The sequence below is a fragment of the Solenopsis invicta genome, chromosome 11, assembly GCF_016802725.1.
Source record: "Solenopsis invicta isolate M01_SB chromosome 11, UNIL_Sinv_3.0, whole genome shotgun sequence".
NCBI lineage: Eukaryota > Metazoa > Arthropoda > Insecta > Hymenoptera > Formicidae > Solenopsis > Solenopsis invicta.
In genome coordinates, this window is record NC_052674.1 from 6,777,953 (window position 1) to 6,902,862 (window position 124,910).

Consider the following 124,910-nt stretch of genomic DNA (forward strand, 5'->3'; position numbering starts at 1 on the left):
TCATTTTTTTAGAAATACCTTTGCTGAAAAATCTCTAAAATTATTTTTCTTTGAAATTGGGATAACATCCCGAGGGTCCTCAGAAAATAGGTACGAGGTTTTTAAAATTTTTCTAACATTTTCACGATATTTCACACTCACAACTTGAAAGGCGTTTCGGCAATAATTCCGGCGTTTCGATGGGCGGAGCGGTCGGAGCGCTTTTGGATCCGCGCGTTGCAAAGTGCACGAAAAGTTAATTGAAGCCGGGCTGCTTTTCACCGGCCCATTGTACAATAGCCGATTGTCCGTACGTCGGCGTGCCTGCACGGGGTGTTTTATTATGGAGGGCTTGCTGGCGGAGTCTCTGGCGACCAGACACTTACCACCGTGACAGACTTCTCGAGGATCGAGGCGCCGAGATGCCTCAAGAATATTCATTCGAACAGCGGCATGAAATCGAGGGGCGTGCAACGGGTAATTCACAGCTACAGTTAGAGAAGAGGGCCCTCGTGAAATCTATTAATTCCCTTGAATACGCACCTTCGTACGCCCATTTTTACGGTTATCAGCGAAATTACTTAAAATTAATTACACAATTGCATGAAAATTACGAATAATATAAGTGATGTATTTGAGAATAAGTATTCATTCTTATGCTTAAACTTTCAGTTTTCTTTATTCTTTGAAAGGTAATGCGTTTTCTGATTAATGTCTCGTGTTGAATGTTATCCTTACATCATAAAATCAAAATTGCTTCAAATACACAATGAGAGTACAAATGGATTCAAAATCTTAGACTTTCCCTCGAGCAGTCGATTCGAATCGTGTGTTACTTGCTAGAGCAAGGCATCGAGCCGTTGTTCCGATTACCATAAAATTTCACGTGCATGTACCACTCACGAGGGAAGCCCGCTACCGTGCTGCTGAATACTCTGATCTGAGAAACGGTTGCGACAAAAGTGCGCTCGATGCATGCAAAGAGCTGCGAGTCGTGCGAGTCAAATCGCCGACGAGGCATGCAGCGGCGCAAGTTTCGTCCTGCGATCGATAATTCTTATGTGGCAGTCGCGTGTATCGGGATATCCATCCGGAGGTCAATACTTGTCGGGCTACTTAAGGCATATCTCTGTGTCAGGACAGTCGCGCGACCAGAGGACTGCATAGAGGTACGTCGCTGCGACGAATTGAAGATTTCACGGGGACCGATGCGGCTTTTGCGGGCTCCTCCGCCCACGAAGATACGTGCTGTCCTGCGTTTTACAATGTGCCTTCGTTAAGAAGGACCTGCAGCTGCGCGATGCATAAAAATAACCGCCAGTTGAATTTCATTAAAATTTTTAAAGAGAAGGGCCGATGCAAATGCGAATGGACATTCACTTATGCGCTGTATCGTTCAATAGGTTTAAATATATTAACATGACTGTAATTTTCATTGCAATTTTAATTATAAGACATAAATGCACGTACTTGAAGATTACATTTTGGGTAGAGGTTCGTGTCGAGTTTCGATAATACGGTTTGTATTTTAAAGAAAAAAAAAGAAGTATATTTTATTATATAATAAAAAAAAATGTGTCTTTTGTACATAATACACAATTGGAATAAATCATTCATAGAATGCTAACACAAAGTCACCGACTATTCTCGACTTCTATCGAGTTTGAGTTTCCGAGGACTTTTTGACGCAATGCGCAACATCGCAGCTCCCCCTTTTTTTATTCTTTTGGAGAATCGTAACGAAAACGTAGAAGACGGCAGATGACGACCGACCTGATTAGACTCGGTGCGCTTTAAAAGGACGACGAAGATGCCCGGGACCGTCACGGATTTCGAATCGGCATTCAGCCGATTTCCGCGCGGCTTGGAAACGGTGATTTCGCCACGTAAACAGGAGCACCTCGAGATAGAGCGCGAAGAGAGAGAGTTGGTTTAAATTCTTTTCAGGTGACTTCCCTCGACGGATTCACCCTGGTCGTTAGCAGATGCGATCCGCTCGTGATTCGGCCGGGTTTCGTGATTTTTCACGGTTTCAGCAGGCAAGAGAAATGTCTGGCCATAATATGTCTTTGTACTGCGACTCGCGGTGCACATGTGATTTCGTCCGAGCATTGTGCCGGAAGTCAGTGGTCTAGCATCGAAGGTTTCTTCCAAGATACATAATCTTTTCATACACTTCAGCAGAAATTTACGTTTTCAAGGAACTGCAGCTGTATATTGTTGTAGAATTCTTCTTGTTATTCAACTGCTGCCTTTTATTGAAAGTATATAAAAATATACACATAAACATATTATCTGTAAAAAATTATAAAATAAAAGTTTATATAGATGAAATAAATACGATTTTATCTTGGAACACTACGTTTTGCGAAAAAAATTAAGTTCATAAAAAATCCTTTGTCTTGAGACAAGTAATTTTAAATGCTTGAAAAGTAGATTATGTCTTAAGTATACACTGAAAGAAATTATTACCAAACGTTTAATAAAAACTACAAATGAATTTTGTAGTTACTAGTATCAAAAGCTTAGTTATATTTAACGAAACATTTGGTCTGTAGTAGCATTAAAGTTATTTGCTTATGTCTGTTTTTGAATAATCAATTCTAACATCTTATTTGCGAATAAACGAAAAAATATTAATAATAACTATATAATATAATACATTAATTATATTGTACAATCTAAAATCTTAATTAATATCAATCGAATTTTGTGTTGATTTTTTGATTCTACACTTGATATTTACAAGTATCTACATAATTTCTCCCAACGCAATAATTTTACTTTTGATATCGCGAATTCTCTTCGCGACCTTATTATCGAGAAGAAATAAAATAGATATATGACTATACCTCGCGGACAATCGAGTGACCAGAATGCAATTCCTTCGTGGCGCCTGCATACATTACCATGCATTGCGTTTTACGTTACGAGTGTATACACGTGCCTAACTCTTTCTATAGATATCCGAGGCGCGCTCATATATACTATGAGGATAATTCAGTGACTGTAAGAGCCAATGCGAAGTTACTTTCGATCGAAGTGCCTCCCGTCGAAAGGCGTTCGAGTGCGAATAGCAAGATTAAATCGAACGTATAAGTTCGTCCAGCGATAAAAGAATTTTTTCGCGTCGCTCTACAAGCTGGGCACGCGCGTTTTATTGGCGTTAATAAATTTCACAGGGGCAGAGGCGTATGGAAATCGCGCGGACCACTCGTTAGTACGTGAAAATTTAGCGCGGTAATCTGATAGCGGCAGTCGCGGATGATGACGGCGCGTCGGTGAAAAGCTGACAAATCGCTCTCGCGGATCGTCAATCAAAATCATTCTCATTCAGGCGTTATACGAGCGTCTGATTTGCATTAATAAATTTCGTTGCGCGCACCACCGGAAACCGCGGCGTGAAAATTTATGGACGGTGATTTCGCGGATCTCGTAGCAGTGCTCGTGAAAAACCGCTGTCGCAGAAGAAATATCGTATTCTTCTCACCGTCTCGCCGGTAAATATCATTCCGCTCGGTTTCGCATTTGACGCAAAACGGATTTTCGTTATTAAATCGCATCAAGCAAATGGAAAAAATTTATCACGGAATTGGATCGCTCGGTGACATGGGGGAACATTTTTATGCGAACATTTAGGATCAGGATTACGAAGCGCATGTAAGATGGATCTCTCTATGACCTTTTTCAAGAACTTTACAGTAAACCTTTTCATCGCTAAGGTTTTCCATAAACACGAATTAATAAATGAATCGTCGTGACTCTCGCTTGGCAGAGATCGTGAAACTCCTTGTTCGCGTGATTTAAGAAACGACCGAGGGATGTTAAAATTATTCAACGATTATCATGTATTAAAGTGAGAGAGAGAGAGAGAGGGAGAGAAAAGGATAGGGTGAAATAAAGGCTCGTGTCGTTTGCAAATCAACAAGTGTATAATTAATGACACGTGACCTTTTATAAACAATTCTTCGTGTCGTGCTTTGACTCGACTGTTCATAAGGTTATCATCAGAAAACGTTATTTATTCTGCGAGGTGATGTTGACCTGCGATACGATCGTTATTAATCATGCTTTAAGCGCAGATTAAATTGCAATTTATATCTCGGCAAATGCATGGAATTGCCTTGTTAATTTAATTCAAGGAGACTTAGCGACATTCGAAAGGAAATTGACGCGCAGTGGGTGTTTTACAAAAGTAATAAGCGAGTATGTTTTTTTTTTTTTTTGCGACAACTTTACCTTGCGTGGGATTAACGCGAGGGATTGATAATAGAAAGGCGCGATAGATATCTGCTTAATTTGTAATCAATAGAAGGAAAGAGACAGGTCGATGAAAGATCAACTATGAATTCTGTGATTTAATTCCGCTGTGTAGATTATTATGTTCAAATATTATACACGTAATTATCTTGTAGAAAATATTTTCTTTTACACCAAGAAGTACCTTTTTTTTATTAAGAAGTTTATAATACGTTTTGAAATTTGTCAACGCGCGCGAGCTAATCTGTCATGATATATATTATCCAAAAATTCTGAAAATTCCGACAGTGGACAATGAATACGGTATGTTTTTTCGCGCATTGTAAAAGTCCGCGACGCATAATAATAAATCTTGTTTGTACGCCATAAATTTACAGCTTTATACGGATGATGGACCGTCGCTACGACATGGAAAACTTGAATGGGTAGTGAACAATACATCACAGTGATAATTCTCTAGAATCGTTCTGGAAAATCGTGTCGCGAAAAATGGCCGAAACCATGCATAAACTACTCGTCATGAGCTTAGTACCTTTTGAGTATACGCAATCCAACAATCCCCAGTGTAAACACTGTAGCAACCCAGTTGTAAATATTGTAACAAGTGATACAATAGCGTGACCGCGTCCAATTTCAACTTTCCGTGCAGTAAGAGAAATTTAGACAATTAGGGTGTGATTGTTCTTATCGTTCTCTACGTCTCGGTTTGAAAATTATTGCCGCATCGCATTGGAAACGGGCTGGAAGAAATGTGCGTGCGAGTAACAAGCAGATATTGCAAGAAATATTTTCATTAAGCTTGTAGTTTTTGTGTCTTAGTACGATAATGACGCCACTGGCGTTAACCGATAATTAAATTTTTTACTCGAACTTGCGCTACTACACGAAGTAATTTAAATTGCTGACTCTTGACTTTCTACGACGTGCAACGGAGTTCCCCCGCTAGAGAATCTCCGATGGAGTGTTAAAAGCAGTATCGAAGCGTCATGAAAAATTCATTTGTGAATTATATACCCGCTATGCGTGATAGTACATAACTAAATGAAAGATCCTTGAAATAAAATTATGCGCAACAGTTTCGCACTGAACAGAGAGCAAGTACGAGATTAATATACGATGATTTTGCATTATGCGTGATGCGTGTAATGATACGCTCTGAATAGACTCTTTTGCATGAAATGATGAGATAATTACTTTTCGTATTATCGCTGTAACATACCTACTACAACTTATTAATTGTCCTGAAAATATATTTTCAAAGATCGGAAACATAGATTTGTGTAGAATTCTATGGCGATGTCGCACTTCGATATGTAACAATGTTGGAATAAAGCATGAATAGGATTATCGTTCACGTTCGCGCTCTCCTTTTACTGGGAAAGGCGGGTTCGCCGAATGGGTGTAGACGCTTTGGAATTGGATAATTTGAAATTGAAATTACGACATGGAATCTCGACAACGATTTGGCCTCCATGAAGAAGAGGGCGAATACCACCTCCCGCTCGCTCGTTCGTTCTCTCGCCTCTGCTCTCGTTCTCTCCTCGCGCGCTTTGCTGTGTCCTGGTTCCTTTTTTCCTTCCCCACGTCGTGTCGCGTCGACTGGTAAAAGGTGAGCATCCATTGTTTCGGCGCAGCGTTTATTTCGTTGGAAACAAATGACTGGGTGCATAAGGGCGGTAACAAAAAACTGGTGGTTTCCTTCGTTAAAACTAATATATGTCACCATTATTTTTAATAACGCAAAAAGGGCAAGAACCCTCATCACTGGTGGATGGAAGCTGCTGCCGCCGCCGCTCGTCGCGAGCTTCCTATCACTTTTACTTCTTTTACGTACGTTTGTTAAGCTTAACGAGGGTTGACAGACCGACGACTAAAGGCCCCTGTCATTACGTTTAGTTTTCGAATTTCGCGACTTCTGAATTTTTTCATTATCCCATTTAAATGTTACGAGATGATTGACAGTTCTCACATTGCGTATTCAATTGAATATATTGTTAAACAAAAGATATCCATAATAGCGGTATCACCAATTCTTTATTATGACCAATTTTTTATTAATTAATTTGCTTCAAAGAGTTCGTTCACATTCGCCGTTTGGCGGGTGTTTTCGGCCACATAATGCAACGTAAAATTACTTTATCGTCCTCGCAAAAATTTGACCGAAAATTCTTTGACGCGACGGTCTTCTCGTGCACGCTCAAAGCGCGCGCAATAATTACACGCTGAATTACGGTCAATTAATGCGCTAATTGCGGATGCACTCGTGATGACTACCGACAGTATGCGACGCGCACGCATAAAATTCTCCCGCCACCCAGCGTGCAATCAATTTCCATTCCGGCGGGATTGGGAATGAAGTTTTTTTTCGCGGTTACTGTGCGCTGCATACGAAGGCGCCTATTGCGAAGACATACTTTCACGTCTCTATTAAGGCACCGACGTCGCAGTGTCGCGTGTAATCCGGCTGCCGGACTAATCTGTTTAATGGCTTTCGTGTGCAAGAATGCGTCGGGGCGGTGTTCCTCACGCAACTGCGCACAGCCGATCGACGATCGCGCGGTACCGCTGTACAACGCTCGTCGCTCGATCCTGGCGGGCGCTTCGAGGATTGTTCACAAAGCTTCGCGACGCATGGACAAAATGAGAAGTCATTTATTCAGTAACGGGTCGAATGGCCAGTCATCAAAAATAATTATTTGCGGAGGTAATATATTTGTTCGCTTCTTGAGAAAGTGTATTACAATGAAAAAGTTGGGAATAATAACATTACATCTTTTGTACATTTTTCTCCTTTTTGCATAGATTTGAGAAGACGAATCGAAGATTTTAAGAAGTCTTTAGATCATTGTGACCGCGTAAAATAGAAATATTATCTACAATTTTTTTTCAACAAACTGAAAAATTATAGATTTTTTATTTTAATAACAGAGCGTGTGTCAAACAATATTGGAAGAATTATCAATAAAATTTTTAACCGTAAAAAAATTCAAAATGATTGATCTGAAAATGAAAAGCTTGATCGCTTAAAAGCGCCCATGCAAAAATATTCGTAACTTTGTCGAACTTTAAATTGCGATACGAGACTTGTTGCAAAATAATACGCATTATTTTATTTAATTAAAGCGATCAAACGATTTTTTGTCTCTATACCGGTTTATTAATAATACTCTTAAGCGTTCTAACAATGTAAGAGAAATCAAGCTTCTCGCGACTCGGTGCACGTGCCAGTCGGTAATTGCGGCGCGATGCAGAAGGTGTGTCCGTTCTTTGCATGCGTGCAACGGCGCCAGCCTTGACGCAAGTGATTAAGTGCATTTGTCAGGAGTTTATCGACATCGTACTGCGCGGCCCTCCTTTACTCAATCGGTTCCGAGTGATCTTCCTGCCGACAGATTTCATCAGCGTCAAAATGTAGCAGGAATTGGCGATTCAGGAACGACGTCGACGATGTAATCGCCGGTAACGACTACGGGCGCGATCATGAAATTCTTGACAAGGAACATCCTTTAAGCTTTTGCTTTAAGCGTTTTCCATTAAAGGTTTATCTTAATATCTGAATGTTCCCTCTCTTTCGCAAAAATACGTTACGCGCCAATTATACCGGCAGCATATAAATGCACAGACAATTTTTTGATACAAATGTTAGCTTAAAATCTTGTGTTCACAATCGAAATTTTGCCTTTCGGTGTGATGTCGTTGCGATTTTTTATTATTAATATCTTTTGAGATATATATATATATATATATATATATATATATATATATATATATATATATAGGAAAGCGAATATCGCACGAAAGCGAATATCGCACGTAATCAATTGCAATTTTTTTGTCTGTGACATCGTGATTGCTTTTATCGTACGTGCGCCAACGTTAGCTATTGCGTCGGAGTCGGAATACGATCAACAACCTTGAAACCGTGGTGTATCTGCCTCGTAAATCTTATTTCTTACAATACTTTGACGTGCGTCGAAGAGCGGCGCCGGAGGCGTCAATGCGCGGTCCACTTTTTGCTGAATCTTTCTCAATCACCACGTATGTGCTACGTTCGCTGGTCGGAAGCACGAAGAGAGCTAGCGATGCGCGAGGATTGCACGAACCCCGGGGGGGAAATTTATTGAGAGTGAGGGGTTTACGTGAGGGTGGGAACGCGGAACAACATCGCTCGCTGTGCGCTCTCATTGATTTTTACATTTCCATTGATTTTCACTTGAACGCGCGAACAAACTCGATACCAACATGCCTCTAGGACACTTTTCGTTAAAACAACTCTCAAGAGTAACAAACAAAATTCGCTCCAATACGTATCGGTGACACACGCTTCGCTACGTGGGACATTTTTTTTCCGTCAGAATGGATATCGGCGATTGATATAAATTGCAACGGTCCGACGAGGCAAATCGTGGGAATAAAAACATGTACGTCCAATCTTTTATTTATTGAAATTATTTGCACAACAGAGATTAGAAAGTAATTTCAAATGATGCGGTGGAATATAGAACATTTTATTATCTCATTAGAGTTGACAATTGATCGCTCCATTTAATCTGAATTTTATAAGACAACGTTTTTATAAGTGAAGCAAGTACAAATATATCACACATTGACGATGGTACCGGGTGTATCGCGAGTGAACTTCGATCTCTGCCAGGTGCGATCTTGCTGGGTCGCGTTATGGGGGCGTTGTGTGTTCACATGAATTTCCATAATAGACCCTCTCATGCGGGTGTATTCATATCCGACAATCCATTCACATTAGTTAAGCCTGGTACACGTCCCATCAACCGGTGGTCGCGTGTGAAAGATTTAGAAATCATCGTCGATTGAGCTCTTCATTGAAGCGGCGTGTTCGCTGTCTCAAGATACTACAAAAAATATTTGTTGTGCATAGAGTGGCTGGATACTTACGTTCTCGTAGACACGCTTTTATTTTAACACAATGTATCGTCCAATACTTTGTAAAGTTTTGAAATACTTGCGATTTAAAGGTAAAAATTACGTTATTAGTTTTTAATACGATCGCGTGTGAACGCGTGTATTTTCCACGGAGGAAGCAGGCCTCCATCTCGCAGGGTCCAAGATGCGGTGATAGCGAGCTTCGCATAGCAGCTGTTGCCGATGTGATAGCGTAAGGCAAGGGTTTAATGTACCTCGAAGCCGACATGAACGCATACTTGCCTATCCGCGTTGCTGTTTACCCTCCACGCGCGGCATATGGCGCACAATGATTTTTCCTTTACGATAATTATGCGAAACCATCTATCCGCGTAAAGGACACCGCTTGCGCCTCGCATACGTGTGTCCTTCTGCCTGCTTTCGCGTTATTCCGTTTTACTTATGGACTCTCGTTACGTACGCATGGAAGAAAATTGCATCACGAGCGATCGACCCGCTGAAGGTGAACATAATGTGCGCGGAGTAGATCGAAGATTGCCCATCTGCTCTACTACTAATGGAGTATTGCCAGTGTAGAAATAATGTGAACGACGTATGATTTCAAGATGGTTCGTTCATTTTCCGTTTGAAGACTTGAAAACAAAACAAGAATCATGACGAAGCACGTACATTTATATATTCTTCTTATTTTTCTTCTGCTAAGTGTACATTTTATCTTGTTAAGTGACGTGTAAATTTACTTGGAGAACAAAAACTATAACGGATGATCAAAATATAATCTTTCAAAAACGTACTCCTACGAGAGTGTTACTCAATTGTTTTCCGGTGACCTGGCGCATTCTCTAACGAGGCAATGAAAAAAACGCGACGAACAATGGCGAGCGATTCCTCCTCTTTCTCTTCGCGCTAGTAGTAGATCCGGCAGCCTCGAGTACGAGCCAGGCACCTAAATCACACCCAATGTCAACGGGTCAACAATGCCCGTCACGCGCATCCATCTTATTAACGAATGTTAATCATGTCTTCAGCAACGCGTCGTCCGGGTATTACCTCCACGGCCACCTCGGTGGAGCATTGTTCAGTCGAGCTTAACCGAACGAAACGTAACCCACCCCCTCGGTTCCCTTGTAATAAGATACTCGCCATCTTCGTATGTAAATGCTGGCCATTCATTACGTTCCTGGCTGAATGATTGGGCTTTTTGTGAGAATCCCTTCACGACAAAGTCGTATCATCACTTACGTCCGTGGATAGGGTTGGGAATAATATTTGCGAAGTTCTAATTTTCAGGATCGTGAAGGAAGAAGGAAAGACGAAGCGTGTCGATCGCAAATCAAGATTCGATTATTGCGGCAAAAAGATTTTGTCTAGAAATTTTAGTTTTTATTAATTGGCAGATATTACAATTTTAATGAGCTGCGCAGCATCAACTTTGTTGACCTGCAAGGAAAATATTTATATGCATGCGAGCTAAATTTGCTAAAGGTTCTAAGTACTTTTTTTATGCACACAAGCGGCCTTGTTGAGGATAAAAATAATTCTTCGCCAGCGTAAGTAAAATGCATGTGAACGATTTATGCTCTCAAGCGGTTGATCATATGAGCACAATGCTGCAATGGCAGGTATATACGCGAGTTGATGTAAAAAAAGTCGCTAATTGACCATGAGGCGAACTTTAACTCCTTGGCACGAAGATTTTTCGTGTAAGACGCATTTATACTTACATGCACGCGTGTCCACAGTCCCGCGATTTTGATGCACGAACAGGTTTGATGAGGAATATTAACGAGAGATTTCTTGGAATCGATTAAACACGTCTCGTAAAGATGAATAATCTTCACTGATAAATTCAATAAATTGAAACGCTCGATGATCTCTCTTGCCTTTTTTAAAGTGTATACACATACGTCACAAAATAACTTTTTGTTTGAGATGAAGGACATACAGTTATTTATAAATAATTTTTATTTGTGTAAAATTATATTTTGAAATGACAAGTTTCTTTTTTTTAAATCTTTCGTTGATGTACGAATACACGCGATCGCCTATCAGTCAGCAAAGAACAAACGAGTTTCATCGGAGAATTTGTTCGGGACACGCGAGCGTTTTGTCTTTCGGGCATCCTTCGTCAAAAGACCTTTCGGTACTCAAAGGAGTAAGTATTTGGCTTGACTCAAGCGCACCCACGTTCCTCTGTCTGGAGGAGCGAATGGTTCTAGAGACGTTTTATGTTTTATGCGAGTTGTGCAGCTGCCCGTTACCGACACCCCCGCAACTCAATATTCAAATTAGCGGACGGGACTCTCGTCCTCCCTCTCAGCCCCTGCCTTTTCGTCCGCCCCCCTGTGCGCGCTCGCGTAATGAGAAAAAAGATGTGGGCCTCGCGAAATATTATCATAATGACGTCCGACTGTAGGTGTAAAGTACCGCAAAAAAATAACGAAACGTCGTGCATATAACGTAACTCGAAGGTAAGATACGCCGATTGTATCTTTCTGGTTACTTGTGGCCAATTAATTCGTTTTAATCGCCGCCTTAAATTTATATCAATTTACATTTGAGAATTGTTGCGAATTTAGCGTTATCTTATTCATTTTTATCGTTTCTTTCGCCTTTCTTTGACATTAAGATAATTTAAGACAAGCATCTTTCGTAGCTCGATTTTTATGCTACTCAAACTTCTTATAACGCCCGACTTTCATCACTTTATGGTGCGACATCGTCCCTGAACGATTAGAGTCGATACAGAATAGAGGAAAGAAGGGGCAGCTGCATCTACTTCGTTTAGTTAAGCTGCAGTGTTAAAGTAGGACGAAACGACGTTTACGACGCGCGACCGGTGTCAGGGAACAGGGCGAGAAAGGGTGTTAGTTTCACTTGGGTGGTCCCGCGACTTCTTCAGGATTAATCGGCGACGTCTCCGGGACGCAATATATAAATTGGGCTGCACGGCCGTCCCTTCCACGACCCCCGGCCTCACTCGCAGGATTACAAATGCCTGGTCCTTCGGTCCTTAGCATCATTGTAGATGGATATCTTTCATGCGCCGCCGAAGGATTGCTCCTGGTCTTGCTTCGACTTTGATCGAACTACCCGACTCTTCCGAGGAAGATACGTCGTGGCTTTACGCACGATGGCGTTTTTTTCAAGGCAGGAATCTCGCGTTAGTCATGTTACAGCATTCCGAGAGAAAGCTGTCAATCGATCATTCGAATTTTTGGAAGTAATCCACCACTTCGACGAAGAATTTTGTCCGAGACGCTGTTCAGAAGCTGATCCTTCTAAAGATAGCTAATAAATCTGAAAAATTTTTACGTCCAAAGAAAACGAGAAGCTACATTCACTTTAATTTTATTCTTTCAATGCATTTTTTTTTTTACCTTTTGCCGCAAAGAAAAGAACGCTCGATGTTAAAATTGCTTTCTTACAACGTTACGTGAAGATGCTTATCATCGATCTATCGAAACTGTCATGGATCATCGATCTAGTGCGGTAGATACAGGCTCCGACACCGCGAGCTAATCCAAGATTCCTACCGCGTCACGACGTTCTCTGCGACGTTAATCCTACGGGAACCAAGCGTACGGAATACCGTCGTCCTTTTTCGTCCCATCGAAAATTACCATCTAGTCACCATTCTTGTGGCGTGCACCACTATCAATAATGTATCCTCGAGGTCAAGTCACTGCCCGTCGGGTTACCGGTACGCATCTATCTCGCATTCTCCTCCGCAACGTCTTCTCTTTCTGTTATCTACATATGTATGCTAGTGTGCATTTCTTTACAAAATTTATTCCCTCAAGAGAACAAGAAGCTAGCATTTACGGCCTCTCTTTGCAACAGAGGTCATTTTTTTGGTTGGCTTCTCTTGTTCTTGTTCTCTACGAGAATTTGTTTCTCCCGGAGAAACTTCGATCAATTTTACATTTTATGTCTCGCTCGGTAAAGGCTAACGGGATGAATATTACCGCGAGTTCGAGATCAAGATCTACATAGCCAGAATAATTGAACTTTATTTCGTTGAGATACCATAAAAGAAAAAAAATGTATTTGAAATTTTCGTCTTTACACGCGCCCCTCTCACGCGCGAACCGGCATATTAACATAATAAATTAAATTATAATCCTCTTACGGTCGCATTCGTCTCGCGCGCTCAGGTGCCAGAGCCCGCTTCCTTCTTTGCGCCCCATCTCCCTGCCTCCCCCTTTGCGTCTATTCGAGTCGCACGCAATCGGCTTCGGCCATAAAGTTGCACGGCCCGCTGGCGATACGACACGCCGCGGGACAGCGCCAAGAAGTGTACAATGCTGTGTACCTCGTGTCCGTGGAACACGACATGCCCATGCAGTGTCCAACAAATGACGGGACCGTCGTGTGTGGTCCCACCTGCGTGGGTGTCTCTCTTTCTCCCTTTCTCTCCTGCCTCGCGAGGCCTCCCCCGACCGGGGATGTATCTCGGGCTTGGGTCCTATCTGCGTTGGTCCACCTTGTCGAGACACGGACATGGATCTCACGAGGATCTCCTCGCCTCCGATCCGATATCCGTCTATGTATGAAAATAGAAGAAAACTGTGTCAGAGAAAGAGAGAGAGGGGAGTGCACACGGATCGCTGAATGAACGTTTTCAAGCGTGCAGATATCGAGAAAAATTTTGTGATTTATCACAATTGTATTAAATTTCAATAAATAGATAAATTTTTATGTAGAAAAAAGATGTAACTGATTTGAATTAATATCAAAGTATTTTAACATCTAGAGCATAGGCATGAATTTTTTACATGATCTAGTATAAACGTAGGAATATTAATAATTTTTATTTGTGTGACTTATCGGAGATTTATCGCAGGGAAAGGAGAAAAGTACTTCTCTGACGCCCAAATAGAATAAAATATAAGAAAACTATTTCCGCGTGGGTGACTGAATAATCGCGGCACTAAGGTTCACACTGACTGAAAAGATCGCCTGTGACACTTTTTACTTCTTTTCCATTATACCTGGTCACGCTGTAGTAAAAGAGGCAATTTGTATCAGTAAAAGGGTCTACAAAGAGTTCTTTTCTTATTGTTTAAATGGAGATTGATATTATCAACTTACAATAATTTATAAAATTTGATAATCGTATTAGAGCGAAAATTATATAGTTAACGTTGTTTAATCCTACGCAGATTTAAAAAAAAGATATTTAATGTAAAATGAAGGATGCAGGCACGCTGCTTAACTCGGAGATCCCATCATTCGCCTCAGGTCGAAGAGTCGATAATTCCTGGCGAAGGTGTCCGTGATGAAGCGAGGCCTCCCTCGGAAGGAAGGATGTCACGAGATAAGGTAGGTGAAATTCCTCCATCACGAAACACGCAGGTAAAACAGAAGAGTGGAATCACTCGAGAACGATCAGAACGGAAAGCGTGTGTTACGAGTTAAGGGTAGATGCGCAGGAAGAGATAAAGTGTCGCCGAAGGCGCCCCTTTTCGTACGTTAGGTGTTGGTTTAGGCAAGGGTTTGGAGAAATAGATAAATATCCGCCACGAAAAACAGGAAGTTCCTCTACGTGGGCGGAATCTCGTCTTTTCTTCGTGATCGATATTTGTATATTTCTTTTTACCCCGCTGCTTCATCACGCGTGAATTCACAACTCTCGAGGGTAAGTTCGTATTCCAAATGTGTCGAAGCATACATCTCAAGGAGCGGAACAACGGTGCACTCGAGCGTGACGTTTCGCAGATACCGTCGGTATCTCCTTTTCCGATTTCTTGGGAAAAGGACAGGAAGAAAAACTCGCGGAATTATCTTAAGTGGAGAAAACGCTTCGAGAATATTTTAAGTCGTTACCGGTGGCACTTGAAAGTTTCCGGGCACTCGAGGGCTGCGAAGCCATTATCGACTTGACGCACTCTAAAAGACTCATCTGCGATTTGTCACCAACGTCGCGAGGCACGCGATTGTAGAGATTGTGTCCTGGTTAGTGTTTTCTGTATATTAATAATAAATTTAAAGAAATAAGGAAAGACAGTAGATTTCTTGCAAATATATGGTACATTAGCGAAAGTTTTTATCAAATTTTATAATCTAGTCTATTTTAGCTCAAGACTTTTTATCCATTCCTTGAATTTATGAGGAGGCCCTGTTTCGGTTCAACAGGATGCGCGTGAGATCTTTCCGGGTGTCAAGTGACTGACCAAAATGCACGTAGAAAACTGACCTTCCTTTCGAGAGTCATCAGTACCGTCCATTATAACGCTGCCAGCAGGAAGAAAGTAAAGTAGCAACGAGGAAATAAGTGGACTAAGCGGATACGAATAGCTTGATTGATGAAAAATTCGATCGCACTATGCATCTAGCAGAAAATCACTAAGAGAGATTAAATTGCTGCCTCTATACATCAAGAATTGTCATGGAAGTCGCCAATCTGCCTGTCACGAAATGAATGACGAAGTTAGCTTACGGCGGAGGATATGAAATGAGCAGAGCTGTATTTGCACTTCAACATATATCCAATAACGTAACTTTATTCGCTAGACGATTTGTTAGTTAAATAACACATTGCATATATTAGTTACAACTTTTTATTATTATTATACAATAGTTATTACGGAACTATGATTTTAAAAGAAAACTTTATGTTTTTGTTCACATATTTTGGAATAAACCAAATTGAAACGAAATTCGGCATGACAACGCATTTGGCATGAATTACGATTATTCGCACTCGATGACATTTCGCCTTCGTTTACGATGTCCATCCGCACCTGATAAAAGATTCTTATAGCGAATGACTCATCAGTAAGATGGTTTACGTCCTCTTCGAAAAAAAGTGCCTTCCTAATTTAAACTGGTTGTGCCTACATTCTCTTTCATCCGGCCGTAAAATCTTGGCACAGCCTATCGACAGTGTTATTGAAAAGCACTAATAATAAAACATTCTGATAAACTCGGAGCGCCTGCCGTTGCAGTTTGACGCAGGGTAAATGTCTTGTAGATGTTGATCTTATAGTCATGAAGCTAACTATTTAAGTCACGGACATTTTTGTGTAACTAATTGGTTATTTATATTATATAATCGATCAATTACCACAAGAATTTCTATTAAAACGAAAAAGAATTAGTAAGCGATTTTTTTAGATTTTTTCGCAAAATCATCGTTTTGTTCTTGTTTTGCCAATTTACTTTGCATGTATTATCTTATTTGTTAATTACGATCTTATTATATTGAAATATAAATGCTATATATACAATTATATAATACACATATTAATTATGGTTATATACATTATATATATATAAATGTACAATTTTTAAATATTGTTAAAAAAAGATTAAAATTGGTTAAGATTTTATCTTGTAATGTCCGTTGCAGAGATGTCAGATGTGTGTGATGTATTAGGAGAAAGAGGAGCGACACAATGTTCTCCCGAGACACCGTGCTAACTATCAGAACGAGCGGACCATTGTCATTATTTTTTGCATTTCGCACATTTTGCATAGTGTCAGCACGCGTGGTCTCTCCTTCCTCACCTGTCCCCCAATTAAAATCCCGGCGAATCGCCGTAATTTACATCGTGGTACTGGCTAATAAATTGACTACACATCCGCGAGCTGTAGCGGACGATTTGTAAAACGAGCGTATTGCATCAGGCGCGCGGGATATCTTGTACATAGGGGACCGATACGATTATCGAGCCCGAATTTAACGAGCGCGACGCCAAGATGGGATCTCACTCCCGGTGGAGCCTGTCTAAGTGATCTCGGGACGAGCAGATAGGAATGGGAAATAAAGAGCGCGCGGATAATCGCGGCACTTAGTACCGTTCTCCTGATCACGGAATCGACCGTGACGAGAGTGCGGGCAGGTGGAACCGAAATCTTACGAAAAATCCCGAGACCGTAAAGATAGACTTTTATCGTGTCTCTTGGGCGAGCATTCGTCCCCTGAGTGGCGTTTATCTCGTGGGCCTCTCGGTAATGCCTGTAACTTAACACTGTCCCCAGGAGAGAGACTGATAGCGATGCCGCGCCCGACCGATCCTCTCACAGGGTGTATCCTCTCGGCTTCTTCGGGGAATCGGCCGAGGGAAGTTCGGGGAATCGTGGATCGTGGATGTAACAGATACCTCGGGAATCCGCGCATATGCTGCTCACGAGTGCGCGTCCACTCAAATTTAAATGCGTCGGCCCGGCGAGTATCGGGGAGACAGGTCACGTTCGTGAAGAATCCCTTCTTTCGAGTACGCCTCTGCTTGAATTTGAACGATTGCGTGTCGTTAAAAAGGTGGAAAACAACATTGCGATATCAGTCACGGTGCATGCTGAGAGTGTCGGCTTAGAAGTTTCTCAAAGAGATGTATTTTAAATGAAAATAGAGCGGCATGAGAAAGAGAGAGTCTCGCCTTTTTGCTGGAAACGATTTTAGAGGCGAACTGTTTTCGTCTAAGAAGGTGGATTCGAAATTTTAGCATATCGCCTTTTGTGCATCGTCGAAAAAATCGCGCTCGTGGCATATATTAATGTGCTAAGTCTCGTATCTTATATTCGTGCGCGAGAAAAATAGCCTTTGAAGAAAAGAAATCTATTTAAGTCTATTTAGGTCGACGAGTTAAACATCACGAGAGCCATTTACTATTCTAAAAAGAGCTTGGGAGAGAGACTTAGGGACAAAAGTTCACGATTTAAATTTCGCGGTGCATCTTTTGCGTTTCGTGCGAGACCAGAATGAGTTGAAAGAGAGCGAGGCTCGTGCTCGTGCCTTCCGGCAGATATCCGTTTCGACCGTCTTGTTGGAGACGTCAAAAGAAGTGCAGATGTTGCACAAGCATTCTTCAGTGACGCATGCCGCCCGATTCTTCTCGTTAAGACAAAAGGGCTGTGGTACATTGCGGAGTCTTCTTTCTCGTGCGGGCAGCACATTTTATGCGTCGCTATATGCAACACGTATTGCCTATTGGATGTCCATCTGTCGTTGACAATAGCCTTCTCGCTGACAGTACGGGAGGCGAACCAACCGGCACTCCTTATACGGCACTCCGCGGTAAGTTCGTATAATAAATGAAAGTCTCCCGCATGCAAATCGAGCGCCATGGCCGATTAAAGAAATTTGATTTTGACGAGATCTTAACTCACCGTACTAAATCGTTCCGTTTCTCTTAACTTCTTGGCGGATTTATTTTTATTTTTTAATGCCATTTTATCCTACCTGAAGGATCAAGTACCCATACGCTCGATGATTACACTTTTGTTCCTCCATTGTTTGAAACTTACGCGTCAACATCTGTGAAGATTAAACGCCATTCGGCAACCGGTGGTCGGTGGAGTCGATGCTTTCTAATGACGGAAGCGGAATCGTGAATCTCCGATGCGCAGCCGCATCTCGTAATTGCGGCGATATTTAACGGGATGCCTCTAAGTAATGGTTTCTTTAGAAAAAGTCGACGATGCAATAATTTACGAATTACAAATTCAACGCGAAGCCACAGAGAGACCGAACCTCTGTCTCATAAGCCACGATATTTCAACGGAGAGGAACGCCGGCTCCAGGGTATCACATCACCCTGCGTGAATAAATCGCCGTCGGGAAGATCTTTCATCAACTTTAATTCTCTCGATTCTTTCCGACAGTCCGAGCTCGCCCGCAGAAATGATATCTTGCGTGATTAAGCTCCTCGCGCCGGAGTTTTTTCTTCAAAGGCAATAAACATGCCGTGATTGTACAGAAATGTATTCCCACTTTTTTTTACAACATTAATTTTTTAACTCAATTTAACAAACTTAATGAAAAATAAGAAATTAATATTGCAATTAATTTTTAATTTTATTATTTATTCTATTGTGTTGCAGTAAATATAGAAGATTTAATAGTTTGCGACTTAGGACCGTCGCTAATAATTTAGAGGTTGACCCGTTGATCCTAAGATCGTTGGATTGTCTCATCTTTGAAAAATATTGAACGTTTCTTTTATGAGAAGATTAGGCTGTGGAGCCAAAAGCCTTTGTTAATTTTTGGAGCTGCGATAAACTAGTCTGGGGAAGAGCTCAAATTTGGTTGGATTTCGATGGCATCATCCTCACAGCCACGCGCAGGATTTCGAAGCGTAAATTTCGTCTATCTGATCTGTAAAATCCCTCCGTCTTCTCTCGGTATTTTGTTGTCGCGTGCGCGTTCCCGTAGACACGTAAAAGAATTGTCGTTTAAAAATACAGTGTGTTCCCGTGAATTTTAGGACGAAATATTTCCCACAGTGCTGTTCACATATTTAAACCTGTTTCTTCCGCCAAAGAATGTATCATATTGAGTATCATAATAAACATATCTTACTATTATATTTCGTGCGATGTATGATATAAGCCTTAGGCTCAAATATATTTCAGATTTGGAAATTTTTATGTATATCCCTCCATATTAAATTATCTGAAGATTAATTGTAAATTATTAGCAAAGAGAGGCAGAGAATTTTTGTTCATAGTAAAAGTCAGTTCAAGATAAAAATTGAAGAATTATAGAGCCTGCTTACGTAAGAAATTATGTAAATTAAATATCATGATAATTCAGGAAAATACTACGTTCGGAAATCAGAGAGAAGTCCATAATGCCGCGCTTTATGCAAAGACACGCAGACGATCGCGCGCGCTCGCACGCACAATGTAACGATGCAAATTGCGGACGGTCCGGGACAAAAGTGTTTACTCGTGCGATTTGCGGTCGGTGCGGCTCCCGAGGCAGCGGATTTCAATTACGAGTCTTCAGCGACTGACGCGCGCGCTTCTCTTGACCTGGCCGGTAGCTCATTCAAAATTCGGTAGCTGCCAGTGTGCGCTTCCCGGTAATGAAACATTTGCAGCACACCGCAAATTGCCCCTCGCCTCGCCATGCAAGAACCCAAGTGCTTCCGACCGTCCGCTTACATCTCTCTTTCCTTTCTGCCCACGTTCAACCCTTCCTTTGTCCCTCCGTCCACCCGCAGTTACTTTTTCGCTCTTTCTTTCTCCCTGCGCGCCAGCGAAAGCGCATCTTCGACACGTACGCTCCGGCACTTCGCGGCTACTGCAATTCCGTGTGCAATTATTGGTTCTTGCCGCTGCAAAATTCGTTTGAGAAGGCGGCTGGGCTCAACTCATATTTTTTTTTTTTTATTCTTATCTTCCAAACCGTAAATTCTAGGGAAGCGGTGAGATAACTACTGCAGTTTCCCACGATAGATGCCTTATTACTCTGATGATGTATGTCGCCATTCTCGTAAACTTATAGAAGAAATAAATTGCACAAAGACTCTTACGATTTAAATCCCGCGGCCGAATGACACCGTGAGCTTAACATTCCACGCTAAGATAATTTTCCAAGTAGCATATACTCTGTCTCGAATACTTGAAAATTTATTTTTACACTACGTTCGTAACGTAGAAAGCAAAAGATTTTAGAGAGAGAGAGAGAGAGAAGGAGAGAGGACATGGTTTCGCATCGAAGCTTAATGTTGTCGTAAAATAATATTGCAGTGGAAATTTGTGTTTGTCCACGATTTAGGACTTTGTTTCATGGGTCTATAAATTCGGCGCGTCTGACATTCCGCGAATCACGTGTGTCACCGTGGAAATTCAATTCTTAATTAACCCATCGCGAGACGGTGGCATAAATCCGCGCGAATTTAGTGTTCCCAGCTGATCGTAACTTACGGCGCTCAACAACTTTTAAAATCTCGCGAAACGAGTTAATAACTACCGCGCATGGTTTCAGGTCGTCGACTCGCGACTGGGTGGATCCGAGGGACCACTTTCAGCGGGCGATAACGACGAAATCACGAGCGTGATTCTCGTTTCCGCGCGGAGTCCCTTTACTGGATCGGCTAACGTTCCCATGGGAGAGCGTGGTAGTTGTAACCCAGCGACACACCAGGCACTCCGCAAGACCAGGTGTAACGTTGGAACGGCATTCCACGTTGCAACTGATGCGCGGCGCCGGGCAACGATCGTTGCACACGACCCCCGCGAGAGCGAGAAACACGATAACGCGAAGCTGAAAGTTAGAGAGATATGTGCAATGCATATTCGTGTCAGCGTCGTCGCTGATAAACTTTTTAAACTTAAAATAACTCTCAGGAATTGTTATTACGTTAACGCGATTAAAAATTATAATCATACGAACAGTAAATACATACATATTTTTAAAAGTTTAATTTTTTTCGAATTAGAGCAATAATTACAGTAGACAACATATTGCTAATTCCTAAGGGAATTATAAAAATATTGAATTTTTTCTACATAGTCGTCGTTAAATCGACGTTGCTTTAGTCGTCCATAAATTTATTATCGTTGGAGCTTACTGCTCGACTTCCTTCTTGTTCCTCTCGATGAGTTAATAAACCGAGCGGCATCCGTGGCTTAGCACGATCGATGCGTCATCGGCCGTTAAGTGCGATTAATCGTGAGCGCGATCGGGCATGCTCGATCGTCTGGTTCAGGGCTCGAACTGGGTCTCTTCAACATTCATAACATTTCTTGTATACGCTGGCGATGGACGCAGCGTCAGAATAATAGCTTTTATATGGTTATAAAATTGATAATGCGCGTTCTTCGATGATGTAAAATGAGATATTAAAATTTATGATATATAAAAAATTATTAATGTTGAATTATCAGACAACCATATTGTATATTGTCGGTAAGTCGATTAGTGAAAGCAGAATACATGCAAAGTTTTATAATCCAGATTTTAATGTATAGAAAGAATGGAACGACTTATTTATATTTTCTCTGTACGTATGCTGATGAAATCATTACATATTTAATTTAATATTTTTAATTCAATACGTTAGGTTAACCTAAAAAAATTTGGGACTTTTATTGTATAATAAAATGCAAAACTGCTTGCAGGAAATACTACTGATAAATTTTTATCATTGAAAGTAACGGACTGACAAAACAGAATGACGACGAAATTCCGCAAGGAAAGGTTTTGCATATCGAGAACTGTCTGCATGTATAATTTCTATTGAATTGCTAATTTCCACCGTTGAGGCAAACGATATTAGCTACTCTTTGGTATCAAGAGGAACGCATCAAGAAGGCAATGCCGTGATATCTGCCTCGAAAAAGCATTCCGCCATAACACAAGTTTAATTGGGCTCTGGCCCTGTGGCTGAGGAATCAACATTGAGTCAACGGAGGATCCCAGGATGCTTTCGGAGGGTACAATGCCGTTGTTACCACCTGGACCACCTTCGTCCAGCCGGCGCGGCGGGATAATTGCGCGATGACATATCTGCGCTTTTTGTCAGCGACGGCCACACATGGGTCGCGAGAACTTGTTCGTCGGTTGGCAATTAGACGATCGGATACAGAAGTATGCGAGTGTCGTAAAGCGAAGTGGCCTGGCACAAATCGGCCCACCGGGACTCGGATGGGCGAGCATTCGTCAAATAATTGACAAATGGATTTAATTGCTGGTCAGATTTCTTACTGCGCTACCGTCCAACGCATGTGAACGCGATGAGATACTCGTGGCGCTAATTGCTAGATAATTTAACGTCGCGGGTTGTTTTGATGTTTTCGTTTTTAATAGCTTGATAGTGGCTCTTTTCGCCGTTGGTATACACGAAAGTCGTTTTTACAAATCGCCATGTCGTTAGCTTCGATTTTTTAAGAAAATTTTATATGGTTCCTATATACGCTGTCTTATATCACATAATTAATATTCAAGAGAGACACTTTGAAATATAACGGAGTTGTGTTTACTTGGAGATTATGTATTACTTTTACATTCTTGAATTCTTTTTGGCCTGTTTATATCGTTAGCTTATTTGTCCAAGTACGTTCCGTAGCCGATTGATTAAACTGGGACGACTCAGGTTCGCCATTGCTTTATTATGCACAGGTCGAGCGTCGTTCGATTCGTTATCTCGGTATCCGCGGCTAATTTACTCTGACAAATACGGATCGTTCGTTTGTCCAGAGTACAGCTGCGCGCTCATGCAGGCCCACATCCATGCTCGCCGCGATCCACTTTAATAAAGCGCACCGATTACTCACCCGGATGTTTTAGACCGGATGGACAGCTCGGATATTAACCCTCCAGTATTATCGTGAGGGTCAACGCTGACGGCGGAGCAAGAAAGCTGCGCCTACGTGCTCGGAAAATTGTGTATTCAAATATTGTAAATATCTTTAGTTTGACGTGTGTACGCTAAAAATTTCAATATAACTCGATCTTTTATCGATCGTAAATATTACATTGCTTATTCTCTAGTAAAGAATATTGCGTAAATTCGGAAGATTAAAAAGATAAATAAAAGATAAGAAACTTTGAATTTAAATATTCATATGGCATTATGTATTCAAAGGGAGACCCTTTTTATCCTATTTCTTAAGTTCAGATGGGACGGAATTGTATGTTTCCCTGATTGAAATTCAATAAAATTCCAAACTATTAGACGTTCGGAGACCGTTTCATAACGTCTAAGAGAGCCATTCGTGTATCGTGTTTCGGTCGCTGATTTAAATTTCAGTTGTGCCACTATGCGGGAAGGGCTCTCGAATCATTAGGATCTCCATAAACGGCGAACGGCCTAACGAAGCTTCCTTAAAATACGCGATGTACGAGCAGTAACACCGCAGCACCGCAGAAAGAAGAAAGAAAGGAGGAAAGAAGAAGGAAAGGAGGAAGATCGAGGCCGAAAGTACATCTGCCGCCTATCCCATAAACGCACTTGTAAATCAAGACACGCGCGCAACCGCGAACCGCTTCGCTGGTGAGGCAGAGCCTATAGAGTCTTTGAATTATTAATACGAGCTTGCTTACTGGTCCAATCAAGTCCTCCCACCTGGCCACCTGGTCGCTCCTTGTGGTCGCTCGATGTTCTTTTAGCGATATACCATATTTGAAAGCGCGCTGTTCGGATGATCCTCGACACGATTAAGCTCTTCGGCATTTCTAAAGGAGACGGCGAAAAGGAAAAAAAGAAAAATTCAAAGCGCACCGACGAGAGCTTCGTTCTCAGACGGAAGAAAGAGCTTCGGTGTAATCCATCACTCTACGTGTGGTACGAGAGATGCGTCGTCTCTCGGCGAACGATGTGCAATTTTATTTTCCGTTGTTGAAGGGATGTTTACGGATGTCTATTAGGCGAAACAGCACAATGGACAGATCGTCGAAAGATATTCGAAAAAGTTTTTCCATTCGTGCAATAACAATTGTTTGTTCCTCTTTACTGTTTTTATAATGATACTGCTTTTATTTCCCCGTTTTGTTAATTTCCGTCCTACATCTTAAACACAGGCGGATACATACGGCGAGATCAGCTATGTTTATTGCATGCCGATTCGTTAAGCGTTTTCTCGCACACCCGTCGGCTACCGTGCTCGTAACCATCGACGAGAGACCGTGCGTGAACGTACGTCTCCCATGCGCGGGAGAACCCATGCCCGTGGCAGTGGGAGAACTTTATGGAATGGTATGGGAGGGCGTCGGGTCGGCGCGTGGGCGGCCGCAGGCAGGACGCACGTCCGAAAGCTGGAGAGAGATAGTCCGCGTGGTATGCCACGAGGCCGGGCTCGAGAGGGGAACACACGGAGGGCAGAAAACGAAAAGAAAGGCGAGAGGAACGATGGAAAGAGATAGAGAAAGAGATGGGAAAGAAGAGGGAACGAGTTGTGGAATAAGGAAGAACGATGGGGCTCCTACGTATCCACGTATGGCAAAGGATACTGTAGGAGAAAGGGAGAAGGAGAGAACGGGGATAGACGGAAAGTACCGGGCACAAGAGCTCGATCCACAGCCGGTTAGGAATAAAAGGAGTTTTATATGACGCCGTGGTTTATGGCCGTGGGTTTTATCTGATCGCATTGCCACCGGTGCGGATTTCGCAATAAATTAGACCGAGGTGTAATTAAAAGGGCACCAGTTGCCGTCGTCCCGCGACCGTCGTGTAGCCACTACCGAATGGAGAGTCTTCGCTCTTGGGAATCTTTGGCTTCTTTCGATAATCGAGAGAACAACAGACCACTGTAGAACGTCTGTTGATAATTATGCAACCATGCGGATGTTCAAGGAGATACAGCAATCGAACGATTGTACTACTGTGATAGAGGAAATAAAATTATATTCTTTTAATATAAATTTGTGTTGGACACGAAGAAATTATAACAAAAATATATATTATAAATACATTATTTATAATCGCTCTCAATTCATTTTTTAACATTTTTATTTAAATAGTGTTATTATGTCGTTAAGTTTTGCTATCGCTGAAGAAGGCTATGTGAACCGAAACGTTCAAAGTTTTTATTATAATTTTTATGGTAATTTGAATCTTGAGTTTATTATTGTAATTTGAATCTAATTGTTGCAACATCAAGTTTGTTAGTTTTTGACTTTTGTTTTAATGAACTCGGAAATGTTGTTTTAGTAACGGACTTGTTTTAATAAACTTATGTTAAACTCGGAACATTACGCTCGTTATTCGGCCAGTTTTATTAGCGTGTTTTATTGTATGTTACTAATACGAGTTTGGTTCTTTAATTAAAATTACTTTAACAAAAATACAATATATGTGACCATTTTTTGCAGGAAATACATTGTGAATGAATAAATAAAAAAACATTTCTAGTCGTATTGTGCAATAAGAATTTTTAATTAAAAATTTTTATTGCAAAAAGTAAGTTGATTATTACATCGTACATAATATACAAAAATCATAGGTAACATTAAAAATCAAAGAAACGAACGCTAAATTAATATCCATTGATGAATTGATTAAAAGCTACGGCTCTTTAAAGTTTAATTGCCATTAAGTGAAGTGAAAATCCATCTCCGTGACTAACATGCGATATTGTTCATTCGGGATGTGTAATTCAGGGATCTGATGAGTGACCGGCGCGATCAGCGATGCGATCCGGCGACTAATTTGTCCGTTCGGCAAATTGAAATTACACGTTGCTCTCACGGCGCGCCGTTTCTCTCGCACGACCGCTGAATTATTATCACGGTACAATGTGTATCCTCGAAAGGGGACGATGAGCGATTCAGGCGTTGGTAAAGATAATACCGAATGGTGTGTTCTGACTTTCTCCGCTTTCTGCACCGCATTTTTGCGAACGTCATTAATCCTCAGATATATATTATCCGTACATTTTAGCAGCGAAGTCATTATATGAGCTGATTGTTATTACGAGCATCGTGAGGACAGCCACGTGAATTTAATTATTACTTTTGAACGTTCGTGTCTGTCAAGAAATCTTTACGCTGCAGATCACGTAGTTTGCTTTCGTTAGGAGTAATATGTGCTGATGCCATATATTTATGAGAATTTGATTTAACGAAAACAAAAATAAAAGTATAACGCTAGAATCTTATTCACATACTTGTGGACACGTGCCGCATTCCCGATAATCGAAGAACAGCATAAAAACTGGTAACGGACGCAATCGTGATAGAAAGAAATATGTGTCCAGAAGCGTTTTGTGGGCAAGTTGTTCGTGACCGAAGTAACAATCGCGAGAAGTTTTTCATAAACCGCGATTTATTTTACGATCGTACCTGTCAATACGTTTTTCTTCGGGTTAGCGTCGCCGCTACGCGAGTACGCTTCCGCTTTATCCACCGTCGTGGAATCGTGACCGCAAAATAAATCTAAAGGCGCCTCGGGATCCCTCGGTCTCTCTCCTGTTCAGCCTCGCATTCTCATGGACCTTCCGCGACCTCCCCGTCTCATTCCGCGGTCTCCGTGGAATTTTTACCAATTTCTGTCCTCCGACGTTCCACGTTCATTTTCTTTACTAAAATTCCCCAAGGATCCCGACGATTCTTCTTCCTTATTTCTCCACCGTACCTTTATTGTGTTTTTACGAGATTGTCTACCATATCCTTCTCTCTCTTTCTCCCGTACACCTTTCACAGTTCCTTCATCTCTTATTTTCTTCCTCCATCCGCGATCGTCCTCCTGCCACCCGCCTGGCCTTTATTACCGCCTCCTCCATGCCCGATTCCTCCGCAGATCTATTCGTCTCTCTGTCCTCTCGCGTCCTCTTTCTTCTCTCGCCAACCCGGTGATCTCCGACGATTTCTCCGAGCGACTTCCTCCCTCTACGCCCCCGTCGAGGATCCCGGCGAGAGATAACCCTTATAAACTGGAGCATTAGTAAGGCGCGGAGCAGCTCCGTGAGAGGGTATCTGCGGATCTACACGTTGCGAGAGGGGCGCAAAGGCGTGCCACAATAAGGCCCGGTATATAAACCATATCTGCATCGTACTAGCCCTCCGCCGCAGAGCAGCGAATGTGGGGACCACCACAATGTATATCGCACGGTCATACAGATGAGAGCGTAGCATCGCCAGCCGGTCGAGTAACGTCCGAGTATATCTTCCTCCGCGCATCTTACTTATGCTCCAGCCGGGCGGGCTCGCGCAAAAATCGACGTAATTATCGGGCTCGCGCCTCCTCGGGGAAATTAAGCGAGGATCGTGTTGCATTAAGGGAGAAGTAATCCTGATGAGATCGTGATAATTAATTAATTCCACGCGATATATTAGCGCAGCAGTATTAAGATCAATAAGGCATTTTCTTATATTTTGCCATCGCTAATTTGTTTATTGCGTACGCTATTTAATGAATTCAATTTTTACACGATTCTTTTTAGTCTTGCTAAAAACATGAAATATAACAGGGTTGGCTATTTTATTTATTTATTTTTTTTTTTTAATTGAGAATGCATGACTATAGTATTGAATTTGTAAACGTCTTTGATATTAAGCCGCGGATGCAAAATTCCGAGGATGAATTTGTTCGTGTTTATAGCACCGCGACGAAAGGGGAATCTGATGGAAGGAATGCGAGGATGTTCGCGATTAAGTTGTATCAAATCCGCGATTGAGCATCTTATGCATCGCGAATTTCACCGGCCATAAATGTCCGACTCGTGGTGTTTCCCATAATCTACAAGGTTGGGCATGCGAGAGGTAAGGGACCAGCGAGAAAAACGAGGATCGATTATGGCTATCTTCAGCGAAGAGCGAAAGAGAGACGAGCGAATCAGACAGAAAAATAACCGTGAGAGGAGGAAGCAAGGCGTACGATAAAAAAGAATACGAGGGAGACACGAGGGGGTGGGAGGATAAAAAGTATAAAGTGTAAGAGTCGGAGATAGCCGACGTCCGAATAAGCAAGAGAGAAGGAATCATGTGATGGAATAAAAAATGCGAAGTTGGAGAAAGAAGAAGATGATGGAGAGGTAGAAGGAGAATGAGAGAGTAGGAGAGAGTGAGAGAGAGGGAGACAGCTGGCAAATTCCTGGCTTGTGGTCGTCGGTCCTCAACGCGCAGGAGGTATCCAGGTGTGCGGAGGTGACGCTCTACAATAACTCCTTCGGCTTTATGTTGTGGGTGGTTTATAGTTTATGTGTCCCGCGGGACAATCACGAAGCCGCGAACGATCCGGGCTCTTATTTCTACTGCTCTCGCCCTGCTCAAAAACCAACCTCCCTCTCGTTGTTTACGACAATTCGACGTCATTGTCGACGATGCGTAATCGCGCGCGTGCATACAGTGCATTCGCGACTTTGCATCTCTATGTCACCGAGATTTAAGAGATTCGTGGCAGCTTCTTCGTCTTGTCAGAATAATTTTCCACGCGAAATTATCGACGTTATCGCGACCTTTCAATGACTGTCTCGATAAATAGAGATCTCCGGCCACCTTCGTTCTTGACCAAAACTCGAACGCGCCGTCCCATTACTATCCTTTCCCCTTTAAATTACACAAATTCCGGTTTCACCGTACATTAAATTTATAATTACATCGAACCCGATTTCTCGCGTCCGATTTTCGGGGATCTAATGAGCCGCTGCCCAGCGCGCCCCCACACGTACCCTTAATTTTACTCCCTGCATCGATCATAATTACCAGGCGTGATATATGCGGTTCGCATGTATCGCAGGCAGGTGTGAGGAGTGCCCCTTGCGCAAGTGATGCAACGCGTACCTCGTGATAAATCAAACTTCGAGAAGCGGCGCGGCCCCCGGATCGATGTCCGAGATTGGCAACGTGCCAATTTTCTCCGGGAGTGAAAGCAGATTTCGAGAAGGGCCGCTTGCGCACGACGTCCGCAATGATAGGTGTGATAAATGCAATTATTTACGGTCGATTAAGAGCACTTCGACGAGCGTTTGAGCCGCCGCGGGTATCCGAAGCGGCGAGAAAATGCTTCCGATCGAAGCCCCCGATCGGAGGCGGCCGAGCTCTCTTGTGTACGAGGGCTCTGCTCGAATTTTAAGCAGATTATCTGCTCGTCCCCACTCGTAGCTGTACAGCACGGCCGCGTGGTGTATTATGAAAGCGAAATATCGCGCGTACAGCTTGATTAATATTTTAGCATATTTTAACATTCAAATTGTCGTTACGAAGTTCGCCTTCCGATTAAATTAATGGAATATGTAATATAATATTTATGGAATAATTAATGTGATAAATATGAAGCTAAATGGAATATACGTACCGTAAAGTAGAAACAATAACCCATTCAAAGCAATCGATATGTATTCAGCATTACTATTACTATTATTGTTAACTTAATATACAATGAAGCCAATTTTTTAAATTTTAATTTTTCTAATCACGAATATGACGCACAACAATATGGCACGTGTGCTATTCTCTGTATTAGCCTAACGAAGATCTCCGATCGTATCGAATCGAAGAAAAGACCATTCACGGAGCTGAAATCCTTTATTTCTTCTTGTATATCTGCTCCCGAGACTCCCTCTCGCCCCCTCTCCCTCAAGTGTAGCGTCTTCAAATTGATGCATCGCCGTGCACGAGAATATTTCACGTCGCGCGTTTTGTCCTGCGCACGAAAAAAATATTCCAGTCGCAACCCACGCACAATGCGTAGAGAAACGTGTGGCGCGAGAGATACAAAAAGAAAGGAAATCTTCGAAATAAATCACGAATCTAGGTAACAGGTGTACAGATTGCTTCACCATTCGAGTTCTTGCGTCCAGCACGGAGATTCATCTGAAACCATCCGCATATATATAGTATGTATACATTTTTTCTGAATTACCAAATACCTCGCGTACCGCCGTGGAAAATGTCCATCAGAAATCATTTTTCTTTTGATCCATAAGAGCTACGGGAACGACGGAGCTCTCCGTAACTGTTCCGAAAAACCTCGACTTTGATGTATCTCGTGCATTTGTATCGCTAAGAATATTTCGTAGTAAGTGAAAATGCTTTCATAAAAGGTTTAAACCACATTATTCATGTTATTATTAAGCTGTAGTGTGCGTGCGTACGGCTTGATTAATATGTTTATTTGTTAATGTAGTTCATGCAGACGACATAAAAAGAAAAAAAAAACACGGCACGAGGGGCAAATGAACGTGTTGGGGACCGAGGTGCGGTTCTAGGACCGGTCAAGAAGGATGGCTTTCGTGCCGAATAAAATGATATTAATTGTAAGAGCCGGCGGGGGTCGGCGGCTCTCCTCTGTCCTAGTTCACAATAAATAAATCCACAGGTCCCGGCCCCTGCGGTGTCCCAATTAATTCGATCTTATTGTAACGCGCGACGCATCCTCGGGATACGCTCTTTGTGATATCGACTTTGGTCACGGTCCCGAGTACATTATCATTCGTCGTGCGTGTCCCCTGCCCCGACGAATTTAATTAAGCCGCGAGCAACATGCTGTCGCTCCGGCTTGCACCGGCACTGGCTTGCACGAGTTCCGAGCGCGTGGAATGCGCGTGTTGGATAAATAACTTTCAAATTACACGCGTAACCATTACGACGTCGCGCGAGAGGCCTCTTATCGACCCTCCGTACGGCAAAGTCAATTTAACTTCTCTCCGCGATTTCTTGGCCACGCCAAAAAAGTTACACAAGCAGCACCGAAGCGCGCTTAAGACCGCACGAAACAGAATTAATCCCTACTAGTGTCGAGAGCTGTTGTTGGAGCAATACACAAACACACAACATACATATATACATACATACACACACACACACACATACATGTAGCTACAATTCTCGTTGATAAAATAACTCTATCTGACACGTTGCTCATTTGCTACAATTATAACGATACAACTTGAAAAATAAAGTTTTCTAGTTTAAATATTTCGAATGATAAAAATTTTGTAATATCACTTATTTACTTACAATGTATTAAATTCTTATCAAAATTTTTTTACAGATGAGATATTTTCCGTTATCTATGTAACTAAACAGGATTCTAATTATCTACATCGTTCTTTTTTTTTTAATATTTATTGTGTTACAAATCTCGCTCTACTTATATCGGTCACGCGTTCTGATTTGAAATGAAGATGAGTCGCGTCTAGTCGCATCCAGACGTACGTGTAACTTATTTAGAAATCTGAATTAAAGTGCAGGTGCGCGGAATTGTCTCAGGCCGCGGGCTACGCGCGGCAGCAACACGCATATACGCGTTTCGATCGCGATGGAATGTTGATGTAGGATAAATATCCTTGAAATTACACGCGTAATCATTACGACGTCGCCCGAGGTGAAACGCGGTAGGCGCTGTCTCGGTACGCTCTTGGTGATCATTCGTTTTACACGCGCGCAGATTGGATGGGTACAATCGGCATTTGGAGACGAAATCGGGATCGGGCCGGACGCGATGGCCGCAGGGCCCGAGAGACGAAAATGGCGCGCTGTAAAATTCGACTTTTGTTATCTAGTCAATTTACAACGCTACAAATTGGTACGGCTGATTGCTTTTTCTTAGGCAGAGACCGAAAATAATCTCGCATTTATAGGAAGATTGATGGATATCGTTAAAATAAATCGAAGATAAATCGGTAATGAGAGAGGCCAATTTCATTTCAAATATGTAGAATTATTCTTAGGTAGCAATATTAAAAATTGCTGCCTAATAATATTTTGCTGTTTATTATATATAATAACTGTAAAAAGTAATGGTGAACAAAAATAATTTAGGTTTAAAGATTTTATTTGCCGATGAGTAATTTTTTGTTAATTAGCAGATTTGAAATTATACAAGCTCTAGTTATTATCTTTTGATAATTCGACTGATTACCGTTTGGAAATAACAATCCATGTTGAACAAAAAAAAATCGATCGAATCATGAACTGATCGAGATAAAGTGATAATTACCGTTACAACCGTCGAGATACACCTTGGATTCGATGAGTGCGTTTAAGATGAAACGAGATCAATCTATGAAAGTGCAGTGCAGGTCAACTACTCGTCGACGAAGCCCTTATTATAACGTTACATCGCTATAAATACGGAGCGAAATTATAGCGAAGTAACGGCAGGTTATTACGGCGCAAGGGGTTGAGCAAATAATGTGTACTAAATATAAAATCACCGGTAGTTAAACGAGCTCGAAATTACGCACTTTAGCGCCGTTTGAAAGAAAACTTGTAGATTTGACGAGGAAAATGCAGGTATCAGTTAAATGAGAAAACCATCGACTCGCCTGTGTAACCGTTCGAAGGTGGCGGTAAGGTACGAACAATCTCGTTAGGAACGTCGAGATAAATCAACGGTTCGATGAAACCGTTTATAACGAAGTGAGATCTAACTGGAGTAACGCATCTCGCCTCTCGTATATTCTACTAGCCGCGCGGCTATCCTATTATTACGCGGGGCTGCCAGCACTCCCACGCTAAGGGGTAACCTGATCGGGGTTAATCTGACCCTGACCTGCAACACCTGCGCGCGCGCGCTATCCAACCTAATTCCAACTTTTTCCTCCCTTTCCCCCTCTCGGTTGGTTCGCTTCGCGTCTCGGGCTGCGTTGTCCCGAGGCGGGAGATAAGAGCGAAAGATAGAAATGTTTTTTCTCTTGAGATTACCACTCTAACGAAGACTCGCGTCGGACCCATGTTCGATGTCTCGTATATTTATGCTACGAAAAGTATATTAATGAATTTCCAATATCATTAATATGAAAATGAACGTTTATCCTTCGAAGAAATGGTAGGATCGAATAGCTATCGAATAATAAATGTGAGGATACTGCTCTATTTTTATTATAAAAATTAAAAGAATATATTTAAATCTTCACTTTTATATTTTTATTCCAGACACGCTATGCAAAACTTTTTATAATGAATTTGCGTGGAGTTTATCGAAAGATGCGATGTGCGTGTCTCCCCGTTCCATCCAGAGTTTGTCTCGTATCAAGACCCGTAGATAGATAAGCTTTATAGGGGCGGGTTGAGGACGGGAGAGAGAAAGAGAGAGGATCGAAAAAGGATTCGAGCCTCCGGTATTCCGGGCTAAAGTTGCGGCAGGTACGCGCTCGACGCTCGCGATCATAAATCCTGAATGCCGCCGATGGGGTGGGTAGTATCATGGTTTTATAAGGGTATATAAAAAAAGGAAAGCGTTATGGGAAATGTCCTATCGGGAGGCGGCGCGGGCAGGTGCGCCGGCCATATAAGGTTAAAAGGCCATACGAAGTCGACTCTTGCTTCGTATAGCACGATAAACGCGGTGCGCGCGATTCGCTCGTGCCTCGCCCAACTTCTACATGAGGAGTTATTACGTACGCCTACGCCTCCGGGCTCGGCCGCAGGAAACACGAAGCGAGGACTCGGGTGACCACGAGGGGCAAGAGGGTTTGTTTTTTGGTGCGTATCTACGGAAATTGAACGTCGAGAGCCGGCGACTAGCTAGAGAGCCGTTAAGTTGTAAATCTTGAGTGCGCGGTGAATTGCTCTTAGGTTCTTTGATTGTCGATACGTATACACGATGGACGTAGGATAGTGAAAACAAGAATCCTTTATATATAGGGAATTATTTATATTCTGCACGAATAATTTTGACAAAAACTGTACGCGAAATTCCATGCAATTTTTTCCCACAATAAAATTAAAATATGATTATAAAACGAAATATGTATTTTTATTATTGAATTATTTGTCCGTATAATTTAATTACATTTTAATAAGAGAATCTCGTATTTGTAATTATAAATTATTTCTATTATTATATATTCATGTAATCGTGGCATGTGATTGTACAATTAATCGAAGATTCAGCGTATGCTAATTAACATCGCCTTTTAACTCGGTGCGATACGCCGGAATGCGTATGCGTCGTGTCAATACGTTCCGACGTTTAATCTTCTCCCCGAGAGTGACATTATTAGTCGCAAATGAGTGAGACTTGCTCGGCGAATGGCTACAAATTAACTATGTCTGCCGGTTAAGTGGTCGCCGCTAATTACGACGTATACGTCAATGCGCTTGGTAATTATGCCCCGTTGCAGCCGTACACAGGCCGGTCCTGTTTTTTTCGCGAGAGCACCGTGACTAATAATGCAAGATCGAAAAATCGTGGTATCGATCGGCCTCTTCGGGATATACCGAGGCCGAACTCCCATAGGGTGCCGTCGAAGGACGGTCCACCCGCTGATCTGTACCTGTGTTCTTTTAATTGGAACCAGAACCGAATCGCCGATCGGCTGCAGGTGAATCGCAACGATTTGTATCACTGGCAGATCATTACTCATCCGTCTTCGCGCGCGGCGAATTATAGCGAGTCGCCATTGTAACGAATAGGAAAGAATCGAATCCGTTCCCCACGGGAGGAAGCGAAAAAGTTTTTCTTCGTTATCTGCCCACACGTGGAAGGAACGCGTAGTTCTTCTCATTTTGCCGCGGGAGAGATCGCCTCTTCGTCAGCCCTTTTGTTTAATCTACGACTGTTCCACTGGCGAGAGAGCGAGCCAGCAAATAAGCTGACTAACGTCAAGATTAATATAATACATCGTTTCGAATTAGCCCTTCGATATAACGAGATTTTGCTTTTTTATCTCTTTTATTACACTTTGTTCACGCTGCTTTTATTCGTTTGCTTTTCGACGGACGTCGCTGCGTCGTTGGTCCGCTAACGATCCAGTTAGTGAAACAGCCGTGCCAGGGATATTTCCCTTCTGGCATATCGATTCACGTGGCGCGGGGTTACAGATGTTTCAGCAAGTGTTCGAGCGGGTTCAGGTGGTGACGGTCGATCGGTTGTTGCACGTGCTGGCCGGAAGCGGAAACGTGTTGTGAGAACGACGAAAGCCACAAGTGGTATAGGACTAAGTCTAATGATGCGCATATAAATGCGGGATGTGTGCAAAGTTGAGATGACACATGTAGATAACGGAAGGATGTGACTGGCATTGATATTAACGTCGAAAATGAACGTTAAAGAATTATTAGCTGATATCTTGTCAGGTTTCGTTATTAACGAAGTAGCATAAGAAATTCTCGAGCGTCAAGATGTCTCAGATTCTTTGTATTTTTCCTTCTATGAAATCTCTGATTATTTTAATACAAAGAACTTATAATTGTTTTTTATTATTTGTGCGCAATATGTTATTTACTCTCGCTATAACCGGTATAATTGTCTTCGCGATGTGAAACGTTGTTTCTACGGAAAGACTATTATTGCTAATTTAACGATAAATTTCTACTCACAATTCTTTCGCGGAAATAATGGAAGGAATTAATATGTTTCATTGTCGTGTGATATTCTACGATTCCTGGATTCAAAGGAATCTTTACGTGATGTGAAAGAATTGTTTTTTTTTAATTCTTTTTCCTTTTTAACTGCAAGATGACGCCTATATGTATACGTGTAATGATTTTAAGAAAAATTGCGACAGCATCACTTTCGCTTTTTGTGCCTGTTGATTCCATAATATAATCGGCGTTATATAAATACTAATCACTCGCATTAACGTTATTCGTTTAATTATTATCTATTTAATGGCCGACGACTGAAATCAAATATATTTTTAGAATGATTTTCTTCGCTAATTGTAATTAATGTATCTGACAGGACATAAATTTATTCTATTTTTAACAAAACGTTGATCGTACTTCACTTCGGAGACTCTTATCTTCTACGCTTCGTAAAGATCTTTATATTGCGAAATGTTTTAGTTGTAGTTAAATATTGACTGCAGATAAACGTTTAAATATATAGCACCTATCTCGGAATTAAAAGTCGTTTAGTAAATATTTAAACAGTACGAAAAGCCTCTCGTCCACGTGTCGTTCTATCGGTATCAGTGTCATAAAGTCTGTTCGAAACGGAAAAAAAAGAGAGTCAACGTAAAGCTTTTTTGCCAGATGCACATGGCTGCCCGGATTCGGATCCACTGTACCAATTCGAAGGGTCTGCCGAGAGTTTTAGGTGCTTATATCGATACCCAGATGCGTTCCTCGGACATTTCCTGCGTTATCTGCACGATTGCATGATCCGAAGCTGTTAGCCGGAACGTATTCATAAATATTTCTTTTCATGTTTGCTATTCATTTTATGAGCACCTCGCACTCCTAAATTGTTGCAGCCAATGAAAAAATCAATTTTATCGATGTTGAGCGAATGTTTTGCGCACTAACACCAACTTTAATCGATTAAATCTAGATCATTTTCCAATAATTAAATTGTTTTACGAGTTTCACGAATGATCGTCAGTAATTGATAGTTTATATAGTCACATAATATCGCCGTTTAAAATTTTCGTAAAAATAACAAAGAAATCTTGACCATATCGGAAACTTTCGGTTCATGAAGTTATCTCGTAAGTACCATAAACCTGTAATTCTATTTTAGCCTTCCGCGATATTATGTGCCATTTAACTTTCTCGAATCGCGTTAAAATCGGCGCGTTATCTTAGATCGAGGAGGCCGCATTTTACGAACGAACGCGAACGGACGATGTCGGCCCTTTCCAACATTATTACTATTATTACTTATATACACCGGCGCGGTGTGCATTTAATGGAATTCCGGTCTTTACGACCGCCCGAGGAAATCGTATCCCCGAGTCACTTTACATCCGGCTGTAAACCGCGACGGATGCGTCGCGATCCCTCGCGCGCTGCCGAATAACGAGTAAATTTTACGCGCATCTTTAATGACGCCGCTTTCCATTAACAAGTCATAATTGGCGCTTTATCGATCGCTATCGCGCATTCGTCGCCACCTTATCTCACGCACGAGCGCGGATTGACGTAAAAAGGCCACGAAAATCTTTAGTCGGGTAGGAGGTCGATTTAGCACCTTTATTACGGGCAGTAAATAAATAATTAAGATTTTTTTTTGCACGAACACAAATGCTATCTGTTGCCCTGTTAATAGCTCGCGGCTCCGTGAATAGCGGCGGCTTTACGATTCACTCGCGAGTTAACCGCGACTGTTAACAGAGGCTCGCAATGAGTATTAACGGCGCATAATATCTCAGAAAGGGCGGTACCGCAACAACCGATGGCTATCGGTGTTTCATGCTGAAATTCACGTACCGCGATGAACGAGACTGCTACTTGTTACGAGAGAAAAATGTTGTCGGCTAACCAGTTATCTAATGTTCATAAAAGACATAATACATTTTTTATCAATTGTTATTATATTAAAATTAAATAATGAAATTTATAATGATTACGTAAGAAAGATTGATACAAATTTAAGTTATATTATTTGTATCGAGAAACTGCTTCTTTCAAATTCTTTTCCTTACGCGAACTCTTCACAATCGCGATCGAAGCTGTAAGTTATTGTTATGCTTCTATTAGCGAGCCTTTCGCTCGTCGCTCGTGAACGTAAGCATCCGCCTACAGATCGAAGAAATTTTTCTCGAGATGCGATCATGTTGTTACCGAGTCGTAATCACCTCTCGCGAGTGTCAATCACCTACAGCGGCTGTATTTATCATATCGGCAGTCTTCCGCTAACGCCTCCGCGTGGCAGCCTGCGTTTTGCCAGTCGACGTTCGTCGTCCACGTGCCGCCATCGACGACGTCATATCCGCGCAAGGAAGCAAATCTGAATGGCTAATTATGGGGACAATGATGCGGAACTTGACGGAGACCGGAAGGAGACGGGAAACTCTTTTCGATGACACGCTCGCGACGAGACTCTCTTCCGCATCGCAATTATGGCGAGCGGATCTTTCGTTACCGGACGATCGATCACTGCGCGCAATAATAATAAATGAGGATTTGTTCGATTAATCGGCTTTTATTGACAACAGGGCGAAATGACGCTTTTTTCAAGAAGCGATTAATTATATTTAGTTGCTGTATAAATTTTTGCTTCTCCAGTCGCGAAGACGCAAGCCATAGTTGGCAGGTTATCGGCATGGAGGGCGAAATGGGAGGATTACATCTTACGATTTGAGAATACGCGTTACCTCCCTGTAATTCCCGGGGGGTTGCCCCAAAGGGGATGGCAAGAAAAAGTAGCTACGAAAGCCCAAGACGGTAAGAGCCGTCCTCCCGCGTTGTGACGGCTTAATAATCGTACGCACGGCACACGGGCCGGTTTCAGGTGGCTCTGTGCAAATCCACGTTTTACATGGATGCATAATTACTATCATCGTGCGCTTCACGGTGCTCCAGTTCTTCGGGCGGCGAGGGTGGGAGACCGACAGGCAGCCCGGATTCTCGCGACCCGGCCGGGAACGTCAAAAAGCACCGAGACGCGAAAGGAAACCTGCAATCAGCGCGTCAAAAGGCAGAACTTTCTCCCGCCGCACATATTATTCGTACGCGTTGTTACTGCTCGCACAACGGTCTCGTTGCGCGTGTTCAAGGATGCTTGGCCATCAGAAATTTGGAGCATTGCAAGAAGAAATATTGATTCTCGTTCGGAAATGATTGAATTTTTAATGAAGGGATCATTACGCCAAATAAGCTCGATCTGCACGAAGAGTTATGAAACTAATTGTCCGTATACAGGATATTGCGAAATCATTGTATATATGTTACAAATTCACTAATTATAAAGTTTTAGGAAAACTCGACTGGAAGTGAAAACTTTTTCCAATGATACATATCCTTCAAAAGCAAACTTGTATTTAAACTGAAAAGATTTACTGGCATGTTATTAACAAAATCAGTTTGCAAGCGGTATTTAAATAAAATTGCAACAAAGCGCCAGTTCTATTTTACCTCTATTTTCACATGTTTTTACATGTTTTTGAGTCTAAAAATATGTGTAAAAAAAGTGGTAAAAACTTATGATAGAATAATATTAAATAAACAAGATAATCTTGTATACAATCAAAAAAATAATTATATGGACATACAAGATATTGAGAGTTTATTTTATGTTACGAATCAAAAGCATACTTTTGAAGGAAATGCATTAATGTATCTGAAGAATCAGTTTCGTGACTGTATTACTGTTATGCGTATTTTTTTGCGTTGATACATTGTAAAGTTTACATTGTAAAGTTCGCGAGTTGACGACACATGGAACAAAAGAGAAATAATTGTTTCTGAAGAAATTCATTCACAACCCTGGTATAAAGCAACCTCGCGGGATTTTGATGAAAGATGGTGTACACATTTTCATCGGTACGTGCAAATCTTACTTAACAACCACACTCTCCAAGTAGTGTTACGTTTCGTCTCAACTGTCGCTTAATAATAAATCATTAAAAGAGCCGCGAATATCTATTCATAAGCCTGTTAAGAACCGTCGAGTCGTCCCCATCAACTGGCGGTTCCCGCGCTGATGCCTTTACTTGTCTAGCCGGGGCTTTAATCCCAGGAGCCATCCCGTAACTCGCCACAGACAGGCTACGTCGCGTACGTGCGATGCAACGTACAGAGGCGCATGTATGCATTTATGCATACGTCCGCGGTCCGTTCTACGCATGGATGCAGATGCGGCACGCACAGCCCGGCAGCATCGTCCGTAATCTTTTCCCGACACTCGTAATGGACGGAATTGTGAATTCAATTGCTTCTGAATTGGACTCAGTCGGTGCGCCTCGTAAGAGCCGGTCCGACGAACGCAGCTTAAGGCACGTACCAAGCCGTGAAAGGGAGCTGCGTAGCGTAGGTGCATCCGTCAAATGAACGCGCTCGGTAGCCAGCGCGTCGCGCACAAAGAGCGTCAGCGGCGGACGCTGCGCAGCGGCACATAAAGATCCAATGAGTAAGTGACGACGTGGATGCCTCCGCAACGCTCGAGAGTGCTCGAGATCGTTCACCGAAGTGGATGCTGGCAGTTAAAGAAAGTTTAAGTGCCAATCGGCGACGGGAAATTGCATCGGGACGTTTATCGGACGATAAGAAACGATCTCGTTGGAATAAAAACGTGAAAGTCTCGTTAGCCAGCAGTACCTTCTGACATTCTGACGGAATAATTTCAAATATATTAATTAAATATATTTTAATCGATAGTAGAGACGAGCAGTCGACTTTTATATTAAATCATCTCAACGGTTAATATCAGCATTAAATTCAAAGGAGAAACACAAGATTAATGGAGTAACTGATTGTTTAAACAGTTGCTATTCGTTCGAATTTTTATTCTCTTACATGATAAATGTAGAAACTTACTCGGACGAGCAATCATCGACCATAAGCCGAAACGTCCGGTTGCAAAACTCCCCGGAGGCGTCTGCTTAAATCAATTTCATTCCGGTAATTTCGCCTCTTCTAGACCAACGCCAACTGGCGTCATTTGCTTCGTGATTGAGTGCGAAAGATTGCAACCGGATTATGCGTGAGCCGACGAGTATGCATGCGCGCGATCAGAGTCCGGAGGTTCTCGTCGGTCGGGGAACGACCGTAAACCATTATTCCGCAGCGTCATGTGGACGGTGCGCGAATCGCAAAAGAACCTTCGAGAGGTTGAAGAGAGAATAATGGATTCGCGAGACTGGGGATAATGGTCGCGTAACGAGCTGCAGAATGAGCAGAAACGCGTAGCTTTTGCCGTGAGCTTCGGCTTTTTTCTTCGTACTTTTCCACATTTGACGAGATGAAGTTAATTGAAAAAAAGTGAAACTCCGCGAATTTACGGCCACACTTCTTAGACCTTTCTTCAGAGCGCGTAACGAGAAACTTCGCCAATCGCGTTTTCTCATATTCTCTTCACTTTCTCGACCAAAAGGATTTAATAAAATGAATAAGTGTAATGCCGAAAACAACCTGCTCGAAAGTGTTTGAGCTTTTCGAAGAGCAGACGAATGAAGAAAGGGCGCAACGTCATGCAGAGTAGACGTGCAACTGTAAACCGACACTTTGATAGTCGGTTCTCGTTCTTAAAGCTGGCGAGGCGTGTGCCGCCCACCGAGGACGAAAAGGGACATTCTTCGAGGAGACTTGGTAGCAGGGTTTCTCACATGCGATATACATACAAGAATATTATAAAAAAAGATCTTTTTGATATCGCTCTGATTGTTGTTTACGACTAAATCTTTTTCACGAGAGAAATAACGAACATTATGGAATTTTGTGTCATGATGGGAAATAAAAAGAGAGCATTTTTTATAATGATTTACCTAATGGCTGAGAGCCACTGGTTTCCTTCATTCCTTGCAGTCGCGTAGAGGCGCCACGAAGATGTCTTTGAGCGAGTTGTCCTCTTGTCTTCCAGCCACTCCCATTTTCAGCTACCGAGTTACTGCCACTCTGTCAATCCGGTCTGATGCCCGCATCCAGATGCGGAAACGGCCGTGACACTGAAAGGATCCAGAACCAGTCTTATTAAAAAGATTGTTGGCATTTTATAGCATTTCATATCAGGGTGACTTAAGTATACAAGCAAACACTATAATTAATCCCAAAAAGTGTCGATGTTGACTTCTGTATTTTGTGCGTTTTGTTAAAATTAAGCTTGTCATAGATTTTAATAGTTTTTAAATCAAAAACAGAAAAATTTCATCTTTATGCAATAAACGTAAAATATTTGCGGTATACATCGCGCAAGTCTTAATTTTCGAATTTCTCAGAAGAATCGTTTTCTTTTATTTAAATAAAAGCTATCCGAAAACATCTCATTTGAATAAGACAAATGAAGACATCTCGGAGACACAGTACCAGAACGATGAAGCCGCGATATCCAAGATTGGAGCAAGGATCACCTATGGTGTCGCCAGGGCGTCGAACCATACCGATTGATCGCTATCGTTACGAAGACAATGGCCGACATAGGCTTACTCTAACGATGACGCTTGACTTAGAGATCAAGGATTATCTTGGTAGCATGACGACTAACAAGCATAGGTTGAAGGTAGGCTCGACTTTGTCCGATGAAAACCGATCCTCCGGCTGCTGCTACCCACGCACGTACGAGCGTGCGTATTTCTCGTTCGCTATTCGACGACAAGATAGGCAAATTGTTACTTTATCATGCAAATCGTCGCAATGCTGAACGTTAAATTAAAAAAAAATCTATTTTATAATATACGTTGTTCTCGTAATCTTGTGAAAGATCAGAGGGAGTTTAGGGGCGAACGATCTCAGACATCATTTGAACAAAGTGTACTTGTTGCACGTCACGCGAGAAAGAAAGAGGCAAGCTAAAGTGAACGCTTTTAGAGAGAAAATTCGTATCCGTAGCATGAGTTTTGTGTCTGAGAGCTTAGAACAGGCTGGCAGATATTCATGTATACTTGCATATACAGTTCTCGATGCGCCGTGGCTCGTTTTAACACCTCTGTCCGGTGTAATTTTTATGACGCCGAAACGTTTTCGCGGCGTCGCGTTTTTGCTCGTTTCAGTTCTTCTTGCGAATGTCGCCTCTCGCGTGAATAATAATTTCAGACCCCTCGAGTGTATACTCCGATTCTTTTTTCAGCGAGCTGTAGCGAAGCAACAAATAATGCGCGACGGTAAAAATTTAGTAGCCGCTGATTATAGGGTGTAGTAGAAGCTTTTCGCTTTAGAGATAATTCGCGATTTCTTTGGCTATAACTTTAACGAGCGAGGTTTGGGTGAAAAGAAAATTTATAAAAATAAGCATTACATTTCAATCACTAGTACGTAGAATACATTGCATCTTAAGTCTGCTTTCATTTATTTTCACATCATTTATAGTCAAGCCGTTGTCAAGCAGGATTTAAATTTTGATTTAAAAGTGTACGTTTGCTTGTACGCTAAACTTGTTCTCACATACCACGAAGAGCCGAGTTCCCGGGGTAGCTGCGCAGCCTCCCTTTCATCACGTTTTCTCGCCATCTGCTGGAAACTGGGGAAATCAGGGGATGTATTGAACAGGCTAGATGCGCGCGGCGAGATGCGCGAATATCCGCGAATTCCCGTCAGCGGGGGACCGCAGTCTGTACAATAAAGAAAAAAGCATCCAGGATAGAGCGAGAGGAAGCGAGGTGGAGCCAGTAGGAGCGAAGAGCATTCCGGCGAGAGAGACCGACGGAGAGGGTCCCTAATCCTCCCGGACGCTGAAGAGGCGGACTCGATTAATAGTCGCGCTCGCGAGAGAAACAACGTCGTCCACGATCATAGCTCGAGATGACTTCCGCAGTGCTCTGAGCGGAACTCCTGGAACGGTGTCCTTCGATGGACGATCGTGCGCACCTGAAGATCTACGGCATTGGCTCTCCGCAAGTCTTCGAGTAAGATGGTTAGTTCGGGTAGTCAAGCGGTCATGTAAACGTCTTGTCGTGTCCTGGTGCCGTCGTGTGGTCCAATCATCGTATGGTCCAACCGCTAATATACTTCCAGTGAATTTTCGCGGGATTTAGAAATCTTTTCTCTCCCAGAATGAGACCAAGCGCGATCGTTCTGTTGCTTCTGCTGTGTGCTCAGTTTCTTACTTCGGAATCGAAGCTTCGGCAACAAGCAGCCGTCGATGACGATGATGACGATGACGATGAATGGGATGATGACGACGATGATGACGATGATGACGGAGGCTATAAGCCCGAGGTCGACGACGATGGTCGAATCTACAAGAATCCGCGAAATTCACCCTCTGCTATGTGTCCGAGAGACGAGGAGCAGGCGGAGCTGATGGGACAGAAGTGTTTGCGAAAGTGCTCGACCGACGAGGATTGCAAGAGTAAGAAGAAGAAATGCAGATGCGATGGAGCCTGCGGCATGTCGTGCATCAAGCCCGAACGTGAATGCCCAGTGTTGACTGAAATTGATCACGGGGTGATGACAGTTACCGGAAGATTTTTTGCGGATAGAGCTCATTACGCCTGCGACACCGATTACTTTATAGTTGGCCTGTCGGAGAGAACGTGTCGCGGCGATGGTCATTGGACCGGGACTAATCCGTCCTGCAAGAAAGATTCCAACTCTTTCTGCTCCCAGCCGCCAAAGATCCCGAACGCGCGCAATAACGCTCCGTTAGAGCAAACGACCTTCGATCTCGACAGTAGTGTGCAATATTTCTGTAATCATGGATACGTAGCGACGGGGGCGAAGAAGGCGAAATGTCTACTGATGGAAGGTGCTGCTAGATGGTACGGGCCAGATATCACTTGCAAGCCTCAAAGCTGCAATTTACCCCCGGATATTCCCAACGGATGGCACTCTGGTAAGTTTACATAATTATGATCGATTTATGTATCTCACGTTTTGATACGGAGGAGATTTCAATTATCGATTCTATTTTTAAGGAGAGTGTTATACGTACGATTGTCGCGTGTCGTATCATTGCATGGAGGGTTACGAATTAGTTGGTAAAACGGAGAAACTGTGCCTGGCGGATGGCACATGGACCCCGAAGGAGTTACCGCAATGCGTTCAAGTAAGGAAATAAGAATAAAATTTTGAATTGTTTTTTTATTTTTTTTGGGAAATAAGTCGTGTCTAGACGTGTTCAATATCTCGTGCAGGTCACGTCTGTGCAATGTCCGAAGCCAGAAAATCCAGTCAACGGCAAGGCTGTCTACACCTCCTACGCATATAATTCCATTGTATCGTACGAATGCAAATACGGGTTCACTGTAGTAGGTGCAGCAACTAGACGTTGTGGTGCTGACAGAAAGTGGACTGGAAAGACACCTACTTGCCAGGAAATCAATTGCGGTTTACCCGGCGTGTTATATAACGGTTGGATCGAAAACATTGAAGCCGGTGCGTTATTTAAAATTAAACGAATAATATAAATAAATAATGTATGCGTATTATAATTGTTCTTGTGAAATTGTTGCAATCATAGGCACAGGTATGGGCGCAAGCATAATTTTCCGCTGCAAGGATCACATGAAGCTGGAGGGCAATACTTCCTCCGTTTGCCAGAAAGATGGCAAATGGCGTTATCCTTTACCGCAGTGTTTAGCTCCATGCGTTGTCCCGCAGATCGAAAACGGTTACGTTGTTGTAGCCAGTCATGAGAGAGATCATATCAACAATGTTACGGTGGTGGAACACGGCGAGAGACTTTTAGTTACCTGCATTCAAAATTATGAATTCGCCGCCAATAGTACTCCAGTATTATGCATCAACGGTACTTGGTCAATAGTACCGAGCTGTTCGCCAGCTCGATGCAAACAGATGCCGAAGAGTCCGAAGAATGGAATGGTAATAGCACCGAAGACGGATCACGGTATGAAGGCAGTCTTCAAGTGCAAGGATGGCTTCGAATTGGTCGGCGGAGGTCCTCTGAATCTCTCTAAATCTATGGAATGTCGTTATGGCAACTGGATCGGTGACATACCGCACTGCGTCCAGCTCTTCTGCCCATTTCCTGGCTTCATCGAGCACGGCAAAGTCTTTCTGGTAGGCAACATGGGAGTATACGATTACAGACCGTACGTCAAGAAGATTGTCAACAACAAACAGATTATGTACGATTGCGATAAGGGTTACGTTCTGGATGAAGGGCCAACCGGCGCAACTTGTATAAGCGGTGCATGGAGCCCTAAGGAATTGCCAAAGTGTATTCTTGGACAACATCCTCGAATCAGATGGAGCAGACGACGTAGATCAGTGGACAACGACAATGTTACTCTGAATTATAACGTTACTGTAAATTACAAGTAAGGATTCACAAGTTAATTAATAATTTGTTATAATACAAGTCAACAATGAAGTAAATTGTGAAGTTAGTTTATATTTATAACTTCTTTTATATTTAGAAAAAATTATATAATAATTTTTATTATATTTTAGGAAAAATTATATAAAGATTTTTATTTTGTTTTAGAAAAATGAAAAAATATTTAATGGCAGTTTATAATTTAGAAATAAATAAATAATGTGTAAAAATATTATCAAAGATTTAGAAAATTATTAAAAATAAGAATTAAATATTGATTGTTTCAGAAAATTCATCGATTTCTTCCGTAAAGTAGGCAAAAAACTTCTGCATATTGAGATGAACAGAAACCGTGAACATGCCAAACATAAAACAGATGCGAAACTAGCGTCTAGTCACCAGAATAACACCAATGCGTCCGATTCGTCAACTTGGAAAGCACACGAAAGTCATGGCAATAAATCCCGTTTGCGAGAGGAAAGAATGATCGATTTTCTCAAGATGGTGTATAGAAAATTACAGCGCATGGACGCCAGACAAGCAAATAACTCTAGCAACAACACCATGCACGACCTATTGAATGCAATGAGCAAGAATTTCTTTCATGTGGATCTTGCGGAGTCGCGAAGAAACGGTAGCAAAGCCCGCTCGGATTTCGAGATACGTAATCAGAGGGAGTTCATCAAGTTGAAGAGGGAATTTGAACGAATCATGAGGTTCTACAACAAGTCTATACGCTGGAACGAGAAGCAGAATCGAAAAGATGCAAAGAGGAAAGGCCTGTCGCACGCCGAGAAGCGGAAGGACAAGAAGAAGCATAGGAAGAATTATTACAAGGGCTTTTACGAGTTCGTCAACAGTTACGTAACTGAAAAGTTGTCGATGTTAGAGGCGCGCAACGCGACCGAGGAATTAATAAAGAAGATGAACATCGACAAGTTTACCGTGAGGAACGGCACGACTTTCACGGTTGGTGAGATGTATGCATTTTTCAAACATATCATACAGGATAGATTGAACTCGACGGAGGAAAGCGTAACCGAAGAATCTAGCACAGCATCGGCGCCGAAGTTTACGTCTCACGGCAATCAATCATCGACAATCCCGAGTAATGACGTTGCCGTGCTGGACAACGAGATTCCGAGCAAAGACGGAGCCCCCAAGCACCGTAGCAAGCGGATACGAAACGCGTCGGAGGAAGCTAGCGCTTCGCGTCAAAAGAGGAAGCTTCTATCGGTGAAACCGAGCAGTGTAGACGATCAAAAGGATTCGAGGAAGTCGAAGCCCGAAGTCGATGACGCCAAATCAAAACAGTTCACTTTCGACGAGCTGCAGGCGCAACAGCAGAGCCGTTCGAAACGGTTTCTGCCACCTTCCGAGTTGGATAATCAAATATTTCTGAAGAATTTGTATCTCAACGCTTACGAGGACGAATATCGGGCGAACGTGAAGCGATCTCTCGACCAGATAAATCGCACAACTGGCTGGGTCTCCTCGAGACGGCGCAAAGGCAACCTCGATGCGTACGAAATCAACTGAGGAAATAATGTGTTGTGATATTAACGGAATTTACTAAGTTATTTACCGATATCAATCGATTTTAGGTGAAGTATACACTATAATATATATTATATATACGATAGTTATAATCGTTGTCCCTCGTCGATACGCACTGTAACGTGTATCGCGCTTTTTTGAAAAATAAATCTTTTCCATGCAAATGTCCATATAGATCCACATTTTGACCCTCGTTCAAGAACGCGTAAATAAACTGTTAATAAATATTAAAAGATTAAAAGTTAAATCTTTCATTGTATTTATTACATAATCAAACACACACACACACACACACACACACACACACACACACACACACACACACACACACACACACACACACAAAGATAATCATATACAGAAAGAACAATTTTGCTAAAGTACAGATCTGAAAATAATTATGTTGAACTATGAAAAATATTTATATTGGATGTTTAAGCTTATTATTAGAATGTCAAAATTTTTTTGCTGCAGGATCACGCTCGAACGTCTTATACAATTATTTTGATAGTTGAACATAAAATTATTTTCTGATCTGTATCTAGTTAAATTTTTAGATACTTACAGCAAAATTATTCTTTCCGCGTACGTACAGATTCGACTTATTTTCGATGAGAGAATAAAATTAATAAAAAATCAGATCAAATGCGTTTCACGTTACGCAAGCTTTAGAAGATCGTGCAAACGTTAATCCCGCAGCACTTCGATATAATGAGACATTACGCCACAGGCGATATCATAAAGTGCTCTTTCCAAATTATTTATCTTGTGCGTGCACCGGTGTCTCGCGAAATTACTCGCCGCAAAAATGATTTGATCTGAGCGGCGCGGGTACGATCATAAACATTTGCAATTGCTGGCGCGATATCTCTCGATCGGGTGGTACCGTGACGGTGATTATGCCGTAACAGCGCCGTTGCCGTTGGTGCAATTAAGCCTAAAAATAAGTGTTGCCCGAAACGAGATCAAGGGGCGCGGTCGAGGCGAGTAACTCGCGTAGCACGCGGCGACGTTGGTTCTCACCTGTCAATAACGGCGATGTCATTAATTACGGCCCAATTATAATTCGTGAATGCTCGCGAAACCGTGTTCGATGCTATCGAACGACGCACCGCTCGTTAACATATCCGCCGTGACCGTGCTGCTTCTCGGAAATCACGTTAAATCGATTAATCGCGACAGCCCAACACCATTCGTCATGATAAGAAAACCGTGCGCCGGACGATACCTATGATAATACGTTATTAGGAATACGGCAGAGCTGTCAAAGCGACGAGAGATTATATTCAAATTCGACTAGTAGCGCGATTTGAAGCGAGATTATGCGCGAGGTGTGCACGTCGTAGTAGGTCCTCTTTCCGCGCGACTTATCGGCGTTGACTAATGACAGACTTTAGAATATCATCGAGATATCCTCCTGCCTCAGTATGCAGTTTACAAGGAAAGGCAATTCCACGGGTAACGGGACGTTTTGGGACAATGTCCCCGTGATAATTTTTGTAGGCGAAATTCGATAAATACTCGTTGAAATTTGAATTTTAAATGTTGAATCGCGTTAACTTGTTGAGAGGATACCCTGAGGAGATTGTCGGAACCGGCGAAAATCGATACATTGGGGGCATTGTTCTCCTGTGTCTGTAAATGGCGAATCATTAGAGCGCCTGCGCTTAACGAAAAGCTAAGCGCGAGAGAAAAATAAAAGTGCCGGGCACGCACCACTAATTCACTTAGACTGGCGCGTTCCTGGCGTTATTCCAGCTCATACGGCGATGATTACGCGGTCAGTTGACCGGTGCTAAACGTGCTAAACGCGAGGGAGCTCGTGGTAAGTGGCTGCCGGATGGTTCGGCTCGGTATCCATTAGAACCCTCTCACGTGCAACCTTTGGCATACACAGACCGCTTATCGTTAGAACTCTTAAAACTCGTTAACGACGAATAATTGAAAGCACGTGCGTGGCAGGAAATCGCGAAAATCGTTCCGCGAAGCGTCATAATAAGGGCGCTTTGAAAAATCAGAGAGACTGAATGTTAAAGTTGCGAAGCACGATCGATTATTCCGCAATTATTTGGCTCTTTCAACAGAGTAAAATGGGCGAGGTGTGATAATTGCACGTGCTAATTGCAGTTGAAATATAATAATTGACTACAAAACCGTGATACTGTTATTGCAATTTGAGAGGTAGCGAAAAACGGTAGCCTCGAATGTTCCCGATTGTCCCGGCAACTGCTATCGATCTCCCACTTCAGTCACTTAAAGAAGCTCTTCTCGGAATCAGTTCCCGGGTAGTCTCGCATTTCGCCGCCGCCGTTCGTGAATCGTTGTGTCGTAGTCGTTGTCGTCGTCGTCGGCATCGCGCGACAATGCGAATGAAGTCGGGCTCGGTGGCAGGAGGCCCGAGTAACCAGCGATAATCTCATTGAAAGAAGAGTTAAGCGGCGTCGGGCTTCCTGCCAATTCAACTTGCCAAGTGTCGCCTTAGATCGCAGTCAATGCCGCTGTGAAATTGCTCGGTGGCTATAAAGCTCAATGAAACCTGCCACTATTTCAGTCGAGGATTTCCCTAGATAACCCGTGCTCGGATAAATGTAACAGGAACGCCATTGTGACTACCAGGAGTTTGTGAATGGGACTAGCCCGTGCCTGACCACATCGCTCGAATAGATTAGAGAAACTTGGGAAAAAGGGTTTGTCGTGCGCCTTTCAATTGTACACTAGATGGACAATTGACCGGTAGGCCAGTTGTCAAGGTTTGCCGCAAGTAGTTCGCAGTTTCAGCATTCCTGGAACTTTCTATAAGCTATTTCTCTGCGAAAGTTCCTTCTCTGCACATCCAACTTCCGAGAGAATATGAAACTATTCGTTGTTTCAACGTACATTTCAAATTACTCGTTGCCGTTAACAAACGATGGTATTCTGTGGAAGTTGCAAACATGCATTACACAACACGAGTAGGAACTAATTTTAACATTTGGTCTGTGAAAGGAAAACTTATATCATGATTCAATATATCTGCAAATAAATTTCACATCTCTATGGTTACGGAAATCACTTTGCCGTCGTTTATCATTTTATCGATCGTGGTGAAAATCGATATGCATACATGGGTGTTAGACAACGTGCGACGTGAGGTAACATAGTAGCAAAGAATAATGATGCTAATAGAGCTGTCAAGTAGCTTGTATATTGTATATAAACGATTAGTACGCGGTCATGAAGGTTTCCTGTTCCGATATACGTTGATAAGTGGCATTGCATTTTACATTCTGTGCAGCTAATGCAGCGCATTCCGTGAGTTTAGATTGATGATCAATTAACATTTTAATATCCTTACATGCAATTTCTTTGCTAACCTTTCAACACCTTCAGATAGATTTTCTAGCGTCGTTAGTATATTGCACCTTACGTTTTGCAACTCTTCGATAGAAATTTCTCACAACGCAAGTAGTAAAAACGTTTACCAATTTTATGACAAAGCATCTTGCTGCGCTCCTTTAAGAATTTTCCATTTTGGCAGTGTATCGCGAATTGCATTATAATTGCCGATGACAAAGATACTATTGAAATGTTGGGGCATTTAAAGACTTTAAAGCGACCTTGTGCGAACCTCTTCCCACCTTCATTGTTGCTGGCTATCCGCATTACACGTTCCGCAGAGCGTCATTTGCGTCGCACTCTTGGCGATGTAGGAAATTAGCCAGCTGGCACAAGTAAAGCCCAAGATTATGACACTTTCCTGACGGTCTTCATGTATCGACGACGTCGTTACGGGACATCTGGTGACCTCCTATCGGCTCTCGGTTCTCATCTTCCAAAGGAAAGGATTTGCCCGTTCGTTCACTCGCTAGGTGGCCGTTCTTTTGCCACTTAACGTGCTTTGCGGCGCGACTTCCTCTCAAACGCTCGTTTCCCGTGCCGCTCTGTAATCAGCCATGCGTCTTGCTCATTAGCACATCTTTTTGGCGGCCCGCGGATTTCAATGAAACGCGCAGGACGCGCTGATCGTCAAGCTGCATCACACGCGAATCGCATTCGTAATCACCACTCAGTTGAACATATGAGACTTTTTGCCGCGGGCGGCGCGAAGACGGCTTAAGCAGGTGCCGTGGCCATAATCGAGCGCGATCACACGCTTCGGGTGAGATCGCGTCGACCAAATTAAATCGGACGAAGTGGTCTGGTCAAGAGACGAAAAAACATACGGGGAAAGCATTCCTCGTAAGAATGATGGATTAATAATTGGCCCGCAACAGTGATTCGTTAAAACTGCAAGGGTTTCGCGATATTAAATTAAATTGCATTAAAAGAGGAACTGCATTAAAGAGCATTACAGATAATGTTTGAACTGAGACGAGCATTCGTTTGTTTAATCTCGAAAGCTTTCCATGAAATTTGGAGCGTATGTAATAGGACTCATTTTTACCCGCATGTTAAATTTTTGTTGTTGATCATATATAGTTTAATTTTAATTAAAAGTTTAATTAAAAGTTAAAAGCATATACTAATTGAATTAATTTAATTAATTAAATTAAAAAATAATTTAATTAAATTTAAAAAATTATTAATTGAATTTAAAAACATTAATTTTTATCAAATTAAAAATTCCGTAATCAGTAGCGCATTTAGATATCTAAGATGTAATATTTAATATAGGAAGAAAAGGAATATTAATTTTGATAGAGAATATATTTCTGTGTAAGCGATTTCTCTGTGGTAGAATCAGAATGTATTTGAGGAAATTTCATAAAATTTTTTTCCATCAGCTGTCGATACGTCAAATTCGCTAGCAGCTAGCTCATGCACACTTTTACGATAAACTATTCAAAAGAGACATCTGAAGAGTGCACATGCGGTTGAACTGGATCCACGGTCGTGCAATAAACAGGAAGAAAGCAGGGTGAATTATAATAAGAAGATTGGACATCGAAGTTTCTTTTCCGTCTTGGCGCAGATTTATCGAAGCACTGCCAAATATGGGTTTCGCACCTTGCTACGCCGTGTATATGAAGAGTATGCGGCTGTCCCGCAAACTGCAAATTTCGCGCGTTGCCCATCCGTTTAAGGTATCGTGCTTACGGGCTGATTACATGCTGGTTAATTTCAATAACGAGAGTCACACACACACACACACAAACACCATATACCCACGTGAATTTCAACGGAGATCCTTACGACGCACGTTGCGGAGAAAGAAGGAAACAAACGCTTTGAGCATTACTTGCACGTTTCGAGGTCATCGCAATGGAACGAAATTAACCGTCGAAAGGCTTCGTGCTTGTTACACTGTCAGCAATTAAACATTTTCTCTCGGCGTGTGCCTTCTCATTACATATTTCGGAAACGCGCCAGCGACGGTGATAGGAGTTTCGTGAACGATGAGCGTTCTCTTTATTATGCCCGGTCGTCTGCGAGATATCGAATATCGGTGTCGTAAAGTCTTCGCTGGACAAGCCGAGAAGTCTCGACCTACAAAAGCGTGGCTCGTTAAAGAGATTCACGAATAATTGACTCTTTTTCGGGTGGCACGATGCCGGCGCGCGCGATACCGTTGAATAATCGATCAAGTTGTAGCGGTTCGTGTACCCTCTTAACCACATAATGACTGCCCGCCGCGTTAAATGCGCAGAATCGGCGCTTGGGATCGACGAGGAAAAGATACTCGCGAGTGACGGGCGAAAACGGAGTTAATCAAGTGCACGCTGCGTAGCGCATGAAAGCGAACGAGCGAGCGAGCGAGCGAGCGAGCGAATGATCCGCTTTAATTGACACGTACGTCCGCTTTCCCGTCCGCACTGTGGTCGAAATTGAATCCCTTTGAACCACTGAAAATCACGCGAATGTCATTACGGACCGCTAAAGGCATCAGCTTTCAAAATATTCATGAGGACATTTTATTCTCTGTCAATATTAAATTCGTCGTTTACATTTGCTCGTGATTTTCATAATGAGACAGAAACTTGCTTAGAGATTCTGATTTCGTCCAACGGCTTATCCGACGGCGTGTTACGCGACGCGAGAGGATTAAGTGCGGCGTGATGGTCGCGGTGCCGTGAATAATTTCGGGACCCCTGAAATAATGAAATAAATCTGGATCGTCGACATGATGCATCCATTCGAAACGAGCGAATGAATCTTTTCTCGGGTGGATGGATTTCTCCATGGGTCCTCTCATGGATCATGGGATTTGAAAATGAATTAAATCCTATCGCGCGGCCGTTTCAATTCGAGACGCGTTTATTTCGTTGGAGAACGAGCCTGGCCGGTGGTCTCCGCTCGCATCTCGCGTAGAAAGCACCGCTTATTGTGAACTGCTCCTTGTGAATCCACTCTCACTCATTCGCCCTCTCGCTCGCACTCTCGTCGCGCCGGTCTCTAAACGCGGTGGATCTTTTTATAACCGGATTTACAGGCGCACAGGTGGCACGGCTAAACGTACATGTGAAGGGGTGAAGAGGACGCGTCGAGACATTGTACGACTCGAGATTTGGATTGCCTCGAAATTGCGCTCTGAGGGTTGGGCTCTCCTGAGTGGACGGTGGACGCAACGATCTCTAAATCGAGATTGGATCGGATTTGAATTAAACCTGCGGTTATTTGTATACACGAGAGAAATGCGATGCTAATCGACCGGCATTTCACGTCGAAAATAATGAATACAAATAGTAAATGAATGATTTGTCATTTTAGTGCATCAATATTATATTCATAAGGTCTTCGCAGATACTTGCAAATAACATTTCTTATCGATAACAATAAATCGCTGTAGCTTGAAATGCAAAAAAGAAAAAAAATTTAATTATCGAATTTCCAATTCATAACGAAGGTCGTAGAAATAAATACGGCAGTGTAAACCTTGTTTCTAAGAAAGGTGCTATCGAGAAAAAACGAAATATCCGCGATGGATCCTGCGGCTTTAATTCGAAATAGATTGGATCCAATTTATACCCAATTAACAGGAAAGACGGTATCTTCTGGATAGAGAGATTGTTCCGCTCCGAACTCTCAAGTATATATTTCGAATTCGAAGGGATTCCATAAGAATTGGTCACGTTAGCTTTCAGAGTCGATCCACCCTCGTCATTGATAAGTATTGCCCGCCTTTCAAGCAACCCAGTACCATTTCGAATCAAGGACGTCTCGGTTTCTTTTCCGGAGATTGGAGAGGAAGCGCTCCCGGTAATATTACAGTCGTAGGAAAGACCGAAACGATCACGGAATTTCTAATTCGGTAGCGAACCAGTCGAATCTTTTTAATAGTAGAGAAGTAGAGTAACTTCAGTATACATTGCACCTGTCGAAAACTCAATTTATCAAGCTTATCGAGCTATTATTTACTGTGAGAAAGTTATCATTTCACATTCATTCCCTTTATTTTTCTCTGACTTCTGCAGCATAAATTCTCGCGCGACGTATATATCGGAGTTACTCGATATAACGATGTCCTTGTATTGGACTACCAGAACGAAGCCGCGATGAATCTAAACTAAACCGACGACCGACAACGTGATCCCCTACCTCCCTCTACTTGTGAACGACTCCTCGCTTTAGTCTATCGCATGGGGGAGGCCTGAAAGAACGCGTTGTTTTAGACAGCGAATGCTGCCCGTCACCGTTCTCGACGCTCTTCATCAACGAATAATGATGAGTCTTATACCTTGAGACAGCGCGGCGATGAATAGCTCGCTTGTGAGATTTTGTGGTCATGGGGAATTTTTATTATGGGCCCTTGTACGTGGTTGCTATAAATATCGCGCGATTTTGGAGGGAACACGAGCGGGATGTTGGTACCCGACAGGAAATGTCCGAAATCGCTCGTGAAGATGGCTCTTCAATCTTCTGCAGTTGCTGCGTCTTCGAAATAAAAAGGCTAATGGAAAATAAGAATTCATCATTTTTACGAGAATTTTAATTTGTTACGTTATCTAGAAAATTGTAAATGCGCTTTATCCGATTATTGATGAAACTTAAAGAAGATTGATATCTTTTTTATTCGATAATAAAACATACTTTATGCATGTCAGATGTACGGACGCACAAAGTTGTTGGTTTCCAATTTTTTTATAATGTGACGCGGAATTCCAGCTGTCGGCGGGATGTTTACGAGCGGTAAAAGAGATATTTTTGATAAAAATTCAGTGATAGCCCGCCGGACACGCGGTAGTGTAAAATAAAGCTTTAAATTCTGTAGAACATATTTCCCGCCGACCGGCTCGTAAAATCTCGTCGACGTGGCTACAAAGCAGCCGATGGTCCGCCATAGAAGGCGCTAATCGATACTCGCGACCGAAGAGTAACGAAGGATTCGCTTACGACCTCTGACCCTTTTAGTGCGGTATTATCGTAGGTGAGATTTAACGACAATGCTACTAAAGTAGCGTTTGCCGAGATAATGAGGTAATGAGGATGAAAAGTAACGCTGGCAAATGATACGCGCCGTAAAGCATTAATTGTATTTAAAAAAAACGCGAATTTTCGAGCCACGGGCATACATGAATAACGGCAGACGAGCTTTAGTCCCAGCTTTTTTATTTTTTAACGTTTGCTTCTATATTTTATACCTCTACAAATAGGGAAAAAAAAGATTCTTAAAAGTAACACTGATTATATTTAGACGAGCGATCGATGATAAAAAAGTCAAATAAATTACACAAAGTGCTAGTGATGTTATCTTTTATTATGTTTACTCGTTTCTTTAATAGCATATTAAACATTTAAATACGTTTAGAGAAGAATTATTAGAAATTCTAATTATTATCTATCTTCACACATATCGTGTATAACACATACGTGCGCGCGCGCGTATACATGCACATATGCACACGAGGAATGACGAAAAGATTATTTTCTCCAATTCGCGCTTCTTTCTCGACGAAGGACGTCAAGTCGGTGGAATGTTTCTCGCATCAGCAGCTCATGTTGTCCTTCCTCATGGTCCAAGGGTCGCTCAAATTATAATTCCTCGATCTGGAAGGGGGTGGGTGGTGAGAGGAACCGCGGGGATAGGTAGTGGGAACTCTTCTGTGGTTCCAGGAGAGGAGGACAAAATAGTCGCTACTTGATGGCGACTTAAGGTGATTTTGAATGGTGCCTAACGACTTCGAGCCGCGTCATGGGGCCCTGTATGCGACTGCCGCGCCAAATAATACGGAGTCACGCTGGGCAGCGTGTCCCGATGTCACGATGGTGAACGGCTACGGTGAAGATAATGTCCTCCCACACGGCCGTCAGTTCGCTATTCCGTGGTTCTTAACCTCTCACCCCACCACCGGGCATCTTTTTTCTTAAATCTCGCGGCGTCCCGCATAATGAAGCTCGCTGGATGCGCGACGGAGAACTTTATTGCGAATTAGTGTTTTCTTTTTCGATTTCTTTCGACGATATACCTGGCGGTCTAGCTGGCTCGTGATTCAAATGTCACTAGTTGGACTCGATTAATTGTGCACCAGCGCGTGTGTCCACGCCTTTGCGTGATAAATCGGTTCCTACCTGCGACCGGGGTGACTTCGGGAGGACGTTTCATTAATTAAATTCGCCGATAAGCGCTAACATTACTTAACGAGCTTGTGTAGCCTATTAACATTTGTGCTGGCAAACGTTACTTTGGCCGGAATTAAATGTCTAGACTCTCAGAGCGAGTCCGGTTTCCAGATGCTGCGGACAAGGCGTGCGCGCGTTACGTTATTACGCGCAATAAATCATGCTTCGGCTGTGGAGTTCGTTTCGCCACCCGCTTAGCAAACGGGTTAATCAATTTCATTTTGGCAGCCGTGTTATCTTAACGGTTTATCCTCAGCGTGGATCAGCATCGATAATCACAAAAGCGATGCGTTACGTTAAATTTAATTTTAAGCGTGCACACGTTGCATCCTCACAAAGCTTGCCGCAATCATCAATATAGTCCCGTCATATGTGTCGTGTGTCTCGCAGTAAGCCGCCGCGGCGATTCAGTTGTTTTAGGATCGCGGAGCTCAAAGGTGCCTGACTGGCAAGAAAAGAGCCTGGAGGTGGACTTGGCGAGAATGGCTACGGATGGCGAAGTTTGTTTTTATTAGTCCGAGAAGGGAATCTTCATCCGCGTGCGATTCCTTTGACGGATGGTCGCCCGTACTCTCTTTCTCTCTCTCTCTCTCTCTCCCTTTCTTCTTTCTATGTAGTAGAAAAATAATGATGTCCCCGGGCATGACGACGAAGTCAAGGATTGCTTTAGTGTCCCGGCACGTCCAGTCGGCGACGGGCTCTGAGAAAATAATCGCGCTTTCCAGTATTTACGAGTATCTCCCACGGAATATCGTGTACCAAGTAAATGCACGACCCCATCTGGCACGAAAGTTTATTTTTCGACGAAGAGTCGAGAGGACTCACTTGGTCCCCTTGCACGTGACGTGACTTTCGGTCCCTGGGCACCGATGACAGGATCGCATTCTCCTCAACGTCGCGAGCAACACGTATTACAATGTTTTCTCGAACGTTGTAGGATTACCCACAGGAAGTAGGATTAAATTGCCCTTCTCTTTTTCCTTTAATACAGTATTTTAATATTCTTCTTTTATCTTTAATGCATTGTTTTCTTAACCCGGGAATGTCACCCCATTTTTTTACGTAGATGATTTATTACTAAAGATGATTTTTACATTTCAATTAAATTATTGTTATTAATTATATTATGTATATAGATTTAATCAATATTTTTTGAAAAAGGAAAAAATGTTAAACCAAAGAAAAAAGCATTAAATAGTTTATTATGATAGTATTTCTGGAAAACAAAGATATTAGTTTAAAACGCTTTTATATTTTAATTAGGATTGCATAATTGAAAGTTTGTAAAGAATAGTTATTAGAGAAAATAAAATATACGATATCTATTTTATAGAAATTTAAAATAACGCTAAATTGCTGTCATATAAAATTACTTAAATTGTATTTGTTTTTGCAGAATTATTAAAGATTTATTTATTATATTATATACATTTTATATTTATACAAATATAAAAATCGTATCAAATATTTTTTAATAAAAATAAATATTTATAGAAGTATGATATAAATTTTTTATATTGTGTAATATAAATGAAGATGTTAATAGCTTATATTTTTTTAACTTATACCTTATTTTAACTTGTGTTATTTGACGCTAGCACTCGGCTCGTCGGATACACATGTAATTTCCTTTTATCTGTTATTTTTCATAATTTATTCTTATTGGGTGACTAGAAACATCACTCAATAAGATGGATTTGTTTGGGACCACAGCGAAATGATGACGGACTCTTCCGCCATGAAAATAAAGTGACCAATTACAATAGTGACAAAATATGAAAGAAAGCGAAACTCAGGTCTATAACAATAACTTTCTGTAGTGTCGGCTCAACTCAAAGACAACTGCGCAAATTTAATTGTTTACGGTTTGAATACTTAGCAAAAATATTTTGCATTGGCAATATTCTCTTTGAACTCTGACCAACGAAAAATAAATTTTTAAAACTAGAGAAAAGCAATTGAACGTATTTTAAAGCTGACTTCAAGTGGTTTCCAGGAAATGAGTCACGTTTAACCGTAAAGAAAACTGTGGAAAACTGGAAAACTCCGCTAGATCAGCGGAAAGCATAAAATTGTGAAAAATTCGCGTTTGCGTACTAATAAAATTTTTACAGTTTCTTTCTTTATGAATGTTGAAAGTTAGTTTTTAAAATTAAATATAGATTCTCATGTTATCTATTTGCTATTCATTATTCCCGGTTAGCAATTTGCAATTTTTTTTATTTTAGTAGTAAAACTTTTAGAGGTAGGTACAACGTTACCAACCGTACTTACATTATAACATTCTTCGCGCGCAAACATCTGCCGGTGCTTGAAGCCGACGATACGGACTCGCGCGGAATTCCATAACTAGATAGGAGAAATAGCGAGAGTGCGACGAGTAAGAGGCAACGATATGTAGGATATATAGGAACAAAGAGAGGCGCGTACGCGGCTCTGCCACCTGTCCCATAGTCTAAGAATAGAGCAACGTAGCAGTACGAGAAGAGTGGCATCGCCGGCAAGATGCTGCATGCTCGCCGGGTCATGCGCCGGTTTTCTTCCTCCTTTTTCTCAATCCTTACGCCCTATCCCTAGAGGCAAGAGTCGGCCGCCTCTCTCCTTCTTCGAGCGTTTCCCCCGCATCGAGTGGATTTCTTCAGGGCGCGCGGATAATGAGAGAAAAAATTAGATAATAATTGCTACCACCTAGTGCCGGCTCGCCCAATAGCGGCCTTCGAGCGTGCCGTCTTCGTTGTCGCTAATCATTATTTGCTATCGTCATTTTTTTGATACAAATGATTAAAACGCGTGAGTTTTTTTTGCACGAACTGTCGAAATGCCTCGACATGGAAAATGATGATGAAAGAAAGAATAATCATTTTTTATGCAATTTTTTTGCTGTACTTTATGAAAAAGTTATATGTAAATGCACTTCCTATACATATATATGATGTATGTATTTTTATTATAGAAAAAATGTACAGTAAAAGATGTATGGAAATTTAAGAGTTGAATTTGGAGACACCGTAAAAATTTCATACCTGTATTTTTCTCGTCCAAAAACTCCATCGCTATTTTATTTATTTTCATCTTCCAACTCGAAAAAGAAGCGTAACGTGCGGCTCTACGAAAAGACACGTGTGCATGACCGACCCTGATCCGCCGGTAGACCGACAACCTCTCAAATCCCTTCGGCGTCGAGGATTTGTAATTTTTACGAGCTATAATCTTAACGAATCGCTAATCCCGCGGAATGACGACTATTTTTCAAAGTGTCCTCCTTTTTTCTACTTGCCGCGAATCCTTCCACTGCCGTGGGCATGGAATCTTAGCGTCGCGAATTCGGCGTCGTATATTCCTTATGGCCCTATATATTTGGCGGAGTGGTATTTAAGTCTTTGTAATCCGGCAAAGTTTTGCGGGGGAGCCGAGCGGTGAGTCATGGCAGGTGCTGCCTGAAGAACGCAGAGAAGACGAGGCAAGGACCGCGTTCCTCACAGCGAGCGCATCTTCCCCCTACTCTTGAGCTTTTCAGCCGTTTAATGCTCCAGTATGAGCATCGCGACAACAAGGAGCCTTGCATTATTTATCGCCAATGTAATATTCGACATACGCGTTTGCAATATGTGTCATATTAATAATAACACAATTTTTTTGAACATTTTTAATCATTTTTCTTAATCTTCTTAGGATTAAGAAATGTGAATACTTTTGTTTTCTAATCAATTAAAGAGATTGAGATATTTTTCTTCTGATGATGGACATTTCCTTTCTTCGTACGTGACAAATTTTATTTTTTAACGACTTTCAATTATAGCTGTGAGATTTTGTCTTCGGCAAACGAGTTTTCTTATCGAATAACAGATGCGTTCTGAGAGTGACAAAAAAGAAGTCTCAACCATTTTGATGCAGACTATACTCGTCGAAATTTTTATAGCTTGTCGAGACTACGCAGTCGTTCGCCGAACGAGGGAACAACGGAACGTAGAATGTCAAGCGATAGCGAATACCAATTTTGTGCGATCCTACGATTCATGATGACTCGGATGTCGTACTTGAGACTTTTCATATACTCGAGTCTTTACATGCTTCCACCGTGCTGCCCGTCCATGGATGAGCATATAAATTACGCTCTCGTGAGTGGAGCCACACCGTGACAGCAGACAAAATACTCGGTCCCGCGTGGTTCCTAGATCAGCCGGTGATATCTTCACTAAACGCGGTGCCACCCAAGGTGTTAGTCAGTCTGAGATGGCACAACCAGATAGACAGCACCATCCCCATCGCATTAGCTATTTTACGGTCGAGAGATGCACCTTGAAAAATGTACGGGGAAAGATAGGAAATGCGCGATCTTGGCAAGTGGGTGACAATGACGTTGCGGATGTCGTTGAGGCGAAGGACCAAAATGAAGGACCAAAGATCTCTCTAGGGAAATTTCAAAGCTGAATATAATAAAACTTTGCCTACACGAAAAGGACGATTTTGTTGAAGTAAATATTTAGCTGGGTACAGATCTGAAAATAATTTTATTGGACCGTTAAAATAATTGTGACGGATGTTCAAGCATGATGAGTAATGCTGCAAAAAAATTTGACATTCTAGCAATTTAGTTTGAGAGTTTAACATAATTGTTTTGATGGCCTACAAATATTATTTTCAGATATATATTCCACTAAATTGTTAGATACCTTAACAAAACCATTCTTTCCGTGTACATAAATGTAAATATATGTTATAGTAACATTTATAATAATTATTTATATATATTTTTCTAATAAAAGTTGTTCGTGAAATTTATTATTTGTTTCGATTGTATGTTGACAGCAGCGAACCGACATTTCGTAGCAATTTGTATTGATTTATTGCAACTATACATGTAAGTACCGATTATTGTCATACACAAATGTAATAACGTACGTACATCATAAATGTAATAACTGTTGGCAAAACATGCGGGTCCATTTAGATTTCTACTTATGATGTGGGCAGTTTTAACTTTATGTCATGTGTCAGCTTTATAAAATTGTGATCGATCACATACGTATAACGTTTCTCGCTTCGATCAGTTTTGACAATGGTCGTTAACATCGTAAGGAGAAAGGCACTTTTAAGAAACGAGCCCATCGCTGGCACCATGGTGTCGGTAGCCGCGATGAGAGAGAGAAGTGGGAAACGCACTTTCAGGAGCAAGAAGGAGACTGGGCACAGGTGCGGTCCCTGACATGCTGCTCGTGCCGCAACGAAGCGCAATCGTATGCACACACCCTACCGTGATTGTTCGGAGAATGAGAAGACGTGGAGTATAAGGTATGCGAGGAAGAAGAGAAAAGTGAAAGATGACGAGCGCATCTGTGATCAATACGCTGCACTGTCATGTGGTAAAACTGATTCCATTTTGTTGCAGTTGCTCTTTTTATTACAGTTTAGCATGCGTTGAGAGAGAGAGAGAGAGAGAGAGAGAGAGAGAGAGAGAGAAGATATTAAAAAATATCTAAATAAAATAAACTGTTCATTTGCATAAAAGGACGATCGTGGATATAAAATCTCGCACAAACGTGATATATCTCACGAATCGCTCTTGAAATAAATTACATCGGCTGCAGCCGCTGTTACTGCGCTCGTGCCGTTTCGCAACTGCAGTTGCGATTATCCGCTCGCGCCGCGACTCTTCCGAGAAGCGGGACAGCGCAAAGTACGACTCGCGGAAGAGAGAACGAAAGAGCGGGGGATCGACGAGTAAGGTAGAACGGGAGAAGTTACCGAGATCCGTGAGCGGCAGCGGCGCTATCGCGCAACCGTGTCTCGCGGCGTGTTCGATCGAAAGGATGCTCTGTGCGGTGTTCACCTTCGGCTCGCCTACCACGAAGGTAGAGGTAGAGGTGTAGCCTTGGTACCTTAATGCCGCGGCGGAAGGAGAAGAGAGAAATCTTGGAGAACTTTACGAGCGCGCGTGGAGAATGCCGCGCTCGCTCGCGCGCGCGAGGAGGATTCTTTAACCTTTAGCACGGCGGCGGCGGCGGCGGCGGCGGCGTGCTTCGTTCCTCGATCGCGATCGATCGGGACGCATCGCAGGTATCGTGTACATGAAGAAGTAGAAGGTCTTGTTGCAAGATCGAGGTAACGTTATTTCCGCCGCGAGGCTTATCGCAAAGTTTCGTTTCGCCGAGTCTTACGGCAGAGCGAGCGAGCGAGCAGTACTTCGTTCTACAATTACAACTTATTATTTTTGTTTAATTCTACGGTTGCTTTTTTAATGCTTCGTAACGCTGAAGAACATTATCAGCACGACCGATCCTGCGATTCTGCGCGCCGCGTATCCGTTTGAATTAAGGAAGGCTATTTGATCGGATCGCTATGATTAATCTTGCCGCGGATGTGGCAATGCAAAAAGAAGAGTACGTGGCATTAGTTTGATAAAAGGAATGCACTTTGAGAAACTCCGAAGAGAAATTCCTGGAGCACTATCAAGCGCTAATGCGCCCCCGCGCGCGTACGGCCGCAAAAAACGTTGAATCCTCGACGGAGGGCGGAAGAAATAGAGCGAAAACGAGCGGAGATGGCCACGGGGGCCGTAACCGGGGAACAATGAGGGAGCCGCTCGTGACAGCCTCCGGAGGAACGCACGCGTGATGTATGCTCGGTCAGAGCCCCGCAACGAGATGAAGTCTGATTGCACTCCCGCGCACTCTGCATGCCCATTACAACTACTGTTAAGCGGCAGCTGTTTCGATGCGCGACTTAACTCGGGACCGCACCTCGGCGTACGGATGATGAACAGATAGAGAAGATATTTAAGAAGATTTATGAGCTCCCGGTAGTACCTCGGGGCCACGGACCACGGCGGTGTCATCTTCACATCGACGCGGCGTGCGGCGCGGCGGAGGCCAGACTGAGTGCCGTTGTTGCCTTGATTTTTGATCGCACTGCGGTGGTTTTGCTACTCGAGCCGCTCGGAAGATCGCACGACCGAGGAACGCACTTACTCGTATTTCCGAGCAAGCTACATCTAGTTAAGGACGCATTCTTCGCATTTCAGATTTGCCATGGAATATTTATTGAGGAGTGAACTGAAAGTTTATAGCTTTAAGACAGATTTTGCTTTATCACTGGTCCAAGATTTCGATTGATGAGGAAATTCGATCGAGACTTACGGATCTTATTTCTTAAGGGCGTCTATCCATTATTGGTAAAGCACGTCGGCGGCAAAGTATAGATGAGACGTAATCTAAGCCATGCAAGGTCCCCGTCATTGCACAGGCCCGCCACTCATTATCTCAGCGAGGGAGACCGGTCGAGTGGGGCTTTAAATCAACGTCCCTTGCGACAATTAACTTGGCCGTGTGAGTGAATAGGGGTGGTGTACCTAGCTCGGAGCGAGTGAGCGAGTGAACGAGCGAGCGAGCGAGCGACCGAGTGAATCACGCGCGCCACCACCTGCCGGAGCGTGACCTCTTAATGTGCATGGCGAGAGACGAGACCGCCTCGACATCGGCGCGGACATCGGCGAGAGGCTCCTAAAAAGGAGCCTCCGCTCCCTTACATCAGCAGATGCGTCAGATAAACGTGAAATCATTTTGTCTCATCTCTGCGGTGCTTAATTAAATTACGTGCCGGATTAACTTGAACATTTCGGCTCGAAATTGGTATCGGATTGGTCACGAGAGACTTTCGTACATTTTTAAATTACGTCGACTACAGCGAACCACATTTATAATTTAGAGATAATATTTTTATCATGCGAATAGTATTAAATATTTATTCAATGACGTTTAGTTTACGCCAATGGTCAGTCTCTCGCTTCATCCAGACTCTTTCTCCTTCTCTTTCTCTCTCTTTCTGTCCGATATTCTAGAGGAAGTAGAAGGAGCGAGATAATGGAGAGGAAAGAAGAGTATATACTATCTACCCCTTCCTTTTACAGTCTACTCTGAGAGCTCCCCTTCCTCATGGTAACCGCCGTCTACTCGAGTCTGAATGTAATAGCTCTGACATACACCCACTAGCACACGTGTACGGCCTCCATGTAACGCTCGAGCGAAGCTGGACGTGTCGAGCGCATACGAAAGGGCCTGGGAAAATGACTGGATAATCGATGTACTACCACGGCTGCCTTCGACGCATCGCTCACCTCTATCTCGAACGCGGGCGGGGTCATAGGTCGTTGCTATAAACCCACTGATGTTATTATAGGTGCATGTAAAGGTGCCGCGCTACACTCTCGCGTCGTAGTGCGTGCAAATGAGAGAAGAAAACAAATCGAATCGTAATTCGTCTCACCGGACGAATCAAAAATTATTTTTTCACCGCGTAGAGAACATGATGCACTGTACGTGTAATGACTTAGGTTTCAATTTGTCGCCTACGGACATTACGTGCAGCCTTGAGAAACCGTTCCATCTGTGTTTACTTTTTGTAAACACCCAGCCATCGTAGTTGTCAAAAAGAAATCTGGGCCACCTTGGACCGCATCATCCACGCGGCCACTTATCTCCTAGAGGACGAAGCTAAGTAGATGAGAAAGATCGCTAAACCCTCATCCGTCATCGGTCGTCCGTCCGCCAATCACGGGCCAATCACGGCCAACGCCAGCGGTTCCGTGAATGCCATCGGCGTAATCATTTACTCTCCGCGTTGATTAATGGTAAATGCAGCATGCATCTTGACGAGCTGAAACGCAACACCGGCCTGCACGTAGACAGGCGCTTTTTGTCCCCGCCGTGGGGTCTGACGGACGTGCGCCGTGCTCAGCGCGACAAAGACCGTAAGCGAGTTTATGTCGGCCATCGTCTCAAAACATTCTCGATGTTCATTCAGAGAAGTAAGATCATAAGTCTTACGGATGTAGCGACTCGATATTCAGTCCTAGGACAACCGCGCGGCCCGCGTGTGCGTTCCTTAATGGGAATGAAGCGCGATAAATCGCTCACTATTGTTCTCGACTTAGCGAGGGCAAGTAAATTATTAGGATAATCAATATTGTTCTATTGTGGATATGAAAGAAGAGAATTTTTAATAACTACAGGAATTGGGAAATTTAGTAAGCGGACAACTTTATGTGTTACTGACGTTGACTTATTATCCAAAGCTTCCGTTTTACATAATAAGTGGTAACGCTTTGGAGCGTTTCCACTCATCACAGCTATAACGAAGGTTAACGAACGATATGGCGATAATCAACAACGCCATACAAGCGAGCCTTGTGAATTATTTACAAACAAATACCATTTTTTTATGATACGATCGGTTTATGACGTGGCTTCTATCATTGCGAAATATCGGTACCGTCTTTCGGTGACAAATATCGAGCTCCGCGATGCGACGCGAAAGAGTGGAGAAACGGAGAAAGAGAGAGGAAGAGGTCGACATTTATCAAGCGGAGATTTACGTAACGGCTCATGCACGCTTGACCGAATGCGTGTCAGTCTGCGTGCATCCGCACGTTCACGTTGTGGAGCCGTGGTTTTGGGCACCTGCTCATGAGCCGTGACCCCTTATGCGCGCACGAGAGACGAAGGAGTGAGCGGTGTGCCCCCCGAGAAAAAGAGTCTCTCGAAGCGCGGAGAGGCGGAGGGAGATCAAGAGAGATGGCCGGCATCCTTCGCTGATTGACGAGCACTGGAGTCACTGAGATGTGCCCGAGAGACGGAGCAATAAAGCACGTGCGCGCATAAACGCGAGAGAACGATCTCGGGAACGAAACACCTGCCTGTTCCGTTCGTGAATATGCTCAAAGGGAGCGGTCCTCGGGGGGGGGGCATCGCGACCGTTGATACATATTCATTCCCAAGTGAAACAGACCAGCCGAGCTTCTTCTATCGGCGATGACGATTTGTACGAAATAATAGAGATTGATTAGGTCGTTTTTTGCCTCGGTTTCGATGCACCGAAGCAGTTCCCAATCTACGAGTATCTACCTCGCGAGTTTAATTTCATTAGTTAAAAGTTGTTACGGTCTCCCTCCTTTCTTCGTAATTTTCGCGCTGGCTGGCTGCCTACGCGTTTCACGACGAGCACGAGCTCTTATGCTAAGAGAGCGAATAAAATGAATTACCTACTCCGAGACGAGAATCGAGTTGTCCGACGAGCGATTTCCACGATTCATGCGTCTCATTAAAAATCCACCGTTCCGAAATAGCTTCCGTGTGCGTTCCCGTGCAGTAAAAAACCTCCCATAACTGATGTATTCAGGTTATACGGTTAATAAATAAGAATCGCTGGTAATGGCTCCCACGTACGATTAACCGCGTAAATGCGAACATAATGAATGCAAGCAGTGCGTCGTACATTATATATAAATACGCCATCCTCGTGGCTCTTGGCATAACAATTTCGCCGTATACGGGATGTATTAATACGTTTAAGATAATACCTGTAAGAGATATTGTAAAATTTCTCTCTAGAAAGAAATCATCGATACAAATTGTATTTTTTTTTATACGTGAAATTGCTTACAGTTTATATGGTTCATCATTGACTTACATAAGTAATTCTTTTTATAATTACGCATAAATATAAATTTTACAATTTGTCTGTTCTCAAATATGTAAGATATTTTTATTACCTTTTTTTACGCTAATATAACGGGATATGCATTATACTGAGCATTAAAGCACAAGAAGTAAATTGCACGATCGATTTTATATTCATCAGTTGACGTACGATACTAAAATATAATGCCTTACGACCTAATTATTTTATAATCGTTCGTTTTATAATCGTTCGTGTACTTGATGAACCCTCAGTAGGTGAGTATTGACAATCGTAAAGCCTGACGTTAAATCGCGGTCGTGCGGTCGTGATTGGGAGGAAAAAAAGAGAGGAGAGTCACGCAACGCGACGCAGGTGCTCGCGAAGAATCAGAAGAGAGAGGCACGCGCAACGAGATCCATAGCGCGTGCGCGTGAAAGTTGCTTGTCTGCCTTCTGGATCAGGTCGATTGCCCTCTCGATTCCCCTCGCACATTCGACGGCAATCGGGGCACCGAGCAACGCAACGTAGACGTGCGAATGGACGCCGTTTAATTAGAATTAATGCGGTTGCCCGTCATTCACGGGTATCATTCTTCCGCGGGTATCGCAGGGCATTGAGCAAAAAGTAGCATTTACCAGATTGGCCAGTGATCGGCTGCAAAGAAGTCAATGTTGAAAGTAATTAAGATCAGGATTTTATTTCATACGAATTCATCTCGTAATATAATATTTACATAAAATTTAATTCACGAGCGTGGCACTTCGGCCTTTTATTTAAGGTGCGCAGATGTTTCAACCTTTTCATAAAATCTTTTGAAAACGAAATATTGTACGTATTGTTTCCAATTTATTTTGCAAGAATAATTAATTTTTGGGAATAATTAATTATTGCAGCGGAGATGGATTCACACAACCATTCATACAACGAAACCCGGCTTGGTTTGTTGGTGGCATTCTGTGCGGCGCGGCGGTAATTAATGAGGGCACTTATTAAACGTCGCTGTGTTAATGAGCCTTACTTGTCACGCACACGGATAACATATGAGATTTTGGACGATTACGTTCCGTTAAATTGAAATTCTGTCGGTTGGTGCACTGTGATGCTTTCAAGTTGCGCGTCGCTACGTTGGACGATTTATATTAACGGACCGTTAATTAACGTCATCTCATTGAAACCGGTTCGCTCGTCGCCGTCACATAACGTGCAGGTTCGTTGAGAATTTACATGTAATTATGTTAAAATATTGTGATTAAACGAGAGCATTATGTCGATATTGATGCTTAAGTTACTACAATCTGCTACAGATGGCTAAAACCGTTCGATGAGAGAATAATTAATTATTCACTCATCATACACAATCGGTGTCCGGTTATGAAAGGACTATTAATAAAAGAGATAAATGCCTGGGCATTACAAATCGTTAGGCTACTTCTATTAAATTTTTAAACGTTTGCATAAAAATGCGTTGATTAAATTTCGTTTTTAAAAATAAATGTCTAAGTACGTACGCGTCTCGTCACATAAATAATTCGATAAAAGGAACAGTGAGAGATTTCAACATGTAGCCAGCGAGGAAAACTACAGCAAATTATGTTCTTACACGAGAATCGAAAGCGATCCTTTGATCACGCGGCCGAAGTGTTTTTCAGCGACGAGAGGTGCTCCTTGTCGCTCGTTTCGGCGCATCATTTGTAAGTACGGCAATTTTGTTTTTTGCTGCGCTTCTCTTACCGCCGATACTACGATAACCCCGCGAAGAAAAACCGACGGCCTGATTCAGCCTCATTAGGTAATTTCAGTAGACTTGACGAATGTGCGCGATTTCGTTCAGAAAATTCGCCAGCGATTTATGTCACGTACCGGTTCGTTCGCGATTTTCGACGCATGCAAAAAATTCTCAATCAACGTTCTCTCATCTTATATTCGTATTTACTTCGCGTGTAACGAAGAACGAAGTATATATCTCTAAAGTTTAAATACGCATATCGCGTGAGTACATTTTCTTTATGATAAATTACACGTTTCGTTTGCCTATCAAGTCTAGTAATTATGGTATTCTACGGTTTTACTTTAAAAATTTGATACGATTGCGCAAACCTGCCGGATAATGCCTCGGAAGAGGCCCGAAGTACCTCTACGTCTAACCGGTTGCCTTCCGATGGGTCTGAACTGCCGGCTTCGCTCCAGTCGGCCAAGAAACCATCAAAGGCAACGTCTTGGAACGTCGTTCAAACTAAGCGGTGCATTTCGCAGCGCCAGACAGGCACGATAATTATTTTGTAATTGAAACACGTAGACGCACGTGCCAGCAAACAAGGCATAACGCGCCATTTAGTTATTACGTTCGGTACACGAGCACGCGGCTGCTCTTTTGGAGTCACTTTGCCATTTTACGGATTCGCACGACGAGGATTCTCTAATGAGACCGAACGAGAAAATCATCTTTTCCCGAAGAGATTAGAAACGTAATGAAAAAAAAATGTATGATAATGTTAAGTGATCAAATATTTTTCAAGAAAATTCACTGCTCCGCAATGAAGCTGCAATACTTTTATGGTCGATAAAATAAATTACTACGTATTCATTAATTACATCGAAAGAGTCGTAATGTAATAATTCCTTGAGTTTAATTGAGAATGTATTTGCATATTGTCAAACTAAAGATAATTGTGTTATCTTTAATATCTCATGTTTTATAACTTTATATATTCTTGCTAGTATTTTATGTTTCTAAATGGAAGATTTGATACATCCATCGTTATTTTAATTTCTGAATGATGTACAACAATGCCGATAGATATTGCGGTACATTTATGTAACGGAGCTGCTCTAACTAAGTAATTTTCCTAAGGAATTCCGTAGACGTCAAATTGTCACTGAAACGGAATGTCGCCGCTACGTCAGACATCTGCCGCGGCAATTGGCGTGTCACACCATAAATGCCAAGGTGGAGCATCGCGCTGGCAAGAAAAGTGCATCTTACGTTTCGCTGCCACTGCACTCGATGAGCGAACTTTTTCGTCAAATGGGCGTGTGATCGTTTGTCGTGCCGAGATCTCTCCCGAAGAATTCGCCGACGTTCGTGGTGTTGGCTGAATTGCTTTTAAATACTATCTCTTCTCGCGGTTTTTTCGCTACCGACTTAATTGCTTCATTCTTCTTTCATATGGCTTCGCATTCGCGCTTAATGGCTTACGTTTAACGTGCGTTTCCACTTCCTTCGCAATAAAAACATTTGAATTATAGCGCGCTTAAATTAGTATAATTCTCAAATATAACGCGAGATAAGAATATTGTGACTAAAAATTATTTATGTAAACGACTTGCCGTTTTAATGTGACGCATCCTGCCTTTAAAAAGGGGATAACACGCGCTCGAGGCGAGGAATAAGTCCCGAGCTTTATAAGAGCGCGTAAAGGAATCGCCATTATGCTAAGCGCATATTCCGAAGGAAGGGCCTCGGGGGCATAGGGCAGTGCGGTTCCCCGCGGCGTGCCGCAAATAAATTTTGCAAGTCCATAAATAATTAATAGATTCGTTACGTGGGCGTGTGTAAATCATCGACCGACGCGAGATTCGCTCGCCTCGAGTCGGCTCGCCGCCCCGCTGAGCTCGTCGGGAACAAATCATCGATTTTCGGCAATAAAAGCTCGCTTTTTGACAGAGTCTAATAAAAACGAGCGAAACGATTCTTGGACGCGTCTTGGTTCTATCTAAATGTTCGGCGAAAAAGGATGCTATTTTTAGAGAGATGCGTCATAAAGTAATTAAAATAAATAAGTAATTAAAACTGTTTTCATGAATGTACTAACATTTATCTTAATTTTGCCTTGCAAATACTAACTGTAAAGTTTAACATTAAAATAACATGGAAATCGTCGCAGAGATATAAATTCTTTAAATGTTTAAATTCTTTAATATACATTTAGATATTTAAAGAAGTGTGTTTTATTGTGTGTGCGAAGCTAGAGATTGAACCATTGATGAACACTTGAGGAACCTCCCTCTCAAAAAATAAAGAATCGTGGAATCTACAGGAGCATTCCCTTTTCTTGTGGAAGAAGCAGGTGCATGCATCCCTGCGGGGGCACGCAATTTGCCCTCGACCTACTGCACGTTTGCAGGTCAGATTTTTCGCGGTGAAATAGTGGCATAATGGAAGTCTCGAGGGTTTTTTTTCTCTCCTCACTGTTCGGAACTATGGTTTTCAGATTCGTGACCTATCATTATCTGGCGCGAACCGGAAGCTCGCTGCCAGAGATGCCAGCCCGGCGGGCATTGGGATTCTAGGATCGTTGCGGTGACTTCCAAGGACTCGGGCTGATCAATGGGCTCGCTCGGAAATGACGGAAGCAGGTGATAAGGATGTTACGTTTTCAATGTATAGTTCCAAAGACGTAATGAGCAAATTAGCGCTGTTGGTGGCATTGAAGAAATTGGTTCGCAGCCAATTTGCCGCTCAACAGTTTTCCCTTTTTATGTTTCTTTGTACTTCTTTGTCTATTGTCATCCGTCCGACTCCAGATGTTGTCAAGGATATAAAATGCTAGATAGATCATCACTGAGATTGGTGGAAATAGATTGATTTTCTTCTTTCTGCATGTATAAAAAAATCTTGCATATTTTATATTTATCTTCTCTTTAATATTCTTTTTATTTATTTTATGCTGGATTTCAATTTCTTAACAAAATCTTTCATAGTATATTTCTATTAAATTTTTGCATGAGACCAATAGAAGAACGTTGCCTATCGGTTACACCTTCCGTGTAGACTACGACATCTGGACAACGAGAGAAGGATCTCAAATCTCCCGCGGCGAGGTTGAAAGTCCATTTCGCAAATTGGCGCCATACTCCTTGCTATCCTTGCCTTATGACGACTTCACGCCTGATTCCGTTAATTATTTTTGGCTTACAAACACCTTCCCGTTGCGTCAAGATTTCATGGGGACATATGGCGTCCGAGTCACGCAGTCCAGTCATTCCGGCTAATCTCGTCGAAACTTTGCCAGAACTCCACCCCTTTACCGAAAAAGGGACGCGGAATCGGCGTGTTGAAGTCTTGGACGAATTCGACACGCGTTGCAGCCGCTAATTATCGGCAGAAGGCACTTTTTGCCCTTTTCCGCTGAACGCTACGTTAATGAGAGGCCACGGTTAACTGGAAATAAACTAATTGGAGAAAGGCGCCTTTTCTAATCATCGTGTCTAACGGCGAACTGGCACCATAGGTGACGACCGGACGCCTTTGGGAGGGCGTGTGCTTCAGATAATTAGTCTTTCATGGCGCAGCAATAATTACGGTTTTCCGCGTTTGCATTTTCACCGAGCCGCACGATTTTTTCGACCTTATATGCCTGCAAGATTGAGAAATAACATGACTCCTCTATTGCAGCTAATTAAGTGAGCTTTGAAATAAAGAAATAAATATTCATAAAAATTCATATTTGTCAAATGCTTGTTAATTGCAACATATAAATATATCAACATTTTAAGACAACAGGTTTGCATTTTGAGATAACAGATTTTTGAAGTTTCAATGTCAGTTTCCAAAATAATTCCCGCGTCAAATCCCACAGAGTCAAAAGAGAACGATCAGGTTTCGGCGAATCCGGCTGAAGGCTGACGGCACTTGAAGGGACATGGATAGTTGTTAAAACGAGATGGATTTATCTCCCGCCAGATTACTCTCTGGCATTGTCCCGCCAACGGACAACAGCGTACTCGTAGCAACTCTGTACGCGAATTAGAGTAAATCCTTTCCTCAAATGTCCGCTCTAATTCGGCATGGGCAGTCCGCAATGAAGCACCCTGCGGGAAACCATTCACCGGCAGTGGCAAGCTGAAGAAACGGGTTCGAAATGAGCTTCAGAGATTATCTGGCTCGCCGCTGCTCGCGCATCAAAAATGAACGCAGCCGACCGTATTTTGTCAGCGCGTCAATACTTCTGTCACAATAATGCGCGCGTGTCAAAGAATACTGAACGCACTCGTCGCTTTATGCTATTTCATTACATTTGACGATATTTCTACATTGTTATATTGATATCATAAAACTTTGACTAAGATTTTCTTTTAAAACTAATTAGTTCTTGTAACATATGATATTCTCTTTACCAAGCAAATTTGACAAAATTATTTGCTCGAACAATAAAAATGTGCGAAACATCGTACAGCTTTAGCCTATACAGGAGTTCGAAGTCATTGTTACAGCATCTGTTTCTCGCACAATCAAACCGCAAGATCGTCATAGTTCTACGAAATCATGCCTCGGTTCGAACCCTAAAAAGAACCTAAAAATATCAAATTGCAAATCAAATAAGAAGTACGGTCTAATCTTCCACCTTGAAATCGCGCTGCCGCAATCTCATTTTTAATCAAGCCCCGATCGCGCTCCTTGCAGATAGAGAACCTCCTCCGCGCATATCGAACGGCAGATGATCTGCCTTCCCTCGATAGAGGTCCATTGTATCCGAAATTGGCTTTTTATGACGGTTTGAATATAACATCAAGGTTGTTTGCAATATTTTTTCTGCCAATCGGCAGCACGGTAGCATGGCCGCACCCGGAGGAGAAATTGGTTTTTGCATATCGCAATCACCTCGACGCCTCTGATTGACTACTCGATAAACGAAGCCATTACTCATTTCGGCGTAATAAGCGAGGGACTTGATTAACAAGCGCCACTTTGCGCATAAAATTTTAATTTAACGCACCATTGTCTCCTCATACGCAATTTCTATCAATATTGAAACTTAAAAATCACCTTAATATCGATATTGCCTCGGTTGTGACGTCATTTCTCGCACACGGATTCTCCGCAGTGATTTTCTTCCATCTGCCCGATTCGCAAAAGGAGACGTCCAAGTTTTCGAGCATTACGCGGAGCTTGTTATTACGGCATTTACGGATATCGGATGTCCTTTTAGTGCCTCCGGTGCTTCGAGGCGTTCTCTCGCTCTCTCTCTCTCTCTCTCTTCTTTCTGTCCTCCATATAATACTGGACGACCCATGAGCGAGGAAAAATCGAGTCCTTGTGTACAATGCTGAAGCGCAGGCTGCAGTTCCGCCCACTTCCGGGCCTTGAATGCATTCTCGACTCGTCTAACTACCCTTAGCAGTTAAGCCACGTGAAACGAGGAGACGTGTCCTTTTGCCGGTACAATTTTTTTTTCTTCCCTCTTTCAATACGATAAAAGTGTTCATCGCGCAGTGTACGATTACCAGTTACACGAAGCCGTGTATTTTCGTGGCACGAACGTCCCAAAAATGTCAGGCAGAGTATATTATGCCGATCGTACGCAGAGGATAGTAAGTTCTCGTCGGGACCATTATGCAAATCCTCGCTTTGTCTCGGAACAAACGGGAGTGGATTTTTACGTCGCGACGCTCTCGCTCCGCTTTCCGCGAGTTTCTCCACGTTTACGAATATAAACTTGGCGCTTTATGGTACGTATAGTGTATTGCCGAGAGCTTCCTTCCCGCCCACAAACGCCCACGAATTGTCGCGGGCGGAAAGCAAGTGAAACGTTTTTCTACCCTTACGCGATCTTCTCTATTCGGGGGGTTTTTATTACGTTTACTCCAAGATCGCGCTCACGCCGGGTCGGGCACACCCCGTAACACCCACTTCCCTTCCAGCTTGGATATGGGACACCGCGGACCGTAAGAAGTTAAACGGACGTATTATTTTCTGGAAAGGACACACGAGACCTTAGCTATGGCGAACACGTGCGGCGTGTGAGTAAAACAAAACGGGCGCGTGCAGCCTACGGCGTCGTTCTCGAAAATTATGCCTGCGATAACGGAGTGTGAACAAGCGATAACTATGACGTCGCTTCAAGTGCATGCAAATCATGAGATCGTGACTACAAAGCCGCTTGGATACAAAGGCCACGCTTCATTGCTATGCAAATTTAAATTATAATTACCAACGCTTACTGGAAGCTGAGTAACTTCTCTAATAATAAATATCTCCTACGTCAAGTCTAATTTAGTATTCCAGATCCGCTTTCAACGCATATCGAGGTGATGTAAAATCGACTATACGATTTCACGTAGATAATTAAATATTCTACAATTTTATCGCACATTTTTGCTTTAATGAACATTCTTTAAATTTTACACAGTCATAATAGTATTTTATTTATTATATTCTTTTATCACACATCTCAACAATTAATATTTCTACGTATTAGAATGATTAATATAATACCAATACAATATTCTGTATACAATATTAATTGTACCTCTTAGAAAAGTAGCAATTGATTTTTTTCTTTTAGTAAAACAATTATCTTTAACAAATATTTTTATGATAATTCTTTTAAAATATATTTATCACAAGTAAATATTACTTGTTTCTGAATATCTGTGAGACTATTATCAAGAAAATATTCTTTATAAAGATAACTGTAACTTAAAAAAGGAAAACTACAAATTGAGTAATGGCTTTTCTTAGCACAAGAACTATATTTTTTTGTATACAGTACGACAGTACAATCGTACAGTCTGACATATTAAATATATGTATGATTCAATTTAAACAATGACGATTTCCGTTCATTGCAATACCTGCAATATCCTGCAAGAACGATATGCCAGCTTCATTTACCTCGCACACTTTGTTCCGGCGCTTCGCTATTTGCGATTCCGTTTTATTGCTCGATCTGCCATAAACGGTAACGGCCTGGTGCCTCGTAAAAGATACGAGCATCGCACATCTATGGAAACTGCATGCGCCCGTGCTCGGACAAATCATTCGGGACCAGAATGGTTTTACAACATCACGAATCGCTTCGAAATTGGCTATACACTCGTCAAACGAAGGTCTGTAATAGAGCAACACGATCTCGTCAATTGCGAGTACGGCCTAATGGCGATGTTGGCTTAGTGGTTTGTTCCGTAACAGTAGATTTTATTGCTACATTCGTTCAATAAACTCATGCTATATATCCGAATGTTTCTTAATTTATATCGTGGTAGAAACATCTGCGAGATATACGAGAAATTGCAAATTATAAGCATTATCGTAAAGTTAATATCTTCTGCGCGAATATAAGCGTGTAAATTTGATAACTATCTTGACGACGATGGCGCTCGTTTAAATTGTCGTCGCTCAGCGTCAATCTATCGACTGGAGTGCGACAGGAAACCAGGTGGGCCAAGCCGCAAGTGCTGCTCCAACATTTTTAATGAACCGCCGCCGATGGTGATCTGGCTAGTGTCTCTGTTGGCGACAGTTGGCGTTCTTTGTATCGAAGCAGGAGAAACTACAAGCGGAACTTTCGAGCGGTGGCGGTTTCGAGACCCGTTTCCAACTAACCAGCAGACTTCTGGACGGCAAGTGGAGACTTGGTAAGGGGACACCGAGCCAACGGGATCGACAACAAACAGGAACTGCAAAGGGCGGTGAGGTTATCGGGTTACCAGCGTAACTCAACTTGATATAGCTGATTTATTGGCGGAAGTCGATTAGTTTCAATCTTACATCCCTAATCACGAAAATCGTGACAAATACTTGATTTTTACATATTAATGAATTCGCGGATATATGTTTATATACTGTTGCATTTCACGTGGATGGCGATTTTGTAAAATTTTCTAAAAATAAAGAATTATATTCCGAAGCCTCGACTTTTTTGCGTCGTACACGTTTTGCTAACGATTTCCGTACAGCTCATAATCCATACAAGGCCTGCCGCAGGGATTTGCACCGGATTCCGGAATTATCCCGGTGGCCAACGGGGATGATCCTAAGTAAACACGTACGGCCACACGACTCACATCCCCACCATCGCGCTGCAAAATTTCTTCGTGCTCGCACAATTCCTTGGAAGCAGCCCCCGAGCGAATGGGAAGGGAGGAAAGCGACAATGCCCGGTGGTGTTGTACAAGAGCAGCAGATCGGCCCTTCGATTCGCAGAAAGAAAGACGAATTTGTGTGTAAGAGCAGAAAAGGTGCTACATTCGAACGGCCCCCACGTTTTCATCGCGCACCAAACGTCCCTTTACGAGACGTGTTATGTCGAGTGATGTCGACGAACTGTCTTCTTTAAATTATCCACCGACAATTTCCTGGACGACGAAAGCAGAGCAGCGACGGTTGCAGCTTGCTGTTGGGAATGATGGATGAGTCAAATCGACGAAGAAGCGCATAAGATCTCATACTTGGGACTTGCAAAATTATTGCATTTACACTCGACGTGTTTGTTTTGTTTATATAAAAGAAATACAAAGCTAAAATCATTATTACCGTACTATCGTTGTCAGTCTTACCATATCTTTTACCCTTTTTATATAACATGCAAATAGTGTATGCTCATATAATTTAAGCAAAATTAGCTTTAATACCTTTGAAAGTTACTTTCTACCTTAGCGCAGATGATGCTGAATACTCTAATGTGCTCAAGGTGAATGTGGTTTGTGGTTAGAAGGAGCACTTGCTCTCGATACAATATTATAATATCTTCAGTGGTAAACGTTCTACGCGCCATAACGGATGCTCATCATTACTTCGAAATTGCAGTTCTCACTCGCAAACGTGACCAATTGTGTGTGCACAAAAAGCGTTTAAGTGTATTTATATTTTCTTTTTGGGCGAACGGGATGCTCCCATTGTGCATTTTCGGTAGAAACACACGCGTGGTCATGTAAAAATAATAGTGAATAAATGTGGTCCAGTGCAGATCAACCATATGCAACCACTATTATATTAAAGCCAATTCTTCGCGATGCGAGTTTCTTACATAAAAGTAGAACGAGTCTTTCTTGGAAGATCAAAAATCACGCCTCGCGGTTAGCGAGACGCTATACTGCGATTTTTTGCGATCACGCGATCCAAGATTCTTGCGCGTCTTGTTGATTCTTCGAGTATTCTTGGGGAGTCGACGAATACGTTTAAAAGGAGATCAGGTAAGACCAGTTAGAAACGTAGAAACGACACGCGGCTCGTCGGGAATCAGCGAGAGAACATTCGTCATTATTACCATTGACCGTTGGTCCCTGGGGTCTACCCATTCGGGTTCCACAGGAAGTAGGCCGGTCGGATCAAGGATCAGGCTGCCCTTTTCCATTTTGAGGCGGCCTATTCAGGTGTAATGGTCAGTTAAAGACTATCCAAACAGAGAATACCACCGGTTCTTTCGATGAACTTCCGAGTCTTCCTTTTTTCTCATGACCGAGTGTCTTCGGCTCGTAGTCTTCCGCTTGAAGATTCGCATCCTTTGTTCGCATATTGAACTACTAGCGAACGAATTAGTTAATTTCAAATTTAGTTTTTAATTCTTCGAGACAATAATAATATATAAAATTTGTCAAGTTTAGTATCTATTTAATGTCGAAAAAATTTGGGGTTAAATTTTTTTTTTACTACTGTGCAAGTTATTTTTAGTATTTAATATTAACAAAATTATATTCGGTGAATTTATCTACTCAAATGCGCGAATAGTTAACTAAGATCTATGTGAATAACCGGAGGCAAGCCCACCCGCGGTTGCCTAAATAGAGGAATCATCTCAAGTATATTTATCCACGTGATCGTCGAATAACAAACGCGGAAATCCTTAAATCCTAAATCAACCTGGCGCGAGCCGAAAACGAAAGCAGACTGCAAACAAACGGCGGCAATCGAACCATGGAGGACTCGTGGTCCAATGTGGCGAAAGTCAAATATTAGGTCACGAAATAAGACGTGCTTTGTGTCGAGTCAAGCGTCGACTCACGGTGATTCTCCAAGCAATTTTCAATAATTTCCAACACTATACAATTGATATTTCCCTGTTACATTCAAACAGTCATGAAAGATTTTCTTTCGTTTATTTCTCTTATGAGATGGCAATAAAATTGCTGCAGTGTAAAAAAACAACACTTAGCGCGCGCGCGCGCGCTATTGCACGTGATATATTCATTCATTATCATCGAAAAATCTGCATACATCTGATAACATATCATTTGATGGGCTGTTCGAAACGATTCTTCATCGAGGTCGTAAAAAAAAATGCTTTTCGCGTGGCTCTCGACTCGCTTCTTATCTGAACCGAGATGCTTGATGCTAAGGCAGTAGCGGCGGTGACGAAGAACAGAAAACGAAGACGAGACAATGACCGCTGTTCAAACATGGTGGGACTTCAAACGACCGCCGGCGTATCTCGTATGGGATGCGGTTGCGCCGGCTGCACGTGCATTAGCGGTTCGCGAGGAGTGAGGCGAAAGAAAGTGCGCCTCCGTAATGTCCTCCGTATCCTTTCAAGCCTCGGCCGAAGGACATCCGGCATCGGAAATAATAAATATTTGAGAAGGTGCTACGGAACGATGCAGACGCGGCGAAGCCTTTCATTTGTAGGGACAAGCTGAAATTAGTGTATCGGAAGCAACGACGAGAAATATGTAGAGAAAGGAGGTATATATTTTGCTAGGACCGAGCCGCTGCGTGAACATTCAAACACTGACCTTGCAAGCTGCGTCTTTAATCCCTATGCAGGATTATATATCTGCAGTTTGTTTAAAAACTTCCTCAAACTGATTTTTGTTATATATTCCTACTCATTTCTCTATGTCGTATAAATCGTACGTTTCGTTTTCTTCTAATTTATTAAAATTTATAGTGAATCTGGTTATCACTTTTCGAATCTTCTAAGAGAACCTTTAACACTTTGAGAGTCTTTTAATATTTTTTTCAATGATCGTGACGACTTTTATTAATCACGCGCTCAGCATTCAGCTGGGAGACGTCGCACGCGCTCTCAACGAGCAGCTGGCGTGGTATCGAACGCGTTGTTGAATTTTATCGCAGCGTACGATTTTATTTTTAAGTTAGCTCCAAGAGAGTGGCGACGAGCATATCTGCATACGTCGAAGATTCATCCACCGAGTTGACTGACGAGCGCCGCCCTCCCCTAATCGTTCGATCGCCAAAAAATTCATAAAAAGGCGTCACGCCGCGCGCACGGGCGACAAGGGACGGGGAAGAGAAAGGGACCAGGTTGCGGGGAAGGAGTCCCAAGAAACAAACTGAGACGAAACTCTCTCCCTGCGTACCCGGGCACCGCCCTTGCACTCCACCCATCCATCTCCGGCGTGCATATATTTTTGGGCGGCTAGTTTTTCCCCCGAGGGAGATTTATCATGTCCCTACGCCTCTTCTCTCGCGGGCTGCTCCATCAGTGCCCGACGTGTGGCAGGGAATAATTGGCAGAGCGGAGGAGTGGCCACATCGTACTTCAGAAACTACTTCGGGGATAGCTCGTGGGAGCAGAGTAACTCGGTTACGGAGAAAACGATGATTCTCGCGAATGTAGATAGAGTAACTTGCACGGATTAAAACTTTATGTCCAATCATTTGATATCGATCGGTTAGTTCAAGTGGATTTTTATGCAAACTTTTATGTATTTAACATTATTGTATTATAAGTAATAAACAAATCAAATATTTTTTTAGCTAAATTTTTCCATTTATATTTGTTAAAAACAATAAGGAATTGTCTGAAGCAAGTGCAATAATCGAAAGAATAAATTAAAAAAACATGCGAGTTACTAAAAAACTTGAGACGCGAGTAAAAATATGGATAAGTATATTCAGATATTAAATTGTTCATTTCTTTTTGGAAATATCTGTAGTTTTGTCTTTTAGGAACGCATTGAATGCGGGGCAACAGAATTCTTAACTACGGCACCGTTCGCTGTTACAGCAAATAGTAAATATTGGGGGGTCACTACAAAGTCGCTCGATCGAGCAGTCATTTGAAATAGTTCGTTTTCGTACACCATCCAGAACAGTCGTGCTGTGTAGAAAGCCGAAAATGTCCGTGATACAATTTGCGGAAGAATTTACGCGTCTAATCCTTCGTCACACGAAAACAGTGAGTGTAAGTATTTGTTCGATTAAAAACTTATTCTAAAAAATAGTCGATATCAGCGTTACACACATGTGGACGACTGTTTTTCTATTTGTACGTATGTCCACATATATATGTAAATTCTCTAAATCGAAATCAATGTATTATTCACACTGAAAAACAATAAATATTCTCTGATTTCAGTGTTATACGTCTAATTATATCAATCAGTGATACATGCACTTTGTTAGAGAGAGAGAGAGAGAGAGAGAGAGAGAGAGAGAGAGAGAGAGAGAGAGAGAGAGAGAGAGAGAGAGAGAGAGAGAGAGAGAGAGAGAGAGAGAGTAATAATACATTGATTCCATTAAATTAAAGTACTCCCTTAAGAAATTAGAGTCAATAATCACAATTATAAGTACAGCACTGCAAATTTATATAATAATATCATGGTAATAATAAGATTTTACTGATTCAGATTTAGAGAGTACGTGTGTTTAACGAGTTATCGCATATATTGCACAACGAAATTTTTCATTATCTGTAATTATATTACGCATGCATTTTAGAACGAGTTATCGTCAGATGATATCATGCCTTTAAACAATGAAGAAATAGTGTTTACCATACATCATGTGCTTGACGCACTCAACATAAAGAATTTTAATGACAAGAATAATAATAGTAATCTGATAGAAACATCCAATGGCAACGCTGAAATAAATCCAGAAACTTCGACTATAAAGATAAAATGTGAATTAGATATGGAGGATGCATCCAGGTTATTTTCAAACTTTAGTATATGATCTAACAATTATTTATAAATATATATTTTTTGTGACAACAGTTTTATGTTTAGCTGTCCTGAAGATGTACAATCTGTTTTTACGAATGATTCGTCTGTTTCTGAAGTCTCACTACCAGTTCTTAAAAAAGAACGAGAGGGTTCTTTCGATGTATTACAAAACGAAAAAAAGGTAAATTTATTTATCATATTATTTCTTTGAATCCATTGTTACTAATTGATGAGTAAATTGACTTTTATAGTGTATATAGATGTATAAAAAACCAATTCTGATTATTTAACATGTTATTAATTTCAATTTATCATTTACTTGCAGTTTATTTCACGATCGAATCCTATGATTTGCGTAAACAACATTAGCAGATCAGACACTTTTATTCGCGAGGGAAACCAGAAAAAGATTGAAGAGGAAGTTTTCGAAAGTAATTTATCAGGATATCTACTCGTAACATTGACCGAAATACGAAAGTTTCTTATGAACATCACAGTGAAGCTGAATGATCTAGAAGTATAATTTCAAGATAAAATATCTGTATAACGAAATATCATTTATGCGTACATTTGTTTTTTATTTTACAGCAATTATTGCCAAACAAAATTACGGTAAAAAAGCAAAAATCATCTCTAACTAATAGCTATTCTAGTCCCCGTCGCACTTCAACTATAAACAAAACGAGGGTGTCAACTAACGCTTGCAAATCAAGTAGCAACTTGTCTGGAACACCGACGTCTTCTAAAATGCTTGCAACAGAAAATAAAAATATTTTCGAAAGACGTAAAAGTACAGGCGGAATTGGGGCTAATGCTGTAGCTCCTGAAAAATCTGGCACGTCTACGCCAAAAATGGATACATCAAATCGCAGTCACAATCAATCGGTATCAATTATGAATTTATCAACATCTAGCAAGATATCACCATCCGTTGCAAATCGACCTCATAAATTTACGAAAAATCCGAAATACGCTCATGTACGAAGCACTATACCGAAAGCAATCAGTCAAAAGAAAAAGATACAAGAATCATAATAACCGTTAAGATAAGGTAACACAGTAAAATAATTATATTTATTTATAAAATAAGAAACAATTTTGGAGTCAAATTCCTTACACTGTTTTGCTACAGACGACTTTAAATTCCTGTATTTACTTAATAATTTGTTTATAATCGCATATTTGTTTAATAATTTGTTCATAAACTAAATTAATAAAATTTTATATATAACCGTATTTCTTATATATTTATGAAATTTTTGTAATGAGTTTGTAAGATTTGTGAAAACAGTGATAAAGCAGTATGTATTTTTTCAACAGACAAGAATAAGTTGCTCTATTTGTTAATGTAAATTTTTACAAATTACGAGCTTGTTATATTTAAATTTTATAAATATATATGTAAGTCATTAAGCGCGAATGCATCTACTTATATTTGATGTTTGGCAGTCTGGTGTAGAACATGAATTTGTCTGCCGTAGGCTATGCACTTCAAATTTTCTCATGCTTTTTTTGCTAACCGAACGAACACCTTGCATATATCCTAAATGCAGCAGCCGTTAGAGAATGAGAGCATCGAGTGTAACAGAAATTATTAATTTGATCTCCGTTGTTTGATCTCAGTCGTAAAATTTATTCTGCAACACCGTCGCGATTTCTGTAATACAATTTTTTAGTACGTTTGACTTCTTTTATATGAAATAAAAATTATAATGAGATGAATCTCTTCAAAATAACTTCCAAATCAGCAAAAATAAAAATTTAAAATATTAAAAATATTTCAATAATTCTTTAAAATTGATGCATCTCATTTCGTCGTAACTTTTATCTCGTACAAAAGAAATCCAAAAATATAATTATTTAATACTTATACTTTGGTAAAGAGTTATTGAAATGTTTTTAATATTTTAAATTTTAATTCTTGTTGATTTGGAAGTTATTTTGGAGAATCAATTAAAGCTTTTAATTAAAATATAAAATTAATTTAATTCAATACTTCACTTCTTTTATCTCAGAAGAGTTAATTCGAATTCCCTCTTACACGCTCGGTGTGCAAGACAGAGATAGCAAAATAACTATTAGTATACCGGTCTTTAATTATAAAAATCGTGTAGGCGGTACTTTGGCACCGTGAGCCTTCATCAATCATCCGTCAATCTACGTCCACGAGAACGATTCTTCTAGATTACACGATCTTTGCCCTTGAAAGGCAGACCTTCGTTACTAGGAAGCAGGTAATCTTGAAGCTCGTAATTAGTGCTCATCAGGTGAAGACTATATCTCGTAGCTTTCGTGGCACTCGTCCGCTCAACGTTAACGTAGAAACCGCGTAATTCCATATATTATTTTATTTTAATGAATTCATTTCCATCAGACATCCATTCCTCTATCATCCGTCCCACACGTGGTGTCCGCGGATGTAGTAGCAAACTGCATCTGTCCTTAAGTGCTTTCTCGGCGAAACACTCTTCAGCTTAAAAAGTGTTTCACTTGTTGACGTGTCAGTCGAGCCACTCACCGGTGGACTCCGAGGAGCAGTCCCATCAACGACAGCGATTAGCTCCACGATTCGCCTTAATGGCTGCCCGATCGTCCGTTCGCTTCCATCCGTTTCTCTTTTCGACGTTATTAAGTAGGCGCGAAAATGCAAAGTGAAATGGGACAGGAGGGGGACATCGTCGATCCTCCGCCTCGTCTCTCGTCGCGATATAATCGGGAGTCGCGCGATCGTATATTTATTTTTCCGTTTTTATGACGATGTTTCTTTCAAAGTTTTATCACGATATATTAATGGAAGAGGAGTACACCCAACGAAAATTATATTTACAAGTGCTCGTTACAGCTTTCATGCTGTAACAAATAGATTATTATGTGTCACCGGTCGATAAATTATTCGAGAAATAAATGAATGCGACATATGTAAACTTGCGTTTTACATTTAATTATAAGTTTATAAGATACGTCGAAGCGTTTCCGATTGCAATAATAGTAATTTAAGTTTCATGAGCGTCCGAAAGCGAGCGACTAGCTTGCATACTCGCATTAAAGCATTGAAAATATAGTTCCATTAAAAAAAAAAAAAAAAAAAAAAATGAATTTGAAAGAAGAACGAGCAAAAAATTAGTAAATGCGAATTCATCAATAATACATACGTCGCCGGTACCATCTTTATTATCGTGATTCAAAAGCTGATATGGCCATGACCGTGGGCACAGCTGCCACTTTGCTGAGAAACGAATTTGTAGCTGTGCGCTTCATCTTTTTGTCTCATCGAATCACTTCCTTGCTCCCCTCTCCCACCCCCTTTTCTCGCTCTTTCGTTCTGCTGTAGCTCGAACGAGCCCATTTTTGGCCCACTCGTCCGTGGACCTGCTCACACGTGTGCGTATATATATACGCGTGCACAGCGGAGGACGTTTCTGCGGACAAACCGATTTGGCGTGCAAAAACGGATCGCATCTTTTTAAAACATACTTGAGGTCCGAAGAAGCGTCCGCAATTTCCGCTTGATGGTGCACAGGTGCGCGCGTGTGCGTGCGTTCTTTTGTCGGCGCGTCGCGCTAACAACGGTCCTCCTTCCGCACTGCGTGGTCACGCAATGACAAATCCTATAAATCATAAAACAAACCACGCGTTTAGCCCCCGCGCTGCAGCGTAACGCGGCCGAAAAATTCCCTCTCATCCGAAGGTACTAAATTACTCTTTTCTCTTTTCGACAGTATGCTCCTTCGACGTACTTGAATTCACAATATAAAAAGTGTACTCTTCAACAAAATTGAAGAGGATGTGAAAGCAGAGTATTTGGAGCTTAAGAATGCTCTTTTAAAAATCGCTTTATAATTATTTGTCGTATGACTTCGTAAATTTATATTTCGTCAAGGGTCACCGATTCAAAGAAGCCCTTTCATTTTATATTATATTGTAATAGGTATAATAAAACATCGCAAAATGATTGTACATTTAAATCCTACGAAATTAACGTAAAGATTACTTTTCATCATCTTCGAAGCTTTACATCATCTTAATGTTAAACATATCGATCCTCGCTTGTTGAGAACAGTCATTTTATTCAAGATTAATGTTCCCTTTTATTCATGGCACCGCCAGCCCTTAAATAAAGCTGTCACACCGCCTTGGATGAATTGCACCTCCGTTGCAGAAACCGCGCAATGAGGCTGGCAACGTTCACGAGCGCGTAATCGCGCGTGCATGCAAAGTCACTCACGCGACCGACTCGAGCGGCGGCGACGGCGACGGAGACGGCGACGGCGCGAGTCTGCAATTTCGCGCACTCGCTCGAAAACCGGCCACCCCGACACCTGTTGTCGAAGTATACGCTTGATGATTCCCTATGGTAAGCTTGCGACGTGGCAAAAAGTCGGCCAGTCGGCTCGTTGCGGCCCTGGGGGCGATCGGAAGCGGCACGGGACGAGCGAAAGGGGGGCAGACTATGGGCGTTCTTTCCCCACCTCGTTGGACCCCTACTCGATTCTACGTGTTTGCAAAAGTATCGGCTCGAAGGGGACAGGAAAGAGGAAGAAGAGAGAGAGGGGGGATGATTACTCGCGTCTTTTTAACACAAAAGGCTCGAAAACCAACACCGAAATACGACGAGCAGCGGCGCGCCCTGTAATCGACAACGTCCCAGACCGGGCTCTGCCTTCGTGATGAGACAACCATTTTCAAAATTGCGATAGTCGCCTGCAAATAAGGCGAGAGATGGGCACCGCAGCCGAACGTTGTAGCTAACCGAGGGCCTCTCTCGTGGCCGAGTTATTATTTGTTTTTGCCCCGGGGGACCATCACGGTGCTTATCAAGTCACCGTTTGCTTCAGCTGCAACGGAACGTTACGCCCAGTTTTGAAGGAAATAAGAAAAATCGCTCTGTTGTCCCTATGAACACATATATTCGCAATTTCCATCGTATGAAGTATGATGATACATCTTTTGCGTTTTACAAGTGATTGACATATTTATTACAGTTATTTTTTATATTTTTCTCGTGATAGCCAAACGCATACAAATTGGCATATATTTTAGGTAATTCCGTGTCACATGTTTCATTATGTATGTATTGATCCGCAAACGCGTTTGAGACTCTGTTTCTTGACTTTGTCGAGAATTATGCTGGAGAACAGAGATTTTTCAGAAAAAATCACACGAGCATTCCTATGCAGCGTTGATTTCTACTAAGCAAGCTTGCTCGATCCGCTGGTCGATCAAACTGCTAGTTACGATACATCGCGCAAACTATACTAGAGCGATACGAAAAAAATGACGTAGGCGCGAATCGAGCAAATTGGTGAGGAACCATTCAAGACTCGGATTCGGCTGCAATCTCGGCTCCGGGGCACCGGCGGCTCACGGGCGATAATTGATATCACCTGCCATGTAAATATCGGGTATCGCCGTTTGCCGAACCTGTCGGTGGAAAAAGGGGCCAGGGCAAAAGGAATTGCCAAACGCAACCGCCGGTGAGATAATTACGTGTTGGTTTTAGAAAAGGGGGAAGCACCGGTTAATTCCACGCTTCGTGGTCCGCGCAAAAAGCCGCCTGCGGCTACGAGTTCCTCTGTTCAAATCAGGCGACGCGCTGTGTGTGAGAATGTTAGCCAGAACCAGAGCACGGATCAAATTCTATCCTTCCAAATATGTCAGTACTGTGGTCATAAAATATTAACACGTGTAATTACACTACAGAATTCTTTCAAAGCTGTCGATATAAAATATCGCAGGGCATTACCTTTTTCGTAATTTTATATCCATTTCGTCGTGTTATTTTATCATTGAAAATCATCTCGGTCTTATAGAATTGTGCAGCTCGGCCGAGTCGTAAATTCTCGACTGGCCAATGATTTGTGTGTCTGTCCGATAAGGAAAACTTGGCGAACGCCTACCTACGTTTTGTATCTGGCGTTCCTATGTTGTGCATAACACCTCGCCGTGAACCGTTTAGCACCTCGGATGCCATACGGTTTAAGACAGTTCGCGTATCTCGATCTCGCTCTCAACACCTTCCTTATCGATGATTTCTTTTATGCTCCCGTAATGACACGCTTCTCGGCATGCCTGCGGCGACGGATGCTGTTAAAAAATAGATAGAAAGGAAGCACGACGTTTGTTTAGCAACATGATAGTTTCGGCAGGGTGCAGAAGGCAGGAGAATAGTATCAGGTCCCTTTGCTTTATTCTTGAGAAATAAGTATTGGTAAAACTGATTAAAAAAACAATGTACTTTTAATGTTTCACGGAAACAAAAAAAATACATGTTATCTTTAACAATTTTCAAATATTAATATATTTTATAAATATATTGTATGTATGTTCGCTAATTTTAAAATAATATATACAAATCCAATGATCTTTAGAATTTAATATGCTTGCAAGATAGAATCTCAATTTGTATGTCTTTAATCATATATCAATATAAAATGTGACGATGGAATGCTCAAAATATTTTCTTTGTAAAAATTAATGCGTCACTTTAGATCCCCTCTGTTGCCTTATTTCGATTCTTTATTAAGATTTGACGTTTCGATAATTAGGTAAGCGCCCTTAGATCACAATTATCTATAATTAACGATACAAAAACGTATTTTAAAGATGTTCATCTAAAAAGCTCCGGAACGATCTCATCTCACACATTTTCGCGTATCAAGTTTAGAAATCTTCAATCGACCCCATGTCAAGCTCAACGTGCAAGCAAGAAATGGTTGAGCGAAGAAAAATCTGTCTGGAGATAGACGTCATGGCTGTCATTTTTTTTGATTTAGGTCTCCGATAGCCGATTCGAGGCGTTGATAACGAAAGTGTTGGAACGGCGGTCTATAATTATTAATATTAAGGATAAATTTTGCATTACGGTGAGGGAGGAGTGAGTGACCGCATTGTACATTCTTAGTAGTCTTGCCACCGTACATGATAAGGTATAATTAAATTGATTGGTACGCGAGATATGAGCCATGCGTGATGCCATGAAGAATATGCATTAATGGCGAGATCGGAGGTCGTTGTAGGGTAGAGGGTACGAACATACGAAGACATTAGCGGCGACGTAATTATCGGGCCTATAGGAAACGCATGCTACTGACTGACTGTTGGCGCAAATTGCATCTATCATCCTGACCGACTTCTTCCGTGGAAGAGCGTCGTCCGCGAAACGGCGAAGACACTTCTGTGCTTCTTCGATAGGTACAAATCGAATGATCGAAATTTTATCGATCCGGCCGGGCTCTTCGGGACAATTAGAAGCAATCGCGAAAAGGTATATGAAAATTTATGTCGCCGACAGACTCGCTTGTTAGTTGCCGCGTACATTAACGATCATCCATAAAGGGCAGTCCTTCGAGCCAGAAACTGCAATCGGGATCGGCCTTCGTTATCTCCTTAAACAAATTGCTCTTAATCACGATCGTCGCGGAGCGTCGCGCTTACTCTCGAGCATCAAAAAGTCACTGTACGCCGCCTTCTTTCTGTCCCCCGTTTTTCGACGACGCGCCCCCGAACGTGAAAGGGCGGTCGAGGGAATCGGTGAAGCGTGCCCATAAAGAACTGTGGGTCCGCTATTTATGGCAGCTTAATTAATTCCTATGTGTTTTCGGCCACTTTCAATGCAAAACGCCCCCCTCCGCGCGTGTCTTTACGGCTCTTCATGAGATATAAATGATCTGATAAAATGTTTAAGCGCTGTCGCGCCCTCCGTCCCCCATTCGGAACGCTATTATTACAGAAAAACAAAACCGTTGTAAAAGCCGCGGGAGACGCGCCATAAAGGGTGCATCTCTCGGCTTTCCCTTCCCCCTTTCGCTCGGGACCTTATGCATATTCATATTAAAGGAGGCATTCTTAGAAGTCGTTCGTTGGGACCGAACCGCCGTTCATCTCGCGATGCACTTGATTAAAAACACAGGAAGGTACCTACTATTTCTGGATACCGCGCGCAACCACGCGACTTTATTGCCGATGTAACGCGCGACGCGGCGGTGTGTCGTGGGCCTTGGAGCTGAGTTAAGTTTTCGATTAAGGAAAACGAAATATTGCCTCTCAAGCTCGCCGACACACTTTGGCACGGCTTTCGGCTGCTCGCTCTTGTCCCGCAGCGTCGATTTACGCGCGTTCCGCAGCGATCCACTTAATGAAGAGATACGGTAGCGTTTATTTCGCTCACGCGACGAGTGTCGCGAAATCTCGTACACACTTCGAGAGGAGGACGGTCTCCCCTTACTCTCGTACTCTCGTAAACAGGATCGCAATTTCTTCTCCGTGTTGGAACTCGACGCGTCGTCCATCGAAGTGACGCGACACAACCGCAACGGCTGCGCGCGCGTGTTCTCCGACTTCGCGTTCTCTCACATCCGTCGACCGACTTTATTGCGCAATGTTGCGAAGCAGCGCGCGAAGCAGCGCCGGTGTAGGTGAAGGTGCAGCCAAGTCGAGTCCGTGAATTCGCATAAAATTAGCATTTTCCCCGGCACCGTACGTAGCTTCCCACGGTTACGGCACGCATGTAGGTACCTACGAGGCTAGCCTACGCGGAATAATAAGGAGTATCGTCTCGATCGTGCCTCTTCCGCGAATTCACGCAGACTGTGCAGGATCCACTCGTAGAACGAGGAGAGAAATAGAGGGGGGAAAGAGAGAACAAAGAATTCTTCCGTGTGTGCGTGTGTGTGCCGCTCGCTCGCCTTCATAATTGTGATAAAAATTGTAATTTGTGCGCGTGAGATTATCGATAGAACGCAATAATGCACTATTAATCAACATTAATTAAATCGATTGCGCTAGAATTATATATGGACAGTGTCGGCTAATTTATGCCCGTCCAAGCTTTGTTTACGATCGCATGCGCGCTTTACGGAGAGGGAGAGCGTTCCTACCTGCGGTTCTAAACCTCGCCGCTTACCTGTTACCTCTTACCTGTTACCTTCGCATAGAGACACGTGACACACGCGAGTGGCACGCGCGCCGCGCGCTTGCCTCTTTCCAATGGCAAAACCAGTTCTCCGTAGAATAGAAATAACGTTTTCCTTTTCGTACGTTTGTCATCGTCGATTCACATACGTGTCGCAAAGTCCCATAAATTTTCAACAAAGAAAAAAAAAAACAAGTTTCAAATCGTTCAAGATCGCAGGTAAAAGTAGTATATGAGATCTTGTGATGATACTTTAGCTCTAGAATTTATTTAAAAAATTAATTATGATGAAAGAGAGACGCAGTGTTAAGAAGTGCTAATGCTGTACAATCTGCTTAATATATTATTATAACTGTTCCTCTTCTTCAGTGTCCCATACTAGGTCATCCTGACGTTGATAATCACTTAAGAGAGAGTTGTTTTATGGTTGGATTTGTCTAGAGTTTTTTTTGTTTATCCAATTTCTCTCTATAAATCTGTTACTTTCTTTGACAAGTCTCATAGAATCGAGGCACACGTGAAAGTCGGAAAAATCGAACATGCGATCCGTCAATTACCAGGCTGCTTTTACAATGAGCCACGCGTCACCCCGCTACAACATTGGCGAGATCGAGTCTAATCTTCTCAGGAGCTAAAGGAGCTTTATGAAGCTCGCGTGTGATTGTTTGGAATAAAAACTCTCGTGCATCTCTCAGTCGGAATAATGACGGGTTACAATAACGAATCTATAATTATTGATTCTATCTTGAGCGGATTGCGAGGAGGCGAGAATAAACGGACATAAATCAACAAAGTCGGGACATCTCTCTGCGATCTGCAGACGTCTGCTTGCGATTATGCCATGGCAGTAAACGCCGTCATACGAAAAGACTCTCCTTTCTCTCCGTTCATTTACACTTCGTACGATTCCCATTGTACAGTATTCAACGATTTTTCAGCATCCGCTTGATTTATAGCTTCGACAAAAACAAATAAACATACAGCTTGATACGTTCGTTCCCCAACGCTTATCTCCACGCCAGTGTTTGTATTTTTTGAAATGTGCCATTCTGATCGCAGATATCTACGATTAACGGTGAAAAATGTTTTTCAAAGATAGCGGGAGGCGGAATTTTAAAATATTATCAAGTTTCTTTTCAAACAAAGTGTTCCGTAGCACATCGAAATCCGGAAAGTTCCGAAATGAATGTTACCACCGTGTTTACAGCTTAAGAAACTCTGAATGGCGCTTATTGTTCCATTTTAGTTTCTACAATGGGTCTGGAGATTTTCAATGAATACATATTCTCGAATAATCCATAGAAGATCTACTTATTTTATATCTTCTGTATTCTACTGCTCAGTGCAAACGACAGTTGACCGCGAGATGAAGATAAGTAAACGAGTCTTTGAAAGAAACTTTCAATATCCTTTCTTAGCTTATTTCTTTACTCAAGTAATATAGTTGGCTTCAAAATACGTTTAATAATCGATTTTAAATGTTTGAAAAATAACCATTAAAAATTTAATGCGTTTTTAAAATTATTTAATAAAATACAAAAATATTTTGTAAGACTTTATAACGTATATTTTAACGTTTTTTTACTTATTTAAAATATAGTTCAATAAAAGTTAAACAAATGTTGAAACATCTAACGTTTTTATACATCGCACATATAGCGCTAAACGTTTTTTATACATTCAATAAACGTAAATGGGAAGAGAACTTTAAATAGAATATTTCATTTTTTAAATAAAATATATTATAATATTGAATGTAATTGTAACAAACAGCTAATTTTTTAAACAATTTCATGAACGTGATGTTAGTGAAAAAAACAAATTACAATTGATAATAGCAATCATAGTTAGGGATAGTATAGATGTCTCATTATTTTCAAGAAAGATATATCTTGAGCGAAGAATAAGAAGACTAAAATAAGCGAAATTATCTCGCTCTATTACTATGGTCAAGAAGAAGTAATGATAGAGTAATTCAAGATCAATCTCATCGATCAACGGTTGATCGAGTTTCATGGCGTTGCTTCGCGTCGCGTGTGATACACATGTGTCTGTTGCCGATTCCATTAGCGTAATTTTCATCCGTTTCGTCTCGATCGAGAGATTTCTTTCGTGTACGCGAAACAATCCTGACAACCCACGCACTCGCTCCGATGAAATCCATTGTCGAGCAGTCATGTACCGCGAGATTGAAGGTTATTATTGTTTAATACGGTCAATAAAGCTGCATTATGGTACTACAACCACAAACGTAATACTAAGGTTCCACAGGGTTTTAGGTTACATCAGAGGTTCTCACTAAAATAGGGAGGATATTAATTTTATCACATAAATTGACATTTTTTTATTGGAAGAGTTATTTAATAGAATTAAAATCATTATTTATACAGCGCATGTAATAAAACAATTCAAGAAACGTTACACTTTTGCAATATGTGAAGTTTTCGTTTTTTAATAATAGAGATAGTTAATTCTGTAAAATTCTAAAAAAAAAAAAATTAATCGTGTACAAGTAAGAGATTATTCTGAATATTTCTCAGGAGAAATTTTAAGGATAATTTCTCATGTCTTCTTTCTCACGTGCCCCTTCGCAAAAAATACGACGAGCGCCACTGCGGTCCGTCCCGCGGCGGTCTCACATTTCGAAGCCGATCGTGCTTCGAAATAATCAAGATCACATTGGCCTGTCCCGGATCAAAAACATTAATTTTAAATTATCGAGATGGCACCGGTCCACCGTGGCGGATAACGTACCGCGACCCCGAAGGCGTTGGTTGCATCTGGGCGATCAATGGCGCCGCTCACCGTGAGAGATTAGGCTGGACCGTGATTACCGGTACATAAATATCAAAAAAAGAAACGGGAGGCGGAATGGGCATCACGGAGAGAAGGCGGTAAAGGAGAGGCCGCGCCTTGCTTCCAGACGAATTTCACTTTTGATATATTCCCCGTGTTTGCGCAGTAATGTCACCTTCAAATTAAAGAAACTTTCACGCGACTGACCGGATCATCGCGGAATCAGTGCGATACTTGGATTATGAATCAATGTAATTTCTTCGAACACAGAAAGATTAATTTATTGATTTTATGTGCAATAGTGGGGACTCTCTACGTCTTCTTTGTCTAGTGACCCTTTTTATTAAAAGGGAAGGTTAACGTGTTTAACAAAACAATAAAATTTTGTTAAATCAATTTTTGAATATTATTTATTGATAAATGTTGCATTATAGTTTTACAAATAACGCGCAGCAACAGATAGTCGCTTATAATTATGCTTGGCTTACACTGTTAGTTACTATGTAGTATCTTGATAACAGTACTGTGCTGACTTTGGACATTGTAAGGCGATATTGGAACAATGCTCCTATCGACCAACATTATATTAACAAAGCAAACAGAGAACTGAAGATACACGACCTGCGAGTACCGAGCTTATCTCGTCGAAGCAATTACCAATGGAGAGGGACGAAATTAAAGATGCGTATCGACCGACATCTGCTTAGCACCATCAAATTAACACTTGTTTCGGCCGTCAATTAAACGATCGTTCGATAACGTCCCACTAATTTTATACTCGTGGCCCGGGTACAAATTTCTCAGCCAGATTTCATTGGCCTTTCGAGAAACTCAACAGCATAAGTTTATATAGTGAATAAATAATCATATATCTCATTGATTAACATCGTTCCACTAGAAAAATTGTTTACATAATGCATTGAAGAGGAACATATGTTTCATCATTTAAAATTTAAATATTTATATAAAAAATTAGATAGAATTATTTTAGTTATTTATATATGTAGAATTAAGGAAACATGTAAAGATACTTGTTTTAATAATGTATACAAAATGTTGAGATGAGTTTCAGCAGCATCACGCTGATTAGGTATGCAAATAAATTTCTACGATATTTAATTCGCCGACGATCGTTAACACCGACTCAAGACAAATTGTTTGCCTAGCATGGGCAAGCACAGACGCGGAGGTATTTCTAATTATTCCATATGCATAGGTTTAATTAAGGACTCGGTCGCACACACGCGTATTCGCTTGATAAATAGTCTCGGTGGCGAAGGTTGGCGATCCGGGCATCGATTTATTCTTGGCAGGTAACCATCGCGAAATAACCATTAATTTGAAAGTTTTGGTTCAAAGTTGCAATTATACGAATTATCGAATCCCGAAGGTCAACTTCGAACGAAAGCCATTACGGCGAATTAACCCGTGTTACGATTACTCGTACATAAACATCTTCCGCATTTCTCTTTCGTTTCGCGCATCTACGACGACGATACGTTACTTCGTAAAACGTGAAAGCTGAAGTTACGTACATCCGATGATAATTACATCGATTGCAGTTTAAGAAGCGAAAGCTTAATCCAGAGATCGCCGTTCCGCGATGGGCTCGTCGGCCTTAAAAAGGATTCTTTGTAACCGGCCTTCCTTCGACACTAATCGACGTTCACCAACGATAATCCTCAATAAGGCCGCTCTCGGGTTCCTCCCGGAACACGGGCGCGCAGCAAAAGAAAATCCACGCAACGTGTCCGTGCGAGTACACGACCCAGTTTCGACGGTGTATCGGTAATTTAAGATCGATAAACCTCAATCTATCGAGCCTATCCAGTTACGTGAGCAGGCCGCGCTGCCGATGGGATTAAAAAAATCAGCCATTCACGATAATCCTTTCTCGCGCGGCGAAAATAATACGAACGCGGCCGGAATACGACACCGTCGATCGTATATTGAATTTCCTGAATTGGCTTGAATGTGCTTGATATTCGATAAAAAAGTGGATTAAAAATATTATGTTCCGGGACATTATATGCCATCGGACGGACGAGTCGCAGGGTGAATCTTCGTGGCTCCCTTCACTATCCCCGAAACCCCTTCGATTCACCTTTCGTTCGCGATGATCTTCGCGGTTAAGTTCAAAATCCTCTTTGAAAGCTTTTTCACGGTTTTACGTTTCATAAACACGGCGACGAGGCGGCAGGATGCGCAAAAGAGATCGAGAGAGAAGAGAAGACGCCAGAAACGAAAGGCTTATCATATTTTTCTGACCATGGGACAAATCCTTAAATCTTGTTTACAAGCAAATTCCACAATACGGGACATACGGGATTTAATGCGACTTTGGGCCGATTTTCGCGAAAGTCTTCTCTAAACTGTAATTTACTACGGAAGGATTATACAGCGCGGGATCCATCCAACAAGTAAAGCTCTTCGCCAAACGCCTGCCAAATGCGTTCTTTACGCGTTCACAATATGCGAATTATACCGAAGGCGTATCGGTAATCTCACGATTAAGTGCACGCTGAAAGACATCTCTGAGAAAAATCCATGAAATATTTGCTAATACAGCAGATCATACGATCATAAATCTGCAATCGAAATATAATTCGCTTCTCTCAAATAATTTGATTTATAAAAATGGACTTTTGAAGTTAGCAATTTCCCACGTCGAATTTAAATTGGCAGGGAGATAAAATTTATTTTGCGAAAAATCGAGACGGGCAATGTAGATTGTGATATCGATTGGATGCGACTGCGAGAAAACACCCTCTCCTTGCCCTCTCAGCGGGATGTCTTCTGACCAGCGAAGCGTCTACTAACAGGATTACTATGACGCGATTGTATACGCGTCAAGGAAATAGAGCGCCATTGTGGCATTCGGATACACGGATTGGGTGTAGGCCAGACTGAAAATTAGAAACGTGTTCCTTTCATTCGTATGCTAAATATTTCCTTCGGGGAAGGACATCTGCTATCTGCTAGTCTCGTGAGATTTATCGAAAGAAACTCGTATAGGAAAAGCGCCAAAATTGTTGTTATATCAATCTCACTATTTTTTAAATGATGAGTGTAACGTATGTAAAATTGAAATGTGCACATTTTACAAATGTGTACAATAATTAGTATATGTCGAAGAATGAAAAAAAAACTTTTTTTTTCTAGTTTTAGTCTTAATGTATAAATAACTAGCAGGGAGAACAGAGTGGTAACAGGATAGTTAACGCGAAGGCAAACACAAGTACGTGTTTAAAAGGTCCAAAATAATTTTCTCATTTTTCTCGCTGACTTAAGCGATTTATCCATTCGATCCTCAACGCTCCCCCTCGTGCTAACCGACGAGTTTCTCCACGACTAGACACGCCACACGTCGACACCTACCACTATTTAAGAAACACGTCTGCGTTAGCCGAGTCAAGCGTGCGGTGATAAAGCTGACGTGATTTTTTAGCTATGCAACATCGATAGGGGTGATATGAACGAATGTCCCCATATGCTGGCATGGACCGAGCAGTCGTTCCCTAAGTGGATAACAGGCATCTACACCCCATTTGTCGGTATCTCCCGCTCATTTATAAAAAGGGTTGAACAAATTCTTGCAACGGTTAAAAATAAAACCGGAAATTGTTCGACATTCATCCGTGTCCCGGCCAAGGTAGTCAAGCGTATTTTTATCTTGACATCCAGAAACACGTCTGGCTCTTGGCTTGTATGTATAATAAAAACTTTATCAATTAAAAAAAATAACAATATCTATCTCAAAGTCATAATCTTGAAATTTTACGTAATTTTTTTTTATACGTAGGGGATTATTTTTTTATTATCACTCATTATTTTGCATTGTATATCCATCTTTTAGCTTTCCCACTTCTGGCACATTTATATTTATCAACGTTTGGTAGCGCGTGTGCATATAAACGTGTTCTTGCTCAATCATCATCTTGCACAAATCTGTCTGGTCACGTTTTCGGATTCCACTTCTTGATTAGGATGAATTTCAGGCATCAGCCAGGGAGTGACTCCGCCACCCACGTATTCAATTTTCCGAAAAGCTCGGGTGTTTGGTCCATCGTTGCTCGTGAGTCTCGCAGTTGCACAAAGCCGCGGCATGACGTCCAAGGTGTTCCATCGACAATAGCGGAATACGGCATGGAAAAGAAATCCCTACGGTCCCCTCTGCCCGTTGATCCCATCGATTCACGGTTCACTTAGTTCGAGTCTTCCTTCGACATTTGTCGTACAACTCACTTCGATGTTGTTACATAACGATTCTCTGTTCACGAGACATCAAATCCCACCCGTCGTCGGCAAACCGGCATACATTTTCCTCTACGACTGCGCTTGATCGTTCACGTAAATTTTATGGATAGGCCGTTTCGTTTTCTTTTCGAATCTAGAAGTAGTCCATCGAGGCTACCACCATGGGATTCCGTCGCGCCGCGGCCGGTTCTGCCCATAATTATAGCCCCGAGAGAGCTCAATAGAAAGACGTTTTAAATGATGGTGAAGCATAAAAGACTTGCGTGAGAAAAGTAGGTTTGTATATTATGAATGCTATATAATTAATATCAAAAAAAGCAATTTTAGAAAAGTTATATAATCCCTTTCTCTTTCAAATGTGTAACGTACAATATAATTATATTTCAGCCGTCATTTAATATATAATTCTAATCCCCGCATTTGTTTCCGCGCAATTTTATGCCTTTTTTCGAAGCTTCGTTATTTTATCCCGTCGTCGAAACTAATACGAAAATAATCCGTGACACAAAATATTCTAAAATAGGGTTTCTTGAAGCTTCTCTATGGGTCAGGTTGCTTCGAGTTGGCCCACGTGGAGTCACGTGGCAATAACTCTAAAATTTGATTGCAGCAGACATCGGGATAGGGGCTACCCCCAAGGCAACTGTGGTAATAGGCCCTCAACCCTCGCACCCACGCTCTTTCCGTTCTCGAACTAAGCTTCGGACCAGCTCCGCCACCACTGCCATCACCACTACGTCGTAAATAAAACGAAATTGTTGACCGGTACCTTTCGGCTGGTTAAGCGTTAAACAAAGGCCCACGGGATGTCGGGCGCCGTATCTTTGATCTCTGTTTGCCGAGGCATGCATCACCCGCGAGATAATCAGGAATAATTATTTGTTAGATAAATACGATCGCAGCCGGCGATAGCGCGCTAAATTTATGATGGACCGCTTGCCGTTTGTAAATGACGTAGAGGAGAGAGAGCTCGTTCGCGCGCGAGGAGCTATGAATATCGCCACTCGAAGCGCAAGGCACGAAAGTCGAACGTGTGTTAAGAAATTCGTGCCAAGTTCGACTAAATTTGATCTAATGATAATGAACGATATTGCAATGGCACATTTAGATTAGCACGTAATTTTATTCAAATACTTAAATGGATTAATTCGACAATTTAGATCATTTTTCTGTATTCCTATTGAGCGTTATCTTGAACATCTTTGAAGCTTGAAAATGATAAAGCGAAGAGAAACCTCGTAGATTAAGTCACGCGTCTTTCTCTCTCTCAGCCCGAAGTGACTTTAATATCGTGTTCCACCTGCACGTGTATATTAGCGCGCGTGTTGACGCGGGTATGTATGCTTACGTCGAGTGATAGACATGCCTATTGCCAAGTCTGACTCTTGCGTAACGCTCGGCTAACTCGAATAGCCTTTCCCGATCCTTTCAATGATCGAGCTCCGCGAGAGGAGATCGTTGCATCTCTACCTCGCGTTCCTGGCATACCAAGCGAAATCGATGCGTCTGCATCGGCTGCACCGCGCCCGTGCGTCGATCGAGGGTGATTCTCATGCGGATATTTTCAAGCACGCCAAACGAACTCGCTCGATTCTCACGGTTGTGCTACCTATCGTAATCTTTAAACGATGGTATCATACTAGATGTATTATATCTGTCAGACACATTTATTCTCTCTCTCTTTCTTCCTTTTTGTTTTTTTGTTTTTTTTTAAGTACACTGCAACGATATATCAATTTTATTTCAGGTAGAAAGGAGATAAGAAATACATAAGAAGAGATTGAAAAATTAATTTTTAGTTAGAGATAATTTATGATCTGTTATAAATGAATATCTTTTTGAAAATGTGAAAAATGAATTCTATGTGAAATTAAATTTTACGAAGCCCATGTCTCGAAGTTATGAGACAGAATTATTCTATTTTACACCGTGGGGCCGATTCGGCGTTTCAACATTTCCAGAGAGGGTCCGGAGTCTACTGCGGTCTACCGTGTCGTACATCAACGTCTCGCGGAAGGTGGGCGGACGTCGCGTCAGCGGCTGACGCCCCGCGAAATTGAATCTAAAGGTCCGAGTGTATCCCCCATACGCCAGTCCTCCCCACGGAGCTGCAGGGAGGTCGCAAATCATCACCTCGCTACATTTACAACGTTAGATAGCCCAAGATTACAGTCGTTCCAAGCTCGACTACGCTGTAGCAACACAAGACGCCTCTCCTCGCCCTTCGTTTTCTTTCCCTCGGCCGGGATATTACAGCGCCCTTCGCGAAAGCGATCCTTCGCCGTTCTCGCGGGCTCGTTGCCTACTTAAGCGAAACAATGTGCCGCGTCTCTCGGCGATCGGCCGCGCGAGTAACGTCCAGCTCGTAAATTATCCGCCGGCGGGGACTAATGAGCTCGTGATTATAGGGACCGGGGATAAAAAAGGGCGTTCTTGCGGACGCGCGATGACGTTCGCGTTGGTGATATATCTCGGGTTCGTTGTTGCCCAAGATGAATACGCGAAAGTATATCGATTTTTTTTCCCCGGCGAGGCAGGGTGGATTCAACGGGCGACCGACATTCCGTGACTCCGGAATGGAACGTGGATGCGTCGGACTCGATTAGATTTAGCCGAGTGACGTGGGTTCGAAGGGATTCTCAAAATTATCATGGATGGTACATGATGTTTCCAAAACAAAGATCTGCATGTCTTACCATCACCGTCCGACTGAACATGTTTAAGCCGCTTTCTCGCGAGATGTAAAATATTATCTACTTCTTTATTTGAAATGAAAAGTCCCACGCAGAAGGAGCTCACCCCACGGTTCCCCGTTCTTATCTCCTGCTTGGAAAGATTAAGAAAATTCATTGTATTACGCGACCTCACGTAAAGATCTCGGACCATTATTTACGAACTAAGGCTTGATGATCTCGAGAGGATCAGCCGTATTCCGTTTGCCGATAGGATTTGCTCCCGACCGGTCAAACAATGCGTCCTGAAGCGCGCCATCACAATCGAGTCTTTCTCTCTTTATCGTTTTCTCCATCTCTCTCTTTCTTTCTCTCTCGTATTTCTCTTAAAACGACGCGAACATTCACGTGTGGCAGCAGAAAGGATTGGAGGTGGGTATTCCTTTACTTTTTTTTTCTTCGCGAAGGACTTTGGTCTTGCACACGAAATTCCAGACATCTTCTTCCCTCTTCTACTCGCTCATCGGCCTTTCCATGTTCTCTCGCGGGGTCCGCAAAACATACGCGAGCACATACAGATTCACCCTTTCTCGGTCGTCTTAAGCCGTTCCCGCGTTTTTACATTCTCGACGAAATCCCAGCGGCTTTGTGCCCGTTTATTACGTTTGCCAACCAAATGATGTCATTAGATATACTTAGGCTGGGCTTTATTGTCGTCTTTTATGCCGGTCGGACGGCTTCCGTGAAACGAATTCGTGCTGAGCGTTCACGACTCATCGGTTATCACGCCAAAATTCGTTCGCTGTCTCGCTCACGTTCCCCCGACAGGCGGCCTTATAGCCTTTTTCTTCTTCTCACGGCCACGTGAGAACCAGCTATACTGTTTTATTGCCTTTATATTGCTGGATATTTCGTAGCAGCTTTCCATGTGAGACCACGCGTCCTGTACACGCGTATCTTTTTACGATAAGCCTTTGTACGCTACATGTATCTCGAATGCGACGAAACCAGTCCAGAGTCCATGTTGAATCATGGATTTTATAAAAACTTACGCGTTTGTCCGATCAATAATCTGCTACAAAGTTAATGAAAATAATTTAGGAAGTGTGGGTTTACATATAGCGAGAGTGGAAGAGCGCAGAAATTTTTATATCTCGTAATAACACCGCACGCATCGTTGAAAAATATTTGTTGATAAACTTTATCTCTGTTTAGATAATCTTTATCTGTATTTTGAACGTTGTTAATATTATATAATTTTATGGCGATTTTCATACTTTTTCGAGTGCATAAGTATCGAAATAAATATTTATCTCAGTTAGTCGTGAACATTTTAAGTTATTCGTATATAAAAGAAAAATAGCTATTATTGAAGTGATTTAATATTACAAATAATATAAAAAAAAAAAATTGGCCCATGAGGGGATCGAACCCGCGACCTTCGCGTTATTAGCACGACGCTCTAACCAACTGAGCTAATGGGCCGATTGAATGCAGCATCTAACTTCAGTGATTTCTCTTGGAGTATGACATACTTGTTATTTAAATGTCAATAAGATTATTAGAGAAGCAATTTGTTAAATAATTTTTGCGAAATCTATATAAATAAATTAAAATATTGATGTAATGAAATATGTGAGCATTCAAGATATTCTGTAAAATAAAATAAAATGATTAAGAAATATATTGTAAGAAGTGATAGTCTTTTTTTCAGTTGTGATTGACATTTCTGGCCATCAAAATTTGTTACAGTTAGACAAATTTATAAGTGTAAATTAAATTTACAAGAGCAAAATGCCGATTGAATTGCCTATTGATTTGTTAAATAAACCTTTGTCGGAGATTGTTTTCAGAAGGAAAAATAATGCTTTATTTAAAAAACTAGCGCGAAAGACTCACTTTAATGTGAGAGAAGTTGAAGGTTATTTAATAATAAAAATAAAATAAGATAAATATATTGTTATACATGTTATCTTTCCTATAATCTTTAACCTAATTTCTGCTATATATTCAATAAATTTTACCGTATTATTTATTTTAACATAGCATTAGCTATCATACATAGAAAAATAACACAAACTTTGGGTCCTATGACAAGATCGGTGTTTAGAGATATTTTGCACTCTGGTTTAGATTTTACTGAAAATATTCGGCATCTCTATATTGACAGAATATTTTGTGCGTTTGACAAGAAAAATGTTCTGCAAGTATGACAAATTAATATAAAATACATTTAATAATTTATGTTTTTATAATAATTAAAATTTTTAATTATACGGATACATAGATTCATATGGAACAATGGATCGAAGGGCTTTCCATAATTCTTCGTGGCAACTTGAATGAAAAAATACATTTCGCTTTTACTGTAAGCCTCATGTTTCTATAATTATTCTAATTGTTTAATAATTTAATTTCCATCCAAATTTTTTATAAAGATAGAACCATTTTATCTTTGCAAGTTTTAATTAGAGAAATTAATATTTACGAAAAACAGATATATGATTTTATGCATACCAATAAATTGAAGAAAGAGCAAATATTTCCTTCAATGCGAGGTTGCTTGATCAAATTGCCAACGGACGAAGATGCCGATGAAGCTGTGAAGGTTAATTAATTTACAACAGTGTATAAAATTTAGCTCTTAATGTTACTAAAATATCAATTATCAACGATACTATAATAGAATTAATCGTATCTTCCAAGCATAAAGTTTGCATAAAATAATAGCAAGCGTTTATGGTATTATAGGATTTGATTGATTCACTGTTGAAAAAGCTTGACATCGATCGCGACGGGCTAATATCCGAAGAAGAATTTCACAGAGCCATAAAAGAGAGAAATCTACTACTGCTAGAATGTATGGGACCGGTGTTTCCGTCTAGAACTGCGCGACAAACATTTTTGAGCACATTCACGGATCGACTTGGACGATTCTGATCCGTACGTTTTACGATATAAGATATATTTGTATAATTGTGTATTTGGCGCGATTTTCGTTTTGTCAAAACTGTAACGGTAGTCTTGTGTAATAAACCTAGCCGTTTGAATTGCATCGTGAGAAACTCGAGAAAAGTGTATCTCTATGCAGCGGATAGGCAAACGCATCAAATCAGACAGAAAAATCTTCCTGAACGAGTGACGCTCCAATAAATTTTCGAGACCATCGACGGTTGCGTTGGTACAGCTTTTACGATTCACCGAACGATGGCAATTGACTCGTTCGTTTTCTTCGCAAACAATCGCTAATGGACCGCGATAATACCGCATCCTAATCGCATCAGGCTGCATCCGCGATACGATCGTCAACGGGCGAACTGAATCGATCGCTTGATGAGCCTTCGCGAGATCGTCATAAATCTTATTACTATGATCAGCGTGAATAGATGATCGAGTCATATATCCTCGTGCTATTTACCATGATGCATCGATCAATGATCGCGACTGTGATTTGCAATCTGTTATTAGTTATACATCGTATATAAAATGTTTAAGGATAAAAGATGATGCGATCTGAAAACGCGAAAAGGGAAAAAGAAAGGAATCTCAAAGGCTAGTCGGCTGTTCTTCTATCGCGCGGATCGCATGCCGGTCCACCTGCTCCGCGATCTCTCGATTAATAGAGACCGCTCGTGAGATACGGAACAAATATAGACCTTTCTTACGAGTGAGACGGGCGGCAACCCCACCGCCGCGAATCGCGGTCGTACGCGTTACGAGGAAGAAAAAAAAATATAATGAATGTTTGAGGGATCCTGCGGACGGACGAATGGCCCGATCCGCGTCTCAAGCAGCTACAACAACAAATTAAACGAGAAAGTCTCGAGGCTTTCGTCGGCTCCGCCGACGTCTCTCGTTGCCTATGGTTCCGGCTACAATGCGTGGGCGTAGGGTATACAGTACCGAGGTGTATGGGCAACGCGTATTTCTTCCTTAGCGATGGTGGGGGCGAGCTGGAACGATATTGTGTAAAGAGTATAATAACGTGCGTATGAAAGGCCAGATCCTTTGTGGGTAGCCGACCGTGTCCTGAAAGGATCTTCCAGGATCTGCTTGTGGGGGTGGCGGGGAACAAGAGGGGAGAACCCACCGAGGGTTAGGGGCACCAGCTGAGAAAACATGCCCGCGGCGTGTCGACGAGATGTTCATGTACGGACGCTCACGCACGCACGCGTGTGCTCGTCGGCGCAAAAAGGGCGGGCTGGCGAACCGATCTGATCTGATTTTTGAGAACGATCGTCCCTTAAATTCCTTTAAAGGGACACAGTGGAATTGAGTGCGGCTTTATTTCGCGTTTCGGAACTAAAAGCGCCGCTGTCTCCACTAACTTATTATATTTGGTTACTGACAGAGATTACGGTCGCTGTATATCGGCACGTAATTCGGCATACGCCTGGGGGGGACAAACACGATTGCGCTGCCTGACGTTCGAGCGCGACTTGGATAGAAAACGAATAAATTATAATCAGAGTGGCGCGGTCGCGAAGAGCGATGGTGATTGCTTCGAGCCGGTAGCGCCAGGAAATTAAGTCCGTTTGTACCGTGGCTTTCGATGAGTCTCGCTACTTTCGAGCGACAGATTTTATTAAGGATGAAATATCTTTAGCGAGAGATACCGCGCAAAAAATCTTCAATCAGACGTAATAATAACGGCTGATATAAAAAGGTGTACATAAAAACGACGGCAGACGACTGAACGACGGCAATACAGACGAGCCATTTCTCTTTCTCGCGATTCATCGTTCCCTCGTGGCGAGTCTCTTACCTTTGACGAAGGCTGAAATTGCAGCGGTAGTATGTTACCACGTAATCTAGCCACCGACGGCATGAAATAAGCCGCAGAAGTGGATCCGTGAACGGCGGAAGCGGTGTATGCAACGCGGCTGAATACGAAACATAAATTATAATCAGCCCCGGATCAGGGACGCGGGATAGCCATGATTACAACGGGGAACGTGATGAGACTCCGGGCGATTCGATTTGCGCGCCCCGCACCCACGCATCAAAGGGACCGACCACGAAAATGCCCCGTGAATCTCTTCCCAGCGATAAATCCACGAAGAGACTGTTGGTCGACCGCGCTAAAGCCAGTGCGACAGCCGAATATTCTTATGAGCTAGGAGAAAGAAAATTCTCGTGGAAAAAAAAGATGTGAAACCGATAGTCCGAACTTTTAAACCCGAAAAGTGTGTTACCTTTCTTGTGTATTTAACTTGTTGCATTAATCGAAATGAATTAGGTTCCGTTGGGATTTAAAAGAACAGTTATTTAACTTTACGGCAGATGTAACCCGATACGAATTTACACAGACCTGTCGGCGAGTTTAATTCCCATTCGGGTTTTATTTGCAAACAATGCGCTATAAGGCCCAACTAAAGCCGTACACATTGTCGGGGCACAAGGATCGCAAACATTGAGATTTACAGCGAGCCGTATATCCCACGCCCATGTGCTTGCACGGTTTCGCGAAACCGATAAATTTAATTAAAGCACGTGCCGATAACTTGGAGAGTGCGCGCTTGGCGTGTGCTCGATGGAGGTGAACGCAAGGAATCGACGGGCGTGCTCGATTGTACAGTCGCTTTCCGAATTGCGTCCATAAATATCGACGACGTCGGCGTTATGCGGTCTAGCGCGGGGCCGTTTGCTTGAGCAATGTTTCGTGCGCGGAATGTTCAATGAAGCGTGCAGATGCCGTTCTGCCGTGTGTGCGCCAAGGCGCACCACGTGTCGTCCGGTTACGAGAAACCGGGAACCGCGGCATGAGGTCATCTGTGCGAACACGACACCGCGCCTTGTCGGAACAGCGGGATCTGCCTTGACATGGGTACTGGACGAATGGAGTTTTGAAGATTCCGCTAACGAATTTGATGATTTATCTGTTTTCTTAGGCGAGCAACTTCTGCCTTCGCAGAATAATGGAAGCTTGAATAACGCATCGCATAAATCGTTTCGGAATTTGCGGGTAAATCTCGGTGCGCGATATTATCCCAAAAGTATCTCATCTCCGCGCGTCCATTCCATAAAAAATAATTCTTCAGGGCTATAAGTCAATTTTATGAGAGATGGTCTCCAGTAGAGCGTATATTTCGCATTGCGGTCATGCCATAATTAATCCAATTCTCATTCAACCGACCTCGCAGTCGGCAGTCGGCCTCGCGAAATTTCTTTTCCGTCGAGGTGGTTAGTTCAGCTTAGCAAACCGAGCGAAGGAACGTCAGCGAACAGCGATAGGATCTTTGAAAGGCACGGCGGGTAACGCCCGCGTCGTGCCACGCGACTAGACAGATTTCGGAGAGGGAAGAAAGCAGACGTCCGTCTTTTACACGTGAATCGAGCGTGACGCGTACGCGCCTTGACGGACGGCCATATTAAATCAACTGCCCGGCTCTTCCACTCGTTTGTTTCTCCTTTCAAGCCGGATTCAATTTTCTCCACGGCGCCTTGCAAATCGAGGGATATAACCGCGCGGCCAAAATTTACAAATACGATGCCCGACACAATGCCCGCCTTTCGAGAACGGGCCAGTGGTTGCCATCTACACATCGTTTTTCCGCATAGCGATGTAACATCGTCAACCGAAATTCCGATTTTGTTTTTTAAGGACGCTTTGGCTGAACAATACGAGCTAAAAGTTATTGAAATTTAAAAATTGAAGGCTTCTCTAGGTTTATTTTTTTTTTCTAATCAACAATAAAAAATGTTGGTCACAAATGTCTGTATTTTGGCTCTGAAACTGGCTGCAAAGAAGAAGACAGTGAAAAATTGATTTATAATGGTTTTTACAGCGAAAATTACTATATTTTGCTAAAGTTTTAAATAAATAATTTTTAAACCAGTCCAAATAAATTTTTGCACGAATATTTATTAGAGTTTTATGTAAAAATTTTGATTTAATTGGTAATGAAAAACGCGATTTTACGTAAGAATCCATAGATAACAAAAGATTTAAAATAACTTTTAAATCAATAAGTGCTCAAATTTTACACAGGTATTTAAACGTAATACTACAATAGTCTTTGAAATTTTTATATTTTTTGTAATGTTTCGAGATATGATCCATGCATCCTTAAAAACACCTAAAACTCCGTAAGAGGTTCATACGTCTTATATTAATACTTTTAAAGGATTATTAAGAATATTTCGAATTTATGAGCATGGGAAATAAGTTTTAAATCTTTCGGGATTTATAGCGGTGTTAAAAAAGCGCAAAATATACTGCGCGTATTTGCCTAACAGCCCAGCTCGACGAGCTTGATTACTTTCAACAGATAGCGACCCAATTAAGGGTCGAAAAAGAGAAGGGAGGTTAATATTGATTGAGAGAGACCATCGTTCTTCTTTCTCAGCGGCAGTAAGACCCGGACAGGTTGTAAGATAATAGCGGTGCGCAGGCCGAGGAGATCAAGGGATCGTCATAAACTATCTTAAGGTGTCGAGTTTGTCACGGTCATGCGAGACCGAGTTTTCAAAACAGGATTAGACGTTCTCCAGATCTCAAGAACGATGTATACCATTCTCTCCCTCCCCTTTCCCCCGTGATCCTGCAAAACGTGTGTCGTTTGCTTCTCCTTTTTTCGGTGACGTTTTAGCGGGGTCCCTCTTTCTCTCACATCTTCGGACTCGTCCGGGGATTATTCACATCCGGTCATCTTTGCTGAATTTTTTTTCTCCTCCGACCGATCTCGCATCTTCATAGGAGCGCTAAGAGATATCGAGTGGTTTATTGATCCATTCCGTAAGCATCTATTCAACTGAGCGGTTCAATGGCTTTTGCCTATTGTTCGCCCTTCTCCCGGATGGCCGCTTTTTTGATCTGATTTGTTCGGACGAGACTCTTCTCCTTTTTTATACTTCCTCTCGCGATCCCCACCCGCAATGAAATTTGTAGTGATTTCTAACGCTTGTCTTATTTATGGCGGATCGCTGCTAGTCCGTGGAAAAGTCCGCAGAATTTTCTAAGCATAAATGCTACACTTTGTTACGAAGGCAATAATAATATCCAGCGTTTGAAATAATAAGAATATTTCGCCATCGCGTCGCGGTAAATATTATATAACTGCGAACTGTGAAGGAAGGATGCCTGCCGGCTCGTATCGATTTGTTTTCCGTCATTTCTTTCAACGTAATCCGATGCTCGCAAGATGCTCTATTATCCTGTCAGGATACCCGTGGGGAAAGCGGTGGTCCGAAGTAGGTCGACCGTTGGCCACAGAGCTTAAAACATGCAGGATTAGCATAATCAAGCGGCCGGGAAACACATTTTGACGACTTACGAGGGAATCCTCTTACATACGTCCCAGTGATTACCTAGTCTTATTTCTGATTTCGTTTGTTTTAGCAATAATCTAGTATTAATGTAATCTTGTAATCTTGTAATCTTATTGATATGATAATCTTCTGAAAAGTTCTTCAAGACGTATCTCATGTCGACCGTAGAGGATCGCGCGGTACCAAGAGTTAATACTAAATTCCGAGTTTCTCCACTTGACTTGGACATCGGGTCATTGGATTATACCGGTTTTTCTTGCCAGTGGCGCGGAAAGCAGGCACATTTTTCGCGCGGAAACGAATACCTCTAATTATTCTCGCGGGAGCTCTCACTCAGGTGCCGGTATGGCACGAATAATGCACATAGTCGTGGCCACTTGTGTTTTCGCGTCCGCGAAACGCCCTCCGCCTTCGCCGCGCGATAAAATACGGTTGGAAACCGAGTTTATTTATCAACTTGACGTGCGCCATCCCTCACGCTAAATACCAGAAGTGCGTTCATTATTCCCGCTGCGCGCCGACTATCTCGCTGGATCCGGGATGAAGCCGTGCGGTGGCATACTGTGCGCGAGCGGAGCGATAATTACGCTCTAGTCGGCTGGGATCGCGCGATCTAGAACGAGCGCTCGGAGCGCTCGCGATAATGGCCATCTCTCGCGGTGGTAACTTCGCTGAGGATTATTTCCTGCCACTCCCGCCTTATCTGTTTTGATGAAACGAAGTTAGGTAAATTGCCCGACGTCTTGTTCGTTCGTTCACGCGGCTACGTCGGAACCAGTCACATCGCGCAAGGATGACACTTTGTAATTAGATGTTTTTCAAAGTGGCGCTTCAGCGAAAGTAGACCCTCATACATCATGTCGTGAAGGAATTGACGGCTTCAAAAATTAAACGAGGATCGTTCGAAGTTGCTTGTTGTGTTCATTGGAGTGCAATATATACATACTATATTTCAGGAAATAAAATTTAAGAAAAAAAAACAATCCTTGTTTTCTTTTATATTCTCTACACGAAAATAACTGTTTTGCTTGAAGCATTAAAAAATTCAATTAGATACAGAAAATATAATTTTATTAGACAGTCAAAATAATTATGTAGAACACTTAAGTATAATAAGCAAAAAGTTTTGACTTTTCAACAATCAGTTTGAGTGTCTCACATAATTCTGATAGCCTAATAAAATTATTTTCAGATTAGTATCACAAGCTAAATTTTTAGACACTTTAGCAAAATCATTCGGCGTACACTCTCTATCTTTTAAATTAGTACATGAACCGAACTTGGGAAAGTATACAGCTATCCTAACTCAATCCCAGTACTTGGAATTTACAGTCACGAGTTATTTATACATCCGTCGCGTCACTGGTACTGAAGGGATACCATTTTGCTCACTCCTTCTCCGTCACTTTCTCACGAGAGAGTCTAATTGGTCTGACCCGCAGCTGACCATGGCGCAGATGCAACCGTTTCGATCCATGTAGAAACGGTGGACAACGGGGACAATCGTAGGAGAGCATAATTTTTCATCTTAATGACGGATGACCACCGGTTGTACGGTCTGCTCCTCCTCCTCTTCTTCATCGTCGTCGTCGTCATCATCGTCGTCGTCGTTGTCGTCGCCGTCGCTGAATGCACATAGCACCCTTTGAATTCTTCTTCCTGTAATGGTCACACCTCCTCGGTGCCTCTCTCTTTGACGACGCACGTTCAGAGTGCTAATGATGCGAGCGATTTGCATATCAATCGCGATTGACCAATCTTCATGCGTTATAACCCGTGGCGGTTATCGTTGTTGTCGATTGTAAAAATAACTGTTTTTCTCGCGCCCGCTCCGGAACGTTGTTGAATTTACCGCACGCGAAATTAAGCGTCGCCGCTTAATTATTATTCGCTCGAAAAGCCTTTCCGAATACAACGAGCACCGCGATTAAAGATCGCTGGTGATGTAGGATGATTCTTATAATTGGAATACAAATTATACGAGTTTCTCGCGCGCGACTTATTTAAATTCCGATAAGCTGCATGATAGATGATATATATCGAAGAAAACAAATTTTGCTTCAATTGATGAGAAGTCGATGAAAGTCTGGTCCACGTAAGAAATGTTTCACCGGAAATATATTTTAACGGATCAATTAAAGTTTTTAATCGTGTGTGTAAATTAATGCAACAGTATCCTTGAATATTATACCAAGGATATCATGTCAATATGTTTTAATAAAATCTTAGCCGCCATCGTTAGAATACCGCTTTTCGTACTCTTAAAATGACGCAGGTAGTTTTCTTTGACAAATCTCTAATTTTTGCGGATATATATCATTTGCTTCAATCTTGACATCACTTAGTAGGCATTATGTCGGGATGTCGTCTATTTTTGCCGACTAACGCGACAGATGTATGATCGTTAATAAAGCATTGTGCGAGTGTCATCACGCATTTCCAAAATCAGATTTTGGCGTATTCTTGAAGCTTGAGCCCCCGGACGCCACAATGCGCGACATCGTCCGCAGATATTTCTATTGTGATCGTCGACTTTTCCGATCAAAAAGGTGACGCGTGAAATCCAAGATCCTCTGGAACTAACTCTAGGATTGAAAATAGCTTAGTAAGTACGTCGATTTTCAAAGGATATTTTGAAAACATTTTCTTCGATGAGTCATTCGGTATGACGCTGACGTTTCGAAATGTTTTTCACTTTTTACGTTTCGACGCAACATCGTTTAAAAAAACAAAAAAAATAATAATAACTTTATTGAAGTATCATGCGATATCCTGCGAGATAGCATGGCAATGTAATGGATGATATATGCGAAACGACGCACGTCGCTTCATCGCTTCATCGGAAATCGCCATTAAGGAGGCGCGGCGTGGCGGCATGCTTGAATTGACGTTGGTTTTGTATTAACTTCTGACCTCCTCAGAACGCTAGAGCCGTCGGCACGGAAATGATCGATAATTATTATTACTTACGCCAAGAATATACACGTTGCCGGATATCGGAGACCGGCGCGGGAGGGGAGATATCATTAGGAGGTCGATTAAGCCGCATCAGGGGATTCGCGTATTCGCAGCGAATACGGCCCGCCATTCCTTCGAGCGATTCTTCGCATCGTGCGAATTACTTGATTACAGCGGCCGATCAATCGAGCGAGCTTATCGAGAGCTCATTATTTAGCGGGCATCATTGTGACGAGTTCGCGCCGCCGGTAGTTATTGGAAATTATGCGCGTTTCAATTTCTTCAGCACGATGAATCGCTGATAGGCTCGTACTTAGCGACGGATATTCGTGAGCCTGGTATCTCGGCTCTCGGTGCTTTTTATCTCTGGATGGTTTGGTACAGAATATTCTCTTGCACGGAGAATGAGGTTTTGCATACATTATTTTTCATTATCCAATCAATTTTTAGAGGATAAGTATCGAAGGCCCGGATTGTCTGCTTTTGTTTAACGATATCGTACGCTTAAACGAGAAAGCCTGGTGTCGATCTTGAATGCATAATATTCATTATAATATAATAATAATAACGATGATGATGATAACAGGATAATAGTTATAATAATAACTTTATTAAATGCAACAGGATAGAGAAGTATAGATTGCAGTTAGCAATTAATAAAATGGAAAATAATACATCAATAGTCATTGCAGCGCGACATATATTCACTTTGTATAAACATTGTATTCATATTTGAAAATTTTTGAAACAATGAGATTTTGAAAAAAGATTTTGAAAAAAATTTCTTACGCCTTCAAGGTTTCACTGATCGGACGTCGCGCATTATAGTCACGATAAAGCAATTGAGGTACTTATAATAGCAGTGGAGCGTAACTCGCGTAATCGCCTCGCTTCTTAACATACATTCGCAAATCGAATGCGCGCGTCTTATATAATCCGCATAACGTGGCACACGATAATCCGCTTTTAGACCTGTTCCAGCGGCGGCTGCCCGAGGATCCCACCCGACTTTCTCATCCAGCCGCGAAGCAATCGGCGTATCGTGTGCATGTACCTACATCGCGCCCATTCACGCGGAGCGTTGAATTTTTCGTCTGCCGAGAGAGCAGGATGCGGTTTCCCGGGATTGCAGTCGGCTGCAATTACTTGCAGCTTGCCCGGTAAGCCGAGGCGGGACGACCTCCGACCCTTGGGCAATGTCTGCTGCCATGGAGGCTGCCGGTGATCACGTACTCTACCGTGCCGAACACCAGCGACCATGAGAGGGAAAGAGAGAGCATTCTGGCGTGCGTGTCTTCGCGACGGGGTGGGAGGAATGTGTAATTTTCTCGTAAGCTCGAAAATAATCGGGGCTGGGGGATTGATACGGCATTCCACGCCGCCTGCAGGCGATACGAATGGACACGCGAGTGCCCTTCGAGCGGATGCTACGTTTCACTTTGACTTACTCCGGTTCGTTCCGCGAGTTTAATTTTGACCGAGCTAGAGAAAGCTTAAAAATCGGTTTATTTAATTTTCTAGGGAGATAATTAATATAAAATATAATGAACAATCAAATCACGATGAAACGGATGAATAGGTCCAAAGCCAATTTGAAATTTCTAATTTTGAAATTTATGTAGCAGCTGCGAAGAGGAACGAAGAACAACTGTGTATGATTTCATGATTTTACATCTTTTTCATTCGAGTGGTTTTTGCTTTTCGTATTAGGCTTGCGCGTAGATTTACGTCTTTAGAAATATGTGCGGGCGAACTGTGTGCAAAGGTTATTTCCTCATTGCAATTGCGTGATTTCCATCGGTTGCTTTGGCATCCGCCTATTTAATTCTCCAACCAATAATACAACGGAAATAAAACATCTACACGTAAGATATTACCGATATAGAAGATAATATCATAAAGATCTTTCAAACTTAATGGACTTCACCCTACCCGACATTAATAAGAAGTGAAAGTGTATATGAACCGTGAAAATAACATTTTCTCCGCTATATCCAATCCTCCATATCCCGTCCTTCGGCTGGAATCTTTTACGTTTCGATTCTTTAAAAGGATGATTCGTTACGTTTCTTCAGGACATACTGAAATTTGGAATGAAGCAGGTATGACATGTGACAAGCAAACAGGACATATTTTTGAATTGGTAAACTCCACCCGGAAAATATCATCATCGAACTTTACTTTTGGAGAGTCGGTCACCATAGCGAAGGCGGGACAATAATGGTTATTTATGAAATAGTTGAATAGCGATTGAAGTGGCTGTCTCGAGGCGGAACATTGCTCAATATAGCGGAAAGGGAACGCGGGTCGTCGCGAGATGACTGAAAGAAAACTCAGGATCAGATTGTAACGAAAGAAAAATGAAAATTGCAAACTTATGGGTCCCCGCGAACCTTTCGACGTTTCATGCATCGCTGCCTGCTTCTTAAGACGCAGCTGCCTTCAATGGCCAACTCAACGTTATTTAAAAAATCTCAACTACCAATTACCACGTGCATCGCCTCGATATATTGGCGAGAAAGAAACTTTTTTAAAGTTTTTGACGAAATAAACAAAAAATAATAATTTTTTATGCAATAAAATACAAAAGAAGCTCTCTGAAAATGTCGATAATCTTGGATAATTTCGCAGATGAAAACGTCCAAATGTTGTCGGCCGAATACTCGTTGTGTCAGTATTGCTCATAACGAGCAATAATAGCATGAGTCAGATCTCACCCATTTTGCACGAAACCAATCATTATAATCGAATTGAATCGCGCTCGACTTCCGTGAATCGGGCAGCGCCATATAATGTCGGTGCATCAGGTTCTCGCAGGATCGTGCTTACTTAAGAGCTGGGCATATTTCACGTTGATAGGTATATATCCTGGCAGGCCCCCTAATTAGCCTTCAGTAGTATATCTCTACAGAACTCCTAATTGGCTCGTCCGACGCAAAACAAATTCGTGGCGGTCCCATTGAATACACGACCAAATGTATTTAAGAGCACGAAAATAAAATAATATTTGTAAATTATGAACAACTTTAACGATGAAGAAAACAAGGTGACTCGCCCGGGAAAAAAGTCCACTTGAACAATGCTAAATAGAGATCACACAATATTTTGGAGAAAATTAGGGGGCGCGGGCATTGTCTATCTTGAAATTGATTCCCGATGATGCTCGTTACATTCGCAAGCAGAAAGGGCTCAAACTAAATTAACCCCAGGATTATTATCCGCGATTAATTTATTAAAAGCAATGAGTATGTCCAAAAATATTTCAATCATCGAAAACATCATTTTGTGAGTTATTCTCTAAATTATAGCTTATGTACGGCCTTTAAATACAATTTCTCTCCAGTGCATGCAGGCACGAACGATGCCGTTGATGATAATGGTAATTATACAGGTTATGCTTAATTGTATATACCGTAATTACCGTAATAACGACACACTGCTTTGCGTCTGTCATAAGGGTCGCTACATTACGATATAAAGAAAATGTGAAAATTATTATTCTATTTTTTGACTACAGTCAATAATCGTAATCGATCAATACATAAAATTGATCAAGTCAAAAATTTCCGGTCGTAATCCGATTACACTTGACAATGTTACAAAGTACTGTAAGGTGTATTTATAATCCGACATATGTTTAACAAGACCAAAAAAATAATAAAACGAGTTAATAATATAAGTATCTTGCAATCAATTATAGTATACGTAATTATCATAATTGCACTTGTCACACAGTGAAAATTTTTTTATATCATTCCTTTCATACGTTTATTCTCATAGTATTTATTAAATATAAGGTTTATGAAAACTTTCAATTAAGTTTAAAAGAATTGGATTGCAAAAGCCAACAATTATATAGATATTTTTTTATTAAATATCTATCAATATTATATATATTTGATATATATATATATATATATATATATATATATATATATACCTAAATATATTTTATATATATAAAATATCTTTAATATATTTTTTTATAATATATTTATAAATAGTAGGAGGCTGTATTCTTATTCGATTTTACACTGTCGGTTTCTCTTACTGCTTTGCCCGGGGCAATGTCGAGGTCAGCCTCCCGCAATAATGCCTCTTGGCAACAATAACAGCCGTATCATCTCGTGCTCCCATTACACCATTATAAATCATGCTTCCTCTTATTTTTGTGATCTTGGACCCGTCCGCGAGCCCGCCCGATGCGGTTGACGTGGGGGGTCAACGGGTCAGTGCACCACAGGTGAAACGTTTGGAAATCAAAAACATGGCACCATAGTGTGTTGATACGAACATTCAATACCAAGATTGCTGTAGTTGTTTGAAAGACAAGGCTAACTGGTAAAAAAAATATAACAAAATGAAAAAAGACAATTGGAATTGTTAATATTTTTCTCCAATAGGATTCAAAAACATCGAACAAAATACAATATAACAAAATATTTTTGATGATGGATTTATAATCAAAATGATTCTTAATAATTTTGAATTACATTAAATATATTCAATCGCACTAAATTCTTTGGTAAATATTCAACTATTTTGTTCTCAAATTAATTGTGAAAATGCAATAGACATTTCAATAAAAATATGTTCTATTATAGATACGAGTAATATATTTTAAATAATTGCTTAAAACGATAAGAAAAGAAAGTAGCATTGCGAAATGCTCCCGTGTTAGTCGGGTTGCGCACTTTAGGGTTCGACGAATCTCTCATCGATTTCTTATGGTTGGAAGATACATGCTTTAAAAGATTGCATCGATGAGACGATAAAGGTTGTTAGAAATTCTGAAATTAAATAAGAATTTAAAACCGTCGAGGTATGTCCCCGCGACTGTTTTCAAATTTGTGTGCCTTCCAATCACACATGTTATTGGACACTTTGAACCGAGATAAGATTCGTCGTGTCGTGAGCTTTTAATCGATGTTATCTACTGGAAACCGAATTTATATGTATATACATACACGATTCGTGTTTTCGATAAATCCTGTTACGTGGTATAACTGCTAGTATTTTCATGTTTACTGGTAATGTATTACATTAATAGTAAAATTTATTCAGTTTTAATGAACGAAAATAAATGCTCGGAGTCAAAGAAGAAGAAAATAATTCTTCTTGACCTTCCTAAAAATAGATAAAAGATCTTGCCGTTACTTTGAATTTCGATAATCGTACAAATATATTATGTTATTAAGACGTGCGTGTCATTAATCATTCTACTTTTTTAACATAATGTATAATAAATTGCTTATATTATTACATATATTAAATCGTTGAAATTTTATATCGAAAGAGATTCTTTACTCGCGTATTTGCAAGCACATCACGTGCAGCTTTGCAAATGAGAATTATTCTCCATAAAATTTTAATTAACATTTCCTAATCTATGGATGCCTCTCCCTTTAATTACAAAGGAAAATTTAATAATCACAGAGCGTGCCAAGTTGACGGTTGATGCGTGAGAAAGGGTCGCTTTATACTGCGCGAGGCAAACATGCTCCGTAAAATTTTAATTACCATAAAACGTTGCATTTCATTATACTAGCAGCATCTCTGAAGTTTTATCACTTTTGAAAAATTAATATTATTATATGCATGTTTATTATCTCAGTCGCGAAACACGAAAAATTGACATCGCAATTTTCTGACATCGTAGAAATGAAATGCTACAGTATATTTTTTAAATTTAAAATATTCTTTCAAATATTGTGGGATTTTGAAAATACATTTTCAAAATCCATTTGTCACGGTTCATGTATTGAAATCAATTTTATATATAACTGTAAAAAAGAGAAGTGCATCGCAGGTTTATACACAGTATCGGTTTACAGAAAAAAATGCGGAAATATTAAGATGGTGATGTAATTCGAGTAGCGCAACGTCGAACTGATGAATGAACAGCTCGTTTCATTTCGTGTGTGTGTATTTGTGTGTACATGTATAGGGGCAATTTATTTCCAGTGCTACTGAACGCCGTGTGGTTTTTTGCATCGGCAAATGTATATTCTCATCAACTCATCAGTTTTCAGACTAATTACTGACATCTATCTCGTATTTATTTATTATTTATATATGCATAACGTGTATTTATTGACTAATAAGACAGATGAATGTCAGTAAAATTTTATTTTACTTTTTTAAGTTTCACGAAGTACATTCTATGAGCCGAACTCTTCAAAAATAAATCTTTTAATCTTTGCAGCATCATTAAGAGAACAAGAGAAGGTGATTTAAAATACAGTTAAACGTAAAACGTTTTTACTTATGTACTTACTATTTTTATTAACTCGGGTACGAATGCATCTATGAGGCAATCAAGTGGCATTCCCGAGTCGCGAGCAACTCGAAAGGTGACTTCACGCGTTTCATTTACGGTCGCTTTACTCGAAGCCACAGAACAACGTCCTTTACATACCCGCGCGAGGATGGTTCCAAGAATTGCATAAGTGTTGCGTAGAGGCGCGTGGGTAGGACATATTGCACACGCTCGCTCCGACGTTGCACCTCCGTGTCGATTGTATGCACGTGGTGCGGACTGAGGGTCAGGCAGGTGCGTGCACGGGGTCACACCGCGAACGTGCACTGTCACGCCACGCGTATCGTGCGTGTCGGTGTACATTGGGCTTTTATGCGTCTCGCTCTCTCGCTCGCACTCGCCGCCACTCGAGAGGGCCACGTTAATGAGATTCCATGCGCACACGCGTTCACATTCCGCGGTCTGCGGCGTCTTTCTGCGGACGATTCACACGCAGGCAAGACTCTGCGGATATTGGCGTTTTATGGTGAATTACGTAACATGAAGTGCACGTTGAGTTTTTGTTGAATTTCAGAACGTGCGTTCGTTTCACTTCTCATTTTATATGCAAGGTCGCCCTAAGGTAACCCTAATAGCAATAAAAGGTGTCGACATGGAGGCGCAGTCGGGGTCGAACATATGTTCTCTCGAAACGGAGATCGTAAAGCTCTAATATTATTCTTATTAGACTTGTTGCGTGTATAATACATTACTACCACAATTCTTTACTTATGTTTTTTTTCTTTATATTATAAGGAAAGAAATGTTGAAATTTGAACTTGTGTAGTTTGAAAACACACAAAAATTCATGAATTCACAATTAATTTCGCGGAGATGCAAGGCGGATTATCAGGTGAACTATGCGAAGAGATGCTATAGAAATTGATATAGAAAAATTGAGATTGTATTAGATACCGTAATCAAAGTCTGTCTATAAGATAGTCAGTTTTTATTGATTTGCCAATTTCCTCTCTCTCTCTCTCTCTCTCTCTCTTATTAATTGTATACAATCCCTAGAATAGAGTTTGAATATTTTGAAATCATTGGTTCATGTTCTTAGATCGTAAAATGGTGTACAAATATATATGTGTATCATTCTTTGAATGTACGCGCGTTCTTGCTAAATTTTGATTGGTACTGTCATTTTAAGGAGTCTAAGAATGTAAACGAATGAAAGATGTCTACGAGTTGGCCAGACTGTATTCTAGAGATTCCAGTGAATATATACTCTCTCAGGATCTTGCTCATACTCATCTTAGAGTCAGATTCTGATTGCAGGGTTACTCAAAGAAAAACGAACCTTGCGTCAAATTTACGCAACACTCATGTATCCAAATCATTTTTCGATCATGGTAAATTGTAGCTGATAATACGCTTCACGGAAGAAATTTGTTCGACAGACGTAAAATTGGCTGCCGTTCAAGATGGCGCGTGAATTCGATGTATCGCGCGGATGTGATGTACGGTCGCCTCACATAGCCGGCAACACACACGATGCAGCTGGCGGTTACGAATGTATATGGAAATCATGACAAGTTCATTTAACCTCTGCGCAGGATGTAATTCGTTACTTTCTCTCAAGGTATTGCTTTATCAATATTTCTTAAGCGAAGTTCCTCGCAGCGAGTATTCTTTCGCGTCCCCAATATTCGCGATGACTCGTAAAGTTGTCGAAGCACAAAAGCGATCATCAATGTTGCTTCCTTCGACTGTTGAACAAGAAATTTCAATCTTTGGTTTTTCGAGGAACGCATGTACCGTTCTTTTCTTTTTTTAAAGTTTATCATATAAATGAGAAACGAATCTGATTCATACACAGTTTGAAACTTTATAAGCGGCAAAGAATCGCATATAAACGAAAGTATGTTGAATTATAACAAACATCTTATTTACATTACAATTATTCGATGCTTTTCTGCTACATTGTTGCTTGTGAATTCTGCAGGTTTCACTTCCGTCTTCCCACATCGTCCACTTCAATACACTGCACTTTAATTAATCGATTGATCTCCATAACAAACCAATACCGATTAGTTTCTCACGTTGCTAGCTGCGTAGGCGTTACTTGGGTTTTACTTGACTTTTCTTTGTCGTTATTTTTATTAAAAATTAAAAGAGGACAAATGTGAATTATTTTTGCCCGTATTTGTAGTAAAGTATACGAATAAGATTTATTACGAGAACGTGTTTTACAAAATCGTTGAATTTTGAAATAAATTAAAGAAAGCAGAGCGAAAATTTCGTGATGAGAGGATCACGCGAATGCACGCGAAACAAGTCTTATAAGATGAACGTAAAGTAAGCTCAAGACGTCTTCACACACAACCCAACTACGCTCTCTTAATCATTAGTCTTCGCGTAAAAAAAAGGCATCCTCCGAAAACCACGCGCAATGAATGCGGTGGCTCCCATAGCCGCGAGTAAGAAATTAAATTAATGTTAATCTGGGGCACACACAGAACCGTCCAAATTCTCGGTTACGGGTTGCAATTTGCATAATTTTAGATTTCACAGCTGCTCCGTGTGATTTTTTTCGTTACTTCGCGCAGATACGCCAGTTATGATTTTGTGTAAAGACTTCGCACAATATTTTAGGAACTCGTGGCGAGTAATTTTAATTACCGGCCGAATCCATTTTTATAATGTATACAATGTATTTTTTTTTTTTATTGCGTATAGTTTTGTCTTATCGTGACAGAACATGCGACCGTGTACGCAACAGTGGAAAAATAAATGAGTATATTTGCATGAATCGTTAAGTTACACGACCGACCTTTCTTGTATCATATCCTGTATTTGTGTTGCGCTATCACGACCGTATCGTACTCTTTGTACCGGAGTATCAGACCCCTGCACGTTCTGCTCACGATTCGTGTCCGAGTCGGGCGTTCTTGGAAACCAAGGCGGTTCTTAGACTCCCCAATTAACGTGGGGCTCACGAACGAAGAAGGAATCTCTTCTGGATATCGCGGAAGGAGCTACTAGGAAGCCTGGAAATCGTGATTGTCACGGACACAGTCGACTGCAGCCTGTGAATATCGGTTCGGTTGACCGGTACCGATCACATTGGCCGGAACAAATCAGCCTCGTTCTAGCGAGACTATTCTGTTTGTAGCTATACTTTATACCTCTTTATAGCTATATTTTATAGCACTTGTATCGTGAATGTAGTCTTGCACATATAAACGTACCAATAATTATATTTTGTGAATTACAAAATAGATTAAATATCGTTTCTTTAAATTGATTTGAGTGATTTAATATTACTGTCGTTCATGCTTTTAAACCGATTACATATAGAGATTCTATTTTTTTTTTAAATACAGTAGTAATCGCGAAAAGAAACTCGCGAGAATGCCGGGAAGAAATCTAACCCGGGGATTGTGATTGTTACGGGCGTAGCGCAAGCTCGATCCGTGACAATCGGTTAAGTTTATCAGTTTCAGTGCCGCCGCGAACGGAACTACGGACGTTGGCGATGAAAGAATGCCATAACATGGCACGAATTAGTTCTCCCACGATATTGGCACGAGGTCCGTAACAATTGCTAGCAAACGCTTCAAATCGATTTCAACAAGCACGAAGAAAAGTGCCTTGGTGGTCCGGTCTCGCTGGTCATGCATCGCCGAGGACGGATGATGTTCTTTCAATGACCACCGTGGTGGACTTAGTAGTAGAAAAAAAGTGATTTAATCGGTTCGCTTTCTTCTTTTAGTCTTAGAAAATATTGTTTGAACTAAAAATATCCAGCTGTAATTTCTCTCTGGATTGATAAAAAATTAACTAGCCACCATTATTAATTATTATTAATTCTTGATTTTGTTTGATTGTGTTTCGTCGAGATGTTACATTGTTTTTCAATTTTTCGATTTCAATTTTAATTCGTTACCTGAGAAGAATGATTCTCTAGGTCATATTATCGCATTTCAATTTTTCATGACGTTATAAACGGAGATTGCTAGCTCCTATTTCAGCCTTGAGATATCGCGGCGCGAAAGATTTACAGGCGAATTCGCGCTCTTCTTACGCCTATTGGCATTTACACCTGCACCCCATCCTTCTTCGTTTTCCGCGAAGAACACGCGCCCGCAATTCATTCCTGCTCAGCGATCGAGTTCTCGGTTTATCGCACGCTGTATCGGCGTTAATTTATCGTTCCGTTCCTCGGGACGGCATTAGAAAACGAGAAATCTCGGCTGCGCGGTGCGGCGTTACAAATCATGCCGAGAGCAATGCGCGTCGTCGTCGTTGTCGTCGTTGCAATGCCGACGATCGCCGTTGGCACTGTCGGTGCTGTCGTCGTAAAGGCAAAGCAACAAGAAGCTTTATACGATCTAGAATCTAACTATTGCGCTACCGCGTCCATAGCCGTAATTTTATCTAGACGCCGGATCAACTGCGTTACATAGAGAGAGAGAGAGAGAGAGAGTTCTTGATTTACATTTTGATTTATATGCATGAGATAGTAACTCGATTAAATAACTGTAATAATCAATTAACGATTGGCCCTTTAATTTCTCGCTATTGCTAAAGGGCTCCGGAACTCACTAACAATTTTGTTACGCCTCTTGATCGGTGTGCGAGGCAACCTTAATTGCAATTTGCTACAGGAAGAATAAAAGTTGATTCAGATTTGAAAAACCAATGTCCGTGACTTTATCTTAGAATTTTATCTGTTATTACGCTTTTTATTAAAATTTATTTTGTTGTCAATAATCGATTAAAGAAGAACGTTACGAGTGTATTAATTTTATTAATTCATAATTAATCTGTAAAAACTTTATACAGCTTATAAACTTTACATAAAACGTTAATATGATGCTGTCAAAATTTTATATACAAAGTTAATATGATGCTGTCAAAATAATGAAGAAATTGTAAATGCGGTTGGCCATTAGGGAAACGATAGAACTTGTCTGAGCACGTTATATCATCAGTATAAACCAAGTCCCGCATTGCATAAAGTCACGTCTACGGTCCACTCGCCAGGCAACGACAGCTACCCACTAGTACTAGCTCGTGTTCAGTGAACCAACTCGTGACTCCAAACTCGCAAGAACTTTACGCTTCGGTCAATGATTCGACCTCTTCCGACGAAATGTGCGATGGCACGTACACATTTGTATTTCACGATCGCAGTTAACGAAGATTCGCCTATTTTGGAAGTATTTTGAATATTTCATAAATTTCTTGTACTCTGAGATAATACTTTATTGTACGAAGTGTCAAGAGTTTAAAATGCGTTTCAAATGAATATCCTATTAAATAGACGAATACAAAAAATATTAATAAATTTAATACGGGTTAATAAATAATGTAAATACGCGGAAGAATTTAGAAAAAGAAACGATGATGAAAAGTATATATAATACTTATATATTTTATAAATAATTAAGTAATTTGAAGTGATTCGATGAATGTAATGATCGAGATCTTGAAAATAAAATAGAAAAGGATAAGAATTCGAAGAAGGCTAAATCGGTCCACGATTCTTCTCACGATTCTTGCTATTCCGGCGACACTTATTTCTTGCTTAAGTATTACATGCGGTAATAAAATGTGCTCGTCACGGGCGTCAGGGCCAATAAACAAGACGACGATTCAGTTTCGCCGAGAAGTTAGATAGCAGTGATAGCGTGATCGCGCGGCGGATAGCGTGACGCACCTGTAAACGAAGCTTAAACTTGGGGCAGCAGCCAGTCTCACCCCGATCGAAATGGAAAGATTTCTTTTTTGCGGATTCCGACGCTTGCGTGCCCATAATGTTTCGCCGACTGTTCTCCATCCGAGAAAGAGAATGTCCAGCAATTTTCGGAGCGGCCGGGTCGTCTGTCGGCGATTCGCAGCGTGAACTCGTTTTCGGTAGATGCTTGCTGGATCCTCCAGAGAGAGCCCTACGACGAGGGGTCTCCCATAACCTGATGAATTAATCGCGCGTGTACTTTTGCGCTCCTCTCTTCAGGGGGACTGCACGAGCGGTTCTTTCGACGCGACTTTACGGACGTATTTCGGGCACAAAATGTGCCTGTAATTTCACGTGAGCGCGTTCCCTCAGCGAACACACGCACCCTTCCTGCTTCTCCGACGTCTTGTTAGCGTAACCTCGCATAATGAGTCGTAAATTATCTCTACAGGTTGTTTTCGTGAATTCAATGTTTTGCCAATCTCGCTGCGTCGTAAGAATCCCTTGTAATTTTTGCAAACGAGCTTGCATTTTCGGTGCCATTAGGTTGTATGCATACGTTTACTCCGCGTAATGTTATAATGATCATGTGTTCATATCGGTAAAAATAAAATGATTCAAGAAGGTATCGCGTATTTCAAGATGTAGCGTTATATATTTTTATTGCGTCCGATGCAAGATGAAATATTTAGCGTGTGCACATTAATTCGGCATACGGAATCAGTGCCGTTTGATCGCTCTTGCTGCACAGCACCCAATTATACTGACTTCAACGGGACAAACAAGATTGCCGATTGCCAGATGTCACGAGAATATGTGGCGATCCGCCAAAAGAGGCGGCGAAACTTTGATGCAGACTCTAAGAGCCTCGTGTCACGCACGCGCTCGCATGAAAGTCTCGACGCGCAGGAACTTCTTTCTCGTCTCTAGCGTTTAGAGCTACCGCTCTTCTAGGAATAAAAAATAGCTAATCGATCGAATTAAAGACTAACGATAAGTGGGATGTCGGCGAAAATAACGAGCCAAACGCCTG

General features: G+C 41.7%; 3 protein-coding genes, 2 long non-coding RNA genes and 1 other non-coding gene across 10 annotated transcripts; 3 read left to right on the plus strand and 3 right to left on the minus strand.

Annotated features, from left to right (window-relative positions):
* Nucleotides 1-8,037: 8,037 nt before the first annotated feature.
* LOC105200727 lies at nucleotides 8,038-43,128 on the minus strand. Of its 2 annotated transcripts, none has more exons than XR_005575887.1 (3): nucleotides 43,023-43,128; nucleotides 41,407-41,586; nucleotides 8,038-13,684 (listed from the first exon to the last, which is right to left on the minus strand). It is a non-coding gene; the product is annotated as an uncharacterized LOC105200727 (long non-coding RNA). The 2 variants fall into 2 exon arrangements; XR_005575886.1 differs by having other exon boundaries at nucleotides 41,945-43,086.
* A 147-nt stretch (nucleotides 43,129-43,275) lies between these two features.
* On the plus strand, nucleotides 43,276-47,579 carry LOC105200377. Its single transcript, XM_011167904.3, has 5 exons — nucleotides 43,276-44,408; nucleotides 44,491-44,621; nucleotides 44,710-44,950; nucleotides 45,036-45,855; nucleotides 46,142-47,579. Exons 1-5 carry the CDS (start codon nucleotides 43,628-43,630, stop codon nucleotides 47,391-47,393), a joined length of 3,225 nt encoding a protein of 1,074 aa, XP_011166206.1. The 5' UTR covers nucleotides 43,276-43,627; the 3' UTR covers nucleotides 47,394-47,579.
* Nucleotides 47,580-81,131: 33,552 nt separating this feature from the next.
* LOC105200364 lies at nucleotides 81,132-83,264 on the plus strand. Its single transcript, XM_039455087.1, has 5 exons — nucleotides 81,132-81,262; nucleotides 81,805-82,016; nucleotides 82,095-82,212; nucleotides 82,357-82,548; nucleotides 82,620-83,264. The coding sequence occupies exons 1-5, from the start codon at nucleotides 81,203-81,205 to the stop codon at nucleotides 83,064-83,066; spliced, it is 1,029 nt and encodes a 342-aa protein (XP_039311021.1). The 5' UTR covers nucleotides 81,132-81,202; the 3' UTR covers nucleotides 83,067-83,264.
* Nucleotides 83,265-83,425: 161 nt separating this feature from the next.
* Nucleotides 83,426-91,158, minus strand: LOC120358990. Of its 4 annotated transcripts, XR_005575891.1 has the most exons (5): nucleotides 89,953-91,156; nucleotides 87,775-88,115; nucleotides 86,023-87,691; nucleotides 85,184-85,639; nucleotides 83,426-84,881 (listed from the first exon to the last, which is right to left on the minus strand). It is a non-coding gene; the product is annotated as an uncharacterized LOC120358990 (long non-coding RNA). The 4 variants fall into 4 exon arrangements; XR_005575890.1 differs by having other exon boundaries at nucleotides 86,023-88,115; nucleotides 89,953-91,158; XR_005575889.1 differs by having other exon boundaries at nucleotides 87,775-91,154.
* A 10,920-nt stretch (nucleotides 91,159-102,078) lies between these two features.
* Nucleotides 102,079-102,152, minus strand: Trnai-aau. The gene has a single exon. It is a non-coding gene; the product is annotated as a tRNA-Ile (tRNA).
* A 227-nt stretch (nucleotides 102,153-102,379) lies between these two features.
* Nucleotides 102,380-103,727, plus strand: LOC105200359 (EF-hand calcium-binding domain-containing protein 1). Its single transcript, XM_011167868.3, has 5 exons — nucleotides 102,380-102,588; nucleotides 102,714-102,874; nucleotides 102,955-103,035; nucleotides 103,165-103,275; nucleotides 103,419-103,727. Exons 1-5 carry the CDS (start codon nucleotides 102,462-102,464, stop codon nucleotides 103,605-103,607), a joined length of 669 nt encoding a protein of 222 aa, XP_011166170.2. The 5' UTR covers nucleotides 102,380-102,461; the 3' UTR covers nucleotides 103,608-103,727.
* Nucleotides 103,728-124,910: the final 21,183 nt, after the last annotated feature.

Excerpts from the sequence above, each read along its gene's own strand:
- LOC105200377 (XM_011167904.3), top strand. The coding sequence starts at position 43,628 with ATGAGACCAAGCGCGATCGTTCTGTTGCTTCTGCTGTGTGCTCAGTTT. Across the intron at positions 44,622-44,709 it reads AGTTACCGCAATGCGTTCAA|GTCACGTCTGTGCAATGTCC; the intron begins GTAAGGAAATAA and ends TATCTCGTGCAG. Across the intron at positions 44,951-45,035 it reads GATCGAAAACATTGAAGCCG|GCACAGGTATGGGCGCAAGC; the intron begins GTGCGTTATTTA and ends TTGCAATCATAG.
- LOC105200364 (XM_039455087.1), top strand. The coding sequence starts at position 81,203 with ATGTCCGTGATACAATTTGCGGAAGAATTTACGCGTCTAATCCTTCGT. Across the intron at positions 81,263-81,804 it reads TCCTTCGTCACACGAAAACA|AACGAGTTATCGTCAGATGA; the intron begins GTGAGTGTAAGT and ends CATGCATTTTAG. Across the intron at positions 82,213-82,356 it reads TATTACAAAACGAAAAAAAG|TTTATTTCACGATCGAATCC; the intron begins GTAAATTTATTT and ends ATTTACTTGCAG.
- LOC105200359 (XM_011167868.3), top strand. The coding sequence starts at position 102,462 with ATGCCGATTGAATTGCCTATTGATTTGTTAAATAAACCTTTGTCGGAG. Across the intron at positions 102,589-102,713 it reads TAATGTGAGAGAAGTTGAAG|CATTAGCTATCATACATAGA; the intron begins GTTATTTAATAA and ends ATTTTAACATAG. Across the intron at positions 102,875-102,954 it reads ACAAGAAAAATGTTCTGCAA|ATTCATATGGAACAATGGAT; the intron begins GTATGACAAATT and ends ACGGATACATAG.